General features: G+C 42.4%; 1 protein-coding gene across 7 annotated transcripts; it reads left to right on the forward strand.

The window, feature by feature from the left end:
* The first annotated feature begins 40,995 nt into the window (after window positions 1-40,995).
* LARP4B (La ribonucleoprotein 4B) lies at window positions 40,996-100,789 on the forward strand. 7 transcript variants are annotated; one of them, XM_068404518.1, is made up of 17 exons: window positions 40,996-41,347; window positions 59,904-60,038; window positions 76,600-76,747; window positions 76,941-77,102; window positions 79,359-79,440; window positions 80,328-80,464; window positions 81,048-81,151; window positions 82,948-83,058; window positions 83,556-83,609; window positions 83,964-84,173; window positions 87,358-87,464; window positions 87,984-88,238; window positions 88,834-88,879; window positions 91,632-91,796; window positions 94,883-95,007; window positions 95,663-95,774; window positions 96,332-98,697. In XM_068404518.1, exons 2-17 carry the CDS (start codon window positions 59,958-59,960, stop codon window positions 96,611-96,613), a joined length of 2,181 nt encoding a protein of 726 aa, XP_068260619.1. In that variant the 5' UTR covers window positions 40,996-41,347; window positions 59,904-59,957; the 3' UTR covers window positions 96,614-98,697. The 7 variants fall into 7 exon arrangements, with proteins under 7 accessions (XP_068260619.1, XP_068260617.1, XP_068260620.1 ...); XM_068404516.1 differs by lacking the exons at window positions 40,996-41,347; window positions 59,904-60,038 and adding exons at window positions 71,195-72,989; window positions 73,079-74,683; XM_068404515.1 differs by lacking the exons at window positions 40,996-41,347; window positions 59,904-60,038 and adding exons at window positions 72,996-74,683; window positions 100,746-100,789 and having other exon boundaries at window positions 96,332-96,643.
* Window positions 100,790-135,401: the final 34,612 nt, after the last annotated feature.

Below are 135,401 nucleotides of genomic sequence, written 5' to 3' on the forward strand. Positions count from 1 at the left end.
CTTAATAACACACTCTGGTGTTATTGAGTTTTCTTTCGGACTCCTTACCCAGCCGCACCTAGCTTCCCACTTCAGTGAGGAAAGTTAGAAAGCAAGGGGGTTTGGAGATCTCCGATTTTTGTATCAAAACCAGAGGGCTGAAAATTAACTGACAATAATTTGCTCGGACAGAAATAATTACCTTTCGTTGCACTTTTGCTCGGAAGGACGGCAGGAGCCGGAGGCGGTGGGGGCCAGGCGGGCGCGCGCAGAGGTGCTGTGCCCTGGGTGGGCTGCAGCGGGCTCTGCGTGAGGTGGGCACTGCACCCCGGCACCGCCGTCCCACCAGATCCCAGGGCTGGGCGAGGTAGGCTGTGCCTTAAAATGGCACCATGAGCAAACTGCCTCCATAGCCCTTTGTCCTTTTTCTACATTACATGCTGCTTCATTCGATGCCGCAGTTAGTAGAAACACTACACTACAGGGTCACTTCTCCTGTCAGTGAAGAGCCCATCCAGCCTGGCAGCCAGAAGCAATCTTTGTAGGAAATATACAGATATTGGTTGCTCTCCTGATAGAAAACATTCAAAGAAATGGAGATACGCACGGTTCAGGGCTTATCAGCAAAGGCTGCTATGCTTCACAGCGGCAGCCACTACTGCTGAGCTCAGAGGAGAGCAGAATATAAAGAACAGTCTTCAGAGAGGTAAGATCATTGTTAAAAAGAGAGTTTTTTCTCTTCAACCCAGAATGAATCATCTGGGAGGTGCTTTTCACCAAGAAGAGAGAATCAGGTTCTCCTGCCAGCACAAAGGCCTCTTCTGTCTCTCAGGGGAAACTGGGTTCACCAGGACAAGAGCTCACTATGAAGGGAAAGGACTTCCCTAGGGAAGAGCTTGGGTTGGGGGCTTTCACTTTCCCACCTGGGAAGTGTGAAGGGCACTCCGTTTTTCCCTGAGGTGGTGGAAACCAGAGATCAGCACAATCAGACCTCCTTTTCTTTTAAATCGAAGACTGTTTTAACGTTAGAGGGAGTGAGAGGGTTGGCTGGCATTGCTGCAAGGAGGGTAAGATCTCTGCACAGTCTGAGCAGTGGAGGTTGGTTTGATCTTGCCAGGTGCCCAGACACTTTGTTAACTGCCTTGTTGATCTTTTTCAATGAAAGAGAGCGTTTCTCCTGACACTGCTCTACAACCTCTCCTCTCTACTTCAGTTTGCTCCACATCTTCCCGCTGTGACCCTTGCAGGAAGGATGCGCTGAGAGCTTGCCCAGCCAGATCAAACTAAGAAGGAATAGCAGTTACCGCTTTACTCAGAAAGATGCCATGCACTTCATAGCTAAATGGTACAATGCGTGCTTCCAAGTATCACTGTTGGCAGCCTGTTCCTCACCCACTGTGGACAACCTGAGTTATACACCATGGATCCTGGCACTGTGCCTAAACATCTTCACTCTAAGTCCAGTCTAATGAAATCAATAAAATATTTAATGTTTCCAGCTTAGTATGAAATTCAACTTACTTTGCCTTGGCTCCTAATTTGTCTTGTGGGATGATACTAAGTGTAGATACTGAAGCTATACTTTACCAGAAAAGCACTATGGCTAAGCTCAGCTGTGGTACAAGCGTGTACAGCTCCAGTGACTCTTGCTGATTATTACAGCGCACGTCACATCAGCAACTGCATCTCTGTGTGTCTCTGAGAAGCGTCACCTTGTGCGTGCCTCAGTAGTGGGCTTCACCCTGCTTCTCTGCAGAAACGATGATCAGGAGGGAGCTATTAAAGCTCATGAGGTTGGTCAGCAGGGAAGACTGAGAAAGCAAGGCCATGAGCTTTCCTCTGCCAGGCAATATGAACTGCCCATCAACAATTTGAGCAGCTGGATTCCCACGGTGGCTCTGAGTTTGGAGCCTGCAAAATATTGCAGATGGGCAAGTCTGTCTTAGTTTACACTCTTGTTTCTTTCACTCATTGCGTAGACACAACCGTGACAGAGAAGGAAATGATCTTCAGCATGAACCAAAATTTAGGACTGAGGAGTCATTACCCCTTTACAGAAAGGGACACCCCACTCTAAAGCTGATCTCCCTCCATTGACACTGTTAAGTCACTGCCTCGATTCCTCTCAGCTGTCCTTACTCTGTGGCACTCAGGGTTATGGCTGGAACTTCATCATGCTGAAATGACCCCACAGTTTGAGGGGTTTTATATTTAAAACTTGTTCCTTCTGTCTCAGTTTGGCACCTAGCGATGATAAATTCAGAGATGTTTCTGGGAAAGTGGCCAGTGCTGTCAAAGCCCAAGAAAAATCAATCATCTTCAACAAAGAAATAAATTAAATTCTGTTACTATCTGTCAATATTTGCCTCTGACTCCACATAACAATTATATGAAAATGGACCGTTTGCTTTAAATATCGAGAAGGGGGGAACTACACACAGACATGTTTTGGAAAAAAAGAGATCTCTTGCAGCACACAGCTATTCCCAACATGCCATATGATCTTCTCATAATGGGCACTGCAGGAACAAACACAAAGTCACCTTCAAACACTTGTCACCTTCAAAGTCTTCACACCTATAGAAATAATCCTCTCAGTTTTTCAGTGCTGTGTTTTATAAAAATTTCATATTGACTTTCTAGCCTAGATGAAGTGACAATATATCACATGCCACTTAACTAGGACAGCAACACCAGTGGGGCATCTCTTAGCGAGCTGGCACAGCTGCATGCTAGTGAATAGCGTGGATTCGTGCTGCATGAGAACAGACTCAGACTAGAGTCCATGAGCAACTACTAAATGTAAAGATACTACCTCTGGCTCGGGAAGTCCCTGAGCTGTAGATTGCTGGAGGCTGGGCCAGAATATGTTCAGTTTAGGGAGGAAAAACTACACGTTGTTTTGTTCTCACGAGTTTTTCTGGAGATCTGCTGTAAGACAGTAAAAGAGGCAGAATACAAGGCTAGACAGAGCTTTAGTCGGACCCAGGCTGTCCGCACTCATGTTCCTCACAGAGGTACTGCACTTGAAGAAGTGTTCACTCCTGTACCAGCCAGGGGGAACCTGTGTTTTACAGACACACCCAACTTCTGAGGGCTTCCCACTGGCCATACACATATTACCTCAACTACTGTTCATATTTGCATGTTTAAATTACATTTCCCCCATTAAAATACATATTTAAATTATTTCAAACCTTCTTCCTGTTTATGCATTTTGAGGTGCATGTTTCATCACTCATCTGATCTCCAAACTGAGAAAAATGCATTGTTCCTCAGGAGAAGATTAGCAGATGCATTCTCAGGTGTTCCTGGCCCAGATCTGTGATCACATCTATACATTTCTCTATCTTTTCTCTGCTTTTGTTGGGTCTTTTTCTCTGATAGAAAACGGGAGGGTCTTTTTTTTTCTTTTTCTTTTTTTTCTTTTTGTGCTTGTTGGAAACTCTGGAGTCCTCTGGTTTCCTGCTTCTCTTCATTCTGGTGACACTCAGCTCTGTCTGTCCATAGCATGGGGTTAAGGATACTTATGGATGGATGCTTATTGAGGCTTAACAGAAAAGGGCTGCATCTGAAGCACAAATGTTTTATGTGAGCTGTGTATAAGAGCTGCTTCCACAGCACCTGTGTTGGAGCTACAACAGAACATGCAGATGCAATGGGGAGCACAGATCCGTTTGTTCGACCATAAATCCAGTAACTTATCCTACTCCCAGAACAAATACAAATGCTCCCCTGAGCTCTTACATGATTTCACCATAACAACCAGATATAACTTTGATACAGTTCAATTACTAAACACTTCAGCTGTCAGGAAAGGGAAGGATGGAGAGGGAACTGTTAGAGGCCTCATATCTCGCACCTGTAACAGGTTCTGGCTTGTGTGAATTTCTTCTTCACAGAACATCTGACAAAACACAGCCTGAGGTAATCCTCATCCCCTTTCTGTATTTTGTAGCACCAGGTGGCATTTTCAATAAGATGGCTTTTGGTAACCCCAGTCAGCATCATATACAAGGCTGCTCCCTGTTGCGTTACATAGTCCGGGCGAGAGTGCAGAGCCAGGTACGTCCCTCCTGTTCCTCCCAGTCCCCTGTTTATTGTATTATCATGGTTAATTGGGAAGCCGAGATATAAACATAAATAATTTCTCACTGTCCAAAAACAGGTCAAGAAAACCACTGGGCGTGCGTAAGAGAGAGCCAGCTTTAAAGCACTGACTAAAAGTGATGAGGCTCCGAATTCATGTGGTTGAAATTCCTGATGCAAGCAATGGTGACAGTAATTATAACCACAGTCCTTCACATGCAGTCAGGTCTCGGGGCCAGCCTGCCAGCACGCTGTCACTGGACCTGCTTTTGTGCAGAATATTTATTCAAATTTTGCCATGAAAATTCAGACATGCCCACACTGCCCCTCCCGAGGTGAGGCTCCCCACATGGGGGGACGCTGGCTCCTCGGTACCGCAGAGGGGAGTTGTGCCATTAAAAAAATGAACCCTAGGTGGGCTTGCTCAGGAGACACACACTGGCTCAAATCATAATCCATCTGCTTTCCTTTATGATTTGACTGTATGTGTTACCCTCTCCATCAGTAAGGTTTTCGGCTGTGTTATTCCAGTTTTCCTCACGGAGCTGAACGTGCACAGCCAAATCCCAGCAGCGCACACCAGGTATAACCCCTTGGCAAGCTGTACCACAGCTGTGCCACTGCGGCCCCCCAGCCTCCCATCCTGCTGAAGGCTGCTGTTATCAACAGCCAACGATTAGCAAAGCGTTAATGATGCAACAGTCAAATGCGGTGGCCATTAGTAGTTGTGACAGATACAACAGGAGGCTGGGTGGTGTTGGTTGAAGGCTCCAGGCTCCATCGCAGTATACATTAAACGCATGGCTACTCATCCAAACAAAGAGTGCTAATTGCTAATAACCACAGCCCTTCGTGATGAGCTCAGTGTGATCAGCCACCAGGAGGAGCCAGTGTAATTTATTGCCAGACTAATTAAGGCATGAGCTTTCAGGTCACATTATTAGTTTGAAGTGGGTGGAGCAGGGGGAGATGCCGTCTGGCTTCTACCTCCTTTTCCCTTGGAGCACCTCGCGGATCGGTTTTGATTTAAGCATTCGTCGTGGGTTTCATGGTGGAGACCTGCCACTCTCTGAGGGCAACGCTTCCCAGTTTCCTGAATGAGGGTGCAGCAGTTCTTGAGTACCAGCTGTGGTCCAGGTGTTCAGAAGTATTCATCACACACAGAGATGATGATGTATAGCAAGTTCAGGAGCTAGCGTTAGATGATGAATCAAGGCCACCTAAATGAAGGTGTCTCAACATTTTCCTTTTTGTACTCAAAGAAAAAATGCATGCCTAAGCCAGGTCTTGGCTGAACCTTACTTCCTTCATACACTCCCAAAGAAAATGAATATAAAAGTGTAGTGTATGAGAACAGAATACTGTTATTTTAAATAATTTGATCATTCTAGAGATGATTCTTGTCATTTTGGGGGCTACCAGAAACCCAGCTGAGCAGCACAATATTGAACAATATTTACATATTTGCAAATTCAGTTAACACAGTATTTGAGGTCCAGCCATGCCCCTGTGCCTCCTTTATACTTTTGGTTGAAGAGGGAAAAACACTAATGAAGACAATTTCCCTGCTTCATGTTACTCGTTGCCAGCTACAGAGTAAGTTTTCTTGGCTGCGGGCATCGCATTGCAGCAGGGATGGCTCTGGTCCCCCAGCAGCGCTTCTGATGTTTGCTCCGAGCCCTGTGCTGATGTGCTGCTCCCTCGTTAACATACATGGGATTTCCACCAAGGATCTCATTTTTGGAGAAGAATCAGGTTTTTACCAGTTTAGTTGTTTTCAGGTTTCAAGCTCATATAGAAAAACAACCATGAGTGAGAGCTCGGCACAGGCTGAACTGTACGTTGGCTGGTGGGGTGCCTGTGGCTCCGGCCATGCATGGCCTCTGGGCACCAAGGAGCAGCCAGGACTTCCCCATCCCCATCCAGAGCCTTCAGCGCTTTCTGAAACAACATGATTTAGGTATATGCTGTAAGGAGCGAGAGGTTGCATTTATTTTTAAGTATTTTGCTCTAGGGAACTTTTGGGATACTTTTCTTTCTCAAAAAGTGTTTTATGACCCTGCGGAGTAGCTGGAATGATTGAAATGCTGAAGAACAAGGGAACATATGACTCCCTAGGATTATTTTTAGATGCTGAGTTACTTTAATTGTTTTAAAGACCAAGATGCCACTTGTGGTTCAAGGAGACCTAAGCATCAGACGGCTTAAGGCTGGGATATTTTATGGCAATGCTGCTGTTGGGAAGCTCTTCCATATATGTGATACTGGTCACTGTCAAGAAGGACACCACAAAAGCCACTGGTGTGTATTTATATTCCTTTGTGTGTCAGGACTACCATCCCACAAGGACCTTCCGTTTCCCTGTGCTGTCAGATTGCCCACTTGACTGACTAGACAGGCCAGTCCTATAAAGCCTGGTTTTATTGTGCTCTGAGTCTCTTTAATGAAAGTTCTGTATTTGGAAATCACACAAAACTGAAGTGACCAGCCACAGATCACAGTCGAGCTGGCTCCTGAGAAGGTAGCTGGGAAGGAGATGGAAGTTACGCCTGGAGTGGTCATACCCTGGCTCACCATGGATGGTGGAGGGCTCATGGAGCAGAGGAGTCTCTGACCACAAATCTGCCTAAATCCAGCATTGACTGTTATACTGTTGTCCTGGGTGTCGATTTGGGAGGAGGTGGAAAAAAAGTCTCGTGATTAAACACAAACAGAAGATGGATTTTGCAGAAATTGCCCATTTACATGCTTGGCCATGAAAAGACAGTGTGGTGACTCAGCTCCCTGCGAGGAAGCAAGGCAGGCGGGGGGCAGCGGGGCCAGCCCCAGCCCCGGGCATCGGGCACCTCCCTGGGGATGGGGCCAGGCTGAGGCCAGGCCAGGACATCAGCCCTAACACCTGCAGTTCCTCGTTGTTGCTGTGGCAGGGACACCACAACAGACTCAGCTGGCATCCATCATCTTTTCATAGCTGCCAGGATTTCATTAATACAGTTGCTGCATCTTTTCTGTTTCACAATGTCAACTAACACATGTATGCATATGATTATTTGTGTAAACGCAATAAGATGCTTTCTGAATCACAGCCGAGGAGAGCTGAAGAGTTATCAATACCATATCCCTAAGAAACACTGCTCTGGGGATATATAGGTAAACTTCTGGGGTCATTCTGCACAGAGCAAGGCTTATCCCCAAAGCATCATCTTGCAGACTACCTGAGAGGCAGAGAAACCTGGTGCCTGGAGCTCACCTCCATCCTGGCCTGGCCCGGGGGGAACAGTGCTGCCCACTCCATCTCTTTAAAGGGAAGAACAGGATTTCCTCGACTCTCAGCTGAGAGAAACCCCGTCTGCCCTGTCCTAATCATGTTTTCTTAATCACATTACCCTCTTTGCCTTCTCCAATGCAACAGAGGTTTTAATGAGCTAAAGCGGAGTCAAGTGAATACTAAATGAAATGTTTAGCTTGCTTAGGTTTAAAATAGGTTAGTGCTTATTATTTGAAAGCTTTGTGCAGGAGCAATCATTAAATGAAACATCGTGTGGTTTTGGTCTATTGTGCTTTGAAAAAGTAGGTCTGTCCCTCTGCAAACAGTAACTCACGGGGTCACTTCCCAGTATTAAAGACACTCTTATGGTGCATCCAACAGTGTGAGAGAGAAATCATCCTGGCTTTACAGTGAAGAGGAAAATGAGTTTATTACACTGCATCACCTTTACAAGCACTGCGTACAGCCCTGGTAGGAGCCTCCCCAGAGGAGCAGGACGTACTCTGAAGTATAAAGTGACGTTTGCTCCAATGCCACAAATACTCCTGTATGAGTGTGGCTTCAATGCACGTACTAGCCATTTAGGAAGTCCCTGTTGCAGGCCAGCTCTGACACATATTCCTTAGGAATGCAAAGTGCTCCAGCACAGCTAGGTGCCAGTTTTGGATCTTCCTTGCAAACCATCTGGGCGTGGTGGTGGCCCTTGGCCCTAAGCAGCCTGTTGTGTGCAGCTATAGAGGAGTCAACAGCTGGGGTTCACACGCAGTTCCAGCAGAAGTTTCCATAAGCTGCTTCCTCCTATATGAAGGTATTGATGTCTAAGTCCTTGGCTGGGCTTGGCCGTGCAACTGCTCAGTAGGTTTCCAGCAATTGGCCTAGCTGTGCTTTACTAAGAGCCACTCTCTACTTCCTTGTAGACCACAACCTAAAAAGAAGGGCCCTTATTTGGTCAATATTTTATTCATGACCCAACAGGTTTTGGTGATGGAGTATGACAGAGTGGTCTGCCTGGAGCAGGGTCTTCCTGACCCTGGCACAGTGTGAGAACATCTGCCACCTTCAGAGGGGACATGGTGTGGGACCACTGCCTCTTTGCCTGAGACACCTGGTCCGTCACTCTGACTCCCTCAGACTTCTCATATTTACAGTTGTTGTTGCCATTTATCTAGGTTTGCAGATGTTTACTGTCAAATACTGAATGTGAATAAGACAGATGGAAAAGAGTGGAGCAAATCGAAGGTTTTTAGGAGCTAGTACAGAAGCCTGGTCTGCCTGGTCTCAATATCCACTGCCTTTGAGAAAGTGATACACAGCTTTGAGAGCTGTGCTGCAGAAGTTCTGAAATTCTTAAAAATAGAATAAAGATTATACAATAATTAAAATACAATCATTTTAAATTGTCCTTTTCAACAAATTAACATTCTTTTATGGCTGGAAGATAGTTATCTTAAGTAATTACCCTGTTATCCTAGTGACAGACTGATGGTGACCTTTATACTGCAAGTGCATTATGCAAATTGGTATTTTCATTAAACATTAAATAACTCCCTTGGGAGGAAAAAATGTTACTTACTGTTTGTTGGCTATTAAATTCTAATGATATGATTTACCACAACTTTGTTTTCTACCTCCAAGGGCTCCAGAGGAGAAGGGATTAAAGCTTGGTTTGGAATTTGAGGCTTAGACGTGTGTAGACAGGTCAAATGAAGTTAAAAAAACAAAAACAAAACAAATCCCAGTTACTTCATCTTGTGTTCAAAGTGTATGTTCTCTCTGACAGAACATTGGTATATCAGCAAAAAGTCTCCAGGCCCACCCCTTCTAGTTCCCCGAGCACCTCAAAGCCAAGTAGCCTTCCCATTATCTTAGCCTACTTTTCACCACCGATCCTTACTTCACACCAACTTACCAGCACACCCCAAACTTTAAACTGTGGCTAGTTCTTCTGTTTTCAGCAGTTCACGTGGACCATGCATGCTCTCAAAACCAGCCTTGTGCCACCCAGGCTGAATCAGGCTCAGAGGCAACAAAATGCTGATAAGTAAAGCCTACAGGAAAATTAAGTTAAGTTCACCTGATAGACAGATGCAATGGGAACGCTGGAGAGCATGCTTCCAGCACAGTGGGAATGATGCAAGTTTACTGAGTTATGTCAAAAGTCATTAGGAATAAGGCAAATAATACAGGCTTTAGGAATAAGAATTACTCTGTCTATTTTTAATGATTCCTGTTGTACAAAATGGCCCTTGGTAACAGCTCAAGCTATATAGAAAGTGAAGTAGACTTTGTCAGTGGTACAGTAGAAAGGCTTGGTCCTTAAGTGTTGCTACTTCTACGGATTTCTACAGTTTAAACTTCTTTTTGGAACCGTCTGCCATTGCATTAAAAGGGATCTCATTAGGAATGCACTTTATTAAAGATATCCCAACATCCATACTGAGAAAAGCGAGAATATGCAAGCTTCTGGGAAGCACCATGAACTACACACAACTGCATTCTGAAAGAACTGATTTACTCCTTCCAGCACTAATCTTGGGATGGGTGGGACCATATTGCAGTGCTTCACATGAAAAAACAAAATATTGGCACCATAGTATTTGGTGCTTTGTGCTGAACATAAACCAGTAAATAGATTTCTCTGAAATGTTTCTGTTAATACAATCATGGTCTCATCCAAAATGAGAGAATCTGGATGCCTGTGTATATGTGCAAAGTATATTAACACTGGAGAGTTAATTTGCAAGTCTATGGCCGTGGCAAAAGGCGAGTGCCCTCCTTGCCTACCTTGCCTCCACAGGTGCCTCTGAGCAATAGATATGAAGCCCTAATGGAATACAGCCGGTCCAATGGGGATGTGGTGGAGAGGCAACCTATATCAGAGGTCCCACCACAGTCAGAAAAACCTGACGGGCGTATAGCTACCTCCTCCACAAGGAAGAAGAGAAGAGTTTTAGTGGTTGGAGACTCCTTCCTAAAGGGATCTGAGGGCCCAATATGCAGAGCTGACCCCCATCGCAGGGAGGTCTGCAGCCTGCCTGGAGCCCGAATCAGGGATATCACCAGGCAACTCCCCAACCTGGTGAAGGCCATAGACTACTACCCCCTGCTGATCTTCCAGACAGGTGGGGAAGAAGCTGCATCCCGTAGTCTGAGGGGGATGAAGAAAGACTACAAGGCCCTAGGACGGTTGGTGAAAGAGTCTGGGGCACAAGTTGTTTTCTCCTCCCTCCTTCCATTTTCAGGTGATAACGTGGGATGGAACAGTAGGATTCTCTCTATTAACGCCTGGCTACGAGACTGGTGCTACAGGCAGGGCTTTGGGTTCTTTGATAATGGCTGGTTTTATAAGACAACAGGCATGACAGTGATACATGGGAAAGGTTTATGTCGTAGGGGCAAAAGGGTTCTGGGACAGGAATTAGCAGGGCTCATTCGGAGAGCTTTAAACTAGATTCGAAGGGGAATGGGGTAGTAGCTGGGCTTGCACCACTGGGGCAACGCTCTAGTGTTGAGGTAGACCAGGAGGCCCCCCATCCCCCTGGGGTGAAATCGGTGTGCTCAGCTCGCTCCCTGAAATGCCTGTACACCAATGCACGCAGCATGGGGAATAAACAGGAGGAGTTAGAAATCCGTGTTCGGTCGGGGGGCTATGATCTAGTGGCAATTACAGACACTTGGTGGGATGCCTCGCACGACTGGAATGTGGTCATGGATGGCTATGTCCTGTTCAGGAAAGACAGGCCGCTAAGGAGAGGTGGTGGAGTTGCTCTTTATGTGAGTGAGCAGCTAGAATGTATTGAGTTCTGTCCAGGGGCGGATCAGGAGTGAGTTGAGAGTTTGTGGGTGTGAATTAAGGGGCAGGCTGGCAGGGGTGATACTGTTGTGGGTGTCTATTACAGGCCACCGGATCAGGATGAGGACGGTGATGAGGCCTTCTACAGGCAGCTGAGAGCAGTCTCGCAATTACAGGGCCTGGTTGTTGTGGGGGATTTCAACTACCCTGATATTTGCTGGGAGGCCTACTCAGCCAGCCATCCCCAGTCCAGGAGGTTCCTCCAGTGCGTTGATGATAACTTTCTGATGCAAATGGTGGATGAGCCAACTAGGAGAGGAGCGCTGCTGGATCTGATCCTCACTAACAAGGAGGGTCTGGTTGAAGAGGTGAAGGTTGAGGGCAGCCTTGGTTGTAGTGACCATGAGATGGTAGAGTTCAGGATCTCATGTGGCAGGAACAGAATAGCTAGCAGAATCACAACCCTGAACTTCAGGAGGGCCAACTTTGGCCTTTTCAAGCAATTGCTAGGGGAAATCCCATGGGACAGGGTACTAGAAGGTAAGGGGGCCCAAGATAGTTGGTTAGCATTCAAGGACTGCTTCTTCCGAGCTCAAGATCAGAGCATCCCAACAGGTAGGAAGTCAAGGAAGGGTACCAGGAGACCTGCATGGTTGAACAGGGAACTGCTGGGCAAACTCAAGTGGAAGAAGAGGGTGTACAGATCGTGGCAGGAGGGGCTGGCCACTTGGGAGGAATATAAGTCTGTTGTCAGAGGATGTAGGGAGGCAACTAGGAAAGCTAAGGCCTCCTTGGAATTAAACCTTGCAAGAGAGGTCAAGGACAACAGAAAGGGCTTCTTCAAATACATTGCAGGTAAAGCCAACACTAGAGGCAATGTAGGCCCACTGATGAATGAGGTGGGGGTCCTGGAGACAGAGGATAAAAAGAAGGCGGAGTTACTGAATGCCTTCTTTGCCTCTGTCTATACCGTTGGAGGCTGTCCTGAGGAGCCCCGGACCCCTGAGGCCTCAGAAGAATTCAGGATAGAGGAGGAATCTGTCTTGGTAGATGAGGGCTGGGTCAGGGACCAATTAAGCAACCTGGACGTCCATAAATCCATGGGCCCTGATGGGATGCACCTGTGGGTGCTGAGGGAGCTGGCGGAAGTCATTGCTAGGCCACTCTCCATCATCTTTGCTAAGTCGTGGGCAACGGGAGAGGTGCCTGAGGACTGGAGGAAAGCGAATGTCACTCCAGTCTTCAAAAAGGGCAAGAAGGAGGACCCGGGTAACTATAGACTGGTCAGCCTCACTTCCATCCCCGGAAAGGTGATGGAACAACTTGTTCTTGGTGCTGTCTCTAGGCACATCAAGGATAGGGGGATCATTAGGGGCACTCAGCATGGCTTCACCAATGGGAAGTCATGCTCAACCAACTTGATAGCCTTTTATGAGGATGTTACCCGGTGGATAGATGACGGTAAAGCTGTGGATGTGGTCTATCTCAATTTCAGTAAAGCGTTTGACACTGTCTCCCACAGCATCCTCGCAGCTAAACTGGTGAAGTGTGGTCTGGATGATCGGGTAGTGAGGTGGATTGTGAACTGGCTGAAGGAAAGAAGCCAGAGAGTGGTGGTCAATGGGACAGAGTCCAGTTGGAGGTCTGTGTCTAGCGGAGTCCCTCAAGGGTCGGTTCTGGGACCAGTTCTATTCAATATATTCATTAATGACTTGGATGAGGGATTAGAGTGCGCTGTCAGCAAGTTCGCTGATGACACAAAACTGGGAGGAGCGGCTGACGCGCCGGAAGGCTGCGCAGCCATTCAGAGAGACCTGGACAGGCTGGAGAGTTGGGCGGGGAGAAATTTAATGAAATATAACAAGGGCAAGTGTAGAGTCCTGCATCTGGGCAAGAACAACCCCATGTACCAGTACAAGTTGGGGGCAGACCTGTTGGAGACCAGCGTAGGGGAAAGGGACCAGGGGGTCCTAGTGGACAACACGATGACCATGAGCCAGCAGTGTGCCCTTGTGGCCAAGAAGGCCAATGGCATCCTGGGGTGTATTAGAAGGGGTGTGGTTAGCAGGTCGAGAGAGGTTTTCCTCCCCCTCTACTCTGCCCTGGTGAGGCTGCATCTGGAGTATTGTGTCCAGTTCTGGGCCCCTCAGTTCAAGAAGGACAGGGAACTGCTAGAGAGAGTCCAGCGCAGAGCCACGAAGATGATTAAGGGGGTGGAACATCTCCCTTATGAGGAGAGGCTGAGGGAGCTGGGTCTCTTTAGCTTGGAGAAGAGGAGACTGAGGGGTGACCTCATTAATGTTTATAAATATGTAAAGGGCAAGTGTCAAGAGGATGGAGCCAGGCTCTTCTCAGTGACATCCCTTGACAGGACAAGCGGCAATGGGTGCAAGCTGGAACACAGGAGGTTCCACTTAAATTTGAGGAAAAACTTCTTTACGGTGAGGGTGACTGAACACTGGAACAGGCTGCCCAGAGAGGTGGTGGAGTCTCCTTCTCTGGAGACATTCAAAACCCGCCTGGACGCGTTCCTGTGTGATATGGTCTAGGCAATCCTGCCCCGGCAGGGGGATTGGACTAGATGATCTTTCGAGGTCCCTTCCAATCCCTAACATTCTGTGATTCTGTGATTCTGTGATTCTGTGTGCTTTTCAAAATATTAAAGTATCAACAGTCTGAACAGCAGATGCCAATGCCACAGCTTTAGAAAGGATATTCAACTGTTAATCACTTTTTATTTTGAAACAGCAAAGTTTCCTGGCCCATTAAACTACACAATATGTCCTTTAAATACACGAACACACACACATTAATTACTTAACACCTCTCTAGTGGGCTGTAGGAAAATGCCACTTTTTAAAATTTTGTGTCAGTTACTACAACGCACCAATAACAAAGTTTATTTTAAATATATCAGGCTGTTAGCACAGCGGTACTGTTGTGTGCAGTCCCTTTAGGAGACTGAGCTAAGCAGATGGGAGCTGCACCTTCATCCATTGAACTGAAGGGAGAAATACTGAAGCCTCGGTCACCAAAAGTGTGTTTATATTACAGTGGGATCCAGTCTGCTTAATTTAGGGAAGTTCTTGTAGACACTACATCTCTGAAAAATCATTAGCCATCTAAATTAATCTAAATTTTCACTTGTTTTTCTTTTAGAGCCAATGGAGAAAGAATTGCTCGATGGTAATTAGGAAACTGTGTTAGGAGAAGTGTTCTGGTCTTTGCCCCCAGGGCAGGTCCCCCCCAGGTCTCCCTCAGCCTCACAGAGTGGTCCAGACACAAGAATATTACAGAAAAGGTCACCCTCACCACGACATTCAAGTGTCTGTTTTGAAGACAAAAAGTAATGCAGAAGGCACCGTTTTCTTTGGGTAATCTGTTCTAATCTTGTTTGCACATGTTGTTAAAATAGTATTCACTGCTAATAAAGCTTTAAGTCCCAGCTTTTCTTCTGCGTTATTCTTGTCTCTGCTAGATTAAACAGCTCTTAGTCTCCGGTGTTTTGTTCCACTGATAATGCTTATATACTGTAATCAAGTCATCTCTCAAAGTAGGGATAAACTAAACAGACCCCTGTAAACCTCAGTATACTGAAACAGCTTGTAAGGCAGGAACAAATGATGCACCAGAAACTTGTGCTTGTAAGAAAAAAGATGAAATGTAAAACTGAGCTTTTCCCACATTTTCAGGTTTATTCAGAATGATGATGATGATTATGATTATTATTATTGTTATTGTTATTGCTGTTACTGTGAATGTTGTTGTTAAGCATATAGACTGTTAGTTTCTTGACTGATCCTATCACACAGAACTGCAATAGCTCATTCCAGGATAAACATATTCTAGAAAATATTATTCAGTCTGGAAAGGTGAAGAAGTAGTCTTAGAATACAAATATGCATTTTCCAAATAAATGTTAGTTCATGATGTTTTCATGTAATGAAGTTGTACTTTAAAGAAGTAAGATTGCTTTTTCCTAAATAGCCTCATTTAACTTCTGCTTTCAGGCACAGCTCTATTAATCCTTTGTTGTTATTATGTGCCCAAAATTCTTAATATAAATAAAGATTCTCATCAGTGCTTGGCACTTTGTCACAATACAGAGTTTGTCTAAACTTAAACTCCAAAAATCAGAAAATGAAAGGAGAATATTCCTACCAGGGCTGCCGTTGTCCCCACCAGACAGGTAACATCTCCTTGTCCACTGAGGTGGCATGAAACGAGCAGAAGGGACCTGCGCAATGGCCGCTGGGTTCTGCTAAGAGCAGCCAAGTTTCAGGTAGTTCGTTAGCAGGGGAAATGGGGTGGCCCATGGAACCGGCCTCTGTACCTATGATACTCCCTCCATTTCCAGAGTGTGTGGTTCACATCTCTATCCTTCCATTTCATGTTGTAGGAGGCTCCTTTTGGAAGTTTTGCTCCAAGATCTGGGCAATCTATTGTTCAGATTCAAGAGAGAGAATTAATTTTAAATTTAATTTTAACTTAAATTTGTACAGTTTAAATGTCTTTCTGGAAACTTCTGACATTGCATTAAAAGAAATCTTAGCAGGAATATATTTTATTAAAGATATTCCAACATCTCTACTGAGAAAAGCAAGGGTACTCAGACTTCCGGGAAGCACCACGAATGACACACAACAAGGGAGCTACAACAATCGAATTTGAGTAACAATTGATTTAAGTAATATTAACTTAAATCTACAGGTGGACCATGGTTTTACTTGGAAGCAATGTAAAGGACTAACTAGGTAGAGCTAAGGTAAAAGCCCTTGCCTTGCTTGGTAGCATAGCTCATGTATGATCCATGGTCTTCACCCACTCCATGGACAGAGGCCCTGCAGACAGACAACAGGAAGGAGCATCATGTGGTGAGATGAGACTTGCGGTGGGCTCACGGTCAGAGCTTCCCTGCTGCCAGCCTGATGCCGCCTTCCCATTCTGTTTTCCACTCAGTCCTGTCCCCACCTCCTGCTCCCCTTAAGTATGCCAATTCAACTGAAATGGCTGCGTTTCCAAATGCCACTTTTTTGTGAATCACTCTCCATTTTTTAAAGAATAGGATTTCATGGAGTGTTACACCCATCAAAGCCAGCAAGGTGGAGCAGGCCTAGAAGTGGGTTCCTTGGCTGCAGCTGGTGGTCGTATAAGTGGCCATACTAATATAACCTGGTAGCAAAGTGCTTAAGACCTGGCTGCATGCCTGGTAAAAGCTTAGGATTCCAGAGGAGAAACAAAAAAAATTAAACCAGGAAAGGGTCAGAAAGGCAGTATTCCTCACATGGCATGCAAGGATGCAAGGAAATGGAATGAATCTGCATCACGGGAAGTTCAGATTGGACATTAGGAAAATGTTCTTCACTCAGAGGGTGGTCGGTCACTGAAACAGGCTCCCCAGGGAAGTGGTCACTGCCCCAAGCCTGTCAGAGTTCAAGGATCATCTGGATGACGCTCTTAGTCATATGGTTTAGTTTTAGGTAGTCCTGTGAGGAGCAGGGAGTTGGACTTGGTGATCCTTATAGGTCCCTTCCAACACGATACATTCTATGATTCTATGACGGCAGACATCCTAGCTCGTGATGCCACCAACCCATTCAGGATGGACAGACCACCTTACCATCCCTACAGTGCATACTGCTGTGCTTGGCCTTCTTCAGATGCTTTTCAGTGTTTCAGGTCCCCTTGGTGTCTGTGCTTAAACATCAATATGGAAATCAGATACAGGCTGTGTCACTGTGTGTACTGCAACTGGGGAACTGCTACAGAGTGGCTGTTCCCCATAAAACCAGTAGGCCCAGTACCTCCGCCCAGCTCCAGTTTGGATGACAGTAAATGGGCTACCGAGAACATGACTCTGACCTGTGGCCCTGGTTAGGCAACCACATTTTTTGAATAAATGTAATCTGACAGCAGGGCTTTATCCCAGATCAACATTTGCGTAGTGGAGGGCTTCTGTATTTTTTTGACTTGGTGCTGGGATCCTGCAAGCTAAAATTACCAATCACAGCCTTGCAGAGAACAATTACTGAAGGTGAACAAGCCACTGAGGATATCCTGATATCTGCTCTGCTGCAGATGAAAAAGCAAAATCCCTTCTGCTTACCCCAGGAGACATCTAGGGCTTGATTCAGTTGCCTAAACACAAGTGTATCGTAACGTTGGAGACACCACCGGGCACCTGAGATATTCAGATAGATATGACACAGAACCTATGATAGATACATGTCCTGCTGAAGTGACATCTGAAGAGCAGGCCAGATACACTAGGTTATCCCAAAAGGTGCTGATTATATCCACATGATTGGTGAGTTGTCAAACACCTCGTTTGTCTAGCCAGCTGCATCACTCTCCATGAATTGTGTTGACTAGGGGGCATGGTCAGTTGCCATCACATAAATATGTGGAGCCATTTGAGACACTCTGGAATAGCTGCCTTGAGTTACTGATTCAGATGAGTCTAGGTCTTCTATGGACTATAGAAGCATTGGTCAGAAGGGACCTCCAAAGGTTATGTGGTCCAGGCTGAACATCCCAAGCCACAATTCATGGCCACTGTCTCGTTATATTAACTGGTGCTAGTGAAGCTAAGAGAGGAAGAGCAACTATTCTCCTACAAGGCCATTTCTCCCTGGAGCAATGGCATAACAGCACAGCCTCTAGCAGACAGCCTGTGAAATGCTGCCTAACTCTCTTAGAACAGAGCACATGGACATTATATGTTGTCTGAATCTTTTCTGATGTGGAAAAACCCAATTTAGCTTAAGCATAGCAAATACAGCTATCTAAGTTATATTTAAACACTGTACCTACAGCAACCATAAACTTCACAAACTGCTGTCCTCCCTTCAGCTTTGTCAGAAAGATTAAGGATTTGTTCCATGATATTTTCTTCCCATACCTATCACTACCCCCTGGAGACCAATGACATGAACCCCATACACTGCTGGAAAGCCCCATGTCACCTATACTGTCATAACAGATAACAATCGGTGCTGCAGAGGCCTGAACATAAAAACATAAGAACATAGAAATGGCCATAGATGTTAGGCCAAGATCCATCTGGTGCAGTATTTCATCTCTGATATGTGGCCAAAAGTGGATGCCTATGGAAAAATTTGCAGAATATATAAAAATAATAAATAGTGGTATTTTCTCAGAGTAAACACCCCGTCTGCCACCGCTGGTGGCCCGAGAACTTCCTGAGCCAGAGGAGATATTTTTGGATTTAATACTAGCACATGACCCTTTATGGACAGTTTACACTTAAATCCATGCACATCTAGATACCTCTGATCCAGGTTGGTTAGAGCTGAACATTGTGATCTTGCAAGTCCCTGCCCAACTACTGCAAGTAATTTCTTCATCATTCTAGATGAACATTGAACCAGGGAGCATATACAGATGTTACGGATCAAAGCTCTAGGGAAAATGCAAGCAGTGGCACGTTCTTTGAACCTTACCTCACATCTGCTCAACGTACATTCACAGATATTGAGCACAGAATAAATCTGTATATCATCTAATCTGATTTCCACTCTAAAAAAAAAACTGTATCCAATAATTTTATCCAATTATTGCCCCTATTATTTGGAGTGTGGAGTCAGCTTGCAGATTAAGACCCTTTAATGTAGGTTTTTACACCTGAGTTAAGTATCTAAGTTTGTGCCATGTCATTGCCAATCACCCTGATGTAAAGAGCTACATCTGCTGAGCTGAGCAGCTCTCCCGGCCCCACTGGTGAAACGGACAACATCATTGCCACTACCAGGAAGGAGAAGTCAGGAAGCCAGCCCACATTTGGGATTCTTGACCTACAAGGTGAACCAGACTCCAGTTATTGATAAAAATCAGCTTCCAGAATGACATCTGAAACTGCCTGGAAGTTCACGTGGTTTTATGACTGGGTATCACGTCAGCCTGAAGTTTCAAACTCTACAGTTATTAACTTTTGAAAGACTGCTTCCCAAAAGGGTTAATGAGTCATACCACTAGCTCACAGAAATGCCAATCAACAGGGATCAGCTGTAGAATAATTAGATGCAGAATGTGAGCATTAGGTATGCACAGAAGTTACAAAACCCAAGAGGACAGTGTAAAATTGCAGTTCCTAGGAAGCTGAATCTCAAGAAACCCTTGGTCAAATTACCCCAAATTTTGATCCCTTTCCGCTACTTTCACGGCAGATAACAATTTTCAATATAATTCAAATTAGCTTATATATTTTTAAGTGTTTAGAGCCTTAGATAGGCATTCAACTTTATTGTAACATGCAATCACTCAGTTGAAAATTATTTGATGACTACATCTGGAAAATGCATGTATTTTAGTGGCTGATAACATCTGCAGTCACCTAGCAACGTATTTGTGACAGTGACCTGGTAAACTGTGGAATGACATTTTTAACTGTTTAGCCCCTGGGCTAAGGAGGTTTTTTACATTTCAGTCAGACCTGGTATTAGATTGCATGTATGGGGAAGAAAGGAATTGGGCATGTAAATGCATGGAGAGTGAATATTACAGTATTAGAAAAGGAATTGTTGCTTTTGAAAAATATTCCCGTAATTCCAAGGAAATAATGCTGAGAAGTTTTTCCCACCTTCCTTTTTTCCTCATTCATAGATAAAAGTGATTACGGCCATGGATCTGCAATCACTTCACCATGAACAGCTTTCACTTGCCTTGGTAGCTTAAACTATGTCAAGTATATTGATTATCTGACTTTCAGGCTATTAAGGACACAATAAATCTATTAAAACAGACTTCAGTTTTGCATGCATTTTCTGTGCCTTAGAGAAGACAATTTATTGCTTGTATTTTAGCTAAATAATATTAGCATAAAGCATATTAGCATGTAACATGATATACTAATAGATAACTATTAATAATATTAATGTATTAATAATAATATTAATAATATTAATAGATAACTATTAATATACATGGATACAGTGTGTGGCTCTTTTTGCATGCCTTTATGCTGCATCATTTCAACCTTTTCATACTACATATAGAATAAATTAAATTATGTACTAATCCTGGAAACAGGCATATGAAAAATTCACAAGTTATCGTACCTTCCGAGGCTTGGCTATAGCAGGTGTGTGCCTTTCATCTGAAACACAGAGAAATAACTTTTCAGTTATATACAACATGATTTTCAGCTTTTTATGGCCTGTGAGTTTGCTTCTTCATAGCCTTACTACAGTGAGCTCAGCAGCGGCAGAGACAAAACTTCCATAAGCACTTTGTTTCTCTGACCTGCTGACAATACACAGCGTTTGACGCAGTTTCAGTTCAGTTCATACACAGCTGGGTCACTGAACACTATGTGTCCACCAGCTTGCTAGGTAGGGTGGGATTCAGCTCTCCCCAAACTAGACACCAACACTGGTCAGCCAACTCGTGCTTTGTGGTCTACTGCCTGTATTGATTAAACTTCCATTGACTAGAGTGAGTGAAGACACCTGTGTGGGCTTTAGCGAAGGGGAAAGAATAATGAATGCTGAATCATGCATGAATAATGAATTCCTATCCCTCCCCTGGTCTCTTGTAGGTTTTATACAACATACAAAAGGCAAATGTCCCTTCCAGGTCAATGTCTTAGAGGATTGTTAAAACCACAAGTTCCAAGTTGGCTCAATGCACATTTCAACCCACTGCAATTTGTGCATGAACAGTCACTCCTTGTTGGAAAAGGAAGCCACCCATGAAAAATTGTGAATGAATATGTAGAGACTGCAAGCTGAAAAACTACCCCCAAAATCTAGCTCACCACATAGAGGCAGTAAATTTAAGGAGAGGTGGGTAGTTGAGATGTTCTAGAAACCCTTGTGAGAAATTTGGTTGGACCTTCCCAGAACATCTCAATGAGGATTTAGATTTAAATAAAAGTTTTCTTGTGAATGGCAGGTACTTCCATTGGCTAAAAGTCTCATCTCGCTATATAATTGATGCAGTGCTTGTATTTTCTAGGCTTAGAAAGACCATGTTTTATTTTGGTTCAGTCTTGTATTGCATGTAAAAGGGTATAAACGGGGATGAGTATTCTGCTGTGCACAGGAGTTAGCGCCTTATTAAGGCATTAGATGCGCATTAGGTGGGAGATCGCAGCACTCATTAATAAACAGGCAGCACACAGTTTGGGTATATCCCAATTAATTGGTGTTACTCTACATGTCGTTTCATACCATCTCCTATAAACCCGCATTCATGAGTGGAAAGAGCTTGTCCTGAAAGTAGTCACTACTTAATACCCCTATCATTTCTCTTTACAATCACGCTGTTGCTGTAATGCCCATAAAACTATGTGACAATGGTTAGGCAGCTGGCGTCATCTGATTGATGCTCATTACACTAATTACGAGTGTCTCACCAGTGTCTTCTGCTTCCCTGCCATCAGCTGGTCCATGTTCTTCTTTTATCTCTGGAAGTTCTTTGGGGAAGGAACTAACTTCTGGGAAAAATATTCTGTCTTGCGCAACAGGACCTTGACCTTCAACTGAGATCTCTGGACACTGCAACTTATTGTCTAAGAACACAAACAGCCTGCCTGTATCTGGACAAAGGCTTCTGGTAAGAGGGAACGTAGAAAAGAGCTCCTTCCTATGTGTCTGACACCACTCACGGCAAGAACAAACCATAAAGGATCTATGAACATGCAGGACTTGTGCTGCTGCTGTTCATTGACATTTTTGCCTGAATTTATCAAGAAGACAGGAAAACTTTACCCAATAAACTTAAAATTCACCTAGAAGAGAGGCTTATTGCCCTTCTCCAAAATGAAGAAATTGATGAGGAGGATATTCCAGAAAAATCCTCTTCAATTTTGGTGTTTCCTATCCACATATCTTGACCTTTCTAGCAACCAGCTCTCCCACTTCCCCCCGGCCCTTCCCTCCTCCAGCACCACTTATATACTTTCAGACATAAATAGGCAATGGCAGCTTTTGCCCATGCACTTGCTGAAACCTCCGTGAGGACTCCTTGGGATCCTCTTGCAGTCAGCACAACGCAAGGGCTTCCAGCATTCCACTCCCCGCGGCAGTAGGCCTGGGCCATAGCTCTTCAGGAGAGTCATATCCCAGCATGATTCATAAAAGGATGTTTTGGTGTGCTGCCATAACGTCAGCGAGCCACGAGTGACGGGGCTGCCTCTGCGCTTGGAGCAGGCAGCCTCACGCGGGCTTGCCCACATGCTGTGCGGCCGGAGCACAACCCGGCTGCACGTCAGAAGCTTTGCAGAAGTGACAGGTGACGTCCCACAGGGTTATGACTCTGAAAGGACACGCTACCAAACACCACCACAGTTATTAGGCACTAATACTACCCGTAACACTAGTAGTACTACCTGTAATACCAGTCATATGTCCTCTTCATCAGTGCTGAGTGTGGCCCCGCTCTGAGCCACCTTGATGGTACGGTTCCTCCCTTTGCCTTCTTCTGTGGGGACATGCAAACTGTCTTTCCCTCCAACCCTTCCTCCTTCCTTACCAGCAGCATTCCTCCCTTTCTTTAATACGTAGGAGGAATCAGAGGAGCCCAAAATGGTCCTAGGTCAGGATGACTGATGGATTCGAGTCCCCACACAAGGAAGTGGAGAGGGTCAGAAGGCAAGTGGGTCCTCCTGTCCCCTGTGACATCCTGTGCTATGGCTTCCCATGATGAAGTCTCCAAGGAACAGACTGTGCGTCCCAGCAAGATGAGATTAGCTGATGAGTGGAGGGTTCGGTGAGGAAAGAGAGCTTTCCATCGATGCCCCCAGCCTCAAAGGCTTACTAGCATTTAGCGCTATTAGTATCCCTATAATTAAAGATGCATGGCCATAGAGCTGCAAGAGCAGCAGCACCTGTGTGGTGCTACCAAGTTCAACCGAAAAGCAGGATGAGCACAGGCACAGTGACAATGCAGCAATATCCCTGCTCTCCAGAGCATGAACAGAGTTAGCACATGACTGCACAAAATTCATGTGCCCCAAGTCCTCTCCTGGTTCAGTTCTGCAGAGGATTTTATACATTTGTCTAGGTGAACTGCAGCAAACCCGGAGCCAAAAAAAATCAGAACTGAACATTCCCAAAGTCTGAGAGGTCCAGATGAATTTGCCCACCCCAAAAATTCCAAACCCAATCTTCTGCAAATTTTGCTTCTGGAGATCTACTCAGAGCTGTACTACATGGCTTGGTCCCATCTTTAATATACAGAGAAAAAACTACGCCAGCCCTTAAAGCAATTGTATTTTGTCTTGCAGGTTTCAGGACTTCAGTGATGACTAAAGACACGGTTGTTACTAACTTGACCTCTCCCAGCGGAGGCATCTTCTTACCTACGTGTTTCTTTGGGAGGCAATTATTTTCTTCCTGCTTCTGAGGTTTGCAATTTTGGAGCTAGGGCTTTCTTTCAAGCTCCCATAACACTCTCAGGAACCTCTCCAGGTAAAAGCAAATGTTATCTCAAAGGGGTACTGAGGCTTTTATTACACCCTGACTTCACTTCTGTAATTCGTTATTTGCTGATCTGCCTGCCATTTCTCTGAGGCATTTGCAGCTCATGTTGAACTTCACTGCTGAAAGCTGGATTTCTGAGCATTTTGCTTCTTTCCTGAGAGAACTCCTCTGATTTCATCCTGGTAAAGTGGTAGTTTTAGGCTGAAATTAATTTTCCACTTAGCAGCTTTCAACAGGTCCTTTCCACTTCTCATAATTTACTTCATTTGCTGTGTCTCATCTAGTACTGATGACAGCCTTCTCCTCCTGAGCTGCTTTTCATTTCCTTCTTTCAGAATCAGTTTTACTGGTGAACATGCAGAAAACTGCCAAAGCCCCATACTGTGAGCAGGCCCCACAGTGACTGAGTGCCCTCACTTACCAGTTCAGGTTACCCAACGTAGAACTTGGTAAAGAGGAGGATTGACCAGGACTGGTTCCAGCCTCTCCTTCCATTCTTTTGACAGTTTCTTCTTGCCTTTTCCCTCCTTTCTCTCTTCATCTGTGATGAACAACTGTACAAAAGCCAAGTGCGTGGCTTACTCGCCACATGGCTGCTATGATGGACAATTTCCGCTTCATTTCTCTCCGAAGGCACAAATATAACAAACTGTGAAAGACATAAAGGCTAAGTCCATCACATGGATTCTCTAGCAATAGCTGGAGAATCTAAGAAGCCTCATTTGGGGAGACAATACATGTGTAATGGCAGCTGTTTTGTTGCACACTGAGATTTGCTACAAGCTAATGAGCAAAGTTTAAAAATCCTTTCAAAAGACTGTAGGTTTCTGTGTAACCTACATGTGTAAGGTCAAAGCCTGCCCCCCGTTCCACCTCCTTTGTGCAGGTCCTCTCAAACTGAAAGGGAAAAGAGCACTTATTTTGGTTTGTCTAGGGTAATAGTCAGGGGAACAGTCACAAAACTGGTGTTGCCTGCCTCAGCCATGCTGAGAAGGTGGGTGCATTTAGTGGTGACCCTTGGCTGGGAGGTCCTCCCAGTCGGTGACCAAGGCTGTTCTGAAACTTCCTCTACTCTGCTCCTAGGGGTGAATGGTGATGGGAAATCAGCTGTGCCCTACTTTTTGAGCATGCTGAATTCACTTCAGCAGTGCTTACAGATGATTTAGCTTCTGGAAGGCATTCAAACAGTCCAGATATGTCTGCTCTCACACATCTCCACCTGAGAAGCAAAGTAACTCCGCTGGCACAGAGCCAGACCCACACTACCCCTGTTGAACAACCTGGGGCACTTGAACTTGCCCACTGCGACCCAGAGGGGTGTCCCCAGCCTCTGGCACCGGTGCTGGGCATGCATTCCAGAGTGCTGAGCATGGTATAAAAACCTAGATGGAGACAGTGGAAGGGAGTTGGAAATCCCAGGATGCCATTTCTTAAGCAGGCATATCCGCACCAGTCTTCAAAGAGGCCTGAAGGGTTTGTAGCCGCTGCCCAGAAATGGGGCCCAGGGTAGTCAGACCTGCCATCTGCTCCAACTTGCTAGAATGCTAAATATGAGCATTTGGAAACCACAACAGTTTGCTTCTAACTCTACAGGCATCTGCTTCCCAAGCAGAGATCAAAACCACCCAGGCCATTGATTGCGCCTCCCTGGTGCAAACCCATTCAGCACTTTCTTCACGCTTGGTTGTGCCTTCGTACATATGGACACCCACGCCCTCCCTCAGGACTGAACAAACATCTTCCTCTCCCTGGTTTGTTTTGCCTCCACCCCCTGATAAATCTTACCCGCCTCTTGCTTTTCTCACAGAATCCCAGACATCTGATTTCATTCCTCCTGTCTGGTCCTTGTTGCCAGCACTCTGCAGTTCTGCCTTTTCCCATACTTGCTCCACAATTACAGGGGCAGCCTGTCCATGGAGACTGCACTGAGCCCATCTCCACATCACAGACCTGAAGGCACAAGCAAGGGCATCTCTTCTGCTGCTCCCTAAGAAAAGTGAGGACCACAGCACACCACAAGCATCGACCCTGGCATGCCCTGACAGCCAAGTGGAGAAACTACACGAGAGGATCGTTCTGCACCGGGGCCCTGGCGGGATTCCTTAGCTGTATTTCCAGACTTTGTAACATTTGGATGGTTTAGTGAAGACAGTGAAAGTCTGATTTCAAAAGCTGGCTGGATTCCACAGGAAAACACTTTTAAAATTAGATCTTTTTAACCGTGCTTTCACATTTCGATAGCTGCTGTATTGGTAGCAGCTGGGCTTAGCACCTAACTCCTGACCTGGTTTGAAGAAATAGAATGCTTATTGATCAGCCCACTTCCCATCTTCACATGGCAACAAAATACTAAAATTAATGCTAAAAGGTACATACAAAAGCTCTGGGGGTTTTGCCTTGATGACAACAATGAGAGAATCCATTTTTATTAAAATTTTCAATTTTTAGCACTTAGGCATAACACTAAAAAAAATATGTAGGTCAGATCTGGGTCTCACTTCAAGTTAGCTTTTCTACCAGTTTCGATGAAATTAAAGTTCGATGCATTATCACCGGTGTACCAGTATCTTCCAACTTGTATCCAGCATTGGCATTACTAATTATTTTCTGGTGAATGTTATGATCTATAAAAGGATTTTTACATTCAATTTACTACCAGAATATGACATTTAAAAATGTTTCTGGCTGATACATGTACAGATAAGATCTCAAAACCGTGAACCCTCCATATTTTAATGTAGAATATAAATAACAACCCAAAGACAATATTTTCATATTTCACTCCTTAACTCTGTCTTGGCCTATTTTGGGGTCCCATGCACAACTTTTCAAAGGCTGTATTTGGCAGAACAGCTAATCTTTGTTGTGAACAATTGTAATAATTATTCCAGCACCAGGAAGTCGTTGTTCATTAGCTCAGACTTTTTTAGTTGATTTTCATTTTTATTTCACAGATCCCTGATATAAACAGACTTAATGACATATCAGTAGTATCCTAAGTTTTAGGCAGGCCTGCCATTCTGCCCCAAAACCAGGCAGTTCAAGAAGTACAACAATCTTGCCCCTGGCTTCTCTTCTCTTTCTGCTGCTAGAGGCCACCTGCACAGCAGACATCTGCACTTGGTACCTACAGCACCAGGTCATCCTTATGTGCTGAGCCACGAAAGACCTTGGAGGGGTCTGACCCAGGCTCGTATATCATAGAGCAGATTACTAATCCCAACTACCAACAAAGAAAGAAGAAAGCAAACAAGAAATGCAGCCTGGGAAGGAAGGCCCTTGTAATGCTGCCAGTTTTATGTCTATTTATGTACCATCTGTTGGTCAGAGTTGTGCCTACAAGTACAGACTAGCATTTAATTTGAATGGGCCTGGAAAAGCCAAGTGGAGGGATAGTAAAGCAGCGGTGGAGAACACAGGCATCATTTTTTGCAGTGTGATGCAACAGCAATTTGCTATCTTACTGCATTTATTCATTCATTCATTCATTCATTCATTGTAAGGGGAATTTTTCAGGCGTCTTTCCCTTCCTGTCTGCAGCATGAACCACAGCACCATTCCGCAGGCATCTAACGAAAGCTATGCAGATCTCACCATGGATACCCGTTTAAATAGGGAAGTCACAGGACAGTTGCTGTTTGTGTGCCTGAATGGAAGTCTATTGTGGTATTTTTTTTGCTCCAGTGGAGCAGAACAAGCCCTTCTTTTTCTTTGTTTATATGAGGTGAAAAAACATACTGGTACTGACTTTCAGATAAAAACTTAGTGGTAGTCAGTTCCTGCTCACTTTGAGAACATCTGGGAATAGAGAGACAGACAGTCCATCTGTCCTGCTTCTACACTTAGGCAACATACCTGTGATGTTAAATACCCTTCTCCTTTCCTTTGATTACACCTCATGCTGTAGTCCCTTGTGGTCACAGACTGTTTCTTTTCTCCATTTGCTGTATCTAGAAAAAACAGCAACTTTCAGGCAATACCCAAATACTATTTTTTTATTTATAATATCATGCATGGAAACGAAAATTTTTATCGTTGAGGTATTGAATCAAACCTCAGAAGACCTCAGCCTTGTCTCAGAGGGCCTGTGTCATCTTTGGTGCATAACTTCTCTCTGCACTTTGGTTTTCTATCTGTATTTTTAATTTGTTTTGCCACAGTGTCCTTGTCAGAGACTAAGTGCTCGTTGTGTTTGTGTTGTATAAACATATAAGAAAAAGATAGTTCTTGCTGTGGTAAGTTCACATACTCAGAAGAAAACACTTTCTGAGAAAAAAAAAAAAGTTAAAGTAAAATTAAGAAGAAGGAAAGGAAAAAAGAATATGGAGATGTGTAATGCCTTTTCAGTAACATCTGAGAAGATGTATTCTCTGTACAGCCTTCTGCACAAGTCAGTGCACAAGGTAAGGCCAGTGATTCTCCACGTGAGCTAATTCTGCCCTGCCTCTCAGCACGACTGGTTGGCCTGCCTGGTCCACTAGCCTCACCAGACTGCTGCTGGTGCTGAGCCAGCTCAGGTGTCTCCACACAATGTGCGCTGGCTTTATTCATCTATTCGGAGGGGACATGCTTACTCAGAGCAGATCTGAAGCCTACATTCGCACATGCAACTTTGGCTCATTTTAAGACCTCTGATTTTTAAATGGAGACTAAAGCATTTTTACAATGTTAGCATCAATCAATTTTTTATGTATTATCTTAAAGGACACTAAGATAAGTCTTGTCTTGGGGCACATCTTAAAGGACATTAAGATCCCCCTTGCAGATTAAGACACCTGGTAGGTATCCACATGTGAATTGGATGTCCAAGCTTTCGTTACAGTCAGTGGAGTCCAGAGATCTGCCCACCTCACCCCAAAGTAGACCTCTTGGCACACAAAACAGTTAGCTAAGCTTAGCCTAGTGCCAGCTTCGTTTGTGGTATCTAAGACATTTACACAGAATTGCCAAATATTAAACATGACCTTTCTCCTTTCGAAGTGGCAGTCAGAAGCTGGGGCCTGTTACAGGGCATCTCAAATGGCACTAGACAAATATATGTGGACAACTGAATGAGTCGGCTGGATAGCTCTCCACATTTCACTGCCGATGATGGGAGTTTGGATATATCTCACACGTAGACATTTAATCCATGAGATAAATGCCACCCTAAATGTCATATAAGAAGAGGACTGTAATTTTTTTTCCTTCCCAAAGGGTGGGAAGTTTGGCTCCAAGTTCCAATCAGCTTCTCCCCAGAGCATCTTTCCTCCCAGAGGACATCATGGGGCTCACCCAACTCTTCATGACTTTCCATACCTCCAAGCAATACCCAGCCTGCCCTTAGCCGATGTGCTGACATGGTTTTGTATACAGTTAGAATTAATTTAACTATAATGTAAGCCACAGAATGGAACAGTGTTTATCCAGGACTCGGCACCTCTCAGGCTTTCTCATTATTTGCATAGTGTTTATATTGCTCAGTGCCGATCAGGGTAAGTATTTATTGCTGCAGGGTGTTTACTGCTCTATAACTGAATATAGCTTCTGCTCTGAAGAGCTTACAATTTAATTATAAAATGAGATACTGGGAGTTTAAAAGAAGAGAGAAAGTTGATGAGCAAAAGAGGCAATAGTACTAGTCACAAAGTCAGGAGAAGTAAAATATTTTTTATCCCACTCTTTGTTTATTTTTAAAAATGATATGCTTTTCAATTAAAAAAAGAAGCAACCCTGCTTGCTTCATTTCTCTTTTTCCCTTCCTGGTTCTCAGTGCAATTTATATTTCTCAGTAGAAGGACTGCACTTCAATAAATTTAAGTTTCCATTTAATCCTATTTATGATTCTTTTTCATGTTTATAACTGCCATCTACTTACATGCCATTGGTTCAGGTCTGTCTCTCAGAAGCTTGGGGCTGGATTACCAGCAGGGACGCACAAGGCCTTTCTTTCCCTGGTGGTCTATGAAGTGAGGCAGTTCACATTCATCCATTTTGTCTCAGTTCCTCTTGGTTTATTTGCCTGCCTGTGATCCAGCCTCCAGGCTGGACTGTGGATCAACATGTAGTTTTCCCACTGGCCTCTCAGCAAGACCTCCTCTGGATTTCCTGGGACCACCAGTCCTGTGGTGCCATCTTGGGACATCACCCACCATTATCCCACACGCTCCTCCCCACTGAGTTCCAGCTCACCTGTATCTGCCACCCAACTCACTTCATAGGATCCAAGGATACACTTCCTCAGACACAAGATCACTTTTACCATTAATTTAAAAAGATAATTTGCGTTATCTCTGCATGATACACCCACTTATTACTCAATTTGATGAAAATCAGATACATATGACTACAAATAGTATCCATATTACAGCAGACACCAAAATGTGTTGCTACTGTGCAACATATAGAAGAGGCGCTAGAAGTGCAAAAGGCATTAAAGGCAGCATTAAGTTTTTTAAAAATCATTGTGTAATGAAAATCAGGGTTTAGATGTACACTATATGCATTTGCACAGTTCACATCCTATTAAAATTTCACAACCGTACTCTCAGAGCTCTCCTCTCTCCAGTCACAGAAGAGGCACAGAAGGCTGGAGGGAAATGCTTTGCTTCTGTGCCAGAAAGCTGGTTGTGAAGAAAATGTCTCTTAGATGCGTAGGTCATATAGCATTTGTGTCTCACCTAGGCTCATCTTTTCGCTAGCAGGCATCAGCCTTTGCCAGGGAGCCTGGCAGTAAGGAAGAATATTTTCTGACACATATATTTGTCCAGTAAACACTGAACCACCCGCACATCTCACAGAAGTTAGCAGATATGCTCCCAGCCCCATAGACCTAATTGTGTTGAGGAGAGAAAAAACAGTATAAACGTGTATTTTTCACTACTGGGTAGTTCTCATGGTGATTTTATCCATCTATAGTCATACCAAAAGCATGAATGATGTTAAGAATTTTCCATGTTGCATTTAGCTTAGTAAACAGCCAGCTGGAGCTTGCTATCCAGGCTTCCTATAGTATAAACTGGTTTTGGTTTTGCTTTTAAAACAGATTTCTATTTCCTCTCTTTGACTGAAGGTGAAGTCAGATTTGAGATTGCACAAATACTCTGCATAAACAATACTGGTTTTATGTGTACCTTGAGGTGCACAGTGATTTCCACAGTGACCTAAGGAGACCCAGTTTAGATGTCTAACCCATGTGCCAGTAAGTTACAATGAGACATCAGTAGCAGTCACCATTCCTGGGGGTTTCCTCTGCTCCTTTTACAGGTCATTCCACTCCCAAAGTCTGGCACACATGATCCACTCAGCGGTGGCCACAGGTCTCAGCCTGGTACACCCAGACAGATGTGCTTGCATCTCAGTATATCTTTTCTGATTTATTGTAGCTCAGTTTTGGTTTATCTTGATGCACTGGGCTAAAAACTGTGGCGATACAGAAACTCGTTCTCTTATAAGCAGATCAGACGTCCTTGTTTCATGGGCAGCAATGACTGTTAGGGCAGTCTGGGCATCAGCATAGCTTCAGCATTAATCCATCGCCACCAAGTGTGTGGCCCTGCTCAACCTGTGGATGATTTAAAAACCTGCATTTCTCAGCCTGGGTGATTCCATTAACCGGGCAGCAGCTATAAATACTAATCAAACAGCGACCACTCCTTTCCGCCTGCTTGGAGCCATGTACTCTGATAAAGCATGACAGAGACTTAGCATGGAGAAGTAAGGCATGGATTAAAGAAAGGACCCATCAATATGATTGAAAAAAACAAGCAAGATCCTGAGAAGGAGGAAACTTCTAGAGTGGAAGAAAGATAGGAAGTTTTCAAGTAAACCAGCTGCCATCAAGCATTACCATCACTGTTTGGAAGAGGAGAGAGTTGGTGTTGATGCCAATGACTCATCACAGCTGAGTCAAAGAAGCACTAGGAAGACAGGAGGAATAAACTCTAACCCTCTGCCTCCTTAGAGATAGTCGCTTTAGCAAGAGCTCTCTCGAGTCTTGAACCACCCAGCAGCCTGAGCAGAGAGCTCTGTTGTAGATGAGGAAACACTCAGTCAGAATTTTTTATGAGAACAACAGCAATTTATATAGGAAAATACTTCTTCTGAAAAATGTCCTGAGGATCGAGGCCCTCTGGTTAGGAACCTGTTTGAGATGCCAAGACCACTACCTGAAGCTTAAACTGAGAAGAAAGCATTGTGACTTCTCAAATAAGATTTAACTGCTTATCTTTCTGAGCATTAGAACACAACAGGTGTGGAAACCCTCCCTCTTGAAACTAACTAACTGGAATCTTTCTGCTGCCTGAAAACTAGAAATGAATCCCCATGTCATGGAAAAGGGCTCTGCAACAGTGAAAAGGAGTCATAAGGCTGTAGTGAATAGATCACCTCGACAATCTGTAGGATTCAGCAGCATGAAGTGATTTTTTTACAGGCCTCCAGAGAGTAACCATCTTCTCCGACTGAGGGGGAAGAGGCGTAGAGAACAATCAGACATGACTTTACAGAATACCAATAGCTAATGGTCTTTTCTTGTGGAATCATTGCTTCTTCCTCCGAGGGCCTGCCTGCTTTTGCAGAGCACAAGAGACACATCAAAGAACCCGACTAAAGTGTGTATGTTATACTGCATCTGTAAATTATGGGCACAAAGCATCTGAAGACAGGGCAGCAGAGGTTTCTTTAATATAGATAAACCCTAGGTAACCAAAATGTATGGCAATTTAGAAGTATTTACAAGCGAAGCTAGCCAAATGCAAGACATAAAGCCACTGATCACAGCTCTGCCCCTCCACCCCAGGTGGCAAGGGTAGGCATCCTCTTAAAAAGCTCAGAGGCAACCAGCTCCGATCTGTCTCTTTTTTTCCCCCCTTACCTTAGAATTATAAGGAACTTGGAGTTGGTTTATCAGAGAGCAGGCAGAGGCTAGTGGGCATCTCTGGACCAAAAAAAAAAAAAATCTCTCTTGAAATATATGTGCAACTGCAGGTAAAATTCACAGTAAAATTAATTAAATTAATTAATTAAAAGTAAACAAGAATGATAATTAAAAGTATAAAAGAATGATCTGTAGATTTTCAGGACTGGATGTTACTGACTCCCATTGACTACAGACCCTGCTTTCATGTGATTCATATTTGTGATGCATAAGCTGCCACTATCTATTTTTATTTATATAGCAGACTACAGGTGATCTACAACAGATTAGCTTTTAGACATTTCAGTGTGTGAAGAATGACACTTTTTTTTTGGCTTATCTAATAATCACCTTGAGCTCTGCAGCTTCAGGAGCAATAAGCCTATAATTTAAAAGGATATGTGAAAAGAAATAAATCAAAAATGCCTCCAGTCCTGACTGATGAATACAACAACTGGGGTTTTCCTGCCACCTTTGCTGCTATCCTCCTTAAGCACCTCTTCTAGCAAAAATACTTTTCACATCACTAAGAAAGATGTAACCTCATAATCCAGCCATAAGGTGCAAAACTCTCAAAAGAATCCCCTTTGTTGGATATGTTTAATTATAAGCAGTAGGGTGGATCAGTTCCTGAAGCTGTGAAAAAACCATCAAGGCCAGGAACAGTCAACTTAGGGGAGGCTGAAATGAAGTGTCAGGCACTGTACATCCAGTACTTTGAAAAAAGGATACGTGGTCTCCTCATTCGGACTGAGCAGTTTTGGTGCATCTGAAGAAGACTGTAGCACAGTTGCTTGGAGGCAACTTTGCAATTCCACTGTTCTCGGCATGGTCTGGGCTATGGAAGCCATGCTTCCCAACTACATCAGCTGCCTGTGGTCTCAAAGGACTATGGTAGCACCTGGGAATCACTAGCAATGAAAGGGTGTTTTGGATATACTCTTTTCTATCCTGAGCTGCAATGACCCTAAAAAAGTCAAAATGACCCAAAAAGTGTCAAAAAGATCACTGCAACCCACTATGCCCTTAGGAACGCCTGATAAAAAGGACTATGCAGCATGCTGACATTAAAGAATCTCTCAGACCCTACAACTAGCCCAAAGTATTTCAAAGTATTTTTTAAACTAATAATAATAGTCACTGGTTTATGGCATTTGAAACACTAAACTGTGTCTGAATTTCTTGTATATTTACCACAGTCTCCATCAAGTGCAGGTTACACAAGAAATCCTGACTCTGAAGGGCGAAGGACCATGTACCTCTTCACTTCCTCTGTCGGTACAGTCTTGCCTGTCTGCTAACGAATCAGACTGTACTGTCACCATGCTGCAAGTATGACCTCTTAGAAATATCCAAGTCCAACACTTACAGATCTATTACAAAAACCACACGAGCCTAGCTTCATAATCCATCCATAGCCCAATTTGATGGGAAAAAAATCTCCTGCCCTATACTAATTCAGATACTTGTGTGTAAATACAGGTGTGAGTAGGATGCACACCCAGCACAGATTTAACGATGCACCTATCATCTGAAAACATCCACTTCTGCAAAAGACAAGGTCAGGACTCCAATTTCCCTGTCCTTCAACACTGTACAGTCATTTTTACAATGCGAATGGAATATCTCTCTAACCAATTAGCACTACAGTTTCCAAGTTCAAATGAACATTCAAGAAAAGTGAGCACACAATCTGCTAACCCCTCATCACTAAGTTTTACCATTTTCAGATGTGCTTCTTTATCCATTGAGGAATTCATGTCCACGAATAAGAGCTAAAGGATCTTCATTATCACTGTAATTGAACAGATGATAGATACACTTCTGATGAATTCCCTTTTAAAAACTCTTCTGCATTTCTGTGTCACAGAGAAGTGTTTGATGCAGAGTTGCAGCAGAAAACCACATTTCTCCAAGTAAATTGAAAATTTAGGAGAGCTCTGCAATTTAAATTGTGTTCTATGTTCATAACACATGCCATAATATTTAGTGATATGACTAATGCTAGGTTCAGGGAAAAGCGTTGCTTTAGAACCACAGTTTTTGTAATTAATGTTTCATCTGGGCTGAATAAGCTTCAAAAAAGAGACACTTCCCGAGTTCTGCGCTTGGTCTTTTTGTACATAACACTCTGTTATGATGGGTGGGTCATATTAAAAAGTCTGTCTGATGCTAAATGGACTAATGGCCAAACAAAATGTTAATTTCAGTCGAGGAGTACATTTTTCCCTGAATAACTGGAAACAAAGGTGCCACAAATATGTTTCTATAGAGGGTATTTACTCATTTTTCAAGTCTTCAATATTGAAGTTATTATTATCTTTCAACATTTTATCCCAGCTCACTATTATGCCTTATATAATACATGCCTTGTATAACTAGAAACATTTGATATCCATAGCTTTGCAATACATTCATCTAGTGGCCTGAAATTTTTCATGCAATTTTCTTCACAGATCTCAAACATAATTGAGAATGAGAGAATCAAAACTGCATCAAAAAAAAAAATAGAAACAGAAAATCTCTTTATAATCTATGAGAACAAGAGCAGGCAATACGATTAAAGCCGCTGATGTTTGAAATGGGAAGTTTGAGGTATAAAAATGTATCATATATGGTCCCCACTGAGTCTTAGTATAGGGCTCAGGGGGACAGAAATACAAAATTATAATCATTTTTCAGAGCAGACACAACTTTTGCACAGGATCAGTTACAAGACTGAGCTCAAACATCTTCATGCCTTAGTTTGCCACCTGTTGATTGGGAATAAATACATTCATTCTTCACATAGTGCTTACAATGATATTTAAAGAATGTTGTGAAGTCCTCAGAAACAATAGAATAACTAAAATAAGTACGAAGGCAGAAAATTGCTAACATGCTTACTGCTAAGAAAATCTGAGTTGATTTCAGATCCCTTCAGAAAATTCTTACTCAGCCACAAAATTTGTATGAATTCTATGATTTCTCATTAAGGTTTAATTAGCTTTTAAAAATGGGTTCAAGCTAAAGAAACAAATATTGTCACAGACGGACAGTAACTAAATTGAAGACAGTATATTGTCTCAAACCTGGAAGATGAGAGATCTGGTTTCAAGTCCTGGCTCTGCTACCGACCTGCTATATATAGATAAAGGCCTGTGTACTAGTCAGTTTGATGATAGTGTAAACTCCATGAAATAGGATGGTAATTTTCAGACTTGTGATTATGCCCAATTAATAGTAATTATTATTGTTAAACCACCTCTTGAAAGTTTGTAATCAGCTGCTGTTAACAAGGGTTTTAACATTTATGGTACCACCTACAGCTTAGACTTTTTTACACTGCGTTAATGGGAACCAAGGTTTAACGATGGCTGGCACCTACATCACAACCTTATTTTAAAATGGTCTCTGTGTCATAAAGAAATATGACTAACCCGCTGCAGGGACAAGGCTAGAGGGAAAAATCTGCTAAGTGTGGTTTTGTTTGAACTAGTTCTATGGCAGCATTTTACAATGTTTGTTACCAAACATAGCAGCTCATCCAAGAAAGTCAGAAAGTGCACATGTTCATGCTATCAACCCTATGTGTCGGTACCCAGCGCTGCCATTTGTGCATTGGACTATCATTGCAGTCAAACTGAATTTTATTGAATATAATTAAGAAATTGTCTCATAATAGCCTCACCACTATGCTATAAATGATTCTTCAACTAGAAAAGAGACAGATCTAAATTATCACATCTGGTTTTATCAGGATTGAATACTCTGCATTTACACATCTGCACTTACTTGAGAAAATGAAGGTTATGTCATTAAAAATCAAATAAGAAGAAAAGTTATATTGGAACATATCTTTGGCTACTTCATCTGAATCTGGACCATTCCTACAGTTAGAAGTGCATGAGTAACAGGGATCACAGATCTATGTGAGCAATAATGGACTTCTATCAATTTACTTGATAATTAATTTTCATTTAGCTACAAAGGAAGGCCGAATATTTCACTAAACTACAGGATTCCACATAGAGCTGAGACTCAAATGTAGATGTCTTGTGCAATCTTTTAGCAGGTCACTGTCTCTCTTACTTTCCCCTCACTTTGGAAGCAGTATTTAGTTTCTCCTCATCTTTATCTGCTTTGACTGTGGAGATGGTAGTTACTTGGAATAGGGACTGTCTTTTACACAGACAGTCAACTTGTGACCTCTGAAAGATACTGATATAGAAATAATGTATATTTAAAATGTCACTCATCAAATCAGTGCAATGCAGAGTGATTACTGGATTCTATTTAAGTTGCAGTTTTATGCCAGGAATAGCCCATTCCGTGCAATCATTTAGTGTCTTACATTTGAAAAGATCTCTCTCTTCCTGCAAAGCTGGGTAACGGCATCAGGAGTTGTAAAACATTACTTGGCTCATAAGATCTCACAAACTGCAAAGCACTGAGTGGTTTGTGGGTTTTGGCAAGTGTTCTAGGTCAGCAATTCTTAAATACTGGTGATTCATGAAGCCTTATCCCGTACATCTGCAGGATGAAATATTTTGAGAATGCAACTACTAGAGTGTGTTTTAAAGGAGGGCAAAGAAAAAAAAAAGGTAGCCCAAAACAGGAACTTCCTTACAAAGCAGAAATCTAGTCCTGTTTCAGTGGAAGTTCTTATCACATCACCTGAGAACTTCACAAACTTTAATGAATTTATCCTCTATGCTCTTGTGAGGAAGGAAATATTATCCTTTGTATTATACTTAGAGGAAATCATACAAGACTGTAAAGCTCCAGCATTCCAGTACATTTAGTGATTTTAAAGGGTTTAAGTTTCTGACTGCTCAATTCTAGGTTTAGCTTCCAGGAATACTGTATTTTTTGCAGTTCCTGTTCCTAAGGACTTATCTTCTTAAATATACTAAAGACCTCATTCTTTTTTGCTGAACGAGGAATCCCAATTAAAAAAATCTTACAAAATATAATTTTAACAATATATCCCTAATATATAGTCCCTTCTACATCTGTTTGACCACAGATCAAGAAAGAACCAACTAGTTAGTCTAATCTTGCTTGCTTTTGTGGACTAACAATCCCATTGTTCACGCACATTGTTCTTTCAGAGATGCATTCTTTCTCCAGACTGCTGAGTTTGAGCTGTAGTAGAAACAGGAGCAATTTCTATTACCACACAGCATCCATTGTTGAATTGTATTATTTTACTCATATTTGTGCACACATTCCTCAGCTACCAGCGTACCAAGGCAAAACTCAAATCTCTTTGATCTCAGCAGTGTGCCATTAAAAAATGGAAGCATTCAGTGATTAATTTCTACGTCCCCCACACCGAGAAGAGAATTAGAAGTGGCCCAGGCAAGTAGAAAATTCATATTACTTTATGGAAAAAGTGCATTAGTTTGACTGTTACTCAACCACAATAGAACTCAACAATAAGGAAAAAAAATCATAAACCCAACACACGTATATTGACATATCTATCAATATATAACATTTTGGGCTTTTAAAAAATTTAGTCTCAAGAGTATTTTGAGCCGGCAATGTGCACTTGCAGCCCAGAAGGCCAGCCGTATCCTGGGCTGCATCAAAAGCAGCGTGGCCACCAGGTCGAGGGAGGTGATTCTGCCCCTCTACTCTGCTTTCATGAGACCCCCCCCTGCAGTGCTGCATCCAGCTCTGGGGCCCCCAACATAAGAACATCATGGAGCTGTTGGAGTGAGCCCAGAGGAGGCCACAAAGATGATCAGAGGCTGGAGCACCTCTCCTATGAAGACAGGCTGAGAGAGTTGGGGTTGTTCAGGCTGGAGAAGAGAAGGCTCCGGGGCAAACTTCTAGCAGCCTTCTAGTACCTGAAGGGGCCTACAGGAAAGATGGGGAGGGACTTTTTACAAGGGCATGTAGTGAAAGGAGAAGGGGTAATGGTTGTAAACTGAAAGAGGGTGGATTTAGATTAGATATTAGGAAGAAATTCTTTCCTGTGAGGGTAGTGAGACACTGGCACAGGCTGCCCAGAGAAGTTGTGGATGCCCCCTCCTTGGCAGTGTTTAAGGCCAGGTTGCATGGGGCTTTGAGCAACCTGGTCTAGTGGAAGGTGTCCCTGCCTGTGGCAGGGGGGTTGGAACTAGATGATCTTTAAGGTCCCTTCCAACCCAAACCATTCTATGATTCTATGACTTTTCTCCTTAAATACAGTTAGGCTGCTTTGGGAAAAAATCCCAAAGAAACAGAACAAACCCTATCCATTAAAGAAAACTCCTACCTACCTACAATGAGGCTGTCTCCGTGTGCTGGTCTTTGACAGGAATCAGTCGTTTTCTGTCTCTCACACACTCCTTCAGTTACAGAAAGGCAGAAGATGAGCTCTGCAGTCGTAAACCCTGAGTTAGCAGAAGGAATGATACAGTGCAGTCTTCTTATTGCTCTGATGTGTTTGGTTTTCTGCCCAAGTGTTGCATGGGGTTACAGCTTGGGGCAGACATGAAGACTCTAGGTCTAAAGGGGTAAGTATCAGGAATGTTGAGGCCGCTCTGGAACAAGGATATAACTGGGCACACGATGTTTGAGAGCTTAAAATTAGACCTCTCTTTTTTTTCCTTTTCTTGACAAGAACTGTAGTCTGCTGAAAAGCAGTCTGGCATTAAATAACAAAATTATATTGTGCTACTTTTTGTGCTCCTTTATAAAATAAAAAAGAATTAGGAATAGCAATTGTTTCACTGTTTTAGACTTTTAAGTAATCAGTTCTTTATAGAGCAGCTGCATGGTGACCACCTAATGGATCAACCATACTTCCCACACTGCTTGAGGTATCTTCTGTCCTTCTAACTACCTATGCTCAAAGCTAAGTTTTATTCCTTTTCCTGGTCAGGTTCTACCCTTGCAATCTTCCTTTGCTCAGGGCTTCTTCCTCATAACAATTCCATAGAACTGAAACAACTTACTAAGGAAAACACCACCTGTGCTTGCAGAAGCACTTGTTCACCCCAGAATTAACACTGAGACACATCTGTTCCTCAGATGAACAGTAAAGCTTCATGTCTGATAAGACCGGACCTCATTTCAGGCACTAGGATATGCTTTATTGCCTCTACTAGCTAGGGATTTGGAACAATACAGCAACCAAGTTCCAAAGGGTCCTTAGGTGTCCTTAGCACAGGTCTTCTAAGTAAGTTAATCGGAGTATTGTCTCTACAGGAATTTCTAGCAGATACCCTGAAGGCAGAAATATGACTCTTATCAGTAAGGATTAAAAACAGGATCCAGGAGACCCTATCTGGATTCATTTCTGAGATGCAAAGATAGGCAGCAGCGCATGGTACAGATAATTATTACCAGCTGGTTGTGAGGTGACATAGTTTTGCCACGTTTGAGGTAGATAGCAAGCAGAGGACTGGGAGTCGTCCTGGAAGATGATTCTTTCTAGCTTTTTCTTTTAAGTCCTGAGAAAAAACCACATGTTTTCCACTTGCCCAATTAACTGTAGTTAAAAACAAATTATGATCTGTACTAAAGTGTTTGAGAAGACTTGTTTGTTCTTTGGTCAAACAAAAGAACACTTGAATGTCTTGGAATTCACCGCACTTTTATAGAACTGAAGATATACTTTATTGCTGAACTTGGTAAACTGAGGCCGTAAGAGTCTCACTGAAAGAATGGTCTCCTGGCTGTCATAACCCACATAAAACAGAAGGCTCATTCATGACATATTCTTCTCCTAAAATCCTATTTATCGCTTCCTTTTGAAGCCACAACTACTCAGCCTCATGCCACAGAAGCTGCTATATTAAGAGCTAGAACAGCCTGTGGCAGGGTCTGTAATTTTGGACAGGCTTCTGGATCCTCCCATCGCTGTTATGACAGCGCTTCAGAAGGCGACAACACGCCGCATGTCAACGCCGAGACCTGAAAGCGTTCCTAGACCCACAGCCCTCACTAAGGGCAGGCACCGGTGAGGCACCCGGCCTGACCACGCCGCCGCGGGCTGCTGCCGGCGGACAGGCTGTTAACACCGACTCTGCCCCTTCTCAGCGTGAAGGGGAAACCCTGCCCGGGCGCCTGCCGCGACGGGCGGGCCGCGCTCCCTCCGCGCCGCAGCGAAGGTCTGTCAGGGCTCCGGAGGGAGGCTGCACGGTCCCCCAGGCACAAAGCGCCCACCGGGCCGGGAGGCGCCACTTCCCCGTCACCGGGGAAACGATCGACGCGACCTCGGGGCCGTACCGGGCAGCCTGGTGGGGACCGGCGCTGGGTACCGGGCGGTGCCGCCAGGGAAAGCCCCGCCTGAAGGGTCCAACCCCGGCCCCTACGGCACGTGCGAGGAGATAAAACGCCTCGAGCGGGCGGGCGGCCCCGGCCCGCCCCCGCGCGCTCATTCAGAGTGGGTGACGTCAGGCGCGTCACGTGCTCGCCGAGCGTCACGCCGAGCGCGGCCCCCCCCTCCCCTCCACCAATCCGTGAGCACTAGTGCCGGCCGAGCGCGCCGCGCCGCCGGCCAATCCCTTCCGCCGGCGGAGGAGGGACTTCCGCCGGGAGCCGGAAGCGGGTCTCTCATGCGAGCGGGTGGTTGAGTCGCGGCTCGGAGACGTTTCGGGCCCCGCAGCCGCCGCCGCCTCCTCCGCCTCCGCGCCCCCCCCCCCGCCCCGCTGTGCTGCCGCCGCCCGCTCCTCCTCCCGGCCCCCGCCCCGCTCTCCGCTCTCCTCCTCCTGGTATCCGGCGGCGGCGAGGCCCCGGCGGCGGCGGCGGCGCAGCGAGAGGCCCCGGCGCTAGCGGAAAGCCCGGGAACAGTGAGAGGCCCCGGCGCCAGCGGAGACACCCCCCCCTGCCCCCCCGTGCCCAACCGTCTTCTCCCCGTCGAGGCCCGGCCCGAGGGCGGCAGCGGCGGCTACTGGTGACAGGTGAGTGCGAGGGGCCTCCCGGGGCCCGCGTCCTCCCGGCGGCGGCGCCCGCCTGGGCCCCCTCCCCCCCCCCTTCCCATCTCCTGGTGTGAGGGGGAATGGCGGAGCGGGAGCGACACCTCCCCGTTCCGCCACCCCCCTCGCACCGGGAAGGCGGCCGGAGCCGCCATCTTCCCTCCCGAGGCGGTTCCCGGGGGAGAGGCAGGAGGGAGGAGGGATCCCGGCTCGGGGCCTTGATGGTGGCGGGGGGCAGGGCGAGCCGCCGGGCTGGGCCCCCGGGGCCGCTCCCACACTGCGGCCTGACCGAGCCGCGCTCGCTGCCCCGGCCCCCAGTGGCGGCCCGGCAGCCGCCGAGTGAGCTTTGCCCCCCGCGCCGGTTTGGCGTTGCTGAAGATCTGCCCGTGGGCAGTGGGTGCGAGCGCGGAAGGGGCGAGAGGTGCGCGGGCAGGGCTGGGGCGCCGGCCGTGTGGCGCGCTCGGGCTGCCCACCGTTGGCCGGTGGGAGCCCCTCGCCCATGGCTGCAGGCAGGTGCCAGGCAGCGCCGGCTTCTCCTGAGAGCTGTGTCCGGAATAGGTGAAGCGATGGGGCAGGAGGCAGCGGGCCAGCCGGGCTCGCAGGTTGGGGAGCCCTGTTTGCAAAAGCAGCCACCGCACCAGGCGTGTTTTGCTCCTGGGATTCTGTTGTTGTTGAGCCTTCGCTGGCCGCTTCAGCGAAGTTGTTTTCACTCTCAGTTTCAGTTTGTGCAGATGCTCAAAATTACTACGTAGCTTTGTCCACAGTTTAAACAGATGGGCACTTGCCAATGTTGTACAAGATGCCTGTGTGGCAGATAAGTATAATTATTTTTATTCTGCAGGTAAGGGAATTGATGCAAAGTGGTTAAGACTTGCCTGTGGCCACAGAGAGAGAGCTGGTTTCAAAACCACTGTTTAAACTTGAGTCACAGTTGGGGTAAAACCATGGGAATTCTGGCTTCCGATCCTGCATCTTGTCTCTGGCCTAGTTTTGTTGGCCTCCATCTGAATCCTTAGTAAAACTGGAGGAGGAATCTTTCTTAAGTACTGCCTCAGGATTGCTATTGAAAGGCTTTAACCTTTCATGTGGTTTAAGTTTTGTGTCAAACTTATCTGGGTTTTAAGGATTGGATAAATTCTCAAAGGTCAAAGCATGTTGTGTGCTTTTTTTAGACTTGCTCAGTTTCACAACTCTCAGGTTTTGATTCTGATCTGGTAACTTTTTATCAGTTTAACTTTCACTTGCTTCTTGCTGACTTGTAAGTATTTCTTCAAGTTAATTCTTGAGATATGAAGCTGATCAGCTTAATCACTCAAGCTGTTACTGGAACATTGATGTTTTCTATTTTTTTAATTATTATTATATTTTGCTGGAAGTGAAAGGGAGGAGAAAACTAGTGTGAGGCCTGATAATGCACATAGAGAAAACAATATGTATTTTATATGTAGGAAATTTTATTCTTCTAGGTGTGTTGTCATTTATATGTGTATACTATTTATATGGAAGCCAAAATTACTCTTATGTTTAATTGGTCTTACATTTTTGGGGAAAAAAAATCCTTATTGAAACAGATAAAAGGTTTGTATAAATGAATTAATAGGAAACATTTGACCTCTTGGTTATTCTGAAATAAGTGATTGTATATTTTCATGCTATATAATCGGGTCCTTAAGTGCACACGATGTTCTGGGTTAGATTGAATGGTTTCCCTTGTAATTCCTTCTGTTTTTTCAAGTGTTTACACACAAATGCCTTAAGGGAATAAAGGTGTTGGCGCAAGTGTGTTCTGCCTTGGTTGCTTTTTATGGCTTGCTCTAATGCAAATACACACATAGAACAGTATGGATAACCGATATGTACGTATATATTGTTTAGATATGTGGCTGGAAATTAAATCTGCTTCAGTACAGAGCAAGATGGAAGATCAGGAACTGGAGGCAGTTGTGGGGGCTTTGGGATTTGTGGTGTTTTTGTTTCTTTTGGGGACATACAGTAGCCACTTAGGCAATTTCTGGCTCTGATGTTTTACTTAGAGTGAAATTAACTACTCGGTTTATTTTACTGAAATGCAAAATAAATGCAGTCAGGTTTGTATAATCTACATGTTCTGTGGGGATCTGTTGCTGCGTCTCTTATTAAGTCTCATATCTGGCAGTGGCTTTGGCTTTAAATCAGTTGTGAGCTTAATTGGCATGGTAATATAAACTCTTTGTTAAATATTTATTACATTGCCTCACAAAATGCACATGCTAGACATGGAAAAGGCATGTTTCTGGCCATAGTGCGTAACAAATCTAAAGTGACAGCTGAAAGGTAGCAAGAAGGGAGTTATAAAGAACAAAGTAATCAGGTGTAGATGTGTTTCATCAGTTCAATTTTTTTTTAAACTAGGTGGCTTTTTGGCCCTTCAGCTCTATTAATGTTTAATTCCATGGTGCCTGTATATATTAATCAGACATCCACATTCTCATAAATTAACAGGTAAGGTACACAAATAAGCATGTAGAGCACTGGATTTATCTTTTCTTGTGTCTGTGTTGGAAGGACCTTGTTTTGTCAAGGGCAGCGGCCTTATCGATCCTCTTGAAGAAGAGCATTCTTGTCTTGCAGATGCTCTGTGAAGGAAGGTGCGAAGGTGGCTGTAGAGGTAGCTAACAAATGCAGCATCAAGGCGGCTATCAGTGGCACGGAGAAAAAGGCAAAAGAGACCAAATGAAGAAAGTGAAGAAACACAGTTTCAAGTCTGGAGAATATCGAGCTTTGGGAGCGTGATTTTTGTGTGTGTGCACACGTGTGAGGAACTGTTAGATGACATAAGACATTGTAAAAAATTTGGTTTACGTAGTGGTCTGTTCCTTTAAGCATTTACTAGCAGTGTGACATTTTTAGACAACAAGTTCGTGTAACTTAGAAATAACTGTTGAAAATAGTCTTTGGCTGCATTTATTTCTGTATGTAATCAGTCATATTAAACTAACGCGAATATTGCTAGTCTCTTGTATTTGCATTCAGAATGGGCACACAGGTATGAGTAGAAAAGGAAGGATGTTACAAAATAGGACGTTGTAAGGAAGAGAATTAACCCCTCCCCCTGCAGTTTTGTAAGAGGCAGTAGAATGTGGAGCGCTGTGTAGAACATCAGAGTAAAAGCTACTCTTACTTTGGTAAAGGCCCCAGAAAGGTATTTGAAACATGTTGTTCCCAAAGCAAGGTGTACACATGCTGAATCTAATACTGTCATATTAGCCCATATAAAACAAGATCTAGACAGGTGGATTTCACCACATAAGCCAGTCATTAAATTAGGGAGGGGAAAGTGATGTAAAACTGAACTTTGACATAATGCTAGTTTTATGTGATAACTCAAAAAAGAGAAAACATGCACACAGCCCTTTCCCCCCTGAACTGGTACTGTGCTTTATCAAAGGTACCAGCTGAAAACGTTGTAAATACAGTTGTAAGCTAGTGCTTTGGGGAAGTTTTGTTGACGTTTCCTATGTATTAACTAACTCCTCTATGTGAAATCCAAGGCAAGCTAGTGTACCATAACAGTCAAACACGAAAATAGAATACTTTTGAGCACTTTCTCTGAATATAAAACTTGGTGATATTGCACCTGGTCAATAAAAATAATTTGGTGCTGTAAATACTGGCTAATTCAAGAAGACCCATTGCTATTCCAACACCCTGTTTCTTTCTCTTTAAGGATATGCTGGCTTTGACTGGCTTGTGATAAAAATTTATCTAAAACCAGTGAGTCTGAGGAACTTGTTAGAAACAGGAGACTAGAAGTTGATTTCTGTACCACTCATTCATTTAAATTAATCTAGCTAAGTTCCACAAAGTGGTGCAAGAGAGAAACAAATTCTATTAATTGGTTTATAGCTGATGTTTCTTAAGTTTTGGTGATGTGATGGAGCCAAGGATTTATAACCTGTTTTTTCATTGGTCTTTCACATTTGTGTGTTCTCTGTGTGTGTTGCTGTTACGTACCCTTTCTAAAGGGGGGTGTCCCCCCTTCTATTAGGAGGCAGGCGCTACAGAGTAATACCTGCAGACAACAGAGGTACTTTGGAGTACTTAAATTAGGTGTGACTGTAATACAGCATAATTGTGCGATTAGGATAGCCATGACAGTGTTCGTTCTGTGATGTGTGCCGCTGCAGGTATTTTGTGTCTGGCTATGTGTTTCAGGAACAGCAATTAACTGCAAAATTGGAAGTCTGACAGGGGTTACTAACTTGTGGCTAGCTACTTGGCCTAGAACATTGCAGGGAATTGGGGAAACGCTGTTTTGACGCCCTGATGAATCACCGATTTCTTTGAGCCTTAATCTTTTCTAACGCTCGTTTACCATGGAGGGCTGGGCTATGCGTATTCTGGATCCTGTCAGTCCAGCTCCTTAATGGGTAGTTGAATGATGTAATACAAAAGGAATCATTCGTTCATAAGCTCAATGGATTGCCGCCTCTGCACTTCCAGCAGCTCTGTTGTTAGTCGCATAAGGCTGTTGGCATGTAAGGAGCTGGTGTCCCCGAGAGTGTATCCTGCAGTAAAGGTTTATTCTGTATTGCCCTCATGGCCATCTAGAGTTCATAGATACCTCTAGTTCAGTGCACATGTGTTTAAGGTAGTAGTAGCTATGCACAACTTTTAGTTCTGGGCTGTTGTACACATAGGTAGAAACATAGATGCCTATAGATATCTATAGACATCTATCTTGCATGGTAGCTGATGGTGAGTTAGACCCAGAATTGCTTTATCTGTTAGGGACTCCTTCATAAAATGCCTATATCGCTTTCGCTATTGAAAATAACAAACACTGGCGATGCAGACTTTGGACATTACACCTTCAGAGGCTATGTTCACATGGAACTTGCTCAGGAATATACTGAGTTTTGACTGTATTTGTAGAACATACAGTGATTTTATCTAAAGCTTGTGCTGGGCTTTTTGCAAGTCTAAATACTGTATCGCTTAATCTTGCTTTTAGAGTTCCTGTGTTTTCTTGCGCAAGTATCAGAACAGTATTTTCCCTTCACTTAGATGAATTCTTCCTCAACTTCATACTGGCCTGTCCCAGCTAGCTTCTGGGAAGAAGCAACAATGACGAATATTAATACTTCATTGATGGTATTCATAAGGCAGACTTCTATCTGTCTTGGTAATGGAGTTGCAAACTTATTTCAAAAAATTGTAGATTTCTGTTACTCCATTAAAGTGTTTCTCTGTATTTTGCAGAAGACTGAACATTTTGCAATCTATTTTCAAGTATTTTATAATCATAGGATGCCAGTGATCTGACAGGGAATCTTGAGAAACAAAATATTAGTTAAATAGTAATTATGTTGAGGAAAAATATTTAGCCATTTGATAGATGTGACTTGTCAGAAACTTAATGAAATGCTTGAGAAGCTTTATAGTGAAGTCTCTTGGCAGCTTAATCATTTTGTTTTTGGTCAGTGTTGGTATCCATGAGCATATTGTTAGAGGTTGTGATGCTGTCACAGGTTGCCCCACAACAGAGTCTGCCTCTGACTTTTGTTCAAACAAGGAACTGATGAATCAACAGGCCAATGTCCAAAGTAGCTTGCTTTTTCATACCCTGGCGCTGAAGGTTTCTGCTCAAACGTTTTGATGTTTTGATGTATCCTGCTGCTTTCTGATTCTTGTTCTAGGAATTAGAAAAGTAGAGCAGAAGTGACGAATGCATCGGGGCACGGTTACTTTAAGTGTCGAGGACCAAAGCTTATGAAATAGCTACCTATGTGTGCAGAATTTGCAGTCTTATCTCGGAGTTCCGTTCCCATTCAATGTTATTACTACCCGATAGATAGGGACAGAAAATGGTCAACATGTTGCTGTTAAAAGCAGCAAGGCAAACAATTTGGGCAAAATATCATTGCCTGCCTTAGAGCGTCTCCAAGATCTTAGGTTTGTGTCCCTGTTCCGGTTTAAAGCTTGTTCACCAGTTCTTTATAATAGATGTCTGAAAGACTTGAATTAAAAAGAAGGCGGGGGGATCTTTTTTTTATGAACCTCTTGCAGCTTACCTTATAATCTATTTTGTTATGTTTATAATTTTCTGGTTTTTAATTAACGTTGTGTATTTTAACTGCCTGGATTCAAGGAATCAGTGGAATTTTTAGGAGAGTCTGTGCCAAGTTATTTTGACTTGCAAGGAAGAATTATTGTCCTTAAATCCAAGCTCAAATATTGGAACAGTCCACCCTTTAACAGTCAGTCAAAACCTGAATTACCAGTAGTTTTGATTACAGTGATACTCTAAAAAGGTGGGGTGCTCTAACTGTGAACAAATGTGCACCCGGTAGGTGATAGTCTTTCATACAGTTTTTAAAAGTAAGCAAGAGTTGCTTCTGATTTCAGTGAAGCTTGTCATGGAGGATGGTGCCTTTTTTCAAAAGAGGAAGTAATACTAAAATGACTGGATTATTTGGGTTAAATTCTATTTGTGTCAAAGAGGTTAATGAAATAATCGCTGGCAAAAACATTAGCTTCCTTTTCTTATTACAGAACCTTAGTTAAATGACGCTTCTCCTGTAAGTAGTTTAATTTCACTTTAGATTGCGTCCTGAACATGTTTCAAAACTTTAACATATTTTGGGTAAATGAATGCCTTTCTAGTCATCCAAAAAAAAAACCCAAAACCCTGAGGGGAGTTCATCCTAGGCTGTTTGTTTTGCAGAACAACTGTTTATTGAAATAATCTTCAATAATAGTCAAGGAGTATTGTATACATTGTTGTTGGAAGAAAACTTGTTGCACCTTTTCATTTATCACTGTAATTATCAACATCTTACTTGGTTCCGTATATGCCTCCCAGCTGGACTTTATGTAGGTGTAGACCCTTTTCTCTCTTGCTTTTCTCAGACCTGTTCTGACTGAAGATGTATTCTAGCAGCACTGTAACAGCTGTCCCATCAGTCTGCATCCAGGCTTTTCCAGAATTCTAGTTCCGTGCGTATTTGAATTTGAGATAGTTGGCGTAAGATTTCTGCTTCCCTGAATTAGGCGTTTATTGTGTGGTCTGAGAATGTGATGATAAAGAACTTAGCAAATTGGCTTTGAAGCTATGTGTGTGTCTTAAAGAATAATTCAAAGCACTAAAAATATGAAGTGTCCTAGGAGTGCCTAATATAGTTTTTGACCTCTTGCTTAAGCACAGCAGTGATTGCAGACTTGAAACATGGAATCCAAATAATAGCAGTATGGGTATTCTAAGATAAGTCTATTAAGACCTTTTAAAGAACATCAGACTTCTAACCTCACCCGTGGAACTGCCCTGAGTATTAACCATATAGCTTCAAGTGATGTTTTTAGTCTTGTCTTTCATCATAAAATACTGCATCTTCTTCCTCCAACTTCCGAATTCTTCTGAAGAAGGTGCTGTCCATAAAATCCTGCCCAGCAGAGCTGGGTTAGTTATTGCCTTTACCTTTGTGAACTGCACTGCCTAGAGTCGCAGGCAGCACCGTGACTGTGCATTGGCCATTTTCTGGTTAGCAGAGTAGTGAAGTATGTGGAAAACTTGAAGATCGTATTGGTAAATCGGGAGGAGGAGCATTTGGTAATTGAAACAAGGAAGTTCGTTGTTCCCAGCATTGCTAAACTGACACTCTTCATGCACAACATTTAACTTGTTCCCTCTAAGCAAGTGCTAAAGCTGCTGGTACTTTGTCATGTGTTGTATCATTTGAAGACTTAGTGTTTCTTTGAAGAATTAGGAAAGGCCAAATAGACTATCAATTGCTGCATCTTACCTTTAAAATTTGAAGCAGCTAGTAAAATATTGTAGAACTTGCAGTTGTTTTGTGAAATAAACATAATTTATGACAGGTCCGTTTACTGTGGGACCGGCACGCTGAGATGCTGGTGAGTTGTATAGCTGGCAAAGTTCAGTATCTTTTCTAGCTTTCACTGGAAGTCAGGAATCGGTTTCATTCTTAAAATGAAAACTGGCTCTCATGATGAAAGTGCAACAGTTTCTGTAAACTTTCCTGCTCTGTGTGAACTCTTAGCATACTTAATTGTTGCTTCCCTCAGCAGTGGAATAGGAAGATTAATCTCTGACTTCCCTTTGATAGATAATTTAAAGAAAAGCCAACCCCAAAAAACCCTTTGGTTAAGTGAGAGCAAGCCAGCTATGTGAGGAGGAAAGGAAAGAAGGAAAATGTATTATGCAAGATATTATCCTTGCATAATAATTCCTCATGTGTGCATGAGTTCAGAGAAGATATGATAGAATAAGACAGACTTACTATCCAGAGTGCCAAAGTAAACTTACCTGCTGGAAATAAGATGTGTGTCAAGATGAAGAACTATGGTTTATAGGAAAAAATATCCGAGAATTCTTTCACGTGGCTTTTTCTGATAGCCATGTTAATCTCTTCCTGTGATGTCTTGGTTGGCTATGGGAAGGAATAATACAGGCTGAAGATACGTGGAAGTTTTTGAAAAGTTTCCCTTATTTTAAATAAAGCAGAGTTTAAGATTTTTAAGTTACCATGTAGTGTTCTGAAAACGCCTATTTAAAAATAGTACAGAAATGAACAATATTTTGTGAAATCCATAGTCATTAGTACTAATAGCTATCAGCTCCTGCCCCATCCACTCTAGGCCAAGCTTTCATTTTCTTCCCGATTCACTTTACTGCTTCTAGTCAGTTGTGTCTTGGTCTTCTGCTTTCTGTTTGTACAGAGGTGTTGTGCAATTGTTAACTCATGGGACCTCAGTGCAGATGAGCAACATGGATGATGGTAGTTGATGATGAATTAGATGAGGTTTTGCATTTGATGGTGCTAAACTTCAGAAACAGATTTTTGTGATGCCTTCCTAATGTTTGCATTAAGTGAAAAAATTAATTTCCGCATCAGTGAACAGCATTTGACATTAAATATTGGTATTATATTAAAAGCTTGGAATAGTCTCCCAGCTAATTTGTAGGCATAAAGATATCTGAAATTATTGAGAAGCTTTGACTTTCGGAGAAAAACGCAATTAGCCTATCGAAGATCACACCAAAGTGTCTAGAGTTAATATTTGTGTAGTAGGTAAACAATTTTATCAGTTAAAATTATGTATATTAGTAAAAATACTAACACTTTTTTTTTTTTTGCATTGCCTCAGCTTTGGCTTGTATTTGCAGATCAGAATCCCGCTGCACGGGACAACGCAAGCACTGACTGTTGCCTCATAGCTTAGTCAAGCGTCACAGGTAAATGCAGGTGGATGGGAGTGTTACAAGAAATTAATGTTAGCAGTGGGTTAGTGTAATATATGATGCCTGTGCTCTAATGAAAAACTCATCAGTTTTTAAAATATATTAATTTTTTTAAATCTTGGGAAGGAGGGAGCTTCCATCACATTTCTACAGTTTGTGTTAACCCATGTTAGGCATAAACTTGATTTTTATTTTTTTTTTTTTTTTAATACTTGGACATTATTCAGGCTGGCTCTTTTTAGAGGGTTATATGAAAAGTTAGTCTCCTTCTATCATTAGGCTAATTTAACGTATGTAATTTCTATTATACAGCTTGGAAGCAGAGGCAGGTGTGAAATGCTATGCAGAGTGTGAGGTCTGGAGCTCCAGGTGTGTCCCTCCGTAGGTACTCTGAAGCATTGTTGCTCTGTGTTCTGGCTTAATTGGTTTTCTGTTTTTTTTCAATGCAAAGGAGCAGTGGTTTGCATTGACCCGTTCACTCTTTGATTCAGTACAGGCACTCTGCTGGGATTTCTCTTGTCCAGGTACTGCAGGTATGTTACTGTCGTCTTTTCTTTATTTTTCTCTTCTCTTGCAGTAGGAACTATCTGTGATGCTTTGTAGGCAAGAGTAATAGGAGCAGCAGCAGCAGAGTGGTGTGGACTTTACTTGTTAAGTTTCACTCAGAACTGTAGTACTCTGCTGCTACTGGTTTCCTAGAGAACAGGAAGGATTAATGGCATCAGTTGTTCGACTTGGGTCCTCTCTCCTTTACTACTCTTCTGGTGGTCCCAGAAGTAAAGTGTGTGTGCAAGCAACTTCTGTGTAGTTCTCTGTTTAACTGTTTGTAGAAAAGGGGGATTGTTGAAATTTATTCCAATTCTTTTCTTTCTGGTGATGTTTTCTGTCCTGGAAAAATAGAGACAGATGCCAGGGCTGGGAGGTAGGGAGATCAAATGCTCATGAACCTAACTGAGGGCAAGTGATGGAGTATTGTAGCGTAACATTGTCGTACTTCGAGGTACTTGCCCAGTGTGCTTGAGTGGCAAATTCCTGATCTCTTTCCTGAGAAAGATAAAAGACGTTTTTCCTCCAGTGTGAGATGTTTTCTGCTTTTTGTAGGCCTTGGTGATGAATGTAGAATTTGTGATTCTGCATTCAACTAGATAAAACAACTTCTCAAGAGAGGAGGGACTTGTGGAGAATTATGATCATAGATGCTTTATATTAAGGTAGCATCCCGCCTTTCATTTCAGGATTGTCATGGTTTGGCTGAGCTGCCAATAACTTTAACTCTGCCGTTCGAGGGGTTGTTCAGGTAATGCACAAACGGGAAAGTAAAGGGTTTATTTTAATTCACAGTTTGGTACTTTTTGAAATCATCATCTGATAAAAGAATATCTTACCTGACATGATAGTTATAATAGAAATTAAATATGCATCTTTATGGATAACCCGCAGGCTGTGTGCTGTTAGTCCACTTACAGTGAGAACAAGCTTGTGGCTTTGTGATGGATGTGCTACATGAAGCAACCCCTGTTAATTAGTGAGTTGGTTTCTTAATGTTCTGTGCTTCAGCCTGCAGTCAGGATAGTGCTGCTTCAGATTTGAAAACTGAGTACAAGCTGTAAGCAAACTGAAAACTGCTCATGACACAGCCACACTTGTCTTCAAGGCACATGATAATCTTACCAGGCACAAAAATTTCTTCCCAGTGGGTTATTCCTGTCTTGGTAGGCACTCCTAGCATTCTTAAATGGTAAGGTGTTTGTAGATTATATACTATTAAACATCTGGTACATTGCATTACTGAGGAGGATGTGATCCACGGGCTTATTAGTCTTGTTTCTTGAGTGATGTTTGAGTGTCAGATAGTACCTGCGTGTAAAACTTCTTGGTGTGCAGGAGGACTGCAAAAATTCTGTGAGACCTTTCAATATAGTGAAAAGATTTCTTTTTATTTTAAGCATATCTATTTAAAATACAATGGATAAAAGGCTAGACGTAAAAAAGATAATCAGGATTATTTGTTGGTAGGGGTCATCCTGTTATCTTCTGTGTACTATCAAGAGCTTTCTTCTTCTTAAGTTTGAGATTAGGTGAATGAGTAAGGCTGTAACTTTATGCCCTTCCTATTTTTCTTGGTCTTGATTGAAAGAGTTTTTCATGTAACTCTGTAGAGTACTTATTTACCACTATCAGGTTTCTTTGGTATTTTATCACCTTTGTTTAGTAACTTATTGCTTGATATCTCTTGGACGCCTAATTACTGTAACGATCTGAATTTCTAGACTTGTGGACTAATCAGTTTTGGTGTGCGGTTCCATCGTGCAGGTTTGTGTGCGAGTTAGCTCAGTAAATGGTGAAGTTGCAAATTGCTTGTGGAGGCTAGTGCAGAAACGTTTCATAGGTCTTTAAGGAAATGCAGCATTCCGTTTAAATAGCAAGGTTTGCTGTTTCTCTCAATCTCAGCCATTCTTAGAGGAGAGAGAGTTAATAGAATTGCAGAACAGTTTTGGGGCTTTCAACCTTATAAAGAACAGAAGTTTTTAAAAAAACCTTGTGAAGTAGATGCAACAGCAGCTCTAAACCATTTGAGCCGGTGTTTTCTATTGCAGAAAGTTAAAAACGTACAGCATTAAGTTTTAGATGGTCTTCTGACAGTGTGTTTCTTGCCATCACCCGCTTGCCATGTGGGTTTTAGAATGCCTTGTACCTGCCAAGTGTCCAGTTGCGGGTTCATTCCCCCATGCTTATGTCCATGTTCTTCTTCAGGGACCAAAATTGAGTTGTTCTGGGTGCTGCCGGGTGGGTGCCCAGGCAGAAGCAACTTTCTTGGCAGGAAGGAAAACTGAAACAAATCAAACGGTACTTTTCTCGGGTTTTTTAAAATCTAACTTTCCAGCTGCCATGCTGGCACGTACACTGGATGCATGTACGTTTTGAAACCTTCATCTGGCAGACTTTGATAAAGTCTGGGTCAGGCTAAGTGCCAGAGGTGAAATTTTCAACTTTTCCCCTAACTGTTCAGCTAATTAGCAGTTAAACAAATGCAGAGTCTTGCGATGATTTTTAAAATAGTAGCGTATTCAATATTTAACTTCTGTAGACACATGCTGTGACTAAATATTTGTCATGTCAGCTTTTTAATTGCTGTTGTGTAATATGGAGTTTACAACTGACATAGGCACAATGATGATTGCAGAGATTGCCACCAACAAATGTGCTTTTTGGGGTTGTTGGGTTTTTTTGTTTGCAGCTATTTTGTCCACTGTGGTAATATAACCACTTCATAGTATATGTTTTTGTAAATAATGCTGTCCTTTGAACGATAGATTGCTTGTCACATCTGCTCTGTAAAGAGAATGATTTTCTGCTTTGAAAGGAAAGATGGAAACCCTTGAGTTCTGTCGCAGGCTTTCTGTATCAGAACGATACAGCTTTGTAGGGTTATTCATCTGCAGAATGGTGACAGGTGCCCCATGCAGCGGGAGGATGGTTGAACTCTTACATTAACAGCCGAAATCTTTCTTTGAAAGTCTTCTAAAACAACCGTCTGATTAAAATTGCGAGCTCCAGTTTGTATCACTGCTCATAATGCTAAGACAGAGAGGGAAACATGCAGCCTTTCAGGATTAGGATTTGTCAGTTTTTCTGGATGATGCTCTGTAAATTTAAATATCCTGTATCTGAGGTAGCAGCTTTACCTGGACTGAGAATGTAATTAACTCTTGACATATTACATATACCTTGGGTATTTAAAACACTTGTGACAGTAATAAAGAAAGGTAAACTGTCTAAACAGGAGTTAATGTATTAAATCAATAGCATGCTTTTGGAAGAGGCATCTGTTATTTCTCATATCAACTATGTGATGTATTCAGCAGGTGCTAAAACTTTTTTCAAAGCTGAAGTCAGTGGTAGCTCTGATTACTACTGCTGTGGTGTCGTGATCCTCTGGATACATAAGGGTGTGAAAGATGGTGAGAAAGTATGTTATCTCTGACAGTAGAAAGAGGGTTTCTGGCCTGCAACTGGAAGTTTGTTATGAGGCTTAAGTTAAGCAGTGCACCTCTGTTTTGAAAACATTTTAGGCTTTCTCATGTTACTGGAAGTGTATTTCTGTATTAGCCTTGTGAAATGTTTATCTTAATCTGTGTTTAAAGTTTCAAAAATGTTTGCTTAGGAAGAGTTCTGCACAAAGCCAAACTCAAATCTATTTTTGTTTTTGCTTGCTGGAAAAGCAGTGAAAAGATCTTTTATTCTAGTGAGCTTTTTTTGTTTTATAGTGTTGCTGTTTGCAGTGTGAAAGTTAGTTGTCAGCACTTGCATTTGTAAATCTCTTTTTAAGGGCTGATTACTCTGGGCTGAAAGTTGGCAGGCAAGATCTCAGCCCTAGAGCATTGTTTGGGGTTTTGCATGTTTTTAAATAACAGATCTATCTGACTGGTTTGACTGAGAGAACGCGTGCTGCTACTCATCCTCTTGTAACTCTAGACAGCAAAACAGACTCCATAAAAGCACGCTTTGAATATGAATTAGAAAAATTAGAGACTATTTCTAATGACAGCAGAGGCGGGAGAATCACAGGCTACACTCCAGGGAGGTTTTTGGGGGATTGGCAGGGTCAGTAGTTGTTTTCGTTGGCTATATAACAATCGAGTAGATGCCTCTTCCGAGCGGTTTGCAAGGTTGTGGTGTATGTGGATGCAGTGTGTATAAATGTCTTCAGACAGTTGAACATTAACTCTGCCAGTGCTATAAGATACCTAAACCTGAACTAAAATGCAGTTTGAACGTTAGCCTGCAGTTGGCACCACAATAATATACACGTGTGGCTTTTGGATGAGAGCAGTCCAGGCTCTGCTTGGCTTGGCACCCAGACAAGCGTGGTCATGGGGTTGTGTGCACTTACCTATATAGTCATCCCCTGAACTATTGCTGGTTTGTATCTCGTATCTTCTGAAATGATGGAATTTTTATGACAAGATGCATTTGAAAATATTTGCCAGTAAAGAACCATGTTGTCAACTTCGGGGCGGGGGGGGGCAAGCAAAAACTAAAAAATACCACTCTATTTGTGAAGGTGGTTATGGATGTTGCAGAGGGAAACCGGTAGGCTGAACTGCATGCTACCTGTGTCGCTCGGCCAGGTAGTCTCAGTCCCTCCTGACAATATTCTTGTAACTCCTCAGATTAATCACTGCTGATCAGGTGCCCACAGGGACAGACCTGTACAAGTATGAGCAAAGAGTTACTGCCCCCATTGTCTTTGTTCTAATGAGAAAACAGCTGTATTAAGGTGCTTTTCCCCTTCCTGTTGCGATTACTAGTTTAGCAGACTGAGCAGTGTGTTACAGTTTTGGGGACAGTAAGGACTTCATGGTTGAATATTGTGCAATTTCTAAAGAAACGTGGTTTTACCTGTATTTTTAATTCTAGGGGATAAGTGTCTTGCCTACTTAGAAACGAAGTTTGAGCTGCTTTGATAAGCTTCAGTAAAATCCAGGCAGATTCTCTTGGATTAGGTAGTTCTGAAAATAAGTATTTGCATGTCTCCAGAGTAACTTTGCTCTTGACATAATATATCTGAAGTTGTTGAACTTGACTAATTATTCTGTGATGACCAAATGACAAGCCAGTAGGAAAACTAAAGATTTACTATACACATTTACAGAATTTATATATAATATTACAAAATTATAATTGTGTACTTCTAAATCAATTCATAAATGCAGGCCATTCTGTAGAGTATGTGACTAGACATAATTTATGGAAGACATGGATTTTTTTTGCGAATCTGCTTGCTATAGACTAGAAATATTATTTAAAAGCTTATTTAAGAGGTTGTGTGCCTCTGAAGGTTTTTCTGGTGGGTTTGGGGTTTTTTTAGTAACTGGAATGAAAAAAAATTGCAGTCTACTTCTGACAGCTCAATGTTTTGCCATAGGTATTGTTGTCTGTATCCCAAACGGGTCTGCCAGCTTGCATTTTTCTCTTGAATGTCTCTTACTTATTGCAGCAGTGTGTGTTTATGCAAAGATATGGTTTACCAATTGACAGTTCAGTGTATCTGTTAAAGTGGTAGGCAAGTTAACTCTTCAGTGGGATGATAATTTTTATTGCTGCATTAAAATGCTACATTAAACTTGCTCGCTAATTTGACTATTAAACTAGCATCAAAAGAGGATAAACTATCCATCCTGAACTGTAGTTTCTAGTATTACCGCATATTGATTGTGGTTCCTGTAAATAAGCTTGTGTATGAAGATACGTATCAATACTAATGAAAAACATGCTAAAACACATCCTGTGAAGAGCCTTTATCATTTTGTGGTTTTTGTTTCTCTCCCTGAAGTAACACTGCCTTTTCCACAAACACTGTATTCTCTGACATAATAGTCATGGAAGCCTGCAGTCATATGAGTTTTATGCTTTAAGAGACTGGTTAAGTGGCAGCTCTGCGGTGGAAGAGTTGGTGGCACTAACTTTCCAGAATAGCCCTGCACGCGAAGTCATTTTGAGGTATATCACAACAGATCGGATTTTGCAGCAGAGCACTCGATGTCCTGGGGACTTGTAGCAGTGTGACATAAGCAAAGAAAATTGCAAAGGGGGCTCCTTCTGCGTTTGGGGTGTTTTCATATGGCTTACCCATTTGCAGAAAGGCAAAGCTGATCGTTGTTAAAAGCATGGGACTTAGAAGGCAGGTTGAATATCCTCTTTGATCAGATTATAAAAGTATCTCACTTGTTTTGAGAGCCATTTTTATCCTTAATGATCAAAATGCAACTTAAATATATGTTTGTCATTGTAGTTATTAAGAATAATTTGTTCACAAGGTGAGTGGGTTTAGTGTGGTGTGTATCACAACAAATCTGTGTAACTAATGAGAATATGATTATTAGTCTGAGTAATCCAAACAAAGTTACCTAGAGCTTCAATCTAGACCTAGCCTGTGGTAAGTGTCTTGTGTAATCTCATCTAAAGGACTTCTGAAAAGCAGTAGAATGATGTGCTGCTCTGATTGCTGGTGGCTTGCCCAAGAAATTTGAAGTTGCAGTGTGCACATTGCAGTCATGTGTTATCTATCCAGTTGGCTAACAACTTGTCTACCTTCAGCCAAAATTAATGATTTAGCTGAATATTTTGTGCTTGATGACCAGTCAGCAAATGCTTTAAAGGACATATGTGTAGTGGAACTTTACTCATTTGTTAGACTCACATGATCTTAGCTGTTTTCCTTCCACAATCCATAGATTTACAAAGTACTGGTACTAACACTACATACCAGAGGATGGAAGAGATTGCAGCATGACGGGACAGGCTGATCCTAGAAGGGAATGGAAATGTGTGAGATAAGCAGGTGACATAGGGGGATGCAAAGAAGTACCTTGGCATTGATTTGGGGATCAAAATGCTGAGTAGATAACATAATTGCTGACTGAAATGCATTTGTCTTTCTGCAAAATAGACTTTAGCTTGTGAATCTGGACTAATGTGCGTGCTCAAGGTTAGTATGAACAGCAGTGGAGATTATACACAGCGAACACAAAATGTATAAGAAGTCTTGTGCTTTTTTTTTTTTAGAAAAATATTAACCCAAAATTTTAAAAGGTTAAAACCAATTCCTTTAAAGAATATTAACAGAATCATTCTCCAAGCAGCTTAGACACCTTCCCCAGTGTTAATGTGCATACAGCTTCCTGTGCGTGGGTTTGAGCAGCACAGTCTAGCTATTTAATACTTGCTCTTGAAACATCGCTTTCATCCCAAGGATGATTTTTTGTTATTCTATGAAATACAAACATCCTGAATGAATCCCAGACTTTCTGCCAGGTAGACTCTGTGTATGTTCATGTGTGTGTAACACTGTATGTGAGGGGCAGTATAGTTCTTTATTTCTTGTGTGTGTTTTTTTTGTCTGTGTCATTTCTCCATTACTTAAATAGTTTCTATTCCAAGATGAGAGGCAGTGTGTTAGGAAAAAAAACTTCCAGGAATATAACAGTGACACAGTGCATGTGTTTCTTTCAAAAACATGTTTTTCGTGCTGACTTTACATCAATAGCATGAAGCGATAAACAACTGTTCGTCTAAGCTGAATATTTCGTCCTGTCAGGAATGTCAGTATATTTGTTCTTCAACTGTGCGCAAAACATCTTATCTTCTGCATAATCCCATAATAGATGCTTGAATTAGTTCGTAGGTGAGTGTCACAATTTGATTTGAAAATTTTGGAATGTATTCAGTCAGTTGTATGAAAGGCTTTTGCTTTTGTCCATTTCAAAATATAGTATAGAGGAGATTCCATAGAAGGCCATAATGCCATAGACTGAACGAAACACTCTTTAACTCCAGTCTTTTGGAGTCAAAATACCCTAAAAGGAGCTTATGCTGCTAAAGAATGGAATCATACCTTTACACTCCATGTGCTGCATAATCCTTACTTTTTTTAAGGAGATTGTAGAGAATCTCGTCCTGAAGTTTGGTGTCACCAACTTGAAGGCAATAAATTTCTTTCATACATTGTTACAGATGCAGTACTGGAATTTCTGCGTGAATAAGTAACTCAAAAGCATATTACAGCTTGCTCATAGTCCTTTTAGACAAGTAAAATTAAAAAATTACCCTGATTTTGCACCCCAGTATTTACTTTCTGAGACTTCGTGCTTTAAATTAGCTTTTCCTGGTTTTTAAAGACCAGGGTTTTTTTTTAAATAACAATATTAAATAATACCATCAAATTTCAAAGCAAAGTCACTGTCAGACTTTCAACTCTACTCAGTTTTCTACTTGTCTAATCAAATAAAATAACATTTTAGGATGATGGAGCAGAACAACTTGTTGAGCGTTATTAATCTAGCAGAACTGTTGTAACATGCTTCTTAAAATTTGCAAAGGTTAAGTGACTGTCAGAGTAGTTGTAGAAGACAAAGGTTGGTTTGTGACTAAACGCTTCTTAGTAAGTTAAGTAAGTCTACCAGGTGGTATGGAGAAGTCATGGTTTGAAAAGCAATCTGAATAATTAAGGTGAGAATCAAGTGAAACTTTCCCAGTGGAATTTCCCTGCTCGGTGCTGTGGCAGGTGTTCATATGCTCTCCCAAGGCAGCCAGTGACTGGGACCTGAGCACATCTGCGAGATCGCTTTATCCTCGCCTTCTGCCATAACGTTTTCTCTGAACATGTAATCCTGACCGTGTTGTGTGGAAGTTCTTTGGACCTTTGGTCTGAATCAGCATGGTATGTCTGGAATGGCTGTGAGTTCTCAGGAATTTCAACAACCACTTACAGAATCTTTTGTTTTCCTATTTCCGCAGTTTACAAAGGTGACCAGTAAAGTTCTCTCTGAGCAGCCAAAAAGCAGACAGCTCATGACTTCTGATCAGGACACTAAAGTTGTGGCTGAACCGCAGGTGCAGCAAGTACAAGAAGTTAAAGACGGTTCTCATCTAGTAAGTATTACAATTACATATTGCACTGGTAGAAGTGTTGCATCAAACAGGTGTTTTTTTTTTTTAGTATGCCTTAATCAAAATTGTATCTCAGAACATTTTAGAAGACAGTTGGCTGATAGCTTTGCAACATAAAATGCTAGAACAGAGTTACTGAAGATGGCTAATTCTCCATACCGACTAGGAGTCTCAACTTAACTTTTCTTCAGCCCTACAGAGGTTTTAAATAAACTGCAAGTTACAACAGTTTGCACTCATTTAAGGTACAGGGCTTTTTAGGCTGTGCAGGAATTGTATTATCAATCTTGAGTTAGGTTCTAGTTCTCACATTAACATGTGAGGAAAATGCGGGAAATGCACTTGGCATGTGTCTGTAAGTGGAAAAAAAGCACAAACCCATAGGAATAGGAAATTGCATTCTGTAACAGGAATTTTGCTCAGTCAGTTCTACCAAATGGCACGTGCTGCTGCTTCTGTGCTACTGTGCAGGATCCAGTGAGCTGCTTTACGGGATGCTTTTGGCAGATCATGCAGCAGATAGTACTGTGTGTATATATGTTGCAGTAAAAGTTACATACGTCTTCAAGAAGACTGAATACTTGGTTTATGTGTAAACTCTACTCATAATGTTATATTTTCATCTTTGATCATTAACTGTATATTTGGAGGAATGTTTCCTCTTGGGACATCTTGAAAAGTTTGGTTTCACTGTATGTTCTGCCCAGGCAGTTAGCCTGTGCTATGCTACGCAGCAGATGCTTGCTGCTTCAACTTACCTTGCAGCAAGCACTAAGGAGCATTTTGAAAAACAATCTAAACTTGTTCTTTTCTTCACTAAGCAAACTGGTGTGTTTTTTGTTTGTTTGTTCCCCCCTTCCTCCTTCTTTTTCATTCTGGGTTCTCTTCTGCTCTGTTTTACCTTTCTCAGATGTGAATTTTGTCTATTTGACAGTACAGGAAAAGGTTAAAGCCACTTTTGTGCCATACTTTTGAAAGTTGAGCTTCTGTGATTTTTTAAAAAATTTTTTTTCCCTGTACTCAGGGTGGTAATTGCAAGAAATCGGAGTGTAAGCTTGAGTTAGAGGCTCTTGCAGATTTGCTTTAAAAGGTTGAAACTGTCAGTGCACTTTCAACAGGTTCATTGGTATTAAAGGTGGTTTGATTAGTCTTCACATTGATGCTAGTTCTTTTAATTTGGCATACTAGAATTTTTATAAAGCTACGTGTAAACTTGGATCTAAATCTTAATTTCTGTTCTTTCGTACTTATTTGGAGAACGAGAGTAACCATTTCTTTCAATTTCAGAATATCTGTCTGCTCTTTTCCTTAGTAGAGGAGACTAATGTCATTTTAGATATATTGGAATGCATCCATACTGCTATAATGGAGCATTTCAAATCACTAATTCATTTGAGATTAAAGCTTTTCCTTTGCTGAATATTTTATTCCAAAAAGGTGAGACCTGTAGCTTATTAAGCTTTTCAAAGTTACACTTCTATCATACTCATGCACAGCATCAGAAGGTCATTTTGTTGTATGAGAGTCATTGCTAATATATGCTCTTAAAAGTGTTGTTTTCAAGATATTCCCTTCCATGATGGCATGTTTGCATGACTATATTTTGCCAGTGCTTCAGGACTTCACTTCCATGTTTTTGGAACAAGGCTATAGTTTGAGAAAAATTTCGTGGTGTGCAGGAAGAAGTAAGCAACTAAAACCATAAAGACACTTTCATCTTTCTAAAAAAGTGAGAGGAAGGAGAAAAAACTTCTGGAGTCCTGACTTGATTGCATTTAGCAAGTACATGCTTCAGGTTAACTGAAAACCACCTGCTATTTCTTGTGTGTCTTAATTATTTTGATATCAGAGGGCTAGATTACATGAAGGTATAGATTCATGTCTGTGGTGCTCCCTACTTCAGTGTGTATTTGATATGGGAGCACACTGCCATGGTATCTAGTGAGATTTCTAGGATTCTGTTTTTATAGACTTAAAAGAAATTTGCTGAATTACTTTCCCTAGCTATTTTGGCTATGCTGTTCTGCTAGGATCTGGTGATACCTAGTACGAGTGCATTTGTGGCAGTTCAGGAGGAAAGTTGTAGAATTTCTACTGGAAATTTTGATACACCTCTGTAGATCCTGGAAAAGTAACTCCTTGTATACTAGTCTTAATTCTGAAGTGATTATATAAAGGTTTTTTGCTATATTTTTAAATATTAACAATAAATAAATTTTCCAAATTATGTCTTTAGTCAGTCTGTGTTCTTTGGCGGGAACAAAACTTAACACAGAATCTACTGTTAGTAATGTTGAACAGATAGTCAATAGTGACTGAGTTAAAACGAAAGTTTTGATGTTGTGATGGAACCCTTCAGAAATCACTTTCCAGGGTTGCTTATGTTAGTGATACAGAGGTCACTTGTTTACTAACAGTTTTCAAAGGCTTAACCTCATGGTGAGGTAGCTATAAAACTATATGCTATTTAATGCCTAATGTAGATTGACTGCAAGCCTAGTATGGTTCATTTCCAACAACAGCTCCTCTTTAATTTGGCTTATTTTAGTAGTATTTAACAGCAGAATTTCAGTAGTTTTGCATGCAAGTTGATTGAAGGGAACTGGCCACTTGAGGATCACAGAATCACAGAATGGTTGGGTTGGAAGGGAGCTCTGGAGATCTAGTCCAACCCCCTGCCAAAGCAGGTTCACCTAGAGCACATTGCACAGGGTCGTGTCCAGGCAAATTTTGAATATCTCAGAATCATAGAATGGTTTGGGTTGGAAGGGACCGTAAAGATCGTCTAGTTCCAACCCCACTGCTACAGGCAGGGACACCTTCCACTAGACCAGGTTGCCCAAAACCTCATCCAATCTGGCCTTAAGCACTGCCAGGGAGGGGGCATCCACAGCTTCTGTGGGCAGCCTGTGCCAGTGTCTCACCACCCTCACAGGAAAGAATTTCTTCCTAATATCTAATCTAAATCTACCTTCTTGCAGTTTAAAACCATTATCCCTTGTCCTATCACTACATACCCTTGTAAAAAGTCCCTCTCCCACTTTCCTGTAGGCCCCCTTCAGGTACTGGAAGGCTGCTAGAAGGTCTCCTTGGAGCCTTCTTTTCTCCAGGCTGAACAACCCCAATTCCCTCAGCCTGTCTTCATAGGAGAGGTGCTCCAGCCCTCTGATCATCTTTGTGGCCCTCCTCTGGACTCACTCCAACAGCTCCATGATGTTCTTATGTTGGGGGCCCCAGAGCTGGACGCAGTACTGCAGGTGGGGTCTTACGAGAGTGGGGTAGAGGGGCAGAATCACCTCCCTCGACCTGGTGGCCACGCTGCTTTTGATGCAGCCCAGGATACGGTTGGCCACCTGGGCTGCAAGCGCATATTGCCAGCTCATGTTGAGCTTCTCGTCAACCATTACCCCCAAGTCCTTTCCCTCAGGGCTGCTCTCAATCCATTCTCCTCCCAGCCTGTATTTATGCTTGGGATTGCCCTGACCCACATGCAGGACCTTGCACTTGTCCTTGTTGAACTTCATGCAGTTCGCACAGGCCCAGCTCTCAAGCCTGTCAAGGTCCCTCTGGATGGCATCCCTTTCCTCCAGCGTGAGGACCGCACCGCACAGCTTCATGTCATCAGCAGACTTGCTGAGGGCGCACTCCATCCCACTGAGAGAAGGAGATTCCACAGCCTCCCTGGGCAGCCGGTTCCAGTGATCTGTCACCCTCAAAGTAAAGAAGTTTCTTCTCATATTCAGATGGAACTCCCCATGTTTCAGTTTGTGCCCATTGCCGCTTGTCCTGTTGCTGGGCACCACTGAGAAGAGTCTGGCCCCATCTTCTTGACACCCGTCCCTAAGGTATTTGTAAGCTTTGATAAGATCCCCCCTCAGTCTTCTCTTCTCCAGGCTAAACAGACCCAGCTCCCTCAGCCTCTCCTCGTGAGAGAGATGCTCCAGTCCTCTGATCATCTTTGTAGCCCTGCGCTGGACTCTCTCCAGTAATTCCTTGTCTTTCTTGAACTGGGGGGGGGCACAGAACTGGACACAGTACTCCAGGTGTGGCCTCACTAGGGCAGTGTAGAGAGGGAGGATAACTTCCCTTGACCTGCTGGCCACACTCATCCTAATGCACCCCAGGATACCATTTGCCTTCTTGGCCACGAGGGCACATGTTGGCTAGTGGTGAACTTCTCCACCAGAACTCCTGGATCCTTCTCTGCAGAGCTGCTTTCCAGCAGGCCAACCCCCAGCCTGTACTGGTGCATGGGGTTATTCCTCCCTAGGTGCAGGACCTGACACTTGCCTTTGTTGAACTTCATTAGGTTCCTCTCCGCCCAGCTCTCCAGCCTGTCCAGGTCTTGCTGAATGGCAATGCAGCCTTCTGGTGTATCGGCCACACCTCCCAGTTTTGTGCCATCAGCAGACTGCTGAGTGTACACTCAGTCCCTTCATCCAGATCATTGATGAATAAGTTAAGACTGGACCCAGTACTGACCCCTGGGGAACACCGCTAGCTACAGTCTTCCAACTAGACTATGCGCCGCTGACCACAACCCTCTGAGTTCTGCCATTCAGTCAGTTCTCAATTCACCTCACTGTCCACTCATCTAACCCACACTTCCTGAGCTTTCCTATGAGGATGTTGTGGGAGACTGTGTCAAAAGCCTTACTGAAGTCAAGGTAGACAACATCCACTGCTCTCCCCTCATCTACCCAGCTGGTCATATCATCATGGCAGGCCATCATATTGGTCAAGCATGATTTTCCTTTGGTGAATCCATGCTGACTATTCCTGATAACCGTCTTTTCCTCCACATGCTTAGAGATGGCATCCAGGATGAGCTGTTCCATCACCTTTGCAGGGATGGAGGTGAGGCTGACCAGCCTGTAGTTTCCTGGGTCCTCCTTCTTGCCCTTTTTGAAGACTGGAGTGACATTGTCCTTCCTTCCAGTCACACACAGACTGGTTAAGGGTTGGACGGGACCTCTGGAGATTATCTAGTCCAACCCCCTGCCAAAGCAGGTTCACCTAGAGCATGTTACGCAGCGTTGTGTCCAGGCGGGTCTTGAATATCTCCAGAGGAGACTCCTCAGGCACCTCTTCTGTTCTTCATGACCTTTCAAGGATGATGGAAAGTGGCTTGGCAATGACATCTGCCAGTTCCTTCAGCACTTGTGGGTGCATCCCATCAGGGCCCATGGATCTGTGGGTGTCCAGTTTGTCTAAATGATCTCTAACTTGATCCTCCTCAACCAAGGGAAAGTCTTCCTTTCTCTGGACTTTCTCTTGTACCACCAGGACCCGGGATTCCTGAGGGCCAGCCTTAGCAGTAAGGACTGAGGCAGAGAAGGCATTCAGTAACTCCGCCTCATCTGTGTCCTCTGTCACCAGGTCACCCTTCTCATTCAGCAGCAGGCCCACATTTTCCCTAGTCTTCCTTTTGCTGCTGATGTACTTGAAGAAGCCCTTTTTATGAGGATCCTTGTAAATTGCTTGTTACTAATAGCTTACACTTACAAATTGGAGGTAGATAATTTAGAGGATACTAGCAAATTCTTAGCTTTGATAAATTTGGGAGTTAAATATGCCAGTATTTCTGGCCTTTTTTTTAACCTAGAGGTGGGCTTTGTCACTTCAGGTGACATCTGTCACTGGATTTTTTTTTTTTTTGTATCCTGATTGAAAATTAGTCTTTCTGAAAAAGCCCTTGTCAGACTGGACCCAGGAAAGTCAGTGTTTAGGAAACGTTTCACTCCCTTTCGACTCACTTCTCTGTTTCCTTTTTGATCATTAACACTTTGCTGCTAGAAATTCGAGGTTACTCTCTGAGGGAAGAGACCAATACCCAAATCCCATGGTGGAGGTAGTTTTTGTGACCTGTGTCTGCCAGACAGGACTTAGTAACCTTTAGTGCTAAAGGGGAGGTCTTTTTCCTTGCTCATTGATCCTTAACTCTTCCCTGCCATGCCCACGTTTGAATATGTGGCCTCTCAGAGCAGTTTCCAAGGACCAAAGAACTTTCTTTCCTTGATTGGCTGAATCAAAGACCTGATCTGGGAATCTGAAATTAACTTTAGAAGGCTTTCTTGTCATCAAGTGTCAACAGGTTCTGCAAATGTCTGTATGTTCCAGTGGAGGATATCGCCACGGGGCCATTTAAACTTGCTGTCTGATTGCGATAGGAGCATCGCCCATTCTTTCCCATGTTCAATAATTATCAGGTGCTGCCATGGGCTTCTGTTAATGGGAATTCAAACCAGTGTGGTGTGTTGTTTTTTGTCAGTGCTTATACGTACTGTAAATACAAGTTCAATCATATTGTTGGTTCTAAGCACAAGAAAAATGGCTAGCAAGTCAGAAAACTTAAGATGGGACTTAATTGTACTTCTAAAATGTTTTTCTTAAAAGGTAATGTGGAAGGATGTCTTGGGCTTAGAGCTGCTAGGTTATATTGTTCAAAAATCCTTCTGCAACCCATTCAAGAATAAGCCTCATAGAATAAAAAGGAACTGAGGAAATTAGATTTACTAGTTTAATATAGGACCCTGTGTAACAATTTAGTGAAAATTCAGTACAGCATATAATCCTCAGATCATTTGACAATACACAGTATTACATACAGTATGTGCCAATTAAGGAGTGAAGTAGCAGTTTGTATAACATGTAGGTGATATTAAATAATTCAAGATATCATGAATAGCTTTAAACAAGAGATGGGAGGATTAGACCTTAAACTGAACATGTATGGTATCAGCATCATGAAGGATCAATACTGGTCAGTGTTTGCTCTTTCCGTCGCATTATTGTGGATTTAGACCATAAGAAAAGTGCTGAATAGTTCTGCACCTGTAGATGACTTATAATGCTAATGTTTAATTGCTTTAATGTGTAAAATGTGTATTTAAACTCTCAACAGTCCATTTAACCTTGATATATCGGAGGGAAAGTTAAGCAATTTGACCAGCTGTTTCCGAAAACCTACGGTAGTGATGTTGCGACGTCTGTTGTGATGCTGCTCTGCTCTTTTCCCTTAACTGGTGATGGGCATGACACCAGGTATGGCCCGGGAGTGCAGGATAGTCCCTGTTTCTTCAGGTCTAGTTACGATTGCATGACTTTATTATACGAAAAGGATAAATGAAGTTAGATGGCAGAAGGTTGTAAGGACTGTTTTAACTTCTGTTATTCTAAGTTTAAAGCTAGACTATATTTTAAAACTTAGGTCTATAAGACTATATATGGAATAAAGTCTTATTCCTTGACAAGGAATAGGTACATGTAGAAATGAAAGTAGATGCGTAGGTATACTCCTGTTAATAAGCATGTTGACTTCTTGCCTTCTGCGTAGGTGTGTGCAGGACACAGGACTAAAATACTTATTAAAAAAAATTGTTCAGGTTATGAAAGTGCTGCTTCAGAGCAGCTTCATTTCATGGAGAGGGAAAACCTATGTAGGCTTTGAGTAGATAAGAAATATACCAGAGCCAAAATATATATGTAAAAAAACCAAACAAAACCAAAACCAAACCAAAACAAAAAAAAAAACCACAAACAAAAAAAACCAAAACCCACCCCCCAGCTGAGCTGGGCACTGAAGTGGCAGAGCACAAATTCTGTTCAAGTGCTTTTCAAGTCGGGTGGTGGTGTTTAGCTTAGGCAGAAGGGTTTTAAGACTTATTGAGTCTTGGAAGTTAAACAACCAACCTCAGGTGATGTAGAATAACAGTGTGGTATTTTCTGCTTAAATTTATGTTGCTGGCTTTTTTTTAATGGTGATTCTACAATAAACAGTATTGAGAAATGTGACTTAATGAATGCGCACTATCAGTGCCTAAAAATAGAAATTATCCCTGGAACTTTTAGATAAAACCAAAGGAATAAGTACAAAATGTGCCTTTGCACATAAGGAGAAGGGTATGGGAAAACTGGAAGAAGTTTCTGCTTGCCTGAACTGCTTCACCCATTTTTTCTCCATTAGTTGATAGCAGAAGTGCTTGTTAAGGCACTGGAAAAGTGGACTTTGCCCTGGTCTGTCTCTTAAAGGCACTTGGTTCCTCTCTAGAAAGCACGTAGTTAGTAATGGTTAAGTTACAGAGCGAAAAATCTTGCTATTTGTTTACCTGACAGGAGAGTTTTGTGAATAGTTGTGAACTTTGCAAGTATTACTGTGACTGTACGCTGACATTAAAAACAGTTTGATTGTTTGCTCGTGGCATTTCTTCAAAAAAACTATTATAAGTAACTCCCTCCCCCTTTCCCTGTTCTTGGTTCCAGGGAATGCTAAAGAGAGGAGTGACTTGGCATAGTTTTAAGTCTGGATTCAAGCGTGTTGAATAATTTTGTCCCATGGGAGAATTAAAAAAAATGCAGCAGATGGCAGCAATGATGCATCAGAGTTCATGTCCTTAAGAACTATGTATCTGCAGGCACTTTGAGGCTTCACATATTGGATAAGCTGGGGGCAGGCAGGACAGTCGTCTTCTTTTCTTACTTTGCAGTTTCAAAGCAGACTTGCTGTGGGGGGGATGTATTCCCTAGCCAATTCAGCGATCTTTTTTACAGTCAGAGGATTAGTGGTGAATAGGAGGTTTCCACTGAAAGTTAGCCAATATGGTTCTTTCACATATACAGATGTGAGTCTGCCTATGGCATTTAAATTTATATGGCATTTAAATATATGGTAACCTGTGTTTAAGAATCTAAAGCACATTATTTTTTTTATAATTCATTTGTCTTGTGAGCAGAATACTTGTCTGGGGAGAAGAAGCTACACTGGCAGCTGTTACAGCTTTGCACTTTGTGTTACACAGAGTATTTACAAAAAGAAGCAGGGTAAGAAATTACTCAAATATTCAAATACCTTGCAAAAGCTTCAGAGAAGAGAATAGAAGCATTTCACACTGTATAAGGAAGGGAGATTCACCTCTAGTCTGTTTTATGCTGATAAATGTGAACCCTACTACTGTTACTGGAGGACTGCTTCATGGTGACTGCAGTGCAGACTAAAGTGAAACGTATGAATTTCTAGAGTGCTTCTGCATTTGCTCAGTACTACCTTGTACTTGCAAGTTATTATCATAAGATTGTGAACAGTTTGGGGTTTTTTTTATATTTGTGGGAATTTTTTTTTTCTGTGAACAGCAAGAGGGTTTTTTTAAATATTCTCTTCTACCTGATTTTAATCCATCCTGGTTCTGCTTACTGTGGTTCAGTGCAGCATCATTTTTTTCTGAATCTCCAGGTGACAACAGGGAAAAAAAAAAATCTTGCTTCTCTTTTAGTTCATTACTCTGAACAGATGGGAATTTAGTTTACCAAATAGATATGAATGAGTAAAAGAAGAACTGATGCTTAATTTACTTCTATGTTGATAGTAGTAGATTTTCTGTCAGAAGTAAAGTAGGCGAAGGAGATTGAAAGGGAAAAAGTGTTTATGGGCTTCTCTGGTAAAGATGGATTTTTTTTTTTTTTTTTTACTTGAAATTTTTGAAACAAAGCAGAAATCCTGCAGTGTGGCAGTGATGGGGACCATATAGACAACATACTGAATTATGTCCGAAGCCTTATGTAGGCTATGTGACTTGCCATGAAAGCAGCTGTAAAATAAGTCACAATCATGCCAAAAAAAAAAAAAAAAAGTAATAATAGTGGAACATTAGAGCATGGATCTCTGTGTGTTGAGCAGCTTTTACCCTGCAAGTACAGTTTACAGTAGAAATTAAAATAGATTTCTTTCTAGTTAGTTGAAAGGCAACTGCTTTAATTAGCCTTAGTACCCTTGTGTACTGCTGTATGGATACAATGAAGGCAAGTTGCCAGGCTAACTTAAAACTCTAGTTTAAAATACATCTTGATTAAACTTGCCATAAGGTGCACAACCAATTGAAAAATAGCACTCAGTTCAACGTACAGCTGAAAGAACATTTGAAATAGAGTTTAAGGATCTGTCTTGTCTTACTTTCGTCTGTGTTTTCAGTATCTTTTAAGTAACAGAGTGGTGCTGTAGTGGTGCAGTCAGGAAGCTCTCTGAAGGATGGGGTCCAAATTTGAAATAATAGCAATGGATTTGAGAGGAGGTCTGAGTGATGTAAGGTTATATAAAGCAAATGAGAACAACTCTGTTTAGAGAAGAAAAGATTGCTGGGTATTTTCAATTTTTTTATTGGGTTTTTATTTTTGAAGAAACATAACCACTTTTTTAGCAAGTAAAGGGACTTACAGTAGCAGAAGTCTTCCAGTATGTAAATAAATGTGTATAAAGATGTTCTAGCTGTCATAAGGCCAGAAAGAAGTCTGTTTTGCCTACAACAAAGAAAACTTACTCTGCGGACAAATTTTGGAAGAAGTAGCATTTAGTCAAACTACCTTTTAAATCAGTCCAAGTTTTTTTGTAAAAGAATACAGAAATTTTTTGGAGGTTAAGTATAATTAATCCTGTCACAGTACCACAAGATGACTAGATGATCTTGAGGCCCCTTCCAGTGCTGTAAATCACTGAGGGATTATGTATTCTTTTTTTCATGCAGATAACAAATTAAAAAAAAAGGCTTGGAACAGAATTAGCTTCTGATAACGTACAATGGCTGCTCAATGGAATACATGAGGTCTTATCTATCTTTAGCCTGTTTTTCCTAAAGAAGTAATCTCTGTGTAGGCTCAGCTCTGGGGGAAGGGAGGAGAAGGAGAAAATGATCCAAAATGTGTTTGATCTAATAGCTTCCACTAGTTTAGTCTTCAGATCAGATTAGAACATGTGAAGCCAGAATACATTTATCCTTGTTTATAAAGCAGGAGTTGTATTAAATATGAAGGCAAGCAGTTTTTTGGCACATGTGGGCATTGTGAAAGCTGTCATTTAAATATTTTAATGATTTGGATGAAGGAAACTCTTCAGGAAATTAAACAGTGGAAGTTCGTAAGACTTGGTAATACTTGTAAACAGAGTGTAATCTCATTAGGAGAACTATTTGGCTTGAATATTGCAGTGCATACGATGAAATACTGAAACATTGCTCAGCAACTGGGATTTGGACTTTGAGTGGCAGTGACATATGAACCCCTGCATGATTTTAACAGTGTGCTATTTTTGGCATCTGGGTGTTGGCTTGTCTCCTCAGTAGCAGTAGAAAGTCAGTTTAGTGTATAGAGGAAGGTGATTTGCAATGAGAAGACTCCATTGGCACTACTTATTAAACATGGGCTGCTGCTTCAGTAAAGAATTGAATAACAGCACAAATGAGGAGAAAACCAGCTTGTTGCAAAAATCTGTGGAAGAGGAAGCACCAGAGTCAAGGATAAGTAAAACTTTATCTTCAATTTTAGGAACTGTGGAAAGCCAGGATCTGCATACAGTGGGAAGGACGGTTAATGGGGCAGCTGCAATAGTTGGCATTGAGCGTGTTTGTAGCGATGATTGTGCAGCGTCACATTCTAAATCTGGGTTCTGGGATAGAAAAACAAAATATCCGTCATACAAAAGCATGGAGAATACTCCCCGTGAGAGCTCTAGGAGAACGTACGACAGACCTTTCAGCTTCTTTAATTCCTTTAGTCACCTCCTGAAGGTCTCTGGTACATATAGAAATCTGCAGAAAAGCGAAGAAAAGAAAGATAGGATTATTAAAAAAAGAGCACCTAAAAAATCTAATAGTAATGGTGAGCACATGAATAATATAGAAAATATTAATAATAATATTAAAAATGAAAATGTTAATAGTAATAGTAATAATGAAAATGTAGCTGCAGAAGAGCATTGCTTGTTTGATAATATTTCTACTTCACATGTACCAGACATCCTAGACAAAGGCTTACAGGGTGAAATTTCCTTAAATAGAAATTTTCAGGAGGATTATGCAGTTACATGTGACCATTCAAGGCAGAATGAAAGAGTAGTAAACGTTGAAGACAGCAAGAGTGACAGCCTACAAAAAGTTTCAAGTTCATATAGAGATATGTCTCCAACATTTTCCTATCTTGATGTAGACAGACAAAATACAAAAGATAGGGAGTTTTACAGTATTTGTGTTGTAGATGCTGAAGATCTGAAAGGGGATGAAGAGGTGCCAGCTACCATGCATGAAGAGACTGTGGCAGACCTAGATAACTCAGCTGTTACTGATGAAGGAATGTACAGCATGGCACGACCTCTAGACGCTGGGGAGGAATTTCCAATGCAGCAATCGGCACAAGTGGAAGCTAAGTTTAATTCAGAGAAAGAAGTGTTTGAGTATAAAAAAGAGGATAGGTCAAACATGCAGAAAAAGGAAACAAAGGAATATTGTAGCATAGACATCCAATCTTCTTATGATAACTTACTGGCTAACAGGTGTCAGGTGCATAGGTTAAATACTGACAATACAGTAACAGATGGCTTAAGAGTGAAAGTATACAGTGAGGTCATCCCTGAGAATCGACAAGAGGAGGTATATGCCTTAGGTAATGCTGTCAGTAGGAATGAATCACTCCGTAGAGGTTATGATTCTGTAAAATTTGTGGATGCTGCTGAAGAGGACCGATATAGCCCTAATTCAGAAAAAGTGAAACACAGTGATTGTATTTCCAGTGTATTGTTAAACACTGGAGTATGTAATTCAGGACAAACTGAGGGAAGTCATGAGTCTGAGATTGTACCATCTGGTTTAAGTAGGCATCCCTCAACTGTCATATGGGAAATAAATACTGAACAGGTGGCAGGGAACAAGAGGGGTAACTTTAAATTATCATTAGAGTTACATGAAGTGGACAATGATTCTTTTTTGGTGAGTCACCATGTAGAAAAACTTGCTGAAGAAGGCTACTTCCTAAAACCAGAAAGCGAAGTAAACTCAGATGTGGAAAAGAGAACATTTCAAAGAACGTATGGTGAGAGCCAAACGTTTGCACCTGACTCTAGCGAACATCACAGCGTTGCGGAAGAATCCTTAAAAGATAGAGAGAAACGCACAGGTACAGTTTTGCATGGCTGTGAAGCTTTGACTATGACTGAAATGCACGAAAACTTGGAAGAAAGTTCTGATTTTCAAACTCAAATTAAGGGTTGCACTGAAAACAAGACGTCAACTGAAGCTGCAAACTGCAGTGGCATGGAGGAAGATGTCTCTGTGAGTATCATTGAGCTAACAGGTGACATGCTTGAAGATGCTGGTAGTTTGAGCAGAACTCGATCATGGGTAAGTGATGCCACTTTGACATCTCATGAACTACATAACACAAGTACAGATGAAATGTTCCTAAAGGAAAACAGCCTAGAATCTCAGATTTCACAAGAGTCACCAGTGAATAAATGTAAAGTATGCAAATATTCCAATTCAGATAGCAAAAAGAGTGTCTCGTCTGTGGAACACGTGGATATGAATAAAATGGATGTGAACTGTAGACAAGATGAGCAGCAGGATAGATGTTCCTTCCACACAGTGGAAAATCAGTGCAACACAGGGACTGATTCAGCCAAAATAGCTGGGGGTGTAATAGAATCTGTAAAACAGACAACATTTGAAGTTCACCTAAACAAGACAATCGATAACAAGGCAGAAAATGTAAAACAGAATTTGGATGCTAACATTGTTGATTGTGATAAAAACATCTTAAATTGCAATAAAGGCTTGATTCACGATCAGAGTACTTACTCTAACTCTGCTGTACCTGTAGCTTTGGACAATTGTGTGTACAAGAGTGTAAAATTGATAGATGACACTAAAAATCTGGAAGAGGCCAGTAATCTCTTAGATAAAGCCCATAATTGTTTACCTTTATTGTGTCAAAATTCATATTGTCATGTGCATGATAAACCAGTGGAAGAATCTGAGTTATGTCACTGTGCCAGTCCAGAGCCAGAGGCTGGGAACACCCACGTTTTGGTTGGGCCTTATACTGAAGTACGACCAGAAGCTTGTGAAAAAAGTGTGTGTGATGTAAATGAATGTAATCTTCAGGACGGTGAAGTAAAACAGTGTGTCAGCATCCACTCAAAGGAGGAGAACCTCGCTGGTTTTAGTATGTCAGCTGGGAATCTAGAAGCTTTTACCACAGGGAATTTAAAGCAGTTAGAAGCTGAGACTACCGAACTGAAAAACACCAGTTACATATTAAATACTCAAGTGAATGACTTGACCACAAGTTGGGAACAGATGCAGTCAGATCACAAGATTTTCTCAAACAAAGAGCTTGGAGTTTTTGTTGACCCAAAGCAGGTAGACAAATATGCTGCTACTCCTTCCTATGAAATACACAGTGCCTCTCCTGGTGCCACAGGATTTCAGCCAGGCAGTGAGTGGAGTGTATTAGACCTGATGGAAGATGTAGCAGGTGACCAAGAGCACTCCTATGAACTGGACAGACAAAATCCCCAAGTTGAAATATGGTCACGTTTCATCAGTCTTCAGAGTGGCAATGCCGAGTGGACAAATCAGCTATTTTCTGACACCGTTACTGCTGGTAATGGTGAATATCTGATGGGCTTTTTATGGAATACAATTTCTAACAATACAGAGAAGAATGAAAGACTATGTCTAGTTAGTGAAAACTTCCAGAAGGAACCTGAAGATTTAACAGGTGCTTCATATGCAGTGGAAAGATACCCGTGTCAGCTGCTAGCACCAGGAAATGTTGGTACTTGGGGATGGCAAGATAAAGACAAATTTGTAAGTATTCTGCAGAAGTGATTTGATGGTAAAGTTTAAAGCAGAAGCTAGGAATTGGAATAAGCCAAGTCAAACTGTGGTTTCATTAGATAGTTAAATATATCATATGTTATTTTGTCCTGAAGCTGACCAGTCTCTTTCCTTTGCAAAACCAAATGCTATACAGAATGTAGTGGTTCAAAACGTTGCTGAATATTGATATTTTTTTTTTTGGTTCTGTTTACCTTGTGTGAAAGTTTAAATGCTGGGCAAAGTATCTTGATTGCAGATTCTCAACTCTAGATGAACTTGAGATGAACACTCCAGTGTGTGGAAGGGAAACTTGCTATGGACTGTTAATAGTGCTCTACCTTCATATAGGAAGAAATGTTTGTGGATTTCCTGAAATCTTAAAGCTCTTTCTTGGTAGCAATTAGCAAACCTTTTGCTGACTTCTGGAGATGATCTTCTGAAGTGCTGTAGAGAGGAGTGGCTGCAGGAGAAGCGTGGGGAGTGAGCTAGACTGGGTCTTGGCTAGCTGGGGTAAGAGAAAACAAAGCCGACCTGCAGCAGCTGCTGCTCCTCTTCCTTCCCTGCGGAGCAGAGCCAGCACTTGGTGTGGTTCTCCACACCGATGGCGTTACAGCAGCTGCTCTGAGCCTGCCCAGCAGTTGCAGTGTCGGCAGGGGATTGTGCTAGAGGCTAAGTTTGCTATCTCCTGGGGGAACTTTTTGTATTAAAAATGGAAACTGATGGAACTTGCTGTCACCTTTGAATCTTTACGATTCAAGTAGTTACGGTGAACACTTCCATTTTTTAAAAGTCTTTTCTATATCATTCAGTACATGTGTTTAAGTTGAAATTCCTTAGATCTTTTTACCTTCTGGATGTGTTTTCTGTGCACTATGATAATGACTATCTGAGTGCACATGTTTCAGAGTAATTAAAGCTTCATGGAGTTTTAAAGTGCCTGTCTTAATCGCTATAATGTTCCTAGCATCCTTAAATTCACAAAACAAATTTTAATAAGCTTTTTTATTATGTGTTATTGTGAGCCATACTCCTTCCCAGTATAATCATATTAAAACACACCAAAGATATTCTGGGTATGGAATAACTTAAGACATTTTACTCAAACATTAGCAAAACAAGAGAAAACTGTCTCGCTACCGTCAAAAAAGTATTGTAGATGTTGACACTGCAGAGAGCAATCTCTCTGAAGCACAAATATAACCATTATATTTATATTTCGGTTATTTTATAACCATGTATGACCATTAAATGTGTCCATGTCCAATCCAGGTTAAAGGAGAATGGCCAAAGATGATTTAACTGGATCTGGTAATTCATTCTTTTTGTCCAGACTAGGGGAAAACTAACCTAATTTTTTGTTAGTGCTCTGTTTTTTTCTCTTAAGTAATGACAGAAGTTGCCATGCACATCTCATTGGTTTGAATTTTCCATAATGCTTCCTTAAAACTGTTACATTTTTATGTAAGTCAAAAAAAAACACCCTGTGCTTTTGTATTTTCTTAACTTTTTAATGTTATTTTGCAGCAACAGATACAATAACAATATAATTAACATTGCGTTAACATGTATATTGGAGAATTGCCTGAAGTCTAGGGCAAGTATGGGTTGAGTTAGTCTGTCAAAGGTGAAGAATGAAATGTTTGTTGTAGTTTGCTCTGCTTGGCTAGCCTTTTCTGGTGATCCTTAATCAGGGAAATGAATTCTGTGCTGCACAGTTCAGTTGTTTTTGTACCTGAAATGATTATGGGATGGCAATTCAGTTAATATATTCGAATGTGAAAAAACCTTGACAATACAGTCTTGAGTTGTACATCTGATACTGTTATTTGAAACCGTACATACGTACACACAGATGCGTGCTGTGTATCCACAAAGTGCATAATCAAAGACATTTCTTTTTGTAGGAGTCAACCAAGGTTTCTGAGTTAAATCCTAATGCAAAGGTGTGGGGAAATCATATGTTACAGTTGGAAGCAAGTGGTGCCACTGATGGTAGCGTGAGCAAAACGTGGGAAGAAATACCTGACCAACCTCCAGATTCTTGTAAAGAAGGTATGAGTAAGAATTTCTATCTGTTGCTTGAGCAAAAGGTAAAATTCAGTGCAGAACTTTCTCAGTTTTAATTTCCTGTTGAAAAAAATAAATGCAACTATGGAAGTAGCTTTACTTCAGGTTTAGTTTTAACTGTAATATTACTGCGACTAGAAGGAATGCTTTTTGAGTGTGTTTGTCATCTCTGCTGCAGGACTGGATGCCAATGGTGATGGCAACAAAAAGCATCAGAATGCGGTGCTGACAGAGCTGCAGGAGCCATCACCAGCTGTTTTGGTGTCAGACCAGACAGATATGAACCCTTTGGCTCTTGATCATTCTGAGTATGAGTCTATGCATGAAACCACTCAGACAGGTAAGAGAAAGCTGACATTTGCTTGGACTTGGTTTAAAAAAAAAAAAAAAAAATCAATCATATTTTGGGTTGAACAGTGAGCATCAGTTAAAAAATTTTTTTAAAAAAAAAAAAACAAAACCCAAAAAAACCAACAAACTCCAAAAAAACTATACTACATTTGTTGTTCAATACATGCATTCTGTAAACAGACCCCAGAAAATCCTGTCTCTTTTGTTGTCAGGCTTAGACATATTTGGAAACCAGTCTGCTCCTGTTTGAGTATAGGCCTTATGAGATACTGCACAGAATTCGTCATAAGTGGTGGATATAACTGAGTATTGTTTTCTGAAATGTTATTCTGAATGCAAGTCCCTAGTGTAGACGTTTACATTTAGATATCTACCTGTCTAAGCTGCATGTTTCTAGTTGGGTCAGGTACTGAGGTGAAGTTCACATGCCATTTTTGTCTCAACTACTAATGTTGCGTTGAAAGACAGGTCCTGTACTTAAAATGCTAAAATAAGCAACAATTTAGTCTTAACTTCTTTGCATTCTTTTTTAATGAACTCTCGTGACTTTTTTTTCAGTGCAACTGTTAGTAGCTGTAGTCTATACCAGATGGCATGTTTTAAGAAAGTTCTGGAAACTAGCATAGAGATTGAGCCATGCTTATATTTCACTGAAAGGGACAGAAGGTCTGCAAGATGCATGTAGAAATACTACTTGAAGTGAGATGAGCGATGGCAAAGAGAGGAAAATGTTCTGGGTGCTTCTTGAGATTCCTGAGAGGTCTGCTCCTTGTTAATTGTGCTTAGCTGATTTTATAACATGTATTTAAAATGGCCAGTATAGCATCCATAATAGCTGGAGATCAAGACAACTGGAATCACAGTTGTGGCATCATCCTCGCTTGTATTGAAAACTGAAAGTTCACTTTGACCCTTCTACTTAAGGATACTACTGGGGAATATTAGATAATAACTACCTCGCAAATAGAAAATTGTATTGATGGTGCCTAGCAATCTGGAGGGGAACAGTGTTTCTCAGCTTAGTGTTAGAACTTGTCAGCATATCCCTTACGTGCCCAAAATAGTTAACTTTTAACAAGGGTCCAGTAGTGTTGCAAAGCAGCTGAACAGCAGGTCGGGTCCATTCCACTTGATGAATAGTAACATAGGTGGTCACAGCTCTGAAATCTGATTTTACTTTTTTTTTAATTATTATTTTAAAAAACACATATAACTTTGGTCTTTGCTAGGTTTTGGGCAAGGAAGAAAGAGGAGATGGGGAAGGGAAATAGTGGTTAGTACATGATATGTGTATTTCTCAGGTGTTGGCATTGTCTACATCAGAATAGAACACGTGAAGGACAAAACGGTGGGAGGAAATTAGAAGTTGCTTTAGGAAGAAGAAAGGTTAAGGAGAGCTGAAGAAAAGGATGAAAGTTACTGAAGAAGGGAAGGGTATAGAGGGTAATAGTTGGTGTGAAATACTTTTTAAAAAAACTAATTTACATTTATGTAACATGTTACTAAATGTCTTGTAAATCTCTAAAAGCCACACTAAACTTCTGATCTTTAAACAGTTCTCCCACTGACACAATTAGTTTACCCTCAACCCACTGTAGTATATTGGGTCTAAACTAAAATGAACATGAAATTGGTGTTTTCCATTGGATAATTTTGAAACTTACTGGTATAAGAAAAAAACCTGATTTCTCCTTCTTAACCAAGAGATCGTTAATTGATCACGTCTGTTGTTGGTTGGATATCTGCTGATATTTCATAACTAAGTTTTTGAAACTCTCTTTTCCGAATTAGTGTGTTGGGAATTTAGAGTGAGGCCAGAAGTACAAAGTGCCTCCATTACATTGCTCACTTACTGTTGTATTAGTCAGCTGCATTAGTCAGGGTTTAGTCAGCTAGAAATTGGTTAGTTTGCTAAGACTGGAAGACAGGTACATGACCTAAATCAGTTCAGTATTTCCTTTGAGATGTGTTTGTAGCTGCTTTTCTAAAACTGCTTCAAATTTTTATGTATTTGGAGAACAGAATTTTAACAAGTGAAGTCAGATATGATTTTTCTTTTTCATCTTAAACAAGAAGTGTTCCCGTGTGATTTTGGTGGGTGGTGAACTAATACACAATGAACACTTATTGAATTTGAAAATTTTTTACTAGCTATACAGCCAGTAATAGACATGATGGCTTGATTAAAATGTCTGTTATGTAATATAGCAAAACTAAATTTAAACTTAAGTATTTTAATTATTAGGTGGAAACGAACAGTTGCAGCCAGAAGGTCAGGAAGACTTACGAGAATTACTGAAAAAAACACTGGAATTCTGCTTATCTAGGTATGTATATACCTAAATGTAGCAAATTGGAGGATAACTAACAAGATCCAGTACCTAACTAGGGATGTGTGTTAATATATTTCATAGCTATCACTTAAAACTCAGTGGCAAGGATGAGAATTTGAGGGAAGTAACGCACCAAGTTCAGCGTATCGTATTGATGTACCTCTTAAAGCTTATGCGGAACTGCTGGGCCTAAAACATAAACTAGCAAATATATTGTTTTGAAGTAAGAGTAGTTACAAGCAATTACAGATCAGGTGAATTTTTGACTGTTACTGGTTTTTTTTTTTTTCAAATTAAAACTGAGTAGCTTAAGCCATTTGGTAAGCTTTGTTTAAGCTAATAATTTTAAAATTTGCTTTTATACAAATTAGGATTTTTGTATATGCATCTGTAGATACCTTTATATTTTAAGTTAAGGATCAATTTAAAAAAGAAAAAAAAATAAATTAAGGGCTCTGAATCATACTCATTCTAGCATAGACTGATGCAAGATCATCAAAGCAGTGCTTGTGTCTAGATAAAAACATCCTAAACACATCTTAATAACTATAACAGTTCCTAATCTATCTACTCCTGCATAACCAGTTACAGTCAGTGGTCATTTGAAGTAATAAACTTCTAACAGCATTATGTGTTTGGGGAGGTAGTGTGCTGCCTGAACAGGAAGATGCCAATACTGTTGCATGAAGAAAAAAAGACATTTTTATGTTTTCTGGGAAGTGAAATATGGTAGGTGAATGGACTGGGGAGTTGGTGAAAATGCTGAAAACAAAATTTAGTGTAGGAATCTGCCTTCTGCTATGTGATGAGTTTTTCTCTCAAGTTTATTGGCAAAAGTTACATGTGACATTTGCCCATTTTTTTTTTTTCTATCCCAACAGAGAAAATCTTGCCAGTGACATGTACCTTATATCACAGATGGACAGTGATCAGTATGTGCCAATAATGACAGTAGCAAACCTTGATCATGTCAAGAAACTCAGTACTGACATGGATTTGATTGTTGAAGTGCTGAGATGTAAGTAAAAATCCCTCAGTGCTAGAGAGCATTTTGGTTATTGCTGTAGGAGTATTAATCTGGATTTTCTCTCTTCCTTTTTTTTATGTATTGCAATAAAATGGCATTCTTTCTCTGTAAAGCATTCAATAGAGCAAGCAGCTTCCAGTTTAGACCATCACAATTATAGAACTGCAGTTTTATCAAAGTTACTTTACATTTGAGGTATTGAGTAATGATCTGTATAGGTGAGAATAATGTGAGTATAAATTCTCAGAAGAGGCCCCTGGACGTTACCACTAAGGTAAGAATCAAAAAAGAACATGACTCAGTGTGTGCCATAGAAAAAAAAGCTAATGAATTGGGATTTTCTAGGCTGGAAGAGTAGGAAGAGTGTGGAGACTTTAAGGAATGTGTCTACTCAGTTTCATATATCTGAAAGTATCCTCAGTCATCTTCTGCTTGTTTGTTAATGGTCAAAAATATTTTTGAAGTTTAGCAGAAAAAGCTTTGCATTGCAAAACTATGTCCACAGCATCCTTCGGTCTGCAAAGCTATTATGACTGCTGACAGCTAAAATAGGTTTTTATTTTTTCTCTCGTAGCGTTGCCTTTAGTCCAAGTGGATGAGAAGGGAGAAAAAGTTAGGCCAAATCAGAATCGCTGTATTGTGATTTTACGTGAAGTACCTGAATCTACCCCCATTGAAGTAAGTATTTAATTGTTCAGTAAAGAATGCTTTTCCCTTAGGAAGTTAGGTTTCTTCCAGATTTCAATAAGCTTATCACATTTCTTACTACATTGTTAGTTAGTTTCTAACAATGTTTCGAAGTGTTAGTTTATTGCATGCGTTTGGATAATAAGTATATTTGATAGAAGTGTGTCGCTCATAGGAAGACTGTGGTAAAACCTGTAGCTCTGCAGAGGGCTGAAAAACTGACAATGTTCAGTAGAGATACCGTAATTTTCTTGGACTCTGGCTTATCCGTATGCACTTAGCACTCAGCTCCTTGGATAAATAGCAAACGAAGATAAGAGCCAGTAGGTCTTGGAATGGAAAATGCCACTGCTGCACCTTGAAGCTTGTTAGGGTAAAGTACTTAAAGCTTCGCAAACATTTCCATGATGCTGAGGGTAGAGGTGTCAACAAGTTGCTAAGGATCTTTGCTGGCTTGTGGAATGAGTGTGAGAGTGGAGAACTTGATTCTTTGAAAGATATTCAATGCAACTCTGATGTAGCTGGGACTATGACTAATGGAAAGACTAGAAAAAAATGTTTGGGACGTAGATTAAACAATCTGAATTTTCAAAAAGGAGGAGAAGGTACAGATTGTTGGTGATGGGAGATATTTTAATTTCCCCTCTATTTAATTTTGCAAGGAAGAATGAAAATTCTGAAATAGTTGCTGCTCTTGATAGTCTTCATACAAAAATAAAAAGTACTGAGATTAAAAAGTATAATAAAGTAGTAAGTGGTTTTAGTAAACAGGAGCATGAAACAAAATGCTAAAAGTAATTGGAGGGAAGAAGTTAAATAAGCTATGTACATAGGTTAAAAATACCAGCTGCTTTTAGCTTTCTAAATGAAATGTAAGCTTTCAAAGACTGCCTAGCTTTTAATATTATAGCTTTTTTTTTTGCTATCATCAGTTTTTCAGGTTGGATATATTAGCACTGGGTGGTCACTCTTAAATGCTTAACAACAAAATTCTGAGGAATCTTTATTTTCAAAAGAGCTGGTCTGAAGTGAAGTGCTTTATACATTATGTGTTTAAATTTGCCAGACTGGAAAATCTAGACTTAATCTGACAGGTGTAATAGGATACGTTTTCTGCCATAGCGTGGTCAGGCTTTGTTGAAGCAGCAAGGTTCCAAAATACTGTGAGGCCTCCCAAGTTGCATTGCTTTTTGATGCTGCTTGCCTCAACTCTGTGACAAAAATAAACAATATGCAAATGGATTAAAACAAATATAAAGTCCAAGGTGTGTTTTTTCTGTAGGAGTTAGCTGATTGTTTTTGAGGTAACGTAAACCCTGTTTCAAATATATTAATCTGTAGACACTTGAGTTAAAGTATATCTCCAGGTTTCTGCTGAAAGGATGGGGTTCTCCTATTCCGTGCAGTATGCACAGGTTTTCATGTGGCTCCGTGGTTTTGGGAGCAGGGGAGAAAGATATTTTTCTGCACTTGATGCCAAATTTAAGTGTGTCTCTATGGCCTAGATAGCTTATCTCCTCTGATTTAAAGGGAGCCGGCAACTTCTACTTGCAGTGTGGCCTTAGACAATGCTTGTTTGAATTCCTGCTAGCTAGTGGGGAGATTGGAGAGAGCTAGCACTACTGCAGGTATTCTGAAGTTCACTGCTGTTTTGTAAGCCCGAAAGTGCTTTTTATCTTTCTTACCTGGAGTTCCAGAGTTCTGCACTTTCAATTGATGTTTTCTTCTGTCTGTCCATTTTTCTCCCACCCTTTTCTCTCCCTTCTTACTGAAACCACTCTCCTTAGGAGGTTGAAGCACTTTTCAAAGGAGATAATTTGCCTAAGTTTATCAACTGTGAGTTTGCCTATAATGACAATTGGTTCATCACGTTTGAATCGGAAGCCGATGCACAACAGGTAACACTATATTCTTGAAGCATTTTAGAATATAACAGTAGACAAGTGTGGGAAGAGGGTGGATTGACGGCTCATAAACTGTATTACAAATGTGCAAAAATTTAAAAAAAAAAAAAAAAATACCCAAACCTTCTAAAAACAGTAACGCTTCCCTGTAGCTAATATCCAGTTACCAGTACTATTAAACATAACACTGTAAGAGGTTTATCTTGTTCGCATATCCTGGCTTCCTGGCCAAAGCTGTATTTTTTTGTACTAAGAACATTGGTATTTTGGATGACTCATTGAAATGCTTCAATCGTAAGAATTAAAATCTTGTTTTAATGCTACTGAAGCACTTCTGCAACGATAACTTAAATCTTGCCGACATATGAGGGTTTTCTATAGTCTTAACATTAGCAGACACTTCAAGAATTATTGTTAGGCTTAGCCTGTCAAAACTTAAGTTTCCTTTGTTTAAATTATATTTGACAAATTTTATAATTACTTTTTTAAAGGCTTACAGATACCTTAGAGAAGAAGTGAAAACTTTCCAAGGAAAACCGATTAAGGTAAATAGCTTTATAGGTTTTTTGGGGCACATGTGTGTATACGTTCTGGTTTTTGTGGGGCTCACTGTGTTTTCTAGTATAAATTTAAGTGGTCCAATCTCAGCAGCCATTTGACCTGGAGGTGGGTTTTGAAATGTAGCACGTGCCATTTTACTTCTCCTTTTCCTCCTTTCTGGCAGCGCTATATCCATCCCGGCATCAGGCCAGCAGGGAAGCATTCAGCTGTTCCTACCTTCCTTGAAGGAGAAAGCAGTGACTCACAAGTGACCAGTAAAAGTTTGAGAGCTGCTAGTTTGAACCATCCTGATTTAATTTGAAAGGCTGCTGTAATAAATAATCTTATCTCCTTTGCAGGCAAGGATAAAAGCAAAGGCAATAGCTATAAACACATTTTTGCCAAAGAATGGATATAGACCTCTGGATATGAACCTCTACACGCAGCAGCGTTACACAACATCCTTTTACTTACCTCCAGTATACAGTCCCCATCAGCAGTTTCCGTTGTACAGCTTAATTGGCCCACAGACCTGGTCAGCAGCGCACAGCTACCTTGACCCTTCATTGGTAAGTCTCTTGATTACCAACTTTGAAAAGAATGCAACTGTTTGATATTATTTTCTTACAACATCTTGAGGTGTAGGAAGCGTATGTGTCCTGAAAAGAGGAGCTTAAGATACTGATTCTTGAAAAACAGTTCTTCAAAATTCTTGCCATGGTGTACAAGACTAATTATTTGAAAATTGCACCTAGTCTCAGATTGCAATGGGATTCTCTTCGTAACATTTTAGCTTTTGAGGTAGTTCTTTACTAAAGATTATAATTAACCATTACTAAAAGAAATCTTTACTGTAGACTTCTTTAAGTAATGGTTAAAAGCCCCTTTAGGAATTAGATCTTCAGAATATGTACGTGAATACCAGAAAAAGCGATTCTGATATGTACTGAACAAACTTAATGGAATCGGATAAACAAGGGTAACTTAGTATCTTGATCTTCTAGCAGGAAAATAAGTTCTAGGTTAACATGCTGAATTACCCTATTCGGCGCGTTCTTAAAGCAAAATATTTTTCCGTGCAAAAGTAACATCTTCTTTGGCAATAAAAAATAAAATTACGTTTGCTAATTAAAAAATAATTCACTTTTAAATTGCTTATTTTTAAAACATTTTCTTAAAGGGGCTATCGGTAAGCCTTAGCGCTAGTGTGGTAGCAGTAAGTCCTTACATACTATAATGGGACATCTGCTGCATCCTGCAATGCTGCTTCCATCTTCTCCTCCATTGTGACAGTCCCATCAGAATTACCTTGGCCCCTTTTAGTCTGCCTTTGTTGTCCTACAAAAGCTAATATGATTATAGTTTTCTGTAATGACTGGGAGACTAAGGTTGTCCTGTGTGGAACCTCTTTCTCCCCTCTGTAAATGCCTCTTTGCTTGCGGCTAAAAGAAACTAAGGTAGCAATGCTCAGCGTTAGAAGCTTTTTAGTGGTTTTTTTTTGGCAGAGGGTTAAAGTGTCCTTGAACAAACTTGAGCAAACTTCCTGTGTACTGAACAGCAAGCTAATTAAAAAGTTGGTGTACTAAACACTTCACACACAGGGAAGGTAGCCAGAGCCCTTGCAGGGGAAGGCTTTTTAAGGGGAGTGAAGAATGCAGAGGAGACAAGGTAGCATAGTGAACGATGTTATTCCAGGAGAAAGCCACCTTATTTAAGCAGCAACGAATGTGATTCTTCCTCTAGATAAAGCAAGACTGACTATTGCACAGTCTTGCTATGGGATAGTGAAGTAGTTGAATAGCACTGGTGTAGAAGATGTAGATTAATTTGCCACAGGTTCAAGCGTAGCGTAGTGTGTATCTGCCTTATGTCATCCTGGAACTTGTATTCCGGAAAGCTTACTAGTCCTGGCCTTTGGGGGAAGAGAATACAAGCTTGGCAGCATTAAAGATCTCATACCTTTCTTAGTAAAAGCAGAGAATTAACTGGCAGAGCTTTGCCTCCCACTGTTTTGCAGCATATTGTTATTGGTTAGCTACATTTTGTGTACAGTAATGTAGTATGATGCTTCTTGGACTTTTTACAGGAACAGCTGTATTTGAATAGAAATTAGTTGTGAGGAGAACAGGGGCCACGAGGAACAATGACACAGGAAAAATTTTCATGAGACAGGGTTGCAGCTTGCATGTAGAGACTTGTGTGCAAATATAGCAGAAGTTTCTCTCCTCTTCTGCTTTGGCATAAACGCTAACAGTGCATTGGCTGATCTCTAATTTGGGATTAAATACACCCAGTAGTGTGGGCTTCATTCTGAAACTAGAGTATGGCAACACATGTCCTCAAAATTCTAAAACTACCTACTTCATCAAGTACTTAATAGTATTTGAAGAAAGATCTAGTTTGTTCTGCTTGTAATAAAAAAAAGAAGTGTACTTTTGATGAGCCAGATGACTTCTGTGGAGAAAGCAAATTGATGCTTTTGGTGTTATTGGAAAATGAAAATGACATTTTTTCCCTCCAAAAAGATCACCTATCCTTATAAAGAAAGAAGGGGTGAATATTGCTAGTGTCTCTTTAAGCAATGAGTTAAACTTGTTTTCCTTTAGTATGTTCAATGTCTTTTCATTATTCAGGTTCAGTAGTTGCTTACTAGCTTTGACTGAATTTTACAGCATTCAACTTGTAATTATTAAAGCAGAAAGCACTTCAAAGCAGTATTTTGATGAAACTTTGTTCCTAAAATAGCTTTATTAAACTCCTCATGGCCTATTTTTGGAGTCTGAGGTAGCATTTGCTGTCGCATGTGCTAGATTAGGCTAACAGTAGTTTGGCATGACAGCTTTGGTGTTAAGTTTTATTTTTCATTGATTAGTGTTTTGCTTTAACTTTGGCAAGAAAGATTAGACAACCTTAAAGATACCTTTATAGGAAACAGTCTAGTCTCAGCTGTTTCTCATAATTAAGTGTAGAAAGAGTGCTACATAGAGGTCTTACTGTTCTGCATTTTAGTTATTTTCAGGAGGAGAAGACAAGTGAGCATTTGCTGTTGCTAATAATAACATTTCCTAAATGAAACTCATTCATACATTAAAAAGAAAAAAGCATGCTAGTGAGGCTGGAGAATTAACTATGAACACGCTTCAAATTTTGAGATATCTTGTTAATACAAGACATTGATATGCATCCACCCCAAAAAGTCTTTTGCTAATGTTGCTTCTTTGGTCAACAAGACAGTAATTCACGTGTAGAATAATGTGGTAAAATGTGAAAAGAATCAGAGGTGCACTTAACATCCACTTACTCTCTAGGCTTTATTTAGGTGTCATGTGGAGGATAAATAGAATGAGGAACTAAAGAATTTTTTCTTTTTAGGGAGGAATTTACATATAAATTATAAGAAAAACAATTACAGGCTGTGTAGGGGGAGAGACTCTTTGACGAAGAAGTATCTCTGCCCTCTGAAGTTGTGCATAGCATGGTGTGAAATAGAAGGAGCATTACTTAACTTACAGCCAAGAATTTTTGGCTCGATGTTTTTTGGTCCTCTTAACAAATTATCAGAACTGGAATATGTGTAGTGACTGTCTTCTCAAAAAACAGCATTTTATGAGTTGGTTACAAGGCACTGGACAAATGCTCTATTGCTGTTTGAGCCAATCTTTTAAGTACTGCCCTGGATAGAATGACATAAAACACGAGGTTAAGAAACAGTACTCAGTTTGTTTGTAATTGAGCATGTGATATATTCTTCAGGTAACACCATTTCCAAGTACTGGATTTATCAATGGGTTCACATCTCCAACCTTCAAGCCTGCTGCTTCTCCACTGACTACCCTCAGACAATATCCTCCCAGGAACAGGCAAGTTCAACCATCTTTTAACAATATACATACTATTTTATTATCTGGCATGTGGGGTTTTAATCTGCTTATTTTAGTAACACCAGCTAACTTGAAAATACTTGTGAAATTGAACTTAGTGCAAGGTTAAGTGAGGCCAGAGGGCAGATGCTGCTGTTACTGTTAGTGGACGTACTGTTTCTAAATGTAAATGGACTATCTGAAAGCTGAGAACTTGTCTGTTCCATGATTTAGGGTATTTGGATGAAATATTCTGAATGATGGCATGTGATCAGCAGGATTATTCATATAGCATTTTCAGTTTCAAGTAGTTTTTAGTAAAGCCATCACTGAAAATAGACAGTGAAAAGGTTAATTTTGATAATTCGCATGACCTGTTAAAATTAATGTTTATCATTCTTATAAATGAAATATACAATAAAGGACTAAAGATCTTACTTCTTCTGAATTCTCTGTATAGTCTTGGGCCTCAGAAGATCTCTGATAGTACGTATGTTGAAATGACTTTTGAATTTGTAGGAATCCTAGCAAGTCTCATATACGACATACAATACCCAGTGCAGAAAGGGGACCTGGGCTTCTAGACAGTCCTACAATATTCAACTTTTCTGCTGATCGTTTAATCAATGGCGTCAGGAGTCCACAGACACGGCAGCCGGGACAAAACAGGACACGGATGCAGAATGCTACTACGAGTTATACCAAGAGGGAAGTAGGAACTGGACGGATGGAACAGACCAGTGTTGACTCATCTCCTGGATTAGGTAGAGGAAGGTGAGCATACTCTGTAGTTGTCCTCTGAGCAGCCTAGTATTGCTGCTTCTAAACTACTTTTAGTAAAGAGGTATGGTACTCGTACTGTTCTCATTACTATTTTAAACTGAGACTGTCTCTCCTCAAAGCTAAAATCTTAGAAAGTACTTCAGAGAAAGTGCTAAACATGGAACAAATGAAAATCATTTGTTTTCTTACCAAATGAAAATCATTAATGGCAACTGATGAACAATTTACAGCCATAAGATCTAATCTGTTATATATACACATAGGTATCAAAAAAAAAAAAAGACTAAAACGTTTACTTTGGATATTGAAAGGTTTTGTCTAAGCCTTATATGTCATCTGTACTGAGAGATGCTTTTAACACAGGAATTATTTGTAATCAGTGTATTCTCATGCTGACTTGTATAAGATCCGTACCTTTATTTTAATGAGAGCTTGCTAGAAAGTTTTCCCTGAAACATTTATTTTTAATAACCTGTCTGGAATGAAGATGGATGGAATAGCAATTTGAATTAATTTATTCTGTTTTCACCAACTGCCTTCCGTTCATTTATAGGCAAGGTTCTGATAATTGCTTTCTTTCCCTTAGGAAAAACTCATACGGCTACCGAAAGAAAAGGGAGGACAAGTTTACAGTGAGTGTTTATGATCATATTCATCTATAATAAAAGTAGGGTAACAAGACAATAGTATGGATATTATGTGGAGTAGCAGGTAAGATAAGTTATTGCACAAGCAATTGTGTGTCACAGTTGACTGAAGACAGCAGCTTATGAGAGTCACATGAGTTCACTGCATTTGGGTATCAGAGAAGATTGTCCATTAATGCACAAGTCAGGAAAAAGTTAAAATTACTTTTTTATAGTAGCAAAAAATTTCCATCATACTGTTACTTTTTCAGCATGCCAGTGTTCACATTCAGGGAGAGATAAATACCTAAGCTAAAGTTCAAAACACTTTATTATTGTTCATGTAGATGTTGAAGAACGTTTTATAGATCCAAGTGTCATAATGTATAGCTAGAATGTTAGTTATTAAGTGGTTAGTTCTGTTTCTTAATTGCCTCTCCAAGTACCACTTGGTAAGGGTATACTGACATGGTTGAAATATTACGGGTTTGGTAAACTTGAATTCAAGGTCAATACCTTAATAGCCTTGATACTTGAAAAGGCTGGACTAGAAGAAAAAAAATGTGTAGAAGAAAAAAACTTAATTTTTTGGTAAGACTTAAGGTTCGATTTGATAAAACCAGATACTTCTCTGCAATTAATTTTTGCCACACATGGCCTATTCAGGAAGATGAACTGGATTATTTCCTTATTTGTGTTACAATTGCAAAGTAACCCACTGTATGAGCCGTGACACTTACTTAAAGGTCTGGAATCATTGCATTTGTGTATTTGTGGCTTCTGCTGTTGAGCAGCCTTAGGGGACTTGGATAAAGGATCATCAAGGTTTGGAAAGCATAAAACAAGAAGTGGTTCCTTCCCTTTGTTTGCTTTTAGTTCTTGTCAAACTTCTCAAAGCTCAGTGAGATCAGATTACATGTGGGATTCTCAATACTTCTTTCTTTTGCCCTTCCAAAGCTGCTTGAATTTTTAGATTGTTGTTTTCCTATCAACATTTTTTCTGTCTTTGAAAGAGCAAGGAAGTGGTACAGGTTAGGTGTAGAAGTGAGTGGCTGGAATGAAAGGATTACCTTGGACGCTCTTACTGAGCAGAGAGGCTCTTCTGACTCAGCTGACTTTAAAGGTTATTTTAACTTTGAATCTAAAACTGGTAGATGTGACTTCTTTGGAGACCCACCATTCCCTTCTCTCAGCAACAGGCTTTAATTGTAGCCTGTGCAGCCAGGTTCCTTCTCATCTCTTCTGGCCCACGAATCTTTAGTCTGTACTGTCCAATGATGCAACTTGAACAGAGGTGAAAGCTGCTGCACACCTACAACTGCGCACACTGGGAAGGAGTGTACTCTGAAGTGAACGATTAAAATTTGACTCCTTTAGACTGTGGAAATAATTGAATCCAGGATCATATTTCTTGTGTGATGCTGTAGTGATTAGATAGCGTACATAGGACATCACTACAACAGTTGTATTTGAATGGAGTGATGATTCTTTTGGTATTTTTTTTTTAAGGAAAAATTATAGAGAGTATGCATGCTTGCATGAGAGAGAGCATGAACCTTTTTGATCAGATTGTATCTGAGGCTATAGACATAAGCCTATCACTCAATTTGTCGTAACAAGTTGACTTGAGAAATGTTATGCAGTTGGCAGCTTTAAATCCATTTAAGTCCTCCCTGGTATCACTAATTTAAGATGTTAATGCTACTTGTGTCTTAATATGTTGGGGTTTTTTAGGACTTGCCTGTATAATTTAAAATGTTTTTAACAAATATAAAAGCATTATCTATTGCAGGGCTTCAGTCGCATTTAAGAAAACTAAGTGCTGTGATTTGAAGAACTTTTTTAAAAAAAAAAAATATTCCTGTTGCAGTTTGAGCTGGATAAGTGTAGTCTCTCTCCGTGACCCTTTTGACAGGTCATCTGACTTCTATTTTTGGAAGTTTGTGGCCTCCATTGCTGTAGCACTCTTAAACTGTGTTCTGGGGGGCAATGCTGGGTCAGTAGCAGGCCTAGGAGTTGCAGTTGTTCTTGCCTCTGTGTTTATTCTTTCCCTGCTTCCCTCTCAACACACACTTCTTTTGACATAAACTATAGTTTGTGAAAAGACCTTGAGGGTAGTTTTGTGTTGCTTTTCATGATGGCTATAGACCCATAAATATTTTCCTTTGCAAAACAGAAATAGCCTCAAAGACTGCTTTGCATTTGGTATTCTGCAGCAGAGATCATCTTGGCACAGGCCTGAGCACAGTCATGAAACAGTTACTTCTTTGTTTACATGATGTAGATGAAGTTAATGGGTAACTTCAGTTACAGCATATTACAGAAGGAATTCTTGTTGACTTCTGTCTTTCATTTAGAATGTCACCAACTGCGCATAAATGGACTTTATATTTTCACTATGTCATGGTATCTAAACCAGTCTCTTTTCCTTTGTATGTCAGTGTAAGTGTCCATCCTGAAGGAAGGGTCAGCAAGGGGACTTTTCTTACTATACCAGTATCACTAAAGCTTATGCATATGAAGTTTTTAAGGATGGTTATGCCATCCCGTGTAAATAACAGTTAAATATTTTAAGGGCAACAGTGGAAAAACAAAGCATCTATTCCTTCGTACTGTGTGGTTTTTTTGGGAGGCGGGATGGGGGAGGCCTCTCTAGGGCTTCACAGATATAAATCAAATGCAAAATACAGTTTAGAATCCCATGTCTGTCTTTCCTGTCATCCAGTGCAGTAACCTCAACATGTTATTTCTATTCCAGAGAGGCCAAACACAGTCTCCACCACCCCCAAAACCTCCATCTCCTAGCTTTGAATTGGGTTTATCTAGCTTTCCTCCATTACCCGGGGCTGCTGGCAATTTAAAGACTGAAGACCTTTTTGAAAACAGACTGTCCAGTGTGGTAATAGGAACATCAAAAGAAAGAGTGAGTAGCCAGTGTTCATTTTTGTTTGCAAAAGAATTGCATACCTCCTGTTTTCAGATTTGGTGGCTTATACGTAGAAAACACTTGCGGTTTTACATGTGTCATAAGAAAAGCATTTTAAAAAACAGCTGTCAAACGATGTGCTGCTGCCGCCTTCACTTGTATCTTAGAATTTGTTGGGTATTCTCTTTGAAATAGTGTGAAATATGGGCACCAGTATATGTAGATGTTAATAGCAGAGATTAGAAAATATGCTCTCTGCTGTTCATAATTGCTTCAGGCTTTTTGGTAGACTCAGGTGAAAAATATGTGATAAATTTTCCTCCTGTTTGAAAGTCAGACTTCTGAGTTGTTTATAAAACACTTTAAAGTGACAAAGACAGACTTTTAAGACTGAAATATAAAGAAGCTGTGCCTACATAATCTCAGTACACTAGGCATCATCGCTAGAACAAGAACTGTTACCAAAACCAGCTGGATCTCAGCGCTGTCTTGTCATATTGCTTGGAAAGATAAAAATATACCAGAATGACTTGGCAACCACTGCTTTCGAGATGTAGTAGAGATGCAGTTGAAAATTAATGTTCAGTAGCTGTTCATAGATTTCATTCTTAGAGCTGTCTCTACCATGCCATCTGTGAGTGACAGTATGTTCTCCTCCATCAAGCCTCATATAACCCTGTGCACTATGGAACGGTCTAGGCTATGGAAGCCTGGATTGGCTTTTTTGCTAGCTCTGCTGTTAACTTGTGTTCTTCTAGCTGTAGTACAACTGAAGAAGTTAACCTCTTAATATAGCAGTGTAAAGCAATCCGATGAAACACCAAAATCTATCTCTTGTGTCTCATCTCTAAAACCAGTCTATTGCAGAAGTGTTTCCATTGGTGCCCACATATCAGGGGTGGGTAGGGAGGGTATTTGTTGGTAAAGGGGAGAGGAAGTGGCAGAGCAGCCTGCACCCGAAGCAGTGGTTGCGCAGACAAGCCATCTATTCTGTCTGCTGCAAGCGGTAATAGGGACAACTACATTCCAGGGTTCATTTAGGGTGAATGTGCAAGTCAGTGCCATGGTAAGAGCAGTGTTTAACTTACTGTCAGACAATACTCCAGACTGTCGTCTGTTCTTGGCCAAGATCTCTATCTATTTTTGAAGTATTTTACCTCTGTTATTTCTAAAGTGTTTTTTGACTATCGTATTTCAGGTTTTAAATATAATTCCAGCACTTGCTATTGACACTGCAGCTGAAAACCCATTGCTTTTCCCATTAGGAGTCTAGTACTGCTTTGCACTGTACTTGTAAAGAACTTACACCTCTGCCCTGTAGAGGCAGTCTAAATATTAGTCGGGCACTGGGGTTTTATGGTAGTGCAATGCACTGTCACAGTAAAAACTACCTTTGATTCCTCAATTTCTTTTTCTGGCTTGCTTGAGTTGGTCTGTACCATTGTATGGAAGAAAGGGATTGCGCTGTCTTTCCTTGTTGGTGTTAATAAGGAATAAGGTAACAGCAACTGGCTCCAAAGAGCGATTGTGTTCTCCTACAAAGATGTTTGAGTTAACGTTAGAGTCTTGCCAATGTATACAGGCTGCTTTTCACCTTGATCTCAACATGTTTTCATGTCACCTGACGTAGAGTTATGAAGTGCTGAAGTAGAGTTACGCAGTGCTACTCTTGTTTTATAGATGGGTAAGTCCAGTGTACAGAAGCTGAATGAACTTAGGTTGTGTAATTTCCAACAGTTGTTATCCAAGCATCGTATCTTTATGCTATTTGCTTTATGGTGCTCTTCTAGATGTAACTCTGGGGAATGACAGGTGTTAATCATCCCACATTTTCTAACTAGGAAATTGCAGTGCTGTCAGATGAAGGGCGGAGTGTTTTGGCCTAGGAACAGCACTTGCACATCTGCTTGACTTGAAGCTATTCACAGTTAACCATGTACCTACAAGTTTTGATGAACCTGGGCCAGAATGCTCAGCAACTTGCAATTTCAAGCATTTGCGCACACTTACAGCGAGTAAAACTATAGAAGCTGTTCTTTTCTTTCGAAACATCTAGCTTTTATGGTTTTACTTCAAGTAAAACTAGGCTTAGATCTACTGCAATAATCTATGCTGCCTGATTTAAAACAGCGTCATCAAATACCCTTTTCCTTTATAACAGTGGCCACACGAGTCTCACGTTTTATGGCCTTTGAATGGTGGCTGGGCTGGGGGAAAGGGGTGGCTCTCCTGTTCCTTCAGTGCTTGTGTTCTCCCATTGCTCTCCCTTCTGCTTGCCAGAATCTGTTCTGGTTCTAGAGTCAGACAGCTCAGAAGCAGTACGAAGAACATAACCATTTTTTTTGTTTTAAAAAGTGCTATAAATATCAGAAATGCATTTTTCAAGATATAAAATCTTCTTTCTCTTTTGTTATTTGTAACAATTTAAATTCATGCTTGCATCTTGAACCTGTTTGGCCTTTATCTGGAAGCACAGTATCACTTCGCACTAGCAGAATCTTTTGAGGGCTATGGAAAAAGCCTCTTTTGCTTGATAGCAAATCACACTATAGCATAAGAAAGGGACTTTTAAAATGATGGCCATATCCTAGCTTGCAAAAACATCTTTTTTTTTTTTTCTTTTTTAGGTTAAGGTTTTTTTAGCACCAGCTATTGGGATGATGCAGAGTTAGAGCTTTGAAGAAGACAGTTCTTAGTGCCTAAATCCAGGAGGCTTTTGTCTTATCAGGCTAACTATAGTTATGTAAACAGGCACAAAGCCTGCTTTGTCACCAGCAGGTGCAAAATGCCCAGGTTGAAAGAAGTGATTTTGTCATCCAGATGTGTCCCAAAAGGAACTAAGCTTCTGACTTTTTGGGAAAGAGCCACAGTGTGTGATTTATTTGTCTGTGTTTCTAAATAATTGTAAAAGAAAAAGCTTATTTATTACAGAAGGTTCCGATATATATATGTTGTACCTTCCTATAGTTAGTTTACCCTTATAAATCAACTTGTAAACTGTTTCCTGATGGTGTTAATTTTCAGGCAAACCATATTAATTTGATGGTATGATTGCCCTTCTGTGTCTTTTTTTCCTCCTTCAGAACATTAATGTAGATGCAAGTACAAACACTATTCCATCGGGAATTCCTCGAGAGCCGGTGTTGCCAGTTTCTTCTACATTGCCCAGGACATTTGAAAGGTCTCCTTCGCCATCCCAGTCTTCTGAGTAAGCGCTTAATTACATGGCTATAACTATTCTGCTCTGAATCACGTTTGCATTTTCTCTCATCAGAAGGCTAGGTGGAACACAATCAATCAACCTTAATCAATGAAAGAAATAATATTTTGTTGTATATCATACTTGTAGTAAAGGTGATAAGGTTAACTTCTGAACAATATCATAATAGTCATTCAGTCATAATAGTCATTCAGCAGACAATTAGTGTTGTGTTTTAGTCTCTGCAAGTAGTATTTAGAAGTTTAATGAATACCTTGCTGTCTTGTATTTAGATAGCTTTGAAGCATAGAGAGTAAACCCATGGTCCTGTGGGCAGTACCGTTGTCCATACAATAAAGTTTTCGGTAAGACTTTATTTGGAACCTGCAAATTAAATTGAGGTGTTTGAGTAACAGGAGTAAAATAACTGAATAACTAAATGCTATCAGAATGTTACAAATTACAGGTAGTGTCAAGTTCCACAGGAATATATTTTTTAATATTTGATAGCATGTTTAAGTGCAATGCTAGTCATAATGCGCTAGGCAAATTACAGCTATAACTACTTATAGTCATACTCAAACTTTTAGACCTATTATTAGATCGTGCATCTATCCTGAAGTTTCACTTTTCATGAGCCTTGCTTCCTGCTGGATGCTTACAGGGACTCCAAGGTTGTGGATAAACAGCAGAGAGAGACACAGAGTACAGAAAGGCTTTCTTCTTCCACACTCAGTACTGCATGTAAATCGGTACAAGTCAATGGGACTGCCATAGTAAGTGACCTTATTACTTCACTTTCTCTTAATGATCCAGTTTGATGCATTTAACAGAATATTGTTTCCATTGCAACGCAGTGTTGCTTAATCATGTGAGCCCAGCAACCTTAAATTTGAATGTTAGTGGCCTCATGATTACTTGCATGATACAGTTATGCAGTTAGCAGTGCAAAAGTGTTCACTTGGTGAACGACAGCTCTTTATCTGAATTCTCTTCTTGGTAGTATCCTTGAGGCAGAAGCATTAATATGTTGATGTTTAAACCAGAGTATTCATCGTCTTTCAGCTGTTTTAGAGTTTGCTTGAATCAGAATTATTTTGCTCTATCACAGTACCCCATTTGTCTGGCATACTGTTTTGCATTTTACCTTGTCTTGAACCTTATTGTCTGTACAGCCTCTATACTCCTTCATACTGAAGCCCTCATCTGCATATTTTAGTGCAGCAGTCTGTCGGGACAAAGACTTTACCTTTTTTGTTCGTAAAAATAAATGATTTTTTTTCTCAGGATGCTTTGTTTAACTCTGCTGTCCCGATTGCTTTCCATTTCACAGGAACTGCGAAAACCTAGTTATGCAGAAATTTGCCAGAGAACAACTAAGGATCCTCCTACATTGCAACCCCAGAAAGAACAGAAGCCAAACACTGTAGCATGTGGGAAAGAAGAAAGAAAGCCCACAGAAACAATAGAGAAAAACAGAGAACCTCCTCCTGCAAAGTCACATCCTGGACAACCCAAAGACCAGAGGAGACAGTCAGGACGCAGATCGTCCCCTCCAGCCGTTGGCAAACGCTTAAATAAAGAACAGAATACCCCACCAAAATCTCCTCAGTGAAACTACCACTTGGGAGGGATTTGAAAAGAGGTCTGCTTCCCACAAATTAAACCCATGTTCCCACTAAGATACCTGAGAATGAGTTGCTGGTTAGGAGCTTGCAGTGATACTAGGCATATAACAATGCCTGCAAGTTATTTTTCTGTGAAATACTTTTTCCCCTCTTGAACAAACATTCTGTTTTTTCTGGATATTTCTGGATAGTTGTTCTAAACCTTACATTTAGGTTGGTGCTTAATTGGAGGTGAAGCTTAGTGTGATTATTTTTTTCAAGATGTAAAATATTTGTCTTTAAAAAAATCAACTTTTTATTAAGCCTCTCTGTGGCTGTGTGAGTGCAAGCTCTGTATAGTGATTTTTTCTAAACTGTTAAGCAGAAATGTGCTGCTGCAATATTTTTAATAAACTGGTCTGCAAGTACATATCTAAAGTGTCCAAAAGACTGATAACGGCAGCTAGTGTGTAGAGTGCAAGGAAGTAGCTATATTTTACGAATTAGTATGTGACCTTGAAGATTTTTTTTTATTGGGCTGCTGTACTAAGTGTCAGCAAATGAACTTGCACTTTTAGGTTAAACGAGACATTGTTTCTAGCGTTTTTAAAAAGTTAATCTTTTTTTGATGTTTTGCACACACAAAATGAATCCTGCGGAGCACCATAGCAGTCTTTCTAAAATATTTCCTTTTTTGACTTACTGCAAGCAAGTAACCATCTTCTCACTCCAGAATAAAACTGATGTTATAATTTGCAAATACAAAGCACATTGTGAATAGAAAGAATTAAGTCTGTGAGCTTCTATAGTGGTGAAGCCTGTTAGTGGATGTTATCAGAAGAAAGCACTGTAGCTTTCTTGTGATAACCTTAGCTTCCCTGTGCTTGTAAGGGAGTTAACTGAGTCAGCGCTGTATGTTCTGGTTACCCCTGTGCTCTGTGTAGACTTTTTTTTTTTTAATTCTGCCCCAAGTGCTCTTTGAAAGAGTTCATATCTTAGTCAGCCTTGTGTTGATGCCTTCCTGTAACTACAAGCATTGGCATACGGATTTAAATTTTTTCAAGACGTGAGATAATGGTGTTTGTTTTGTGTGGTGGAGGAAGAGATCCCTGATACTTACCTCTGGGATGAGGTTTCTCACACTTATTTACTTTAGAAGTGATGCGCTTTCTGAAGGACAAGGATGCACTAAATTAGCAAGTTTCTAATAAAGTTGACTATAAATTATTTTTGTTTTAAAATGCCTAAAGTTTTTCTTTAAGTGTTTAAACTGCAGGAAGTTCAGACAAAACTCATTCCTGCTGACTATGACAGTACAGTTTATTCCACAAAAATGTTTATTTAAACAACTGATTTTTTTAAAGAATTATTTCCATCCAATATTTAAAGACTTGAATTTTATTTAAACTTGAAAATGACTTTGCCTTAACTTTTGTACAAGACAGCTTAGAGTTAATGAGGTCTGACCCCGTGGAGGGTTAGCATGAGTGGAATACAGAATTACTCAGTTACAGTATGTATCTATTGTCACTGGTCTTACTGGGTAAACATACTGTAGTACAGGAACTAGCAGCAGATTTTGTAATATACCTTAAAGATCTCAAACAGTTGATCTTTTTCAGATTGTTGAAAAACCTGTAAATGCAAATAGTCAATACTGTATTAAATATGTGCACTTGGAAGTGTGTGCTTTGCTTGTACAGTTGTAAATAATCAGAACATATAAAAAGGTACCCTAAAGAAAAAATCTGATAAAAATTATTGATATTATAAATGTTGCTGTTGAGCTGGATGTAGATAAACTAAATGTTGTGGTTTGAATATTACTTTAATTTGTTGTTTTTTCTTTTTCTTATTTTATTTTGGTGTGCTGAACTGACTCTGCCTCTTCACTGCAAAAGGGAAATGGAACGAAAGTCTTATTTGAAAGCCCTCAAATGTTTTCCTAAGTCCCCCTTAAAACAAGCAATTTAAACAATTCAGAAGTGTTCTGCAATGTAAATAGTGAATTTCAGCAGTCAAACTGTAATTTTAAGTCATTAATAAAATCAAATTTAATTGGAAAAAAACTTTAGACTGCTAGAAGAATATACACTGAAGCTTACTTGTCTGCTTTCAAGAATATCAATGCTTTCCTTAGTGTACGATTCATAGAACTGTAAAGTAACTATAGAAGTTGACTCCTCAAAAATTTCCTGTTACAAGCATCAATTGGTAACTAGTTGACCTTTTAAATCCAGCCCATTGTATGCTGCAGAATTGGTCAAAGTAGGGCATGCTGGAATCTGTTGGTTTTTCTTGTTTGAAAAGCGCACTTTGTGAATGCCTTGGGAGGAGAGAGGACTCTGACAACATCACCAAAACTGCTCAACTAGTTCTGTCGTTGAATTTTTAATATGCTTCTCCTTTCCCCAGTGGCAGTGAAAATGGTAGCTAGATTTGTGTATGGTTTAGGCCAGCTGTATGATTCGTTTTGTTTGTCTGCTGTGAGTGAAAGGCTCACCAGCTGCAAGCAATCACAAGTGGTTCCTTCCAGTGACTGTGTACAGCTAGTCATGATACTCGACTGGTACCTGCGGTCATCTGTTGAGAGCAGCAGGATGCGTTGTGCTGTTCTAATGTATTCTGCTGCCATTTGTGCTAGGTCAATACACTGTAATTACTGCTTACCCAGCAACAGTCTGTTGCATCGAAAGTTTAAACCTTCCTCTGATGTGGTTTTTATAGCTTTTTTTTGAAAAAGAAAAGTGACACGCCAAATAGCTGTGTAATATACAACTTATCCTTACTGCATTTTTACTTGGAGATTTTTTTCTTTCCACTCAATGACAAAATGGAGTTTTCAGACGTAGAGTTGTGAAGTTGCATGCAGACTGTTGCTATGATACGTAGAGAGATTAAAATGTGGCTTTTAAAATGAAAAACCTCCCAAAAGCAGTAGCTGAGTTACAGGTTCAAGGATACAGTAATTAATTGGCATTTTACCTTGTAGGGTTGTATGGTGATGCTTTTCGTTCTGTAAACAAGTCAAAATGGGATCTGAGACTCTTCTTCCAGGAATTTAAAAAAAAAAAAAAACAAAGGTTGCTTTTAAAACTTAAAGTTGTTTCAGATCAGCCCCCCACCATGACACTGTCATTTGCCACTTAGAAATCTGTGAACAGTGGCAAATTTTTTTACGTTGCTGCATTATCCTTCGAAGACTTCAGAAGTTGGCATAGAAAGGCCCTTGTTTGAGTGTGGTGCAGTGTATCACGAGCAACAGCTGACTGTAATGGTGCATACCTATCTCTGTATCTCCTTCGGCTAGCGACGGTTAGGGATTTTTATGTGCTTTGTAACCTATTACACTAATAGCAGCAGACAATCGAAGATTTCTAAGGAGACCTAACAGCTGCCAATTCATGAACTAGAAGTGTAATATGGGAGCCTTCTTGAGGGTTTTTGTTTTTGTTCTTCTTCCATTAAGACTGGAATCAAGCTTACATGTAAACTATCAGTAATTTAAGTTTCCTTTTGTGTCATAAAATGTAAACTGTCTAATTTTGAAAAAAAAATAATGTAGGTATGAAAAAATAAAGATTTAGGCACTGTTGAATTCCTGATTTTTTAATTAAACCTTTCTTCAGCAGTATTTTTCATTACCTTTTGTCTTTTGCTCCCATTTTTGGAAATTGTATATTTCTAATTCTGGGGGGAAAAAAATCTTTGCTTGCTTTACTGGTCAGCACAGCTGTTGTAACCATCACCTGAGGCTATGTAGCAGCAGCAAGAATACCTATAATACAACTCTGAAGGCAGCAATATCTATCTCTGTTAGGTAACTATGACTATTTAACTCTTTTTAAAACAAACAAGCAAAGCTGATGTGATGTTTTGTTTACTAGAGGTTATCATCATTAGTGTTTCCTCAAATTATTAGAATAAGGTGTTGGCTTGGTCTTAAACGTAGATTTTAACATTTGGGTTAGTGCTTTGGTTACATGGCTCTTCAATCTGAGATGTCCTGGGATTATTTTTGGCTTTGGCTGGTTTTAGAGGTTTTCTTGGTCATGCCTCTAGGAAGAGTTTCTGGGATATCCCCACTCATAAAAGATCTATTTGGAAATACTTGAAACCCTTTTTCTTTTTTTTTTTTAGGTTTGTCTCTCATTCAGCTATACTGACCAAGTTTAACAATGGACATAAGCAGGGAAGTATTGACAGTTACAGTGTTTTATAAGCATCTTGGGAAGTACTGCGGTGTTACTCTTCAGGCTGGATGTTGTGTGAGCTTCCTGGCCAGGTTAGGCTGCATGCTGCTTTATTTCCCCGCTACTCTCTGCTCAGGAGAGTATGGCAACACAGGAATACCGGTGTACACTGGGCACTGCAAGTTTCTCCATGTTAGAAAAGCTTGGTATGTCAGTTAAACATGAGGCTTTGGTGGTGACATGGGCTACAAGCAGCTGAAGACAACCAGTTTTCACTTCAGCATGGAGTATCCTGTTCTGCCCTTGGAACTCAGTTTTCTATTACTTACCGTGTAAAAATGCATGGAGATTTGTCAGCAATGTTGCCATAATCCTAATGTGGCTCTTCAGGACCACCCCAGCTTTGGCAGAAATCATGGATTTATTTGTTCATGCAAAAAAATTGGGCAGTGTCCCCTTTGTGCTAGTTTTCCCCAATACGGAGTGATGTTTGATGATGGCTGCGCCAATGTTCATGTTGAATGAATTGTTTCGTTTCCTCTTGGGCATGAGAAAGAGTGAACGTGGAAGATTACATGCATTTGAGGATCCAGGGCTTACTTCTTGTCAAGAAACTGACTCATTGCATTTTGATCCTAAGGCTTCTTTAGAAAAAAAGATTTTTATGAAGTTTTAAGTTTTTTCTAATATGCTTTTACTTCACAAACCTCTGGAAGTTAAAACCTCCTATTCTGTTGATTATCATGGCCAGGCTTTTATGATTGCAACCATTTAAATCAGGGAAATGATTGAATGTCAAATTTTGCTGGTTTATAGGTGGAAGTAACGCTACTCACTTCATCTTTGCCTGTGAGAGAACAAGCTGTGTAGCAGTGTAGTGCCCTGGTGCCATCCAGTTACAGTAGCTCAGTTACTGCAACATATACTCTAAGCATGGATATACATCTCTCATATAATTCAATGTTCAGCTTAAGTTGATCAAATAGAAACTTGCTCCTGTTGAAGTGGTGCATGGAGTACTGTTACTGAAATACTGTTACACCAAATAAGCAAACACTGCTGTGAAGAGGCTGACCTACCTGAGCTGTGCTATGTCCTGCCTTGCTGTTTGCTCCCTCACATCATTAGCACACTGGCCTGTCTGAAAAGTAACTGAGAATTTTTTTTTTTTTTATAATAGGTCAGAAGCTGTTGTACCATCAGCAGAATGGAGGAAGGGGCAGGAATACACAGCTGGTGCCCAGAGGAGGCTGGTGTGGTAATGGCCCTGGCAGGGACAGTGTCTTACGCTAGCTGAAGTAAACTCAGTATTTGTACAATTAACTTACAACAAATTGAAGGTGAAAGGTCTTGGCTTAGATGTAGTCTTGCTTGTGCTCATATGCGTTGTTATCCTAGCTCAGGTGATCGTGGCTCAACTCATCAAGCTTGTAATTTTTGAGCCTTATTTTCACAATGGGGAGAAGGGAGGAGGAAGGATCTGGGTTTTGCTTTAGCCTTTTTGGTTATTCTTATGTACGAGCTGTAAATGTGCTAAATCTCAGATCTGTCTCATGGTGGTAGACTATCAGATGTCTTTGTGCATCGCCCTGTCACAACTGGTTTGGGAGCAGTTCACTGTTCTGCAAAATGGAGGGCAAAACGTGTATGTGCTGGGGGAGGGGAGTCCTAAGATAAAATCACCTCCTAATCTCTCGTAAATTCTCATCAGTTTGAAGAGCAAAGTGTTTTGTGTGCTTGTGTTACGCATGTATGCTGTGGAAACCATCCTGTGGTCCGATGGCTTTACATCCCATTTACTGTAGCTAGAGGGTTGTCTGCGGAGTGGTAAATCTACCATAGCCAAGGATGCTCTGAGGAAGGAGGAATAAATGGATGGATTTAGAGTTATAAAACATACCGAAGCTGGAAAGCTCTACGAAATCCACATGGATGGGATTACTGGTATGTAATAAAATGTCTTCAATGTCTTGCAAAACTGGAGCCAAAGTCATATGTATGCTCTCTGCAGCATGAGATGTTGGGCCAGGCAGAACAAGTGGGTGAAGTTCAGCAGGTCTGGCCTATCTGGCTGCCTCCTCTGCAAGGCTGAAAGCCTTTTCTGGGAACTCCAGTTCACAGGCTGTAGCACATGTCAGAATCCTTGGTTGCTTTTGCTTTTTGTCTCTGACTTCAACTTACTTAGCTTGGGCTTGGGATGTCGGCACGCAGCTCGTGCAGCGGCGCCGGCTCTTCATTTCCTTATTTCTGTGTTTGCTGGAATCTCTATACTTCCTACGCGCTGGCAAATGCTAGCTCCATCTTCTTTAGTGTGACTCATGGGGGTACAGAGGGAAGATGCCTGCCTTGAAGCTATGGCAAACAAGTGCTGGAGAGACCTGTTGATTGAGGCAGTAGATGCTGAAGTGAGTGATTTGCTCAAGTGATTTGATTGCTTGGACTGGCAATTAAATGCCTCCTTGGTAGCAAATGCTCTTGGAAAGAAACCTTTGTATTTGACTTTGCATTTGAATTAGCTCTTCTCATGGAGACCTAAGCTCAGCCGTGCTGGGGAACCATTGCTGCCATCCTGTGTACAGATGCATGCCTTCCTCCTAGCCTAGAAGAGCAGCAGCCCTGGGTGGGATACATGGAAGTTACATGCCAGATTTAATGTACATTGGCTTGAAAATCAAAAAGAACATGAGATGCTCTTTGGAACTGGTTTTTAGTTCTGACGTGGAAAAGGGGATAGAGGTAGCACAAGTGGTTCCAGAAGGGGAAGGTGAGAAAGTACAGTGGAGCTGGACTTAGCAAGTCACGCAAACTGCACCACGTGCTTTGTTGTTCAGCTGCAGCAGGTGCTGCTGTTTCAGTGGATCTGACAGCCCAGCACACAGCGGACGTTAGCATTGTTTTGGTGTGAAAAGCTTCTACTTTGTTTCTGCATCAAATGATGTAGAATTGTTTGAAACCAGATGTACTAACCCTTTTTCCTGTAACTTCAAGCTGTAGTTTCTATTGAGGGTTGCTCTTTAACTGTAAGAGGGTGAGTTGCTGATGTTTATCTTTTGTATTGCTGGCCATGATATATCAAAGATTACTTTTATTGACCTGGTGATGTCAACAGGTTGGAGAAATGGGCCAACAAAAATCTTATGAAGTTCAACAAAGGGACATGCAAAGTCCTGCACCTGGTGAGGAATAACCCCATGCATCTGGGGGGTGACTGACTGGAAGGCAGCTTTGCAGAAAAGGACCTGGAGGTCCAGGTGGGCAACAAGTTGGATGTAAGCCAGCAATGCACCCTTGCAGTAAAGGCCAGTGGCATCCTGGGCAGCACTAGGAAGAGTGTTGCCAGCAGGTTGAAGGAGGTGATCTTTCTCCTCTGATCAGCACTAATGAGGCCACACCTGGGGTGCTGGGTCCAGCATTGGGCTCCCCAGTCCAAATAAAGTCATGGACATCCTGGAGTGAGTCCAGTGAAGGGCTGTGGAGATGATTAAGGAATTTAGAGCATCTGTCATACAAGGAGAGGCTGTGAGAGCTGGGACTGTTATCATAGAATCATAGAATGGTTTGGGTTGGAAGAGACCTTAAAGATCATCTAGTTCCAACCCCCCTGCCACAGGCAGGGACACCTTCCACTAGACCAGGTTGCTCAAAGCCCCATCCAACCTGGCCTTGAACACTGCCAGGGAGGGGGCAGCCACAGCTTCTCTGGGCATCTGATCTGGGCAGGATCAGAGCAGATTTCTCAGGGGATTATCCAATTGGGTCTTGAAAACCTCCAAGAATGGAGACTGCACAACCTCTCTGGGCAATGTGCTCCGATGTTTGACTGTCCTCATGGAGAATGTCCTCCTCCTTAAATGTCTTTGTCATCCTCCTTAAATCCTTGTGCCTGTTCTCTCTCATTTTCCCTCTGCCCTGCTGTACAGAGCCCAGCTTTGTTTTCTTGATGGCTCCCTGTACAGAGGGCTGTAGATAGGTTTCCCCAAAGCCATCCCATTTCCAGGCTGACCAGGCCCAGTTCCCTCAGCCTCTCTGCCCAGGGTGAGTGCTCCAGCCTCACCACCACCTTGGTGATCTCTGAACTGCCTCCAGTTTGCTGATGTTTTTCTTTTATTTGGGAGCCCAATACTCTAGCTGCAGTCTACCTTCTAGCACTTTTCTACACAAAGAATAATCATCTAGATGTCCTTTGCATAACTGGAGATTTCTTAAGTCCGCTTCTTTTAACAGGTGGTGTAACACTTGATGAAGTCCAGAGAGGCATGGTGGCTGCTTACAACCCTGATCACTGCTTCTCAGAGTTCATAAGTACTTAGGGTTTGTGGTTTTTTTTTTCTTGTACCCAGTGGCTGCTATTATGAGACAGTAAATTTTTGAAAGTATGGATTGCCATCTTAGTGTAAAAGTGAAAAAGAGTCTAGAAGGGCCTTCAGGAAATGAGTCTATTGCCTTGCTTTTGTTCTCTCCATGCCAGACGGATGATTTGTTATGTTTATTTTGTCTCTATAATAGGAACTACCTTCCCCAGCAATCTAGTCCAGTGTTGTCCTGTCCTCACCCTGCTCCCTACCCTCCTTCATCCAGCCACCCTGGCTCTTCTCCCTGCTCCTCTGGGACACAGGTAAGGAGTCCAAACCAGGCATGAGCAGGGGCAAAGGAAAGGACAGACGGGGAAAAGCTGAAGAAAATTACAGTCCTGAAGAATGAGCCTTTTTGCTCCTCTTGCTGTGAGGAGGGTTTCAACACACCCCTGTGTGCCGGCAGCAGCAGAGAGCTGTGGGCAGTGGTGGAGGGAGGTTGCACGGGCTGGCTGGTCGTGCTGTCCTGCTGCCCCACCAGCCCGTCCCTGCTGGCCCTGCCGTCAGCAAAAATGGGTGCGCATTGTTGCTTGTCTCTCCCAGCCAGAGCTGGCTCAAGTGAGATGTTTAGCTGACATTGAAGTAAGAGGATCGTTCCCTGTTGGAATTTTAAAATCCAGTTTATAAAAAATAATGTGGTACTAGTAGTGCTGGTTTGCATTTCAGCTGCTATTTAATCTGATCAAAGAGAAGAAGCAGAGAACTTGTACAACATGATTTATGATGTCTTTACTGTTTTGGCACTTATTTCAGCTGTATGTATTATAAAGACCAAAGACTGTATCTCTTCAGCCTTAAGAGTGACTTTTGGCCAAAGATGTATCGTAGTAAACTAATGCTACAAATGCCTTTTTAACTGCATCTGAGAATACTTTGCTAGATGGAGCAGTTGCTTTCTCAAAGTGTTCTTCTTCAAGGACTAGGAAATTAGCCCTGTCTTACAAATACACTTCTAGTGCATTAAACCATTGACAAATGCAGCGTAGCCATTCTAATTTGTCTTAAATGGGCATCTGATGACTCAATTTATCTGAACTTAGGCATTTAGATGTGGCTCAGCTGCTCTGTTCAAAGGAAATAATCTGGATGCATCTGCTGTTTCTTGCTCTCAGCACTGGTCTGGGACTGTACGGAAGAGGGCTGAGCTAACTCAAAGCAGCTCGTATGTGATAGAGACAAAGAGCACACATGGGGTCTGTTACTGCACGTGGCCTGTTCCCTGGTGCTAACAGCCTAAGCCCAGAGGTCTGTAGAGAAAGCAGTATTCTTTTAGGAGAGTGTCTTTCAAAAGAAATAGCCACCAACATTGCTAAATATCTAAGTGTCACTCAACCACTCTACTTTTACTTAAGTCCATCCTTAAAAACAGGGATTTGCCAGAGCTAGCAAATTACCATGCTATTTCGAGTATATTGATTCTTAAAATTACTAAAATGTGGCATTAAATAATAAATTATCAGTTCCAATTCTCTTGACCATGGGCAATGTGTTTTTTACTGCACAAGAAATCTTCAAATGAAGATTTGTAGGTTCCTTTTTAAATTTTACAGTATTTAAGAGATTGTCCAATTACACAAATATTCATGGACATAAGTGGCTTAGCAGCCTGGCACACCAGTCTTCTCCCACCGGCTTCCAGTGGAGAGCTCAACGTGTGGCTTCTCAATGTTCTTATCTGTGGGAGGCCCAAGTGAACTATTTGCAAGATGTCAGCTTCCACCCAGAGAGATGCCGAAGCCGTTTGTCGTTAGTGATACAAAAAGTCATTTTTACTAAGCACTTCAGAGACTCCTGCAGTATGTTCTTGTGTGTAGATACCTAAATGAACACCATGTATCACACTGTCTATTGTTAAAGAGACTTAGCCTGTATTGGTGAAGTTTTAGTCATATTTTAAGAAGAAAACACCAGTTTTTTTGACTGAAAGACTGTTTTTACAAAGAAAATTAATACTTCCATACACATTTTTAATGAGTTGGCATCTATTAGTTTCTCTTGCCCTTTATTTAAGGAGATATGACTGGCTGATGAAATCATTCCCCCTCGCCTCACCTTAGGCTCTGGAGCAGAGGTTAGACCCGTGCTGCTAGGCTTCAGCTTTGGCTATTTTCTGATGCCTAGGACAGAATTTCCAGACCTCTCCAGGCTAATGTTATTTTTGATCTGGGCTATAATTAGGCTTTCGAGCAGACTTGCTGGGAGATCTGACTTGAGCTAGGTTGTTGCCAGGGCCAAATAAGAGTCTACTGGTTATGGCTGTGGGGTGAGGAGGCTTTAGTCTTCCATGTGTCTGGCAGCGTTACTGGAAGGCAGGAATCAAATGGAGACGTCTAGGACACCCAGTAGAGCTAGGACTGGGCAAATATCCCTGTGTTGTTGTATACCCCTCGTCTGGGAATAGAGCATAGCAGACTTCCATCTAGGCTAAGGCTTTTTAGGTTCTTCAGTCGCCTGAGGCTAAGGGGTGGACGGACGGTGATCATGTTTCCAGGTTCGGTGAGCTGAAATGACAGTTTTTTGGTGGCTGGAAGCAAAGCTAGATCTGTGCTTGTGGGCGTGCAGCTACCTGGGATCAGCAGCGGCAGAGAGCTCTTTGGGGTAGCCTTAGTCGTAGGGCCTGAGGGCATTCACTCCTGCTGCAGCGGGGATCCTTAGGGCTTCTCCCAATGACGTATGGGCTGGCATGAACAGGAGGTTCTCGTTACACTGTTTTGGGTTTATGCAAGGGATTAGCTTCAGCACAGCACCAGGTCATCACCGTTGTAGCTCTCCCTGAGAAGATGAGTATTATTATTCACCGGAACAAAAAATTTAGGAATTTCAGCATGTTTTGTTGGATAGAATTATTTTCTAATTAAACTGTGCAAGCTTAAAATGCTAGGTCTGTGCGTACATGTACCTGAACAGCTGCTGCTGGCCCGAGACTCTACAGTCTTCCCAAATCTGGTCATTAAGATTTCCAAACATTAGCTGTCCTCTCCCTATAGAGTTACATATTTTCATAGTACAAAAAACATTTTAATTAATGCTATTAAAAAAAAAAAGGCAGGAAGTCTGGGTCTTCACTGGTAAAGGATGGTGCACTGAGTGATGAAGGACTTGCTGTGGGAACTGCTGCCTCGTTGTCTACAGCATTCATTGTGCAGCTCATCCAGATCATGCTGGTTCCTCCTGGCCTTTGGTCCACAGATCTCTGCAGAAACACCCCCTGCTCCACGCTTTCAGAAGCAGATGGTTAGGCAGATGAAGAGCAGAGATGTGCTACTTCAGAAAGCGCCTTGGTGGTGCCAGAAAATTTTTTAAAGCGAGTTGGAGGAAGGAAAATGTGCAAGAAAAGTGCAACAGAATGGGCTGAAACTTCCCAGCAAGGAGCTCTGTGCTGGAAGGACACGCGGGATGGCGACCAGGGAGGGAGCAGTGAGGTCTGTGGAGCCGTAAATTGAATCTAGCTGAAGGAAAAATAGGAAAGGAGGGAAAAGTGTGACCTGAGGTGTGAAGGGCTGGGATGGTCTCTGCTGTGTTGAGCATGTTGCTCATCTCTTGCTGGCATGGGGGATGGGGAGTTCGCACTGCTTCCCTATGTTAGATGAGGATAACAGCAGTTGAGGTTCTCTTTAAATACTATGGCACAAAGGACACGTAAACATCTCAGGTGAGTGTGAATTGTGATATGTTAGGTAGGAAAATTAAAATGACAGAGAAGGCACCTGAGAAAAGGGGTGGTAGCTGGGATCACAGTGATTTGAGCAATGTCTAGCGGAGAGGAAAGGGTACTGACAGGTCAGGGGAAAAAACAAGGATACAGAAAGTAGTTTGTCAGCTGAGACAGAGCAAAGCCCACCATAAGTGCTGTAGCTCTGGGATTTGTCATGGATGTGGGAGGACGGTGACTTATAGCTGGTCCCGGGGCTCTGAGCGGCAGGAGAGATGATGTCCTGTGCAAGACACCTTCAGCACTTACACCAAAGTCCATTAATAAATACCACGGTGCTGAATGTGTTCTGCTGTTTGTTGGCATGAGCAGAGAAGTGACCTTTCTGCTTTCTCCTCTTCTCTCCGGGAGCCTGACGGGCTGCGATAACCCACGTAGCGGGCGTGAGGGCGGCGGGCGATGGCGTCAGAGTGACGAGAGGGAAGTGGCTCAGGCCGTATCCTCAGCGCTACGGCGCTCTAAAAATAAACGCTGTCTCACGTCGGGAGCCTCTGGCTGTGCCTGGGCTCTCCTCGGCTCTTCCTCTCCCCGGCGCGTCTGTCGGAGCAGCCTTGCAGCAGCTGATGCACTGAACCATCTGAGGCACCAGGGACCAGGCTACAGGGATGTCTTTGCACAGCGGGGGACATAGAGGAGCTGTGGAGCCATCACTGGGCCCTGCTGCTGAAATTTCAGGGACTGGGGCATGCGCAGCAGGCAGCAATTCTGGGTGCCAAGCTGGGAAGAAGAGATTTGGCCCATCCCAAATGGGCACCAGTGGCAATGAAGTGTAGGGTGGGTTTAATTCAACACATGTGGCACAGGTCGGCAAAACCATACTGGATGAAGGGAGCATCTTTGCTGCAGAGCTGGGGCAGGCACGCAGCTGAGCTTGCTCGGGTTGTAGGAGGTCCCAGGCAGGGCCTGACCAAGGATGGTACCAGAGGTGGTGGAAGTGGTGGAAGGTGGCTGCCTCCATGGGCCATGTCCCACCACTCAATGCTGTACTCACCACTCAATGCTCCCAGCACGTGCAAACGGGCTGTGGCAGCACGGTCCCCACTGTGCAGCTCTAACTGGCAGCGCACTTAAACCCCTCACCGTGGGGTGTGGCAGCAGAGGGCATTGCATGGTGCTTGGGGGCATCTGGCACGTTCAGCTTTGGACAGGAAGGCTTATCTGGAGAGGTGACACTTCGACAGGTGACTTATTTACACATAGCAGCTGTAGGATGGTTTCTGCAAACACAAATGTGAGAAGTGAAAGAGAACAAAACAGAAAATAAAACCCAGGAGGACAACGTTGCTGTAAGACAAACGTGTGCTGTTGCTGTACGAAAAGCACACGCACTGTCGTCTCCCTTTCTCCCTTGCTTTCCTTGCATTTCAACAATGGGCCCAGCATGTCAGACACCCAGAGTGCTCCATCCCCAGTGCCTGTGGGTTACCCCTGGGGCAGACTGGGCTGACAAGAGGCTACATTTGGGCTATGGTGTTTGCATCATCAGTGGGACTAGGAGCTGCTCAGTGGGACCCGCTGAGACCCTCATCACCCTGCCCCTGGAGGTGTCGCTGGCTCTTTATCCATCACCTACATGGTTCCTGCTGCATGTTTTGTCCAGTCCTGAGATGAGACTGTTCAGCCTGGAGAAGAGAAACTGAAGGGGGATCTTATCTGTATGTATAAACACCTGCTGGGGGAAGTAAAGAAGACAGAGCCAGGATCTCCTCAGGTTATCCAGAGAACGGATGAGATGCAATGGGCACAAACTGAAACACAGGAAATTACTCTGAAACATAAGAAAAAACTTTTTTAGGGTGAGGATGGTCAAGCATTGGAGCAGGTTGCCCAGAGATGTTGTGGAGGCTCCGTCCTTGGAGACATTCAAACCTGATCCGACGCAGCCCTCAGCAACCTGCTCTGGCTGACCCTGCTTGAGTGGGGGGTTGGACTGGATGATCACAAGAGGTCCCTGATATTCCCAGACGATGTGTGGTTGTGTGGTCCTGCTCCCTTATCCGTGTGCCAGCTCCTGCTGGCCATCTGGCCGGCTGCCACAGCCATGCATGGTTTTCAGCAAGCTGTTTCTGGTGCTGTCTTTTTTTCCTGTGAAGCCCCTGAGTCCTCCCCTTATTGAGCAGTCAGGTGAGACGGATACCTCACCTTCACTAAAGCGCAATGAAGTGGCACATTATCTTTGAAGTGCGGGAGACTGAGTGGTAGGTGAGGGAGAAAGGAGCTTCTCTTCTCTTTAATTGCCTGTGTGACATGAAGGCAAAGCTTGTGACTTCCAGCACTGCTTTCCCTGAGCTGCCCTATCTCAGAGTTTGTCCCTAAGAAGATAACCAGAAGAGGCTTGGATTGTTTTTGAAATAAAATTAAAAAGGCTTTAACTGGCAGCAGGTCAGAGATTTTAACATCATTTCTGGCTGAGATGGCATTAGAATACACCATCTTGCTGAGGAGAAAGACATCAGTCTCAGGTAGGAAACTACCCCTGGCTGCTGCAGCACTCATTTGGCTGGGCAGGTTAATGATGGAAGGGAACGGGCACTGCCAGGCTGGGGTCAGCGTGGACAGGCTGTCATGCCTGTGAACCTGCCACAGCACTGGTGCGGTTGGGACTCCATCTCATGGGGCAGGGAACAGGACACTGACTTAACCCCAGCATCGTCCAGCGTGCTCTTGTGATGGGTGCCGTTCCTGGCGAAGGCAGTGGCACGTCGCCCGAACCACGGCTGAAGTGTTCTGGTGCGGGTGCGACCATAAGGAGCACACACACATGTGTACATGTATTACTCTTTATGTGACCTGAGAGTTGTCCAACCATCCTGAGAACTGTTTCTGTAAAGAGGAGAAAATGATGTTGGAAAGCTCATTTTCTATGATGCTTCCCTATATATTCACAAAGAGCATGTAATGCTTTCCCACATCACAACAGTAACTGAAGTGAAGGTAAGCTTCGACCTCTGATAGGCCAAGATGAACCTCAGAAGTGCTCTTCCTCAGCTCTTCCACCCAAGCTTGGATGCCTTTTCTGTGTCCTCTTCCAGTTTTTTCCCTATGTTTCACAACGTTCAGAGAATCCCCCCCATACCTTCCTGTGCCATGTTTTCAGGTGAGTTCAGGTCTTGGCATTTTTCTGTGGAATTGTGACTTTTTCCACAACCTGATAGTGTAAGAGAAGGCTGGGGCTTCCCACAGCTAGCTGGGAAAAGGAGCCAAGACCATGTACTGTGCTTACAGCACAGCTTGTGGGGGCCGGTATTTGAAGGCATCACTAACTTCCCTGAAATGTCCTCCGGTACCAGCCTGCAGAAGCAGCTGCAATAAGAAGTTCCCATATTTCATAGTTTCTTCCCACAGAGTGTATGTCAAGTTGTAAGTCCCTGACAACAGTAGGAAGCAGAAGAAAAAGGACAGAAAATGAGCGTCCTTCTGAAACCCCAATTTTAATGTTGGAGGAAAGACCTCAGCAGACCCCTGAATAAACTGAGGGGTTTGTCCTGTTATCTTTTCTCCAGTAGCAACATCACAGCCAACCCCTTGCATCTTAGCTGAAGCTGCACTGCTGTGTCCTCTCCTGCATCCCCTCACTTGCAGACCCTGTGGATCCTGGTTTTGGCAGGGCCGTGGTCACCCCAAAATGGCAGCGGCTTCCCTGGAGAGCTTCCCCAGCACCTTGCATTGCCCGTGCCCTGGGTGGGCAGGAGTCCTGTTTGTAGGAGGATGTGAGGAACTAATTGAACAAATAAACAGACCAAGAGAAGCAGAAATTTAAACCTGAACTTCTCACTGTGTGACACTCAACGACTTATCATCTTGCAGGGCTTGGAGTTGAGAGGGGAACACACTGGAAAATTCATGCCAAAGTTTTGAAACATCCTGATCAGGATACACAAGAGAAATAGATCAAAAACAAGAATAAGCATTTTGAAATTGAAATTGAGTAGTTAGGCAAAATATACATAATCACAACTTGGTTTTTCAAAGGGAGGATGTGGCTTAAAGATCTTGTTTTGTCAAGCAACAAAGACAAGAGGGAAAACTTGGTTCTGGTCACTCCTAATTGCTTCCTCTGTGACTGCACAATGTGCACAGAGGAGGAAAAGGGAGAGGATGGGAAAAGATTGGGGGGATACAGCATTTTCGGAATGTTGTTGGTGCCCGTGGCAGCTCCATGGGAGCCATCGGTGGCAGCCAGGCCCCTGGGCTAACAGGATGGGTCAGGGTCTCACCTTGCTGGCCTGGGTGAAAGGGAAAGCAGCAGAAGAGGAAGACAGGAGAAAAATAATGGGGTATAGAAGAAACACAAGGAGGAAGAGTTCACGCTTCCCAGGGCGGTGCCCTTTCAGAGGGATGAGCAATTACAGAATTACAGAATCAGTCAGGTTGGAAGAGACCTCTGGGATCATCGAGTCCAACCATTGCCCTGACACCACTATGTCAACTAGACCATGGCACTGAGTGCCAGGTCCAGTCTTTTCTTAAACACATCCAGAGATGGTGACTCCACCACCTCCCTGGGAATTGGTCAGGAACTCCCATCTGGTGTGTTGCCTTGAGCATCAGAAGGACATTGGACCTTCAAAACTGCATCCTGATGGGAGTTGAGGCCAGTGCGACACTGCTCCATGGCTCAGGGAGTGCTGCCTGTCCTCCCACTGGCCCCTTGTCCATTTAGTGGCCAAGACTGCTCAGCCACGTTAGTCCTCATTAGGCTTGCTTGGCATTGGTCACCTTGGGGCAGTTGATTTCCAGCCCCACACACTGGCTTACCAGGTCCTCAGCATCATCCCTGAGCTGCATCAGTCAACCCTGTTGTTCAGACTGAGCCAGCCCTTCATCTCCCTTTGGTGTCTTTTCCTTTTGATGTTTGTAGCTGGGATGTCCTGGAGCTCTCATCTACTTTTGGCAGCTGAATATGCAGGTGACAGCTCCTCTATTTTACAGAAGCTGCTGAAATTATAGCAGCGTGGCTTCTCCCTTACACCTTTGGTGACTAAAAAGATGTCAAGTACGGAAGCGCACAAAAGCGAACACAGGCACTGAGAGCTCTCCTCCGGCACAGCCGCCTTCCCCACCACATTTTTGGAAGAGAGCAGTCAGGGTAACAGGTCTGACTCAGCCCAATGAGGTGGTGTTCAGAGGCAGAGATTAAGAACAAGTGTAAATTAAATGAGGTTCAAAGTGTTAAACAGCAGGTGCTTCCCTAGTGTAAATATTTTGGCACAAAACTTTGCCAGGGTTTTAATCTAAAGGAAGCAGCAAGACTGGAACAGATACATCTTTGGGCGGTTGCGGAGATCCACCTGTCCTGACCTGTGGCACACAGCAGTGAGCACCTGCCTTGCTTGGGAGTCTCCATCGCTTTTAGCAGGCCTGGGTCCAGTTCCACAGCAGGAGCAGTACCACCGTGTCCTGTCCCCAGGACGCCCTTTGCAGCACCAGAGCTGGCTCCCAAAGGGCACCATAAACCCTGCCTGACAGCGGCCCCCGGGACATCACCTTTTCTGGCATGTTTTTCCTTAACTGGCATCAAAACATGCAGCTACAAATAATGTTTTCTCCCTCCTCTTCTATTTATCTAGTGCGTTGTGAGAAGAAAACTGCAGTCTCCTTTCTTTACATTTAATTTTTCTATCTGGCACTAGAGGGCAGAAGGAGGGACGGTGGAGCCTTGCAACCCAGACCTGTCTCTTCTCAGCAGCTATCTGAGGGTGCCGAAATAAATCTGGCTTGAAAGGCTTCTCCCTTTGCCCATTATGAATGCACATCAAGGGTTTCATGCCCCAGCCTCTTTAGTGCTATTAAAGTTTAATAGTTCAACGTTGCATTTCAGAGGTAGCACAACGCGAAGCAACCCTACGTGCTCCTCGCCAGGCACCGCGCTGAAGCGGCACTCCCGTTTGCTCTGGAGGTAGAGTGAGCATTTGTGGTTTCTGCAATTTGGGAAATGACTTTGTGTGATGGAGAACTTGCTTTCTGCCTTGCAGCAAGGCTGCCTGCCCGCCCTTAGCATCCCTTTACTTTGAAAGCCTTGTCCCCCCCCAGCCCAGCGCCTGCGAGAGGGTGTTTTGCAGCAGGGCAGGGGGGAGGTCAGTGGGATGTACAGGGTGCGATTTGCCCGAAGGCGGTGATGGAGCCAGGTTACGAGCTAGGAAATACCAGCTCTTCACAGGCTGGAGGGATTTCTCATTAAAATCAATAAGATAGAGGCATTTTCACAGTGTGTGCACAGCCAGACGCCTCATCACATGTTTCTTCTCTCTGCCAGGGAAACACTGTCTGGGAGCCACCAGGGCTGTGGCATGGAGGATTAAACACTGCCGCGATGCCCGGGTTCCCAGACTGCCTTTGTCGGGAGGAGAAAAGAGCATGTGAGCCCGGAGGCTGAGCACCGCATGCTCCAGTCAGGAGGCCCCGCAGCCACCAGGATGTTTGTTGACATCTGTAGCTAAGGAGGGGTGGCCACGGGAAAACCATAGTGGATTTAACGCCAGTTTTCCTCTGGGATGAGGAGAAACAGAAACCAACTGAACCATCTCCTTCTGCATGTCCAGCTGCCCTATTTGATGGCTGAAGTGCGAGGGGCAGATGGCAGCAGATAGCAACTCACTGGTTTTATGCCCCTGTTGAACCAATTAATTTTATTTTTCTTCTGATTTTTGCAACATCTATAATTAACATGTATGATATAAGCAGTTATTTAACTGACAAATAAGACTAAAATATTCTTCCTTTTTATTTTTCATTCGGTTCATCTCTTCAGTGTATCACTTTCTAGGATGAAATGATCTGAGAGTTGTGGGTAGTGGACAGAAACTAAATTTCTTAAATTCAAATGAAACTACGCTGAAAAGGGTTTTCACAGTCAGCCACACTTTTTGAGATTATGAATTTTATTCTGTTTTCCACAGAGGAAAAGGAATCTTTCATACACTGACAGTAAAAAGGACACCAAAAGAGCTAATAAATAGCCCACTCGTCAGGACACTTAATTTGTGGTAGAGCTGACATTGGGTTTATTGTCTACTCATTTTGACCTCCTATGCACAGTTTTTCAAGAAAAGCACTATTTTTTTCAAGCAAAATTTTAGTTTCAACTGATCAGCATTTCCTGAGTTGAGAAAACGACTGTCAGGACTCCTGACCACATCCTACCGCAGGAGCACGAACGCTGAGAGAGGCTGGGACCGAATCCAGCCCTCCCTTGTCTCACCAAGCGCTGAAGCAGCACCTGGGAAAGAGTGATGTCCTAGGTCCCAGCTGGGCTAAAGCTCTGTACAGACCCACCACAACAGTGGTCTTTTCCTGAATTATCTTGCAATGACAGTAGGCTGATATTTGCATCCTGAAGCTAATTTCGCAGCTCGGTTTTGTTCACGGTCTAATGCATAGTTCTTCATTCATGGACTGGAAGGGCCCATGCTGCTGGCCCTCAGGAGCCACTGCAATGTCCAGCTCCTTCTCCTGGCTCTAGGGGAGATGAATGGAAGGACGGTATCAAGGAAGAGGTGTGTGTTGTACCTGAACTCTTCTTTATGTTTGGACAGCCGACACTTCTGCAGTGAGGCCTGATGGTTGAATTAGACTTTGCTTAACTCAAAGATGATTGTCTTTCTGAAAGAAAACCTCAGAAAGTGGTTAACAAATGATACAGACTCACACACGGATTTTCAGGTGAACAAGTAATCCATTGACTGAAATGGATTTATAAAGGTTGTTCAACAAATAACGCATACCTTGATGGGAATTAAGATTATTTCTCAAACAACATGTGAAAAAAAAATGTTTGTCATAAATTGTGAATAAAGTGTAATGGAACAATTCAAAGCATAACATGTGCAAGGGGCATCCAGGCTGGGATTCCTGCATAATGTCAGCAAACATTCAGGAGGCCGAATAAGTCATTGAGTGTTTTACCCAGGATAATATTTAGACGACGTCAGGAATAAGTGAACATACACAAAGAGATGTGGGACAGGCATAGGAAATGATCCTCACTCAGAGGGAACCAGACTTACTCCTTCTCCACTGGAAATATCCGATTTCAGGCAGAAGGTGTTTGCATTCAGTCCTGTTGGCCTTAAACAGCCACCAAGCACTCTATGTTTGCTCTGCTCCTTAGCAAATGTGTTAGACCTATGGGTCCCATGGACAAGAAACTTAAATTTTACCTCTGATTGACAGCATTTATATATAGCATAAAAAGTACCAACTAACCCAAAACCACTGCAGGGAAACAGCTAACAGATGCACATCCTTCCTAAGGATTTCTAGAGTCTGAGAGTCACCAGGTCCTCTTACTGTTTGTCAGAATAAATCAATGCTTGGCTGGTCATAAATTGCTCCATGAAATATTTTGTTTAATAGAACATTTGCACATTTCTATCCTATCTTTTTCCTTCAGCTGGAAGCTCTGTAAGACAGAGACTTTATTTGCTTTACTCCTTCATCCTCAGCTCAGGGGACTCCTAATAAGGCAGAAACACGAAGGAGGATGGCACAGGCTGATTTGATTTGTATTGCCTATGGAACTGGTAGGTCCACAAATCGTTTTGTGGTGCAGTGCAAGTGTTTCACAGGAAGCATACCAAAGGACGAGCGTAGCCCTGGCTAAGCAGGGCTTCCTCCAGCCCTGCGTGTTAGCCTAGGGCTCCATCTAACCCAGCTGTGGCATCTTTAGCACATAAAAGCCATCATCGTGGTTTGTAGTACAGCAGTGCACTCAAGCCAGCTAGAGAAATGCAAGCTGGATAACTAGTGTATGTTTGCTGGGGAAAGAGGAAAAAAGGAGAGTAAAGAGGATTTCTGTGAGCCTCCCTCATGTGGGGTGTGATGCTACAGCTCTGTTGTTCTGACCAATTTTTAGGAAGTGAAAGGAACATTTCCAGGGTCATTCACAATGGCAACTAGGGGCACGGAGTGACTGTTGGCCTGGCTGCAGCTACCCCAGGGCACCAGAGGCCCCCCAGCCTGTCCCACCACCTCTCTTACACCGTTGCAGCAGATGGTCACCTCCACAGACCTGTGCACGCCACTGCTCCACCTGCCCGTTCTGCTCCCAAAGCCCATCTGTTAAAGCCTCCGCTGAAAATATTCAAGTCAAAAAAAGTGCTTAACTTAAATGGGCTGACGAGAGTCAGGGATGAGCTGCAATCTCTGCCGTGCCAGCAGTCCCGGTGGTGGTACTCCCCAGAGAGCAGATGCAGCAGCGCTCGGCAGCCTGACCCAGCCTGGCCCCACTACAGCTGACAGCTCAGTCTTATAGGCCTGAGGAGTTGCTAAGAAACCTTTCCAGGTGTTTATCATCACCTTCACACATTTCAGAGACCGGCATGGCTGTCGGTGGAGCAGCTGGGTGCTGGTGGGCCAAATGGGCTCCTCTACATGATGTAGCTCAGCACCGTTACGTTGGGGGCCTCTCTGTGCAAGACGGCAAGGGGAGGAAAATCTGTATCTCTGAGCAACCGTCACTGTTTCTTTTTTTTTAAAGGCTAAAAATAGACTCCATATGGGCTGTGCGCAGTGCAGTCTGACCAAATATACCATGGATATTCTCTCTCTCAGCAGTGGTGGACCTATGGTGAGAGGTATCCCAGTGGTGGACCTACTCCTCCAACAGCCTGGACAATGAGTGCATCAGATGGCTTTTCAGTCAGGTCAGGACAATAAATACACTTTTATTTTATTAACTATGCCTTACAAATATGACTTGATACTGCAAATTGCTCTCACCAGTCTAGAGAGGAGCAATGCACACAGGAAGGGAAAGCGGGAAGGGTTTGTTTCCCACAGTACCTGGGATGGATGCAGGGAAGGATGTCAAAACTGGCCCTGCTGCCCAGCAGGATGTGGCTAGGCTCACTCAGATAGCTCCAGCCTCTTGAATAACGCAGCAGCACAACCAGCTTCTTTCTTCTTCTTCTTCTTCTTCTTCTTCTTCTTCTTCTTCTTCTTCTTCTTCTTCTTCTTCTTCTTCTTCTTCTTCTTCTTCTTCTTCTTCTTCTTCTTCTTCTTCTTCTTCTTCTTCTTCTTCTTCTTCTTCTTCTTCTTCTTCTTCTTCTTCTTCTTCTTCTTCTTCTTCTTCTTCTTCTTCTTCTTCTTCTTCTTCTTCTCCTTCTTCTCCTTCTTCTCCTTCTTCTCCTTCTTCTCCTTCTTCTCCTTCTTCTCCTTCTTCTCCTTCTTCTCCTTCTTCTCCTTCTTCTCCTTCTTCTCCTTCTTCTCCTTCTTCTCCTTCTCCTTCTTCTTCCTCTCCTCCTTCTTCTTCCTCTCCTCCTTCTTCTTCCTCTCCTCCTTCTTCTTCCTCTCCTCCTTCTTCTTCTCCTCCTCCTCCTTCTTCTTCTCCTCCTCCTCCTTCTTCTTCTCCTCCTCCTCCTTCTTCTTCTCCTCCTCCTTCTTCTTCTTCGTCTTCTTCTTTGTCGTCTTCTTCTTCTTTCTTCTTCGTCTTCTTCGTCTTCTTCAGGAGGAGGCAGACAAAGCTGAGGGAGGTATGGGGCTCATAGGTGGGGAAGGGGACCCTAAGGTCCTATTGCAGTTATCCCTACGCTGGGGAGATATGAGGTGACACTGGTGCTCAGCACGACGGCCCTGCCTCTCCTGCAGCATCACACTGCAGCCGCCCATGAAAGCACAGTGCTCCAGATTCATGCTCTGGAAACTTGCAGCACACAGCATCCCTGCGCAGGAGGAGGACCACGCTGCTGCTGAGGGCTGCGATATCCAGTGGGGTGGCTTGTGTGTGGCGTGTTCATCAGCCACAGCCCCTGCCTCACCCATTTTGGGGGTTGTTTACCCAAAACCACACAGTCACCATGTGATGGAAGTGCAGGGCTTCCTCTTTGGGGAGTTGAAAGTGGGGATTGCTGAGTAACTCTTTTCCCAGTTTGAAAAGCCAAAAGGCAAAAAAAAAAAGAGGTCACTGTCGCGTGGTTCTGTTAGCAGCGCTTGTATCATTGGTACGGTCTGGTTACAGAAAATAAACAATTCCCACCTGACTATTACTGTTTCCTCTACAGTTTTTTCAACAGTCTTCAGCATCTTCAGTCTCCTGCTGAAATGATTTCTGCAGTGATGGAGAGAGGAAGACTGTTCCAGGGAATGACAGACACCAGGCCAGGAGTGAAACAGCCTCACTTCGGTTTTGACTTGTTTTACTTTGACATTTCTGCACCTCAGATACGCAGCCAGCAAGCAAACCTACGGAAAGGTGCTCCCCAGCTTCTGAGTCCTGTTAACGACTGGGGACCCAATGCCCTGAAGGTTTTTGCATGTTCCAGGCATGGAAATGGGAGCAAACACTGGGGTTGAAGCAGGTGGCTTTGCCTGCAAACAGCATTTGCAGGCCTGGTTCTCCCACTGCTACTGTTTGGTTCCTGTTCGTTGGGCTCCCTGCTCAGCACGGAGCTGCTCTTCCGCATGTGTGGGCACAGGGCAGGAGGGGGAAACCTCGACCCAGGGCAAAACACAGGACAAACGTGCAAGGCAGCAGGACGTTGCAAAATTCAACATCCAAGCATGGAGGCTTCCTCCTCTGATCATGCATAGCAAGACATGGCTTTTTTTTTAGGGAAATAACCAGCTGTGGCTTACATGTACCTGGAGACACAACAGTTCCAAGACATAACTTCACTTTTACCTGTGTCTCCGTGGTAGCTACCTGTGGTTTTGGATCTCAAAGAGCCTCTTCTGATGGGAACCACTACTCAGTACAGGAGAATTTCTCTGCGGCTGCAGTGTACAAGCAGGATGTTTCCTCCCATCGCACGTCTGATGTGGATGTAAAGGTACATGGTCTGGAGACAGCCACCTGCACGCAGCTGTTTTCCACTGCTCATTTTCTTTTCCCCTACCTACTGAGCTGTGAATTCCCTTATGCACCAGTGGAGATACTGCTCATTAAAACTAATCAGCTGAGCAGATGCTGAAGGAAATAATGGGCCGGGAATAAAGAGGATGTTGGTCATACATCACCAAAAATCTGTGCAACGAGCTTTTGTAGTTCACTGAGTTTTCCTTCTATTCCAAATCAACATGCAAACCAGCTCCACTGGGAGGAGAGCAATTCAATGAGGAAAGGGAACTTCAAATCATTGCCAAATGATACAGAAGGAAACCACCATATAAAATATTCTGCACCAAACAAAACTTGCAACACAGTAATGGATCTAAGTGCAAGTCAATCTCTTCCTACTGCCACCACAGCCATAACTGGCAAAATGAAAACTCTCTCCCTGCTCATGCCCTGAATGTCTACCTGCAATATGGGAAGCTAAGAAGGATGCTCTTGCTTTCAGTAAATTGATATACGCTTCAGAGAGGAACCAAGCACAGAAAATGGCCTACATTAAGTTAATATCCGAGTATACAAATAACTTAGGGCCAAAATTAGCCTTCAGTTGCATTAGTGTAAATGCAGCATAGCATCACTGGGTGGATGGGACTTTCTGGACTGTAAGTGGAGGGAGGATTTGGCCCTTAGAAGACTGTAACGGGAAGAAGGGAGAGTGAATCTCATTATCTGGCTTTGCAGGGGAATTGATAGCGGTTTCCATACAAGTGTGCTGCTCCAGATGGCACGCTGGTGAGAACCCTAACATGCAACAAAGGCAAGGCTCAGGTATCAGCCTGCAATGCAGGAGCACGCCGGTGAGACTGGAAATAACATAGCAACAAAAGGTGGGGAGGTAAAGCCATATTTGTTAAGGTCATATTTTCTAATGATTCCAATTAAAAGTCAACATAACAGTAGGCACATTTTTAGCATGTCACACATACCCACTGTTTTTCTGGCAGGGATGTAGAAGGGGGCTTCATATTTCATCTGTTTACCTTGGTGATGCTGCCTGATGCTCTCTCGCATCAGGTGCCCCAACACATTTTCACTAAGAAAATTGTGTCCTTTTGCTTTATAACTTTAATTTTTAATAAAAACCATTGTCTCTTTTGCTTGTAATTCACATCAACAACTTTTTGAAATGTTATATTTCTCATCAGTATTTGATTCAGTTACAGAACAGAAAGAATTTTTCAAGAGGCTTTATTTGAATACAGCAAAAATTTCTGGTGATTTTTTTATCAAACTAGCTCAAACAGCTTCAGGAATTAATTTCTTCTTTCTCTCTTTTCATGGTTCCTTGCTTGTTGCATGTTCCTGAATTTTTATTTCTCTTTGTTCTTTTTTGCATATTTTTAAAATAATTTTTATAGCCAAGAACACAAATGATTCACAATCATCAGAGTTGTGCAAATAGAAAGTTTTCCAGTTTACTGGCCAACCTGGAAAACGAAGGGTCAGTGAACTAAATGCATTTGGAGCTGATTTGAAACACAATATTTCACCAGGACCTAATTTTTACCCCCTTTAAGAAATCAGCTCAGCATCAAATGAGAGCAAACATTTCATTTTGCAAGGTCATGAATCCATCTCTCCTGATTTTTTGTGTTGTCTGAAACACTTTGCCTGGCTTCGTTCCCCAAACTGTGCTCTGGGGAGGTAAATGCAAGGCTGCTGGGAGGAGAGATGATAATAGCCTGGGATAAGGAAGAAGACGCTTTCTTGGAAACAGATTTCCTGGGGCTGTAAATTAGGAGTGAGGCCAGACTGAAGGATTAAGGCCTGAGTGTCCTCGTGCTTTTTGTGAGTTCATCCAGATTTCCACGTTGGAGATCCATCCTTCTGTAATTAATGGGCCTGAAGCTCAAGTTTGAATGGAAAGCTTGTGAACAGCCCTTCCTGGAGCCAAACTTTCATAACCCCAGGGCTCAACTATACTCAGTCTCAGTGTTGCTAAAAGCAAGTTGTTCTTTTTGTGGAGCTGCCAAGAGGAAGCACTCAGGACTGCTGGGAGAATTGAGTCCCCGATGCAATCTTAGAACAAAGACTTTGAATCCCCAAACTCCCTGAATTCCACATGTCCTGTCCTTTCTGCTTCCCATCTCCCTCTACACATTCCTCTCTCTGGCTCTTCTGATTTCCTGCTTTTGCCCATGAGAGACTTAGTTTACTCAAGCTTGGTGTGAATGGAGCAGTTCCTTCCCTCCTCCACAGCCAGCAATGGAGGATGGCATGGGCCCCCTTTGCTTTTTACATGAGTAGTAGGAGGGTTACATAGGAACATCTGTTTCCCAAATAACTATTATTCCCAACAAAGCTCAAATGTACAAGGCCTTTTTTGCATATGTGCTGCAGGTCTTGGTGGCTTCTTGGTGGTTTCCGAAGCAGACCACAGTGAGGTCAGATGGCCAGTACACCAGTGGCTTAAGAAGACAGGACCTGATTCTCATATCCTACAGAAGTCATGGACTGATCCTTTTCCTCATTCATAATACCACACCTGGTCTTTTCTTCACCACTCGATTCACTGTCATATCCCGTGTCTGCAGCATCTCTCTTCCATCAGCAACCCTTTTTTCTTCTCTAAGCCAATTTCTTTCTGTTTACTTCACTCCACCATACCTCCTTCTCTTTACAATTTTTTTTAATGTTTTGCCACCTTTTCTCTGTTTGTATTTTCAGTAACCTCAATCTTGGGGTGGGGGAGAAGGAATAAAAATAACAACAAAATCCCTTACTCTTTTCATTTTTTAGATCAAAGATGACTGAACAACTGAGGGGGAGAATTCAGGGCAGCCTTTGATGCACAGTATTGATGTTGGCTTAGCATGAAAATCTGCTTGTGCTATATTTGGGCCAATTACCAGAGGTCCACACAATTAACCTGAGACACACTAGCCCCATGTGAAGCAGGGAAATTTAAGACCTAGGGAGGTTAATACAAATCTTAGATGTTTGTATGATAGGAGATTACTTACCCTGTTCCTTTGTATTTGCCAGGAATCTTTGTGCGGAAGATTTTGATACTGCGTCGAAGTTGTGCTCTGGCGGCATGCCTCTCGCTGTGATATGTGATTGCCTGCCCGCACTGTGGGACTCTGAGCACTGTAACTGGGTTGGTTCTACACTAGAAGTGCTTTTACTCTTACACCTTCCAGCTTCCCATGAGAAATGCTTCCTAGACTCCTGAAATGGCACCTGAACTTCTGCAGCACTCTTCACAGCAGTGAAACACCACCTAACCTCTTCATCATCCTGGTTCTGTTGGATTTTTGCTTTTTCTTCTTTGTACAGAGTTTCTGCTGACAAAGTTTTGGTCAAGACAAGGTGTCACACAGCAGAGATGGGAATCTCTGAGACGCACGTGCAGGCTGACACAGCTTTGTCTCCGATGGGTGCTGGGGTTTTCCGACTTCAGCCACTCCTCAGAAAACTCAGTATTTGCTGTAGCTATGAATATAATTCTTCTGTAAATGAAAATGGCCTTTATTTCTCACCTGCCCTATAATGAAGTAGTACCAGTCCTGGCACCCCCTGCACTACATGATCTATATGAAAGGAAGAACCAGCCTGTCCAAAGAAGGTTTGGACAGGAACTCCTGACTGAGCTCCAAAGCAACAAGGGACTGCAAAGAAGGTGGAAACAGGGACAGGCTGATATTACTGGGTTGTGTTTGGGTTGCTTTACTGAGAGGGCAGCCAGCAGGTCGAGGGAGGTGGTTTTCAAAAGTCCTTCATGCAGGACTTGTGAAACTGCACCAGTGTCCAATCTGGGGCTCCCCAGTACAAGACGGCAGCAGACTGGAGTGGAAAGCTACCAAGACAGTCAGGGGGACTTTTTTTTTTTAAATTCTCAGGCATCAGTGTGTAATTTGATTCTGTAGGACATCATGGCTCAGATCCACAAAATAACGTATCCAGCTGCCTGGGTCTGTTTGGGACCATTAATTCAGAGCTGCTGTGAGAAAAGACACCTCTGGGGCTTGCCTCCTTGGAGATGGCTGGTGTTTCCACAAGATCAGGTATGTGAACATCTGGAAGATGGCTTCCCCTCCCTCATACCATCTTCTCTTGGTGCTTACTTCATTACAGCTGTCTCTTCCCATGCTCAGAGGCAGGATGGCCAACCTCTTGCCTCTCCCTCACCTCGTCTTTGAGAACAGAGATGGTCACATTCGTCTGTGCTCTGGCACTGGTTCAGTGCTAAAAGCCAGCCCAAAGCACACTAGCCAGTCTCCAGAGGAGAGGTCTGGAGTTACAGTCCAGCAAGAATACTTGCCTTTGCAAGTGTCCTGAGACTCCTCCTGGAAGAGCACAGACAAGGTCTGGACTGCATCAGAGCCAGATCCTATACACATTCCCTCTTCAGGGGCTGAAGAAACTCCTTTTATTGCTTGTAGTTTGGCATGGAGCCTGCTGGCACACACAACCTTCCTCCTCTTTTGTGGAGTCTGAGGCAACTGGCAATGCTTTTATCTCCATCTGACAGGTCTACGGTCAGACCTCACTGGACAGCTGATGTGGTTTCCTACAAGAACCTTCTCAGGACCTGAAGCTTGTTTCTGCAATCAGATTTCTTTCACTGGAGAAGGAAACATTCCTCTTGAGCCCCTGGGGCATAATCCCATATATCAGTCATGGACACACCTTTGTGGGATGGAGGCTCCTTATCTCTTATTCCTTTCATACAATACTAGGCTACGATGAGAGCTTTGTCAGCACTTCTACTTTTTGTCCTTCCTTTTTCCTATTTGTACGGTCAGTTGTTTAATGACTGGTGTGATCCCACTCTGACTTGAAGAGCGCAACCTTTGTTTTAGGTGGATTCACATCACTTTTGAGATCCCAGATTGCCATTTGCATAACTGAATTAAGCAGTGGTGATGTGTTATCCTGTGGTGTGTGTCCCTGCCTGTGGCAGGGTGGTTGGAACTAGATGATCTTTAAGGTCCCTTCCAACCCAAACCATTCTATGATTCTATGATTCAGGATAACACAGTCACAGTTCAGGCTTTTGCTGCTCTTATGCTAAGGAACTCACCTCAAATTAGACAGGTTTGCCTTCTGTCTTGGTCCTGTGTAAAAAAATTGCATAAAGAAAATTTTTACCTGTTTGTGCCTTGGCGTATGGTAGCCATGGATTTCCTTAGCCCTTCTCTTGTTTATTGCATCATTTTTTGTTTGACTTTGACCATATGGACAGAGGTTCATCAGCTCATTTAGCTGCAAAGCACTATACGTACACACTGACTGTGCTTTACGCATCTGAGGTGTTTCAGAAGACTGTATGGCTCATTACCTGCAGAATCATTAAAGCTGGGAGACAGATAATAAATAGCCCATTAAATCATCCAGCCCCACCCCTGACAATAGGCGATCTTTTTTTTTCACTCATCACCAGACATTTCACGTTGTTGAACCAGTTCAAACCCAAGGCTGATCCACCATTGGGTGCATCAGCAACCTGCCAGCAGAACATGCGAAGGATGACCAAGCATCAGCCCTTATGCTGGAGGAGAGCTGAGTCTCTGCTGTGTCCTTCATACCACGTATCGCCCTCATCACGCATTGCAGCAGGAACACCCAGGGCTGCACGGGCAGGGTAGCAAAGCAAACCTGTTCCTCCTCAGGGGCAAGAGCTCCACGTCAGGACTCAAGCAGCCACATGAGATGCCTGTAAAAGGAGCTTGGTAAATTTGTCTCTTTTTATTCTATGGCAGTTTTGCAGATAAAAAGAAGACTTGAGTCCCCAAGGCTCTCCATCTGGCACCTTTCATGAGCACTAAATAATTTAGTAAAGAAAGTCTTTACATGTTCAGTGCTCCCTTCCTCTATCTGACATGGCTCACCCAAAGCCCTCTTGAAAATAAAAATGCCTAAAAATAACGTTTTCTCAAAATAGTCTGAACCCCAAATAGTTTGAGAGTTAACATCTTCTGACCTTTGGTTACTGTTCTTTATTAATGCCAAATCTATATAGTATTAAAACCAGAATTACATCTGTTGTAATAACCGTGCCTTTGTTGATTGCCTGTGCAGCAATTTGGATGAGTTAGTAGGTACAGTGAAAGTGCTTTTCTTTGTGAGGAAGTTCTTTATTTCTTTTTATATTTTGCAATTTTCTTCAGCATGGTTGCTAACTGCCATTTTTATATGCAAAATAGTTTATTTCCCCCCCCATTCCTCATGTTCTTTCAGTTTTATATAGAGAAGGAACAGGCCGCCTGAGTTTCACATCCTAAATGCTCAAAAAAAATGATTGGTATGTCTGGACAGCCAATTTGAGAAGTCTTCAGAGAAACCTGATTTGAAAACTGTGGGTACTCATGACGTTCTGAAAAAAAACCCGAAAGCCAGAAAACAAAAGACGTGCCACTGTCAAGGTATTTCAAGCGGGGAATCTATCACCACCGGTGTTTCTGAAAGATTTTATCCTTTTTCCTTATGTCTTCTCCAGACACAAAGGATACCAAGAAAAAATAATATGACTGCTACTTTTCAATACTCATAAATTTCCGGTGTACCCACAACAATTGTGTCTGAATTGTGGGAACCAGTGAAGGGATGCCTGATTTTTAGGGCCTGCCAAGAGGTGTGAGGCTGTTCATCCTGGAAGCCAGAGGAGGGTCCATTCTCTGGGGAGGGAAGTGGCTGCCAAGGAGAGATGTGAAGCCCTGCTGAGAGGAGCCCTCCGTGGTGAAGTGGACCTTCTCTCACATAAAACTACATTTGTATTCAAGGAAAGAATTCGGACAGACTGTATTGAGTTCATGTGGGAGAAAGGGACAGCACTGACTGCAGATGTTCAGAAGAGCCTCATGGAAACCATTTTTAATGAGCCACAAGATGCATTTTTTTGAACCTGAAAGAGCTTGTTATTTCTGTGTTGGAGTTTAATCCGAGTGTATTTACTCCAGTCAGAAGCCCTATTCAGCAGGTCCTTACAGCCCATTGAAGTCCATAGGAGTTGAACACACGCTTCAACGCTTTCAAAGCCATAGTCTTTCATTTATTTTATTTTCCAGTTTCTGTGTTCCTCACACAGGGGTCTATGCCTGTACCAAAGCAACACAAACAAGTCAGTAGAGCTGCCTGCAGATCATAGTGCTTCATCCCCCGTGTGTTTGAAACCCGCGACCCGTGCCAACTCAAACCTCACCAAAACTCTCAAGAAAATATTATGTGACGCACTTTGCCTGTGAAAGACACACAAAATGGGTCTTCAAAGGTTTGGTGGTGTATTAAGTCAGCAGACACTCACTCGAAATGTGTCTGGGGAAGGTCACAGGTAGGGAGAACCAGGCAGAAAGAGAGGCACGTACTGAGGTGCATGGGATAGGCTTCAAGGGGCCATGTGCTCAGTTTGTGTGACCCTACACAGGGCTGGTGGGAGCAGTCACCTCGCCTGTGACCTGGTCTCACGTCCAAATTCTGACCTTGCCACTTGCCTTTCTCTTCTTACAAGTACTAACTGCTCTCCAGGAATTGTTCCCATCCCCAAGGCAAAAATTTTAGGGAGGCATCATTTTGTCCCTCCATCCATCTATGCTTTTCATGGTAGAACTGGCCTATCTACAGCCTAAAGCTTTGGGTCTCTTGGAAATCATCCTCTCAGTGCCTTTGATAGGGGATGTGCTGCATAAGTCCTGCCATGTCCTAGTCTGGGTTAGGAAATTGTACCTGCTCAGAGCAGGAACTGCCTCTTAACTGAACTCGCTGCCCCACCACAAGTGGTTGCATTTAGAAACCAAGAAGCATGTACAGTGCTACGGTCATCAGAGCATAATGTGTGTGAACTAGGCTGTACAGTGAATAAGAGGTGTATTTATACTGCTCACCTCCTCCTGGTTCAAATTCCCTCTTGGAAGGAGAAGCTCCAGCTCTCTGGCACACAGACCATTTCAGAGACATTGCTAGGAATATTGTAGGCTTACCAGGAGGCACTATGCTCCAAGCCCTTCCCAAGCTCATCAGAGAGCAAATGAAAAACAACAGCTTCTGGAAATGCACCTTTTGGGAGCTGGGAGCAGTGAAGCGGTGTAGGTAAAATGCAGGAGCTTTGCAGGGGCTTGTGGGAGCTGAGGTAAAAGCTGCAATATTGCAAGATGGTCCAAAACAGAAGGCTCTTGTAAATTAACATAATTTAACATAATTACACCTTTGATCTTGTCCGTATTTATGAAATAGTGAATGTGGGACCCTGAAGGAATTCAAGGAAGAGCTGACTTCATGTGAACTCTCCCTGTAAACTGAGGTCCGTTGTAAATCTCAGCTGCCTGTACCTCACCAGAAGGGCTGAGCTTGCCTTCAGCGCTCCCAGCTCTGCAGTGAGCTCTGCCAGGCCCGTGCTGCCCAGGCTGCATTTTGAAAAATCACAGGAAAAGCAGCATAAAATGACTACTTAGACTTCACAGGTCTGGGGACAGGGGCTAAATTTTTCTTGTGTCTCAGCACCCCACATTGCCATGATACTAATCCCTAACTACCATCTACCTAGGATCCCAGACACTGCTCTACTAGCTATTCTTGCAATTATAACTATAAAAATTAAGAGAAACCCACATCATTCAGGTTTTTAAAAATAAGGCCTTTTAATTTTAACCTTAATTTCCTTGAGAGCTGGAAGGTTATGCGTATATGCTTGTATAACCCTTTTATTGCAGTGCAAAATGTTTGTTATCCTGATACATGTTTTGAGAACACCAGGGGTAGTTTTGCTACACAAATAAACGAGCAGAGGAATGAATGGAAATACTGTTCTATCAGGAGTCCCTCACCGATAAAATACCTGTCACGTACCTCTGCCGAAAGCACACACACATACTTGTACAGCAATGTGGCAAGTGGCCCACTAATCATATTCCAAGTAAGTCCTAAAAAGGAAAATTTCTACAGTCTTCAAATCTATAGAGGAGCAGATGGATGATGGTAAACTCTAAGTGCTTTACTGGCTGCCTGCCTGCCATCCTCTGAACAAGGGCTAATAATACTATCACTTAAAAGAGCTGCTGAAAGGTTAGATTAGTTTCACTGCTGCAATTTGCGAATAATCCAATATCTGAGTTTACTACATCCTTTGCTGTGACCGTGATCAACAAATTCCTGGGTGCAGTATGTTTACCCACTGATATGGGCTTGTGCTTACCTTTCCAGAGGAAGAAATCAATCGAGTGGATCTGGGTCCTAGTGAAGTCACTGGCAAAATACAGACGAAGTTTCACCAACCATTTCTTTTTACAACAACTCCCAGACTCTTTAGTCGGGGGGGCTGGGAGGAAAGCTTGCTCACATTCACCTTTTTTTCTGCAGCTTTTTAAGCCTTTCTTGATGGGAGTTTGGAACCTTTGGTTTTGCACGTGAATCAAAGGAAGCACAGTCTCACCTTGAACTCCTGGGCAGGTATATGGGTAATCCTGGAGTGGTTTGCACAGCTCTGCCATGGCCAGGGGCTATGGGGACCTGCTCTGTAACCCCCTCCACCCAAGTGGCTTAGGGCTTCATGCTGCCACTGGCCTGGTGTCACACACAACCTGGTCGGTGCACAGCCAAAATATTGCAGCCACTTTCACCTCCAGCAGAAAAAGTCCTGCTCTGAAGGAGGAAAGCATGGCATCAGCAATAAACACGATGAACTCTCTCATCAGACACCAAGCTGAGACAGGGCTCAGAAGTGCTACTGAAATGAAATAGCTGGCAAATAACTCTGGATGTATGGATTCCCAAATTAAGAGGTTTGATTCCCCTCTTTGTTCTTCTCCTTCATTTCTTGCATGATGAGGTCTGTGAATGTTTGAGGTCAGAGCCATGAGCCACTAATTTGCCCTCCCTCCCTCCGAGCGCTAATAAATGCAGTTTTGGATTTTACTAACTGGGTGAAACACGGAAGGCCATGTTTTTACATGAAATGGTCATTGTAGAAGCTACATCAGGGAATAAAATGATCTTGGAACGACTTAATTCCAAATATCTTCAGAAAACATCTGAACAAAAGCATAAGGAGGCTTGGCACCTAGAAAAACGACTGTGGTGCTTGGATCTGTCCGAATTGACTAGCGTAATACGAAAAACACTTGTTCTGCGTTTCCTGAACCTGAGATCTGAATGAGGCGAAATGGCCCATTCTGCTCATTCTGTTTATTTCTTTACTTGTTTTCCTCTCTCTGATCAGCTCTTTAGAAATGGTTATTGCTTCCATTTTAACTGTGAATAAACAGGAGCCATCCCAGCTGCACCCTCCTTATTGGTTCCTGCTCAGACCATTGACTTCCTTGGTGAGAGGACCAGGTTTGGTCCATTTGCCAGGAGTCTGGTCACCATATGACTCCTACAATCTCCTGGGCAGGAGAGGCAGGCTGTGATTCTCTTGTCACTGGATGATGTTACCAGCAGGTTTTCAATCCTCTAGATCATCGTACTTTTTGGTACCAATATGTCATCTCTGCCTGTTGCCAAGCAGTTCAACCAACATAGGCAGGGTAGGCATTTGCAGTACAAGGGCTTTCTTATACTATTGTTTAAGACCAAATGGAAACAAAATAAATCACAAAAAACACCCATAATGCTACACTGGCCCACATTTTGCAGAGTCAATGAATATTTTCTTTCCCCCTGCAGCAAGAGCTGCCAGCACTCCCTAGGGAAGAGCATCAGACCGACACACCTCGCCGCATTCGGATTTCCACAGCAGACCAGGCTGATGCAGAGAGGACACACACACCCCAGCACGCAGGCTCTCAGTGACATCCACACACACAAAGCACAAGGAACCCCAGCAATCTCACGCTGATGTAGGGACTGTTATAGCAACACCCAAACGGGCTGGGCAGGACTGTGTTATTACCACTACTGTCAATACTAACCCATCTATTTTCATCATTTAATGCTTTCTGTTACCGAGAGGTTCTGCATTGCTGGTGCTTGCAGGCGGCCTTTGAAATGTTGCAGAAGGAATCCCTGGAGCTATGGAAATGAATTTTCTTTTTTCCATAAAAATTCATCTAGCTTTTGCTGAGTTATGAACTTTGAAAACAGCGATTTCTCTTCTGTCCTTTCACGTTTCCCCTAGAAAAAGTTAGTAGTGGATTTTCAAACTAGTTGATCATGACTGTTCCTGTGCCCCAAAGCATGTCTATGCCTACACAGCAGGGCTGGGAGCTCTGAGGAGGGCCAGTTCCAGACCCACCCATAGGACATGCTCCACCAGCGAGAGCATTGCCAGGGCCTCCAAGTTACCAGAGCAAGGGTGGGTTGGAGTGACCTTAGCTGCCATGGGAGGCCCTTACAGGTCTGATGACCAGCTCTGGATGGATCAGATGTTGTGGAAATGGAAAGAAAAAGAGACTGGGGTTCTTCAATCCTCCCCTCTCCTCCTGTCTCCTGAAGGGCCACCCCTCATCCTGTCAGCAGTACCCTACATGGCAGCTTTGTACAAGCACCACTTGGTGTGGCCAGACATTGACAGAGGTAGTAGAGGTGGTAGCAATGCTGAGTAGTCAGCATGTCCTTTCTAGTAATACTGTATAATGACTGGATACAAAAAAGACATAACAGGCATAAAATAATTGAGTTTTTACCTCTTTATTTAAAATTACATAGAAAGTGACATTTAGCAATACATTAAAAGAATTCTATTTAAGCTTCAAAGTCAAGCATTGGAGATGAAGGAAAGGAGTGATTAGTGTGCAACCTTAATTCTGTCCCCTATCTGCATTATGTTACAGAATTTAATTGTCAAATCACTTGTGCCTCAGAGAGAGTCCAAACTGGAAGTTCAAGAGGCAGCATCAAGACAATTTTAATGCAGCATTAGTTTCTCAACTTTGCAGTACATATTTTTGCATCCTGAGTAGATTTTTTTTTGAATATAATTTATAAGACAAAGTAAAAAAAATCTGCAGGAAAGGAAGTACAATTATTTATGAATGGGAAACTGAGACGTGGAGCAATTAAAGAACCTGTTCAGCATCACACAAAAAAATGGCAGTGGAGAGGGAACTGAACCTAGTTTCCCAGTAGAATTTTTGATCACAGGAAGCTGACCCACAGTGGAATACTTCTGTGCAACTGTTGTTTAAATTTAGATTAGTTTTATAAACAACTTTTATCCATAATGCCTGTATTTTTATAGAGTGTTGGACTGTCACTTTCACTTTCTCCTATACTTTAAAGAAAAAAAGCCCATGTCCTAATTCATGTGTAATGATGACTGAAGTAGTATAGGAACTTCCTTTCTATATTTTCTGTTCTCCGATTTATTGCCCACCCAGGATTTTGCCTGCATTTGTTTTCTTTACTGAAAGATAAATTAAGAAAATGATGGCTCTGGGACAAGCCTTTCCTCCACACCACCCTTGTGACTGTGGGGGCCCTGTGTGATGTGGAAGGCTTTCTGTGCTTCTGGTAAGTGATGCTCAGCACCATTTTCCAGGAAAAGTAATTGCTCATTAGTTTTCCATCTTTGCACATGTGCACAGAGAGAAGGAGAGCCTGGCAGGCATAAGCTGTCCTTGGTAAAGAACAAAGTGCTGCAATTCAGCTACTTGCAGCCCGTACCAGGACCCCGCTGGCCCCCCTGGCTGGCATGGATGGACATGACCAACAAAACAAGTGTGTCTGGAAAGCTGTTGTGAGGTCTGCTTGTCTCAAAAATCCTGCTCAGTAGATAAAGGCTTTTGTGGTGTGCTGGGTGTCCTCACTGAGACCTTTCTGGGGCCAGGAGCTGCTGTGAAGCTGCTCTGACCACTGAGCGTGAAGCCTTGGCCTCGCTCAGGAGGAGACGCAATGGTGGGGTCTCAGCAACTTCAGCAGAAATTTCATTGTGGCTACATCCCTCTTTGGTCCTTCCCCTGCTCATTTCCACAATGCCCCATTCAGGTGCCCTGTGGCCAACACAGTGCCTGCAGCCTCCAGGGGAGGACAGTGTAGGAGGGCCAATGAAACGTGGCTGTTCCCTCTGCCAGTATTGGAGGGGACATAAGAGGCACATTGCCCCCATCACTCTTACCCTACCCTGTGTTCCCAGCCCGCAGAGGGAGCGTAACTGCTTTTCTCTGCAGCCCTCTGAGTTCAGGAGCTTCTTCTCCTTCCTTCCTTCTGTCGAGTGCCCAGCCCTGACCTCTTCATGTACGGCAGCAACTGGCTAACCCTGCCCCTATAGGCACCACATATGTGTGCACCCTCCAGTGATGAGACCCCTCATGCCCACAGCTGGAAGCCGGGGCAGGGCAGCACTGAGGGGAACCCCCTCAAGCAACAGAAACCTCCCTGCCATTAAATCCAACCTCCTCCAGGACTGCAGCCCCGTACCTCCTTCCAGCTTTCTCTAGGAAACAGCTGTGAGCTTTGGGGATTTTCTCCATCCCAGGATACAGCTACACAGCCTCTGTTTGTTTGCAGGGATTTGTTCTGCCGTTGGCTCTGTGCTCTGTGCGAACAGCGGGGAAGCGCAGCTGAAGGCCGGTGTGGAGGCTGCTGGCGCTTGGGCAGAGATACTATACTGCGCTCACGAGGGCTAACGCTACAAGGGTTAAGAGGTATGCCTGAGCCAGCGGGGATAAATCAAAAAAATCCTCTCTCTTCAGCCTCTCTGTCTACATATATGGCCTTCAGCTCTGCCTCCCACCAGATTGCAAATGTATCCCCGCAGCTCCCTGCGAAAGAGCCAGGGCTTGACTGAACCTCTCAGAATACTTTAGGTACAAGATCATCCTTCCCTTAGCCTGAACTCTGAATGAAACCGTCCCGATGCTGGGAAAGTGTCGCTTAACCAGTGTTTTTATTTTCTGCACACCTCAGTTCTGCCATTGGGACACCTGGTGCACACAAAAGCCTTTATTTAGTGCAAGGGATTTATGGCAGTCAGAAATGGAAGGAAAATGCTGCTCAATGCCTTTGCAGCTCCCACCCCACACAACCACCTTGGAAACTATGAACTGATTTGTGGCCCCTTTTGCAGAAAAGAATCCATCCTTCTTAGCCTTTCCCAGTATTTCCAGGTCACCCCCCTCTTCCTCTGCCTCCCCTGAGGATGCAGCTATATTTATGTTACATGCACAGATGAGTAACTCTGCAGAAAGCTGGAGACCCTGCTCAGTATTGTTGGGTAAATGAGAACTGAGGAAAGCTGAGCGAACGTTTTGTGCCATGACGATCTCTGCTGTGGCACGGGTGTTTTCCTGGAGATCAGTATGAGTCCACTGAAGCGACTGGGATGCTGGCCAGCACAAGAGGATCAGTGCTCTTATTTACTCCTAGAATTGCTGCATCTCCCTTCTGGTGAGGTGCTGACCATGGCTTTTTCTCTGCAATAGGCAAGGGGTTAGAGGGTCGATGCAACACACGGTGGGACCAGATGCAGAGCTTCTAAGTTACCAATACAGGTAACAACTTAATTCAGTCACTTATATTGCAGCTCATAGCAAGGGGAGCCAAGGGCTCATGCGTATGGTGAGGATCAGCTGTGTGCTCACACAGAATCACAGAATGGCTGGGGTTGAAAGGGACCTCTGGAGATCATCTAGTCCAACCCCCTGCCAAGCAGGTTCACCTCGAGCACATGGCACAGGTTCACGTCCAGGTGGGTTTTGAATATCTCCAGAGAAGGAGACTCCACAACCTCCCTGGGCAGCCTGTTCCAGTGCTTTGTCACCCTCAAAGTAAAGGAGTTTTTTTTCTCATATTCAGATGGAACTTCCCATGTTTCAGTTTGTGCCCATTGCCCCT

Source organism: Nyctibius grandis, chromosome 7 (genome assembly GCF_013368605.1).
Source record: "Nyctibius grandis isolate bNycGra1 chromosome 7, bNycGra1.pri, whole genome shotgun sequence".
In the NCBI taxonomy this organism is placed as follows: domain Eukaryota; kingdom Metazoa; phylum Chordata; class Aves; order Nyctibiiformes; family Nyctibiidae; genus Nyctibius; species Nyctibius grandis.

Coding starts and splice junctions, on each gene's coding strand:
- LARP4B (XM_068404515.1), top strand. CDS start 73,022: ATGACTGAAATGCACGAAAACTTGGAAGAAAGTTCTGATTTTCAAACT. Junction 83,610..83,963: donor TCCAAGGAAAACCGATTAAG/GTAAATAGCTTT, acceptor TCTCCTTTGCAG/GCAAGGATAAAAGCAAAGGC. Junction 95,775..96,331: donor AAGTCAATGGGACTGCCATA/GTAAGTGACCTT, acceptor TCCATTTCACAG/GAACTGCGAAAACCTAGTTA.